This window comes from Eulemur rufifrons, chromosome 7 (genome assembly GCF_041146395.1).
Source record: "Eulemur rufifrons isolate Redbay chromosome 7, OSU_ERuf_1, whole genome shotgun sequence".
NCBI classification, from domain to species: Eukaryota; Metazoa; Chordata; class Mammalia; order Primates; family Lemuridae; genus Eulemur; species Eulemur rufifrons.
Genome location: NC_090989.1, coordinates 32,803,672 through 32,947,850, shown reverse-complemented (window position 1 = coordinate 32,947,850; position 144,179 = coordinate 32,803,672).

Sequence of the window (144,179 nt, the reverse complement as noted above, 5' to 3'; positions counted from 1 at the left end):
AAAATAATTCATGCCTTTGTTCTCTACAATTTCTAAAATAATCATGTTTAAATTTTATAATCAGAAAATATGTAAAATATATGGTAATGAAAATTGGGCTCTCATAATACTATATTAAATTTGGGGTCTACAATGGTATTGATCTATTTGATTCATTTAATAAATTAAACAGAACTACAGAGTTCAAATAATAATGAACAGGCAAGCCACTATCTGTTTGCATAATCATTATACACTCATGCTAATTAAGTATATCAGCCAATTTATGTTAAGTTGTCTTTGTAAAATAATTTGCTAAGGACTTTCAAAATCATAGTGCTAAATAGCTTATTATTACTTGATCTGTACTGCTTAATAAAGAAATATGCAGAGAGGAAAATAGCAGATGAATTGCTTAGTTCTTTACAACTTCACGTGAGTAGTAAAATTCCATGTTTGATGTAATTTATATGTAAATGATCTTTGGGTTTTAGGTGACCACAGCTCAATATTGTTTAGTTATACTTAAAAATACAATACCAACTTACACCACACCAATAACTATGATGTATCTTAGTCATGATTAGTAATGTTTTCATTATATGCTAAGCTAGCCAGAAAACCTTTTGCAATTTGCTTTCAATTCAATTAGGAGGAAACACATTCAAAATATTTCAGGGGAAAAATGACATAACCAAAATAGAGAACATCCACAGGAAGAAAGGAAAATAATGGATAAACCAGATTTTATTACAAGAGGAACAGTTGAGGATTAGGAGATGTTTAACCTAGAAATAACAAGACACAAGACAAAGAAAAATAGCTGTAGTCAAATATATGATGAAATGCCAAATGTAAGAGAGTTTGCTCAGTATTTTCTTGAAATTAGAAATTACAAGAATATAGTTTTTGCTTAAGAGATCTATTGTACAATATGGTGACTATAGTTAATCCCAATGTACTATGTTATTGAAAATTCCTAAGAAAGTAGATTTTAAGAATTCTAACCAAAAAAAGTGTGTGAGATAATGCATATGTTAAGTAGCTTGATTTAGCCATTCTTTCTACAGTGTATACGTATTTCAAAACATCATGTACAAATTAAATATGTGCAATTTTTATATGTCAACAAAAAATAAGCTCAATAAGACCAAAAAAAAAAAAAAAAAAAAAAGAATGCAGATATTAGATCTGCAGTGTTAACATCTGTAGTGAACCCTGAGTTATGGATTTTCAAAAGATCATCAATGTTCATAATCATGTTTTAGGGTGTGAAGTCGTATCAGCTATTATATCAGTTCTCACAGAACCACGATAACAGAAAGAATTAAGAGGAAGTATGATCAAGACCTACACAGTCAAAGCCAGAATAAACTCAAAAGAAATTTATAAAATCACTAAACAGCAAAGTCTTAGAATTGAGCTAGGTAGATTCAGGCATCACTATATCCAAGTGATTAAATGATATTTTCAGAAACCTTCTTTTTTGGTCCATTTGTCACCTCTCTCTTTTTTTCCCATCTCTCACAGTGGGTCTTTCATCAACTGTGTTATTTTTTTTTTAATTTCTCTATACTCGTTTCAATAGAGATTGTACTAGTTTGCAGTCCCCCTGAGAGTTTGTAAGTATCCCTTTCTCTCTGCATCCACACCAGCATCTGTTGTTTTGGGACTTTTTGATAAAAGCCATTCTCACTGGAGTTAGGAGATATCTCATTGTGGTTTTGATCTGCATTTCCCTGATGATTCGAGATGTTGAGCATTTTCATATGTTTATTGGCCATTAGTCCGTCTTCTTTTGTAAAACTTCTGTCCACGTCTTTTAACCATTTTTTCATGGGGTTGTTTTTTCTTACTGATTTGCTTGTGTTCTTTGTAGATTCTGGATATTAGCCTTTTATTGTATGTGTAGCTTGTGAATATTTTCTCCCATTCTGTAGGTTGTCTATTTGCTCTGTTGATTATTCTTTGCTGTGCAGAAGTTTCTTAATTTAATCAAGTCCCATTTATGTAGTTTTGTTGTTGCTGTAATTGCCTTTAGGTTCTTAGGCATAAATTCTTTGCCTTGCCAGAAGTCTAGAAGAATTTTTCCTACATTTTCTTCTAGAATATTCATGGTTTCATGCCTTATATTTAAGTCTTCTATTCATCTTGAATTAATTTTTGCAAGTGGTGAGAGATATGGATCCTGTTTCATTCTTCTGAATGTGGCTATCCAATATTCCCAGAATGATTTATTGAAAAGGGCTTCTTTTCCCCAGTATGTTGTTGTCTGTTTTGTTGAAGATCAGTCGTTGTAGGTAGATGGTTTTATATCTGGGTTCTCTGATCTGTTCCATTGGTCTATGTCTCCATTTTTGTACTAATACTATACTGTTTTGTTGACTATAGCATTGAAGTATAGTTTGAAGTCTGATAATATGATGCCTCCAGCTTTGTTCTTTTTGCTTAGGATTGTTTTGTCTATTCAGGCTCTTTTTTTGGTTCCAAACAAAGTATATAATTATTTTTTCTAGATCTGTGAAATATGACATTGGTATTTTGAGGGGGATTGTGTTGAATATGTAAATTGCTTTGGGCAGTATGGACATTTTAATAATGTTGATTCTACCTATCCATGAGCATGGTATGGTCTTCCATTTGTGTCTTTTGTTATTTCTTTCCGAAGTGTTTCATAGTTCCTCTTTTGGAGGATTTTTAACCTCCTTGGTTAAGTATATTCCTAAGTATTTATTTTTTTTCTAGCTATTGGAATTGATATTGAGTCTTTGATTTGACTCTCAGCTTGAGTCTTATTGGTGTATAGGTATGCTACTGATTTGTGTACATTGATTTTTTAAGCTGAGACTTTGCTGAATTTATTGATCCATTCCAGGACTCTCTTGGTGGAGTATTTGCTATTTTCTAGATATACAATCATATCATCATCAAAAAGCAATAGCTTGACCCCCTTTCCCAATTTGGATACATTTTATTTCTTTCTCTTGTCTGTTTTCTCTGGCTAGGAGTTCTAATACTATGTTGAATAGAAGTGGTGACAGAGGGCACCCTTGTTTTATTCTAGTTCTTAGTGGGAATACTTTCAACTATTCCCATTCAGTATGATGTTGGCTGTGAGTTTGCTAATTGTCAGGGAAATTCAAATTAAAACCACAATGAAATATCACATTACTCCTTTCCGAATGGCTATTACTAACAAGTCAATATCAATAGATGCTGGTGTGGATGCAGAGAGAAAGGGTTGTTTATATGCTGTTGGCGGAACTGCAAATTAGTATAACTTTATTGAAACCAATATGGAGATTTATCAAAGAACTAAAAGTAGACCTACCATTCAATCCAGTAATTCCACTACTGGCTATCTATCCAAAGGAATGAAGTCATGCTACCAAAAAGACACCTGCACTTGACTGTTTATTGCAGTACAATTCACAATTGCAAAGATGTGGAATCAATCCAAGCATCCATCAATTCATGAGTGGATTAATAAAATGTGGCATATATATGTCAGGGGTTACTACTTAGCCATAAAAACAAATGAATTAATGTATTTTGCAGCAATTTGAATGCAACTGGAGGCCATTAGCATAAGTGAAGTATCTCAAGAATTGAAAAACAAACACCCCATATATTATGTAATAATTTGGAACCAACTGATGGTCACACATGGGCACAGAGAGAAGTGAAAATCATTGGAAATCACAAAGCAGGAAAGGGGGAGGCAGGAAAGAGTAAACACAGACCTAACAGGTACAATGAACATTATTCTGTGATAGCCCTAACTTAAGCATTATAACAGCTATCCATGTAACAAAAATATTTGTATCCCCTTAGTATTTTGAAATAATAAAAACTTAAAAAATAATATAATTGAAACCTGAACTATTAACCCAACATGAAAAAACTTTATGTACTATTTGCTTTGTGGAGTTTTTAATGCATAGTCTGTCAATATATTCAGCTAGTGGTCAGAAAGAAAATCAAATCAATATTGAGTTATTTGCTCATTAAAAATTCATTTTTTGAACACCAGCTACATGTCAGGCATGTTTCAGGAATAGACAAATAAAGCATTATTCCTAATGGCAGAATTCAGTCATAAGAAAAATAAATAGCCAATTAGGTAATTAGAATATATTATGTGTGTTTATATATATGTGCACTTATTCATATAGAATGCGTTAATAAGTCCTTGAGGAAGCCCAGCAAAGGCATCTGTCAATAATGATGTGAGTATTGGGGGGATTTCTCCAAATAGCTTTATCAGATGTGTAAGAGTTAGACTGGTGGACAAATGTAGGAAGGGTACCCCACATAATGGAAATAACATGTATCAAAGTGTGAAAGTTATGAAAAATGCTTGAGGATTTGGCAAGATGGCTGAAGCAATGTGGCAATGGTATGGATCTGTACATGCATGGGAAGGTAGGAGATAACGATGCTTGTGAATTTTTTTTGCTTGCCTACTTTACAGATTTTTAAATCCTTGTATAACTTTAAAAACAGTTTTAGTCTATATTTTACTAATATTTTATGTTTAACATACTTTTTATATTATAATTTATGTTTATTCAAGCTCTGCCCAATAAAGATTTGGGAAGTATATAAACATTTTTTTTGCCTTTTGGTGAATAATTAGCATTTTTATTACCAGAAACACCCTGAGAACAGAATGCCAGGACATGCTTTTTCTTTGTTTTTCTTTACATTTCAACATTACTTGTTTTTCTTTCTCAACCTAACCCCTAGTAAACCCATATTTCCTGTTTGAAACTTGCCTTAACTAGGTGTAAATAAAAATAATCCAGTTGATGAAATCTAAGGTTTCATCTGTTTTATATTTTTAGTGATGAAATTTCTTGATTTAAATCTCATTTTATCAACCAGGGTCCAGTAAGGAAGCCTGAACTACCCCAGTTATTTTAACAAAGAAAATTTAATAAATGAATTGGATAAACAGCTATTGGTAGAGTGGAAATGCAAAAATAGAAACTGTATATAACAATTATTAAATAGACTTATTTAATAATTCTATTATACAATTATTTTTAAAATAACACAGAGGTATTAACAGAAAGTAGCCACTATTGTGATCACTTGTAGATCAACTGAAATAGGTTAGAATGATCAGTGCTAGAAATATGGAAGTACAATTCTATGTAGCTGCTGCTCAGACTTGCAACAAAACCAGCTTGGCGTAGTATCTCTGAAGCTGTATCATGAGGCTGGTTCTAGGAGTTTGGACAGCAAATGGAAACCTGAAGCCAACTGCTGTTAGTGGAACCAACTGCTGTTACCAGAGTGGTGGTCCTTTGCTGAGGTGATGCTAACAGCATGGGAAATAAAACATGGAGAAACAAGTCCCTTCTTCCTCCACTAGCTGTCTAGTTGCCTTTAGTTTCTCATATTTGCAAAACCTAAATAAGAACCCCCTGGCGAAGGAGAAATGTGCATTTGCAAAGTTTCAACTGTAGTATCACAAAGTAGAGTATAGAAGTGTAGTTTTGAAACTGAGAAGCACCTTGATAACCAGGTCACTCTCTAACGGGTTGAATATCTCACAGTTTGCAAGCGAAAGAGAAATTTCAGTCAATATAGGAGAGGACTTTTTGAAGCCTATCATATATAAGATAAACTACAGGTGACATTAGATCCTCTACTAATAGTGTATTATTGTAGACTCTCCTGTACCTATGTATGTGTATCTTCTTACTCATTTTTTATAGTAGCATTCTAAACAGAGCTAGCTTATGGTAGTAGAAAAAAAATCCTGAACTACAAGGTCAAGCCTTGCCTTTCTCATTGTGAGCTATACAATAAGGGCACATATCTCAACTATTTCAAACCCATTTTCTTCCTCTATTATCCTAAGAGTTTAGATTATATTCATTCATTTATTTACTGTTAAACTAAATGTGGCCTGAGGCTGCCTCTATATTTGAGTCTTTAATGAACTACAACCTAACTTAGTAGGTTAAGTAACTGAAAGCGTATTTTTTAATACACATCTGAGGCTCTGCCAGTCACAGTAGACAAGCTTCATTAATCACAGGCAGCCAACTGAGCAGATCATGTTAAAATAACACAAATGCCCAGCTGTAACCAATCAAATATCCTCTATATCTCACTTCTATTTTCTACCCATAAATGCTGCCTGATCATTTTGTGGGCTAGAATTTGCTGAACCTGTTCTGGTTCTGACTGCTACCCAATTCATGAATCATTCTTTTTTCAGGTAAATTCTGCTAAATTTAACTTTTTAAATTAAAAAAAAATAGCAATCTAAAGATTTTCTTTTAACATTCCTTATTCAACAAACATTTGTTGTGCTCCCAATTAACATGTGTGAGGCTTTTGCCACAATGCAAGTTATATATAAAAAAAGGATGCTATCAAACTACCTTCAAGGGGCTTAGAGGATAGAGAAGATAAAAATTTCAAGTACCCAAAGTTCTACTGGAAAGACTTCTCCAACATATTAAATTTATACCATAAATGATAAAAAGAAAAAAAAATCTAACTCAAGTCTATACTTGCATAAAGCCCATAAGTCAATTTTATAATCATTAGTTAAATATATGACTTAGCATCATTCTACTAGAGATACATACAGACATTGCAAATGTACAGTTAATATACTTTTAACACATCACTCTTATTTTTCACAGAAAAATGCTGTACCAGAGCAATACAAATTACTGTGATATTGTGTAAAACAAAATAAATTGAATGCATAACAAAATTATAGCACCTTAATGTAGCTTCACATGTTCTATTACTTATCAAATTTTGTAAGTTATGCATAATTTAAACTACATAAATGTATTTAACCAGAGATAGAATAACCAAATATTAATTCTTGTGAATAACCAATGATCTAGAATTTTAGTAAAAATAATAGATCCCTCAGAATCAGGTTTTATTAACACTTATCTCTGTATACATGCGGTAATAAATGAATATCCTTTTCCATTTCCCCCTTGTTTTTGTAGTGATGGGACTTTTACAGCTCTGACACATGACAATAGTGTTTGAAATTATTTTGTACATTTTTCCATTTTCTTTAGTTTTGATCACATGACTTGCTTTGGTCAACAGAATGATGAGCAGCTATATCCTGCCCATCTTGATCAGATTATAAAGATGTTGTGAATTTTCAACAGTGCTCTTGCTCCTATACACTCAATCAACAGAAGGACATGATTCAGCCTGGGCTGAGAAAAAGGAGACCTAAGCCTTACCTATGGCTTGCAGCAGAGCTACAGTAATACACCTGGACCTGCAGCTGCTGACAGGTAATGGAAGTGAGAGACTAAACATACAAATGGACAAAAGCCAGACCATATAAAAATATAGAATTCTGACCCACTGGCTGTAGCAATCAGCACAGGAAGCCAAACCACAACCCAAACAGCCAGGCCTTGATCAATCACTGATGTCTTCCAAAATTTTGCCCCTGTTTCCAACTTGGGACCAACCAGAGGAAGCCAGATGTGACCCTAACTGATCACATAGGATGCTCTACTTCTAGTTTCCTGCCTACAACTTCCCTATGCCAACAGCCTCCAATCAGCCTCCAAAAGCTTTCCCTTTTTTTCTTTTTTTACATTATAAAGCTGCTTCACTCCTCTGTGAATCTCTGTAAATGCAAATGATAGTGGTTCTGACTCTCTTGCTATCTAGCAAGGTTTGAATAAATAACTTTTGCTTGTTCTCATTAGTGTGGTCTTTGTTTATTTCCACAGAAGTTGAATTTAGAGATTGCTCTTTTTTAACATATATTAGGGGATGCTGACTATCACAGTAATAGCTGACTACAAAGGATATTACCTAAAGAGAAGCAGAGAACATTTGTCCATAAGGATTTGAGGTAATTTTATTGGCCACAAAGTATTCATAAATCAAGTAATGTCATATTCTGTGTCTAATTCAAGAAAAATATATTTTTAAAAAGAATTTATAAGACAAAATACTACTACATCAGTAGTATGTAGTAGTAGTACTATATCAGTAGTATGCTAAACTTTTCCCAGTGTCAGAATCCCTTCTTTCCATCTAACCATGAAGCCAAGAACAGAATTTCTTTGTGCTATTCTTTGTTTTTATGTTTGTTTTTGCTTTTTCCACCTGACAATACCAATGATAAACAGCATTATTTAGAAACTTCTTAGACATGCAAATTTTCAGCCCTACCTTGGACTTACTACTGAATCAGAAACTCCAGTGTGGGGTTCAGCAACTTATTTTTTAACAAGATCACCTGGTGATTAGAAAACAGGCTAAAGTTTGAGGATAAAGTTTGAGAACTACTGAATTATGTACACTATCACCTAAAGACCATTGTGCCTTAAAGTAGTAATTACTTTTTCAGACGAATGCTGCTGGTTTCTATGAGAAAGAGAAGGGAATAACAGCATATTCTATTGTCCAGGAGCTCTCTGATCTCCCAAATCCTACCCATACATTTCTAATTAAAAACACTTTCTCTCAGTGCTTTTCAAGTGGAGCACTATTGATATTTGAAGTGTAGCATTTCTATGTTGTATGTGACTTCCTCTTGCAATGTAGTGGTATTAGAATGATTGACTTCAGTTTGCTAAATACCAGTAGCACTTTCCAGTCATTGTGCCATCCAGAAAGCTCCCCCAGATATTTTTGGACTCTGCCTTCAAAGTCATCTTCAACACTTTCATAAGTACTGTAAAAGCAGTGTTTGAACTGGGACATAGGTCTTCTCCTGCCCTCAGACTGAAACTTATACCATCAGATCTCCTGGTTCTCAAAATTTAAGTCTTACTCTGGAATTAACCATTGGCTCTCCTAGGTCTAAAACACCATTACCAATTTCATCATCTCAACATTTCTGTTTGGATTTCATGCACAATGATGAAATGGCCATTTCCATTCTTTACAAATTGGAATCAACCATTTTCCAACACAAACTTTCCACTTCACTCTGGTCTCCTGTTATTTGAACTTTTATAAAATTATTGTATGTGCCATGTAATATACAACTTTCTTTTGTATAGTAACATTAGGGTACATACTTCAATAAGGTTTTCTATTTTACATAAATTTTAATAGGAAATAGATTTCCTATTTTAAATAAATTTTTATCTATACAGCCACTATTCTGGTCAGGATATCCAAAGCAGAGAGCTACTTGGAGAATTATTATCATAGTTAAGTAATATTTAATGGAAGATACAAATGAGAGGTCTTGACAAACTTGGTTGTGAGAGAGAAGAGCAAGAAAATAATAAAAGATGAATCCAAATTTTGAGTGACTCCAAGGATGATAGTGCCCTTTTTAGGGTTCTCCAGAGAAACAGAGCCAATAAGAGACCATATATATATACATGGTATCATATATAAAGGGCTTTATTATAAGAAATTGGCTTCCATGATTATGAAGGCTGAGAAGTCCAAAGTTCTGCAGTTTGCAAGCTGGAGACCCAGTAGAGCCAATGGTGTAGTTCCAGTCTGAGTCTGAATGCCTGAGAACCAGGAAGGCCGGTGGTATAAGTTCCAATCTGAGGGCAGGAGAAGTCTGAAATTCTGGCTCATACAGTAAAGCAGATGAAATTCCTTTTTACTCTATAAAAGTTTTCACTGCATTAGGGATAGCAATATACTTTACTCAGTCTACTGATTTAAATATTAATCTCACACAGAAACATCCTCATAGACACACCAGGAATAATATTCGATCAAATATCTGGACACTTCAGGGCACACTCAAATACATATGTAAAATTAACGAGCACAGAACCATTAACTGAAAAAGTGAATTTAGGAGAAATTGCATCACCCTGCCCCTCCCCAATAAATAGCCAAAATGTTGACCAGAAAATCCATGTGCAATTCTATCGTGGACAGTAGGAAAGAAATGTAGCATTGTGCCCAGGTATTAAAAATGATGAAATGGACTATAGATGAGAAGCATGGTTGTGGGTGGCCAAGAGAGTTAAGAAAAACAGAAGAGGAAAAGTAGAAGGGTGATAAAAGAAACTATCACAGAATATAAAAACAAAGAGGAGAGCGATTCAATAAAAAACCACGATAGAGTAGATCCTCATTTATGCATTCCGTATCTGCAAATTCACATGCTCTCTAAAATTTATTTGTATCCCCCAAATCAGTACTCATGACACTTTCATGGACATGTGGAAGCAGTAAAAAATTTGAGTTGCCCAATGTACATATTCACAGCTTAGGCTGAACAAGGTGACACTCTGCCTTATTGTTTCAGTTCTTATACTGTAAACAAGTGTCCTTATTGTGGCCTATTTAGTGACATGTTTTAAATATGTTTGTGCTTTTCTTTGTGATTTCGCTGTTTAAAATGGCCCTCAAGCCTAGTGCTTAAGGTCTGTTTAGTTGTTCTAAGCACAGAACAGTTGTGACGTATCTTATGGACAAAATATATATCTTAGGTAAGCTTCTGTCAGGCATAAGTAGTAGTGCTGCTGGCCCTGAGTTCGGTGCTAATGAATCAACAGTGTATATTAGATAAGGTGTCCTTAAAGAGAAACACATGAAACCAGGTTATATATTGAGGGGTTGATGAAAATATTGTGACCAGAGGTTTGCAGGAATCTAACCCTGCATTTCCCTTACAAGCACTGGTTCAGTATTTATTAACTTGGTGTTTGGAGCACCTTTATAGAACATAACTACCATAAATAAGGAGAATCAACTATATTTGATATATTGGTCAACACAGAAATTTAATAGTTCTAAAGAGGGAAAGACTGGAATGACAGATTGTTTTAAGTAGATAACCATTCAAATTATATTTTGCACTAGGATAAAATTGGTTCATTGATGAGGTCTTTTAAATATTAATATAAAAAAGATCTTATGAAAATCTCTCAAATATGTTTTAAGATAAAGTCATTGAGAATATATTCGAACATGCCTATTTACCTCAAATTTAAATTTTGCCCTATTCATTGGTCCCAATCCTATTACAGTTGCTTACTTACTAGCTATTGCTAGTGATAGAATCCTTGTCCCAATTTCTGTTTCTATAACCTCTCTGTGCTTTTTTTTCTAGGAAAGAAAGATGATGCTAATGAGAATCCAGAATACTCAAAAGTACTAACTTTAGTTTTAAATATTGCTTTTCAGCCGGTTAGGTTTAAAGAATATCATATAAAATATATTCATTCAAATTTTAGTCAATAATCCTTTATTGGGTTTCTGCTAGGTACCCAGAAACTTCTTTCGCCAAGACTAAACCAAGGTTTGTGGAGCCCTTTTTGATTAAATAAATTAATAAATAAATACTTAATAAAAAAATAGTAGGTACAAGGTCTTGGAAGAGCCTGCTGTATGGCAGGGACTTTGAAGCTTAAGCTTCATTAGGTTCATTAGGTTCTTATAAAGTCCTCCTGTGCCTTTAGTAAGATCAGTAATAGTGATCATAAGGTCATACATAAATTTTGGGATTAATGGTGTTAAGCACAGAGAGGCGTTAAGCTATAATGAAAGAAGACTAGTATATTAGGTCCCTAGAGCTACTCTAATAAATTACCACAAACTGAGTGGCTTAAAATAACAGAAATTTATTTTCTCATGGTTTAGGAAGCCAGAAGTCTGCAATTCAGGTGTAGGCAGCGAGAGTTCCATCTGGAGGCTCTGAGGAAGACTCTGTTCCAGCCCTCACTTCTGGCCACTGATGATTGCCTGCAATCCTCAGCATTCCCTGGTTTGCAGAAGTATCACTATAATGTCTGCCTCCGTTGCCACATCTGCCTCCGTGGTCCCCCTCTTTGTGCATATCTCTATGTGTCTTCTCCTCTTCTGACAAGAACAGCCATCATAGGATTTGAGATCCACAATAATCAAGTATGACCTCATATTAACTCATTGCATCTGCAAAGATACTATTTCCAAATATGGTCACATTCTGAGGTTCTATAAAGACCTGAATTTGGTGGGGGAAACTAGTCAACTTACTATATCTAGTCACTAATGGATATCTGGTAGAGCAGGAAGGAATAACACCCTTGACCTGGAGCAAGGCCAAAATGTGAGGATTAAGGATACACTATATAAGCAATGATAATGATTCCATGCTAAGGCACCTGATATAATTGAGAGCCCCTTTGTTGTCTCCTCTGTGGGAGTAGAATTGATTATAGGAATTGGAGCTCAAGTACATATAGCTTCCCATATTATATTATATCATATCATATTATATCAGGTAATATCATATCATATACCATATCAAAAATAGAATACAAACCTTTTAAAATTCCATAAGTAAGTTAGATAATACTTTGAAACTTAAGATGAAAGAAATCATATACACTGATACTGAAACAGTTTAAGGAGAACATAGGAATTTTGACACATACTTTTAGGGAATTTCAGAAGACTGGGGATAAAAGATGCTGCAGTATGGAGTCCTATTAAATATGTGGCATAGTTTGAATTTGTTTGGATCTAAATGTTCCAGAACTCTTAGTATAATCTTTGAAAAAGTATATTTCCATGGAAAATAGAAAATTATTATTTTTCTATCATTTTCTTGGATATTCAGAAATATTTAGCTACACTTATCCTCTGCTCTCAGAAATCACACACAAAAATAAATTGTGAAGTTACTTCAAATTTAAAATTTGGGTGAATTCAATCTAACATGTAATACATATATTTTTCACAGAGCGTGAGTACCAAAAAGAACTAGGCAAGGCTACTTATTGACTATCCTGTGGAACAAAATGATAGAGTTAGTAAAAGCACAGCCAACTTCAGTCAGCTTGAGTGTATATGTGTTCGTGTGTGTGTGTGTGTGTGTGTGTGTATAACCTTTTAACTTTTTAATATCTTTATGGCCACACACATTTCTTGGAATTGTTTTGAGAACAGTAATATCTGCATTACTTAGACATGTTAGTTAAAATAAATGTCTTTAATTGGCTTTAGTTGTGACTTTATTTTAAAATGTTCTGAGAGCTGTTACAATGGAATCAGAGCAAGAATTTTGTAGGACATTTTGGTGTAAACAAATATAAAATTTTCTTCAGTGGATAATGCAACTGCATGCTGTATTTCCTTTTGTCTTTTCTGTTATTTTTCTCTTGCTCCTGTTGTGGCAAACAGTTTTCATGGCCAACCCCTGGAGTGGGCTACTTAAACTATTGATATGTGTTAACTGGTTTTATTGAGTAATAATGTTATTCCATTAACATGTCTCAGCATGGAAAAACTGGCAGTTCAGGACAAATGCTTCTGTTTGTAAATTATAACGATACATATCTTATAGGCTAAAGCCTGAAAACGAATGCTACTTTTTATTCCATATCAACGACATTCTCCTATCTTCATCAAAGAATTTTGCCATCGTTTTCCCTCACAGCAATTCAAAATCTCTGGTATTTATAAATCAAAGAGGTAAAAATGCCAGTGAAATGTATATCCTAAGTATTTGCATAATGTTTGAGCCCAAGTGTTTTTATAGAAAGTTGTTGGTTTGCTAATATCTAGGTAGATGTAGATATTAAAAAGACAATTTGAGAGTCAACTTCTAAAGGCATAACTCATTTTTTACAGCAAATATAAGACAACGCTACTGTATAGTTTTCTCCCTGCTAAACTTTAAATTAAATAAGGCTTGCTTTAAGGCAGCGATCCCCAATCTTTTTGTCACCAGGGACCGGTTTCGTAGAAGACAATTTTTCCACATAAGTTGCAGAGGGTATGGTTTCGGGATGATTCAAGCACATTACATTCATTGTGCACTTTATTTCTATTATTATTACATTGCCACTTGCTGCTCACTGACAGGGTTTGATATGAGTCTGTAAGCAATTGATTTATTATGATCTCTATGCAGTCAAAACTCTCTGCTAATGATAATCTGTATTTGCAGCTGCTGCCCAGCATTAGCATCACTGCCTCAGCTCCACCTCAGATTATTAGGCATCAGATTCTCATAAGGAGCACGCAACCTAGATCCCTTATATGTGCAGTTTACAGTAGGGTTCCCACTCCTATGAGAATCTAATGCCTCTGCTAATCTGACAGGGGGCAGAGTTTAGGTGGTGATGCGAGTGATGGGTAGTGATTGCAAATACAGATGAAGCTTTACTTGTTTGCCAGATGCTCACCTCCTGCTGTGTAGCCTGGTTCCTAACAGGCCACAGACTGGTACTGGTCCACAGCCTGGGAGTTGGGGACTGCAGCTTTAAGGGAGGCCTACTTTTACTGCGGTAACCCTGAGTGATTCTACTTCTGTGGAGTAAAACAAATGCTTCCTAGTTTCAAATTTTGTTTAGATTCTGGTTGGAATTTAAAAAGTGAAAGCCTAGATAACAATAGGTAAAAGATTCCTGACTATTCAGATGAAAACATACACATGCACACACACACACACACAGACATATACACATGTTATGGAAGCAAGTTTAAGTAGCATTTCTAATATTTTTTAAAAGAGTATTTTAACTAAGAAATTTGCAGTGGGGCACGGTGGCTCACGCCTGTAATCCTAGCACTCTGGGAGGCCGAGGTGGGAGGATCACTCGAGGTCAGGAGTTCAAGACCGGCTAGAGTGAGACCTTGTCTCTACTAAAAAAATATGTTGAGTCTAAGAATACTGAGTTATAGAAATGTCCCCTGTATTTCTGGAGACAAGATTTGATTTCAGAAGTCAAATAAGGCTTTGCCTTAAAGAAAAAATAAATGTGTTAGTTCAAAAGCTGCCTCGTCTCAGGAGGGCGTCTCGCTGGTCAGTAGAAGCTGCACTTCAAAGAGACAGCTATAAACTGGGCCTTTGGTTCTCACCTGTTTTGAAAGACAAGGCAGAACCAAAGGTTGCCAGAGTTGACAGGCAAGGACCCCCAGAAATGAGAGCTGATGTTATAGATATGTTAATGCCCAAGCCGGGCCCAGATGGAACCATGCAGTTAAAGTAATCGACACAAAGCACAGCCCATGTTGACTTCTGGGATCATCTCTGTCTCCAAGAACACAATTACCGGAGCCAAAATGTCTCTATTTATTGCTAAAGTAATAGCCTTATCATAAAACTTAGAAGTTTGCCCCAAGAAGATTTTATAACTCATTGTTCCCCTAGTTAGAGTTAGTTAAAGGATCTGTAGTAGCCTTTTAGGAGACTTTGACCCTACAGCAAACTGCCTGTTAGTATGAAAATCCCGTTGCCCTTGGCAACCGGAGCCTATATCTACCCTATATAATACCTGTGTGGAGTTTCAGTCGGGAATATATTTTATGCGGGTAAAAATATATCCATCCGGATACCCTCCTTTATCTATTTTCATAAACCTTTACTTTATAAACTATATCTTTGGCTCTGTGTATTATTATTGCCATTATTTTATTTTTTATTTCTATTTCCTACTATGTTTTTTCATCCTTTGCTATGACCCCTGCCTGAGAGACCTGATTGGAAGAAAAAATCTCTTTGCAGGGAGCGTAGCTAACTCCCTGCAAACTGGCGTAGTCAACTTAGAGATCTGATCAGAACAAAGAGAAAAAAGAAACCTCTTTGTGGGGAGCAAAAATAGAAAGAAATTAGCCAGACAACTAAAAATATATAGGAAAAATTAGCCAGGCATGGTGGCACATGCCTGTAGTCCCAGCTACTTGGGAGGCTGAGGCAGAAGGATTGCTTGAGCCCAGGAGTTTGAGGTTGCTGTGAGCTAGGCTGATGCCACAGCACTCTAGCCTAGGCAACAGAGCAAGACTCTGTCTTCAAAAAAAAAAAGAAAAAGAAAAAAGAAATTTAAACAGGGGGCTGGGAATGGTGGCTCATGCTCGTAATCCTAGCACTTTTGGAGGCCGAGGCGGAAGGTTCACTTGACTGCAGGCATTCAAGGCCAGCCTGAGCAACATAGCAAGACCCCATCTCTATAAAAAATAGAAATATTAGCCAAGTGTGGTGGTGTGCATTTGTAGTTGGGAGGCTGAGGCAGGAGAATTGTTTGAACCCCGGAGTTTGAGGTTGCTGTGAGCTATGATTACAGTACTGCTCTTATCATACCCAGGCAATAGAGCCAGATCCTATTTCCAAAACATAAAATAAAATAAAATAAAAGTTTTCAAAGGAAATCCCAACAAACTTTAGATTAATTTGAGATTTGAGAGCTATAGAAAATTAGAAAAGAATTGTAACGTCTGGCAGCTATAAGGTGTATTGTACTTCCTGTGTATTTTCCCAAAAACTATTTGCCTGATGTGGTTACCAGGTTGATGGGCTATATGCAGATAGACTGGACACCCTACTATAAGAGAATGTAAAATATTTTGGGGAGTCCTTGTTCTATTCTAATCAATTCCTAGGCATAATAAATATGTAGCCTAATATGGAAGTTATGACTTAATGGAGAAAATAAGAAAAAATATGATATTTTGACTAATAATTCTCAGGGAAGTAGAAGAGGTGAGAATGCTCATATAGTTCCCTCAAATTCATAAAAGCCTTCAAATGTGGTTTGATATTAGCTTCAATCTGTCATACATTTAATTGTATTTGGGGGAGGAGTTAGAAAAATATGTGGCAAAATAAATGCCTACAGCCTACTTTAACTTTTAATCATGACTTGTCTTATACCCTCCCACCCCATGTTATTCTGGAAGTCTGAAAAAAATGTACTTTCAATTTATGGGAGGTGCCAATTCTTAGAAGACAGAGGAGAATCTGCAGACTATGTATGTGATAGGAAAATTCAGAAAGGTAATACAGCAGGTAGAAGTCTCTTCTCACAAAAAATGAACATGGGACATATGAAAAAACAGCCTTTTATGTTTCATAAATATAAGCAAAGTCATTAATCTGCCTAGGAGAGTTTAAGAAAGGATGAAGCTAAAAATGTGTTGTATGTTGAGAAAAAGTCTATCAAGTTACTGAACATGGATTTTTTTAGGTCAAAATATGAAAAACAATGGAGAGATAGTCTACTACTTTAGAAAAATTGTGTATACTAAGAAATGACAGAGAGATTAAGACAACATAGTCAAATATTTTATTATGTCATCTTGTCATTTAGGGTAATGTTCAGATGTAAAGAGTAAGCCCCAAAGTTAAGGGGCAATGTAAGTCCATCATTAGTGGTTTCTAGCCATTTTAAATAATTTCAACTCTTCAAGATCAAATTTAATATAACTTAAGAATATTGAAACTGCTAATAAAATTAAAGCGGTAAACTATTGATTAATTATAAGATTCAGAAAGTTAAAAGGTCAAAATGATATTTTATTCATTTGCTTTGCTTTAAACTAACTATCTTTTTATAAATGAGAGAACTCAGGTATTGGAATATTAGGTCTATGGACATAGACTAACCTGCTGGGCAAGTACAAACCATAACTAGAATCCACATCTCCTGATAGTCAGCTCACTGTAAATCACATCATAAATCCCATAAAATAAAACAAATGACCATCCTTGTCCAAGGTCTGCCTTCCAAATTGACCTGCTTTACAATAAGAAACTATAGATTTAGCATCCATGATACCTCACACCTGTACTAGATGCTTTATATACATTAGAACTAAGTCTCATGAAATCTCTCAAATGTACATATTATTAACTTTATTTTATAAGAGAGGAAAATGAGGCTCATAGAGATAAAATTACTAGCTTAGTGTCACATAGTCAATAAGAGTGGGATTTTTTTCTTGGATAAAAATGCTCTTCGTTCATACTTCATAATATTATGCCATCACTACTTCATTTGAGAAATATAATTCCTCTGTCAACATGTTAACCAGAAATGCATGTGTAAATTTACCTATCAGCATGTTTTCTTTTTAAGGTACATGATAGATTAATGATTTTTAAACTTTGTGCATATGAGTCTCTTGGGGATCTTATTGAAAAATTCAGATTCTAACTCAGGTGAGGCGTGAGATTCTGCAATTTTAACACACTCCTAAGTGATGCTGCTGCTGTTCGCCTATAAACCATGCTTTAAGTAGCTAGCTATTATCAGTGCTACAACATTTACTGTGGCCTGCGGACCTATAGAAGTTTGAAAACTAGTGCTCTTCTGCAATGAGATAAGGAACTTGTGCAAGAATATATACATCAAAACCTGTCTTCCTTTGTGGAGAAAGTTAAGAAAAGAATGACAGGTGAACCAAATACTGTGCTTAGTGATATGGTAGATTTACATTCTGACACAAGCTTCTTATATAAAACATAGAATGGGTAAGAACTAATTCACTGACAAGCTACATGCAGAAGTACATATGCTGGGGACTGAGAGTGGATGGGAATTTTGAATGTGGAAGAGGAAGAGTAAAATAAATTTTGCTGAAAAATTATTATCTGTGGAAGTAGAAACAGCTCTGCAGTGCAGAGCCCACTAAGGCATGAAGACTGGTTACCTGGAGAGAGGACCATCAAAGGTAGGGAAAAAAGAGTTTGGTTGGACATCAGCCAGACTTTTCCTATTTAATATATTTACTTTAAGCATGGACGAGTATTCTTACCACACTACCCTAGCAATGCTGCTTTTAGAACCTGGAAAGTAAGAGTGTCTGCAATTCTCTAGTCTGACTACACATTAGAATCAATCTTGAGACCTTTAAGAATCATCTCTGTGGAGGCTTCGATTCAATGGGTTTGCATTCAATTGCTTCATCACTAGACATTTTTAAGCTCCTCAGGGATCTTAATATGTAGCCAAGGTAAAAAAAAATTACATTATAAATAATAAGGCTTCTGAAGGTTAACTTGTGAACCTATGCATTATTTGTAACATGTTTCTGAGGAAATAATATTATCATGCTGTGTTTGGTTTCATCAAATTTCTACAGAATTCAGAAAAACTAAACTAATGGCACGGAAAGAGGTAGACTAGAAAGGAGTAATTTCTAGGATACAACATGAACCCAGTGGTTACTAGTTAGGGCAAACTAGCCTTATTTACTGTTTTGGTAGTTATTTCATATAAGATAAATAAAATATACATCATAATAATACTGCTTTCTCTTTCTCTTAGCTCTTGATAAAAACAATTTCATGTATATTATTATATGTGATATTCACCCCAGTTCTAAATATAAGGCAAATAATACATTATTAATCTTGCTAAGACTGAATTCCTGAGATTATAAAGACTTACCTGCATTTACTCAGATATGTCTACTGACATTACATTAAATCTACAAATCTTGGTGGCAGAAAAGCACTGATAAAGTCTTCCATTACAACTTTTTAGACAGGATGAAAAGATATGGGCTAGAATATAAAGCAAATAGGTGGATTTGTAGGTTATTAAATATGTTTGTATTGAAAGTATGTTGATAGATGTCGACCTTGATGGAATTCTGTACTGAGGAGATTAGAATCTGTTCTGGTTCTACATTTTTAAATATTTTCATATCAATGAATGTGATAAGGTATAGAAGTTATGATTATCAAATACACAAAGCTGAGATTGACAACTAGAATTTTACATACCAGAATCCATAGTTTAAAATTCTGACAGACTGGAATAAGAGATCAAATACAGCAAGATAAAATTTTACATGTAGATAAAATTCTTCTTAAGTTCAAAAATGCGAGGTGTATTTAAAAAGGACATGTCAACTGTCTTCAAGTATTTGAAGTGTTTTTGTATTGAAGAGAATTGTGACACAGTTTGCATAGATCTCCATGACAGAAATAGGTACTGAACAAAAAATCAAGGCAGTTTGTTGCAAAAACATGAGAGGACTTTCTCTGACAGTACAGGAACTAACATTTTCAGAAGCTTCATCCATATAGGTGCTTGGTGCTCTGCCACATGATTCTGCCTAATCTTTATAGTACTGTTAGATGGAAGGTACAGTAAATTCATTTGTAGTGAAGAAACAGATTATGGGAGTTAGGCTTTTGTAAAATGTCACATATGGAACGCAAGGTATACTTAAGATTGGAACTCAACTCTCCCTGCCTCCATTTTGTAAGAAATAGTTATGAAAACAATAAGTTATTAATCATGAGAATTATTCATACAAAGAGAGGGAATCATTTGTGAGGAATGTTTCAGAGAAAAGTCCCATAAATGGACAACGTAAATGGATTAATTTTAATCGTCCAAATTTTCTTCTAATTGTTGGATTTTCAGATCTAACTACCTTTTCTTCTAGGAGATACCTGCTTTCCAATCACATAATTGTCATGGGAATTACAAGTTAGTATAACGTGACCTGTACTCTAGCCAGTTAGCATGTCCTAACCTCACCCAAGGCATAGTTAGTTGGTTGAACAAAGAATGTGTGCGCTTAGACTAGGCAATGAATTTTTTCCTTGAAGATTCTAAACTTGGATCTAGAGCATGTTATTGTTCTTATAGGTGATTCAAACTACAAAATCTAAAGCTCAGGACCTGGTAAAAAGCCATGTTTTCTTTTTAGATAAGAAATCTTGTATAGAGCTAGAGACACAGAGAGAATCAGATGATAAAGAGAAAGAATAAAACAAGTTTTGCTGAAAGATGCATTACCTGTGGAAGTAGAAAAAAGCCCTGCAGTGCAAATTCTCCTAAGAGAGTCCTACTGGCATACAAAAACCAGATTCTGTATTTGTGAGGCTGAGCTACATTCTGGTCATTGGTTTATAACAAACACCCCTTAGCCTTTAGATTTAGCTAGTTTGAATCAAGTTTCTCATCATTACAACTCAAAATCGCCAGAGTCACTTTATGCCAAAAAGTCTAACAAATAAACCTAAACATTTGGACCCTCGTAATATGCTGAAATAAAAAAAAAAAAAAAAAAAAGGAAAAAAGAAAATTCATCCCCACAGGAGTAAAATCAACCTTCAGCCTTGCTAACAAACTTTCTCTGGCCAGTTCATCAAACCAGTAGGTCATACTGAGGAAAAAGATAAAAGACTTTCATAATCCTTTGTACACAGTGAGTACTCAATAGATAATTATTTATTTTATACTCAGTAAACAGTCTTCTGCTAATAAAAAAAGCTTAATATACAGAAATGTGATATAACATATTTAAGAATTAAGTCTTTGTGTGTGAGTTACAATTTTGATGTAAATTATGTCAACCTAAATAACAAACAAAGAGAGGCTCTCTAAAAGAAATGATGTTTATTTGGGAATTGAGCATTGCAATGAGAATACCTATGCCATCCTAAGCTCTATGCAATTCAGGGAGGTAAAGGAAGACAAAAGTTTTTGAACGAAAAAATGAAGAGGATTACATAATTGTTTTGAAATAATTATCATTGGCTACAAAGGTCAATACAAGGATGATACCAGTTCAAGGTTCATCAGGCAGTTGCTGGGCAGATTTTCTTGTAGAAATATTTTTTCTATCTGGTTGCTACGGCTTTTAGAAAATGTTGTGGATTTTGCAGTCTTTTGTATGAGTTTTTGCTATCAGGCTTAAAAGCATGTGAACTCTCTCTTCGTGACATTCTCCAGCTTAATTTGTCAGGGTTTTTTTAAAAACACTAGTGACTTAATTTTTATTTTGACAACTTTCACAATTATAATTTAGTTCTTTCAAGAAAGTTGTTACTTTATAATGTAAGGTTTGATATTTGTTCCACACCAAATTTTTTATGTAAAAATAAGTTTTGTGTTCACATTAGTATTTCATTTTCTCAATAAAGTTGCCTGGTAGTAATAATGGCATAGGGATATGAGAAACCCAAGATAACAATATGGTGTATATGACTTGACTCTGTGTGTGTGTGTGTGTGTGTGTGTGTGAAATCAGAATGCTAATTTTAGTTCCCTGTACTACTCTATAAAATTAATTTTTCTATTAAAGATATAATTGCAACTGAAAGCGTTTTTAATTAGAATATTTCAGGCTATATATCCAACATTCTACACTGGGGCCTCAACATTAACCCTGCAGTTAATGTATTTAATTAGTTGTTTTATATAAAGCTTATTAAAAATTTAAGCTTTTAATGTAGTCTGTGCTCCATTTTACTCTCAGTTTCTCATACCATATTCAGAATGGTGAATTAAATGATGATAAAATAGTTTTCATTGTGTCTATAACCATTAATGTTTCAGCTATGGTTTCTAAATAGAGCGATGTATCAGAGTGGTCAGTTATTTGGTAAGAAGGCACTCTGATGGGTTCTATTCAATAATCTTCTTATAATCATCACTTTATACTATATTTCTAGACTGACATTTGGAATATGTATACTATGCCAAAAAATTTACACTTTCCTACCACCTTTTTTTCTGAAAACAAATGTTATCTTATCAGTTTGGCAATTGATGTTTTGCATACTGGTAAAAATGAGTTTTAAATGGATATTATATTATATCAGGAAACAATGAAAGATAATATATTATTGTAATTCTTTTTAAAAATCACATTTTTCTGAATAGAAAGAAAATTTGGAGAAATTAATCTTGTGATTGTTTTTCTCATACCTGAAAATGTAAATGAGATTACTTCCTCCAAGACAAAGATTAAAATTTACCTTTATTATTCCTTGCTTTTGGTAAAGTTACTGTGCAACATCTAGTATTTTGGGAAAATGAACAAAATGATGATCATAGATGTCTTAAATATAAGTCTAAATATAAAATGTGTATATACATATATAAATAAAATTATAAATAAAATATTTTATATTTTAAAAGGTTTTTTGAAAATATACCTTTAATAAATGATCAGCCACGATTATCTTTTTTTTTTTTTGCAGACACACACACACACACACAAGTGAAAAAATATGTATATACATATATAAATAAAATTATAAATAAAATATTTTCTATTTTAAAAGGTTTTTTGAAAATATTCCTTTAATAAATGATCAGCCACGATTATCTGTTTTTTGATAATGGCACTAATTTTTTTCGTTGGTTATACTCCTTTCTAGTGTTTGCATTTCTGCTGTCATTCAGGACATGAGGATGAGAGTTGACATGTTAGTAACCATAACACATTCTAAAGTAATCTGACTTTTTCTTTTTAGAATAAGACTCTCAAGTAAAGTGATACTTAAATTTAAGGAACTTAAAAATGAGCACTTTTTCTTATAAAATGTATTTGAGACAGTTATTGAAAACCATTTTGATGTCTCTATTTTTGGTGGTCTGATTGCATTTAAATTTTGCTACAATTCTGACTATCCCGTGACTTTGAATATAATCTTTTTACATCTCTATTTGTATCTATTTATCTTTCTATGCTTAAGTAAGCATGGATTTCTTTCTATGACTTATGAACAATTATTAATTGATAAAAAAATTGAAAAGTGTATTTCAAACTGAAAACAGCTAATTTAGTGGTATTTTAATTGTGGGTTACATATTTTTTTGATATTTTAACAATGCATGTAATTGTGTGTGAATGATTTTGTAATCATACATTCGTTTTATTGGTTAAAAATTATTATGAATTTCCAGAAATCTCTATGAAAATTTCTGGTAGTATGGAAAACGTAAGAACAAATTGTAGCATGGAGAATATTTCTGTGATATCTCTTTACATAGTAAACATTGAAGAATATTTCATTTTTAATTATAATAATATTAACTATACATTTTAAAATCTCAAGATGGAGAAAATGTATATTATAACAAAGGGAACATAGACACACAAATCTCTACATATGTTAATTTCTATATCTGAGGCTGTATTGTATTGGATACAAACCAGAGTTCTAGGATCTCTGAGTTTTTCAATAGCCCATCCATACTAATGTTTGAAACCTGAAAAAAAAAAAAATGTATGGTTTGTGATATTGAAATATTTATTGTGTTAATGCTTCAGCTGTAAATCATTCAATATTTGTAATATATATTATGCATATATTATGTTTTATATATCTATATAGTATATTTTATATCTCTATATATTATGAATTTGAATTATATGTAAAATTATACCAAATATTGGATATACATTATATATAAGTTATCTACATTTTTACATAGAGAAATAAAATAAACAATATGTCTAATAATATGCACATCATATCTATAAACTGTGTGCTATGGCTAACTTTAAGCATTTTATACGATATGGGAGGAGTTACCTAAAATATATCTAAACATAGTTTATGCAATTATAGTTAAGAAGCAATCCAATAAACATTTATTAAGGCTTTGCTGTGTATATTAAAGAAGGCCATCCTCTGTGATAGAACAGCTAAGACTTGTAATATATTGTCATCAGCCTCAAAGAAACTTGAGATATAATTGGACAGAACTATGAAAGAATATTTAAATAATAATATATTCTGTACCAAAACTCTTTTTCCATATTTCTTTTATCTCTCTTTCATTTCTCTCTTATAACACAGGACAAAACTGTCCTTTTGAAATAATTCAATATAAAATACTAGGCTTAAAATTGGTCTCAATTAACTTCCATATTAATTTATAAATTCAACATGGTCCCATCAGTAATATTAGAGAGAATATCTGTCTTATTTTGTTTTCTAGTTTTTAATATTTTTGTTTTTTCACTGTATTTCAGCTAGAAATGTTAATTCTGGATTTGATATGAACAAATAAAGACTAGTCAGGAGGACTTGGAAAGAGAATAATGAGTAGAAACTATCTAGAAAGGAAATCAGGAAAACAATCCCAATTATAATAACAAAGATATATATAATACTTAGGAATAAATTTAACTAAGAAGGTGAAAAAAACTATACATTGAAACTATAAAACAATGATGGAAAAAATTTAAGAAAACACAAATAAAAGGAAAGATTTCCCATGCTCATGGATTGGAAGAATTATTGTTGTTAAAATGTCCATACCACTCAAGCAATCTACAGATTCATTGCAATCCTTATTAAAATTCCTAGCTTCTTTCACAGAAATAGAAAAAAAATCTTAAAATATTTACAGAACCATCCCACATTATCTAGTCTATCACCTAGTTTTATACATATATAGCTTATATATGTATATAAAATCACAGAGAGACTCCAAATAACCAAAGCAATCTTGAGCAAGAATATGGTTGGAGAAATCACATTTCCTGATTTCAAATTATATTGCAAGGCTATTCAAAACACATAGCTATCAAAACAGTATGGCACTGGCATAAAAATAGACACATAGAACAATGCAACAGAATAGAAAGTCCAGAAATAAACTATGCCTAATCAATCAAACAACGAATTTTGACAAGGGCACTAAAAATAGACAATGGAGAAAGGATAGTTTCTTCAATAAATGGTGCTGGGAAAACTGGATATCCATGTGCAAAAGAATGAAATTATACCCTTATATCATATGCAAAAAATCAACTCAAAATGTATTATAGACTTAAATATAAGACTTAAAACCCTAAAACTCTGAGATGAAAATATAGGGAAAAAACTCGTTGACGCTGGTCTTGGTAATGGTTTTTTGAATATGACCCTAACCACACAGTCAAAAAAAGCAAAAATAAACAAGTGAGACTACATTAAACTGAAAAACTTCTGCACAGCAAAGGAAGCAATCAATAAAACAAAAGGGCAGCCTATAGCTTGGGAGAAAATATTTGCAAACCTCTGGTAAAGGTTTAATATTAAAACTGTATAAGGGATTCATATACTCAATAGAAGGAAAAACCAAATAACCAGATCAAAAAATGGGCAAAGGACCTGAATAGACATTGCCCTACAGAAAGAATACAAATGGCCAACAGGTATATGAAAAAATTCTCAGCATCACTAATAATCAGAGAAATGCAAATTAAAAGAACGAGACATCATCTCATGCCTGTGAGTATGGCCAATATAAAAAAAAAGTTATCAAGTGTTGGTGAGGATGTGGAGATAAAGGGAACCCTAGTATACTGCTGTTGGGAATGTAAATTAGTACAGCCACTATGAAAAACAGTATGGAAGCTCCTCAAAAAGTTAAAAATAGAACTACCATATGAGCCAGCAATCTCACTTCTGGGTATATATTCAAAGGCTTTGAAATCAGTATGTAAAGGAGATATCTGCAGTCCCATGTGCAGTGGTGCATATTCCCAGTAACAAATATATGGAAACAACATAAGTGTCTGGTGACAGATGAATGGATAAAGAAATAATGGAATATTATTTATTCTTAAAAAAGAAGAAAGTCCTGCCATTTGAGACTACATGCCTGAAATTAGAGAACATCATGCTAAGTGATATAAGCCAGACAGAGGAAGAAAAATATCACATAATTTCATTTGTACCTAGAATCTAAAAATGTCAAATTTGTGGAAGTAGAAAGCAGAATGGTAGTTAATAGGAGCTGAAATAGGAAAGGGGAGATGTTGGCCAAAGTGTACAATGTTTTAGTTATGTAGGATAAATAAACTCTAGAGATCTAATGAATTATTAATATATAGTGACTATAGTTAATAATATTGTACTGTATACTTGAAATTTGGTAAAAGAGTAGATCTTAAATGTTCTCACCACATACAAAAAAGCAAATGTGTGAGGAGATAAATATGCTAGTTAGCTTGACTTTAGTAATAATTTCACATTTTATATATATATATATATATATATATCTCATGGTGTATGCCTTAAATGTACACATATTTTTGTAAAAGACAAAAGGGTAGAAATTAATATCATAAAGGAAAATCAACTAAAGATAATATAATGGCCAAACATAAATTTGCAAAAACTGAGTAGTAATCAGGAAAAAAACAATCCATTTGGTCTGTAAGTTATCAGGACACTTTCTAAATAAAGAAAAAAACTGTAGAAAATAAACCAACAGACATGCAAAAATGGGAGAATTTCTTTATAATATTGAAATAGAATGTCTTTTCTGGTGACATTAATATTATGAAGATGTATATTAAAATACTGATCATCATGACTTTGTAAAAGTAAAAAACTTCTACATGTTACTTGACACAATACACAAATTCAAAAGAACAAATATAAAACTTGAAATAAAAAGATGTTTGTATCTCATATTTTGTTAAGGGGATAACATCTCTATTATATGAAGAGTTTCTAGAAATCAATAAGAAAAGGATTAAAATCTTTATTAAAAAATGAGCAGAGCATATGGAGAATTCACCACCACAAAATAAATATAGCTTGTTTTTAAACATATGAAGAGATGCTCAATCTGATTCCTAATAAGAGAAAATTACATTTAAAGTTACATTTAAAATTACATCAAGCTACTCCCCTCCTATACACACAATGTATTGTCCCAAAGCTCATAGTGAGATTATACAATACATTGATGAGGCTCTGAGGAAAAAGGTATTTTTATGTATTTCTATTTGCATATTAAATTTCTATACTCTCTATGTAGAAAAATCTGACAATATCTATCAAAATTATAAATGTGTATAACTGTTAACCTGCATGTTTACTTGTATTTGTTCTCCTGGGAAATGACTTAGGTAGAAGATTTCCATTGAAGCAACCTTTAAATATTAAATGATATCTAATATGCTAATGTCTATCAGAAGAAGCTGGTTAAATAAATTCTGGATAATCATAAAGCAGAAATTATGTACCTATATAATATATAATGTACCTGTATAATATATAATATATAATAAATATATATAATTATATAATATATAATGTATTAATATATAAGAATTAGGAATGTACATATTATATATGTACACTGCATCCTATTAAATAAAGAAAGCAAGGTACACAAGCATGTGAGAGTATAAAACTTCCTATGTCATGAGGGGGGTTAGATTATGTAGCCTTTGTAACTTGTATAAATATAGAGAAAATCAAGAAATAAAGACAGAAAAATAATTCTGATCTTTGTTTACATGCAGGTGGATGTGGATATTAGCTGGAGGTGGAAATGGAGACAGATTTTTCACTATGTATAATGATAATTTTATATAAATATAGGTAATATGTAATATGTATATATACATGTGTTATATGTGCATAGATACATGATAAACCTATATACAGCCCATAAATACCCACATATATGATGTTTAAATACATAATCCCCTGAAAATTAAGACTGGAAGATTTGCCAGCATGCTATGAAAATGAGTCATTTAATCTTTGTAGGATTCTCTGTCAAAGTAGTTTAAAATTTACTTTTGTTGTCTCCATTTTCCTAATCTGAATCCATTGTTTTGATAGTGGGTTTGATAATGAAAAGATGTATATATATGGCAGCATATTATGGATTCATTTCAGGGATACTAGAGAAAAATCCATCTACACAATAACATAGATTGGGACATCTATATTTGCTTATTCTAAGTAGCCCCAGATTTTTCCCAATGTTCAGTGTGTTTTTCACAGTTCATCAGCCATTAAGGAACATATTTGCACTGGGCTTTTAAAGCTTGCTGAAACGTGGGCACAGAGTCTTTGATAAGAATTTATTTCTGCAATAAACTATAATCCTTTCCAATCCTAAGGAAGCAGTTCTATTTTTGTTTCAAAAAGAAAATTATATATATTCATTACATGTGAAATTTGTGAAAGATGCCCCAAATAATGGTGTTCTTTAATGTAGCCATAATGATGCATTTGACACAGAGGATAGTAATGCCAAGTTCTTGTAGAAATGTCCCTTGAGCAATATATAATACTTGATAGCATGCTCAACACATTATATAATTTTTTCTTTTATTATATATTTTGTATAAAGAAAATTTTCTATTATAGTAGGTGCTCTTCAGTGATTTCTATCATAACAATAATACCTCCTATAATGGACTATTTTATAATCCACAAAACAATTTCATTCACATTATCTCATTTGTTCCTTGCAGAGGTTAATAGCATTTTAAAAAAGGAAAAACAAAGTTAAAGAATGTGGTTTTTCCAAAGCAAAATATCTAATAAACATAGATGTAGCAACTTGAACTTAGATTTTCTGACATGTTGTTCTGTATCTTCTTTATTATATTTTCTTAAGTCTTCAAAAAAATGACATGATCCAAAACATTCTAAATCTCTCACTAAGGTACTGGATCTCTTACTAGGGTACCATATACCTTGAATTTCAACCACTGATGTTATTGTGTAAGGCCATCTTTGAAACTTATTTTATTTGAGAATGACAGCATTATTATTTTTTATTATTATTATTGTTTGTGAAAGAAACTCCATTCCTATTCTACAATTGCCTGTGAATTTAAGTGCCTTAGAACAATTTCAAGGTTCCTGAATGTAAACCATCACGAAGTAGGTTGCTAAAATTGTATATCTCTTAGGAACTCTGTATACCTTTCTTATTGTCCACTTTAATTATAGTCAAGCAAATAATGACAAGGAAATGATTCTCACAGAGCAGAGCCCGAGCTGGCCTCGGGGCAGAAGGTTTATGTTATGCCTGTATAGCTGTATTGTCTAAAAGCTATGCACTAGTAATTTTTGTGTATATCTTTTAAAGGGGAATTTTTATTACAGACATACTATTCCGTATACACTACTGTATATTCAATATTCCTGGGGACAAAGGACTTGTCTGTTAGCTTCAAACCAATGTACTATGAGATGCTATCTACCATCCTGATGGAGATGTATACACAGGGAGCAAACATCTTGGAATTTGAGCTGGTTTTGTAACTGGGTGAATTTTGGGCCCTCTTCGGGGAAGATTGAATCTTTTAATATATTGAAATTAGTATACCCCTTGACACCATTGTTGCCAAAGTCATGGACTATGAAAGGGTTAAAAATACTTACATAGAAACAGAAACTTACATTATTGGGTTATGAAAGTGTCCTCAAACACACACACACACACACACACACACACACTCTTTCTGGGCTGGCTTATAAAAAGTTACAGCAATATGACCATGTTCTGATCAAAAGATTTAAGAAAATATTGATAGAAACTTTCAGAAAATCATTTTCTACCCTCCTTCACTTCTCCTATATCCTGCTGTAATTTGAATATGACAAGCGGGACACTAGAAGCCTTCCTGGATCATGTAGGTTCAAATATAAGCTAGGCACTTAAGATGGCAAGACAGAGAGAAGAACTAGACGTCTCTGATAACAGAGTTACCATCACAGACCAGCTACCTCTGGACATACTTATCTTGCTTATGCCACTGCTATTTCTAGTCACTGGTATTGGCACTGGAACATAATAGCCAGCTGATGCAAGAAAGATTGGTTTAGTTTGTTAGCTCATTAGCCACTGACTCACTAGAATGCCGTATTTTCCTTGCTGCTTTCTGATTTCCTGAGCTCAGGAAAAAATGTATCAGTAGCAAAGAAAAGTTAAATTTAAGAGAGTCAGTGACTTGAGGGAGGAAGAGCAGGAGGCTCTTATAGAAATAAGTGGATAGGTAATATTTTAAGCTCATGAATCCCCTGGGTTTGTGAGTCAGCTTCACCTATTATTATTTGTATGATACTAGCTGAGATATTTATCCTCTCTGTGCCTCAGTGTCTCCATCTGTAATTTTGGTATAATAATCATGGTTGCCGTGAAGAACAAGCAAGATAATATTTGCAAATTACTGATAATAGTTGCTGGCATATAATAAATATTCAACAAATATTGATGCTATCATTACTAATAGTTAACATAAAAAACCAAAAGAGAACTTGAATTAAAAATAATAAGAATGCTCAAAGAGATGTAAAAAAAAGGAAAAAAAATTCTTTCTGGAACTGTAAAGGAAAATACTTGTCATAGAGGACAGAATTAGGGTTTGAGATAAGCAAATGAAAGATATTTCTTACAGAAGAGAACATGTGAATATAAACAAATAAATACAATTATATATGGATGCCAGAGCTTCCAAGTGCAAATAATAAAAGTTACAGTTGGAGGAAAAGAAGCATACAAGACAGCAAAATGGGTTTGCTGATATGACAAATGGATAAATAATAATGACCACTTCATGGGATGTTGTAAGATTTAAGTAAAATAATACATATAAAGTGCTCATTATATTACTTAGCAATTAATAATTTCTAAATAAATAAACATTATTATTTTTTTATTAGGTAGAGAAAGATTTTTGTCTTAAAATTACTAAGTGTTTCCAAATTCACAGCCATATTAATAAGGGGAAAAAACACTGATATTAATATTCTTTGGTTAAATACTAAATTCATATCAAAATAGGCAAAATTTTAAGAGCTTCTAAAATAGGAAAAATGTTACTGTTATGGCTATGTAGCATTTTTAGCCCCAGTATATATTTTCTATTCTTTCTGTGGAAATTCAAATGAAAGAAAACTATCCAAGAGTAGAATATGGAAATGTTCAAAAGAAAGAAAAGTGAAACAAAATTTTTCTTATCTGATATCAACATTTCTTATAATGTTACTGATAAAAATGTGCATTTTTACATTGAAATTATTAAAAGATCAATTAAACTTACTAAACTGTACAGTTTTAGACTGAAATATTTATGTAAAATCAATATATGACAAAGTCGGTTTTTCAAATTTGGGGAAAATTATGGTGAGTTTAGTAATTATTTTAATCATAATTTGCCATTCATTTGAAAGTAAAAAAAATGGGAGAGGGAGATCCTTATAGACACACTGGATATTTATGTTTTAAAAATAAAACAACAAACATCTGAAAATTATTTTAAAATCAACATTTACATTCTGAAAGAATATCTTTTTAGATAAGCAAGAGTCATGAGCCAAAGTCATGAGTGAAGAATATTTGGTACATAAAAATTTTTAAAAATTACATAAAATTTCACTATAAGCAAGGTCTAAAAGAAAAATAGACTGAGAAATTATTTACAACAAATGTACTAGAGATTATTATTCTTAACTAATAACTACTCCAAATGAAACTGGCAAATATCCCTTTCATAAGAGATTGAATATTTTTCTTTGGGGAAATGCTTGCCTTAAGAGATAGATTACAAAATGTCATCATCCGGTGAAAGAGCCTGGTACCTGTCCCATCACTCCAAGACAAGGCCTGTCCATCTATACTTCCCACACTATTCACAGCTTCAAATAGCTTATTAGTACCTCACTACTAAATAAAGAATCATGGTCAAGTCAACAGACGTTTCAATAAAATCTTTCTACATAAAAGACAGATAACAAAACAAATAATCTGAGGAAATTCAAGATCAGTGGAGAATCTTAACACAAACCTAGTCAATGTCTGCAAAATATAAGAGAAGATATTACATATGAAAAAATGCTGTAAAACAGGAACTTTGTAAAAAGAAAGTACAAAAGTTTGGAAATTAAAAAAAAAACAATTAAAAACATCTTTAAAAGGGCTAGAAGATAAACACTGAGAAAAATAATATAGAACTAAAATATAAACAAATAAAAAACAAGAGAAAAAAATAGATATTCATCTAGTAAATCAAATATCCAATTAATAGGAGCTTCTGAAAAAGCCACAGAGGAATGCTGTTAGAAGATTATCAAAGAAAAATATGTATTAACCCTCCCAATTTTCCATGGGTAATACATTCAAAGACCCCCAGTGGATGAGTAGTACCAAACCCAATTGCTGTCAATAAGAATACGCTTCTGTTCATGTCTTCCACTCACAAATTTGTTATCTTTTCAAGCATAACTAAGTACTTATCATGCACTGTGGCCGTAACTTTTGCAGTTTGAGGTGTCACAACAAAACTAGTATGAATTTCTTTTTTCTTCTTCACAGTTTCATGAATAGAACATTCATTCTTACTGCATATCTTAGCAACCTCAGCATAGGAATTGTCTTTTCTTACTAAGTCAAGAACTTACACCTTTTCATTTAAGGAAAGCACTTTAAGGCTTCTCTTTGGCACATGTGAATTTCCAGCATCATTACTCTTGTGCTTTGGGGCATTATTAAGTAAAATAAGGATTACTTGACCACAAGTACCCAGATAATGCAACAGTTGATCTGATAACTGAGACAGCTACTAAGGGACTAATGGCATGGTAGTTATACAGTGTGGATACGCTGGACAAAGGGATGATTCATGTCCTAGATGGGCAATTTAAAACTTATGAATTATTTCTGAAATTTTACATTTAATATTTTCAGACTGTGGTTGACTACAGGTAACGGAAATCATGGAAAGCAAAACTGAGGATAAGGGGGGACTACTGAAGAAATAAATTTATTAAAATTGAAAACCATGAGTTTCCAGATTGCAAGGCCAACTTAGTGCCTAAATCAATGAATTAAAACAAATAAAACAAATACAAATATCTACACCAAAGTCTATGTTTGTAATATTTCAAACACCAGGAGTTTGAAAGAAGATCTTAAAAGAGAAAGGGGGAGAAAGAGACAGAGAGAAGAGAGAATATTTCCAACATAAATATTATCATCAGTTAATTTTTGATCATTTGTGATGCAAATTTATAGTTATGCAAAGTCTCAAAAATTTTGTTTGTTGGATTGTCTGTTATTTCAACATTGTCCCTTTAACTTTCACACTCTCCTATTCATCTAAAAGATGAAATTGTGTACCAGATTTCCCAGACTCTCTTGCCAGAAGAAATCTGAGTAAGTTGCTGCCATTGTGAGGCTATTATACGACTTTTGGAAAGAGAGTGATGGGCAGATGCAAGGACAGAGAACACGAAGTTCTCAGTGGATTCTGTGCTAACTGCTCCAAATGACCCATTTTGGTCCTGCAGGCAACAAATGCCTGCACCTCAGATCCCCTGAAAGCCATAAACTGTTTTTATTTTTAACTTTGCTCCTTTGTGTTTGAAAATCTAAGTTGCTTTCAGGATTCCTGATGGTACCCTATGTAATACACTTCCCATGCACATGTTCATAAGAAGTTTAAATGAAGAAAGGAGGAAGGGAAAAAGGAAAGAAGGGAAGAAAAAAATTAAGGCAGTTTTAAATTCCAAAGGTAGGGGGGTTGCTCAATAAAAGAAATGCAATGATAAAATTTTTTGTGAATAATATGGTACGGTCATATGAATATTATTTTAACCTAAAATTACATGTGTGCACATGTATATGTATGTTTGCATATAAGGGAAGGCAAGGAAATGTAAGTTAGATTATTTCTCATCTTCCAACATAGGAAGACAATAAATATTGCTCAAGATTGAAAATTTAAATAAATAGTAGTAAAAACATTTTTAATATGGAGATATTTGAAGAAATATCTAAAATAGTCATTCTGGAGTCTTCTTTCTCATTTCCCATCACCTAATCATCATTAACATAATATTTTATTAATTATTTGAAGCTTTTTTTGTCCTTTTTTTTTTTTTTGGCACAGAGGACCCTCTCTTGAATGAAATGTTCCTGAGAGCAGAAAAGTTATTTGTTTTATTTCGCCATATATCATACACATGCACCAAGAATAGTACCCGGCACTATATAAATACTTAGTAAATAAATGAATACCTGAAAAGTTAAAAGTGGTTGCTTATGGGGAATGTGCACTTTTGGGCAGAACACTGCTCCTTTCCATTACAAATCAAATAGTATAATTGGTATTTTAAATTATATGCATGTGTTTGTGATAAAATTATAAATACATTTTGAAAAATTTCAGTGCACCTCTGGGAGTTCTGGTTAAGTGAAAAAAATGAGTTACCAGGTAGTGTGTAATTTATGTTAAAATAAACATGTAAACCTCAAAATTTCTACATGTGTACATAAAGGACATAGGAAAGGTGTGGCAGAGTGCACACTCGGCAGTTACTATTGGTCACTCCCGAGAGATGGAACTGGACTGGAGTAAAAATAAAATAATAATTGTTTCATTTCTTTCTTTCTTTCTTTCTTTCTTTTTTTTTTTTTTTTTGAGAGATAGGGTCTCATTCTGTCACTCAATCTGGAGTGCAATGGTGAAACCATAGGTCACTGCAGCCTCAAACTCCTGAGCTCAAACAATCTTTCCACCTCAGCCTCCCAAGCGCTCACCACTGTGCCCCACATTAATTTTTTCTTTATGCGTGTTTGTACTGCTTAATTTATTGCAAAATTCATGAGTTATTCTTTTAATCATATAAATGCAATATTCAATTATGTTTTGAAAAATATTTTCATTTACAGTCCCTGGAATAATGACATAACTTTTGTTATTTCATGTCTTTCATCTTCAATTCATTCCAGACTTCTCCCTGATATGAGAATTAAGTGGAGCTTGTGGTCAAATGATCAGCAAAGTAGCAGTGTTTCTAATGCCCTTTTTATTGGAGAGTGATAAGTTCTGAATTAGGATAATGTCTAGGTGTACATATTTGGGAAGGGAGTTGGTGGTGACAGCGGTGGGAAGCAGACGTGAATTATTCAATATAATTAAATTAACCTATTTAATGCAGCTACTTGGTTGATTTCAAGCAATGATTGTATACATTTCAAAATAACCACAACAAAATGCAGAAGTTTTCTTTTTTCCACACCTGCAACGCTTCATGCAGACAGAAACAAAGACGACAGAACCCAGTGTCTTGTCTATGTATGTTGAAAAATATCCCGTGATGTACTTCACAGCCACATAGATCAGCCTGTAAGATTTTGGAGTGTTCTAAATGTTACACAAAAATAGGAAATGTTAGTTGTTCTGATAAGGTTTAATCAAGTTATTTCCTTGAAGGTGTGTTTTTTTATTATTAAGAATGAGCATATTGACACAGGTGTGATAGGAACATGGAGCAGTGTTTCTGTTTGTGCTGGCAGCGCGTTATGTTCACATCATGTTTTCAAATTTCATTTACAGATAAGGGCTGTGAGTAATTGTAACATGAATTGGTAATCTACTGCTGATATACGAAAATAGAGAGACTTAAATTAAAAACATCATTCAACTGAAATTTTAGATGGTAGGGTGGAGGGCTGAGTTTCTAAATGCTCAAAGAATATCCATTCGAAAACAAATTTGCACTCGAGTTATTGTGTGGAATTTTATCTTTAGTAAATGTCAAGTATTTTTACTAGTAATTGATTAACATTTCATTGTAGATAATATTTTTAAGATTTTTACACAAAAATCTTCATTATCCTTTAAGAAATATGGCTTACATACTAATTTATATTATGCTTTAGTGTACTATATTTTAAGTAACATTTGGCTAAAAAAGACAGTTGCAATATTTTGGTTTTCTTCTTGATCACATAGTATCAGTGAAAAAATCATGAACAATGTAATTGAATGTAAATTTTTAATTAATGTAAAGGAGTTTTAAAATATTAACATTAATCCAGGTGCAGTGGCACAAGCCTGTAGTGGCAGCTACTCAGGAGGCCAAGGCTAAAGGATTGCTTGAGTTCAGCAGTTTGAATCCAGCTGGGGCAGTGCAGGAAAATCCATCTCAAGAAAATTAAGGCTGGGCACAGTGGCTCACGCCTGTAATCCTAGCACTCTGGGAGGCCGAGGCAGGTGGATCGCTCGAGGTCAGGAGTTCAAGACCAGCCTGAGCAAGAGTGAGACCCCATCTCTACTAATAATAGAAAGAAAATTAGCTGGATAACTAAAAATATATAGAAAAATTAGCCGGGCATGGTGGCGCATGCCTGTAGTCCCAGCTACTCGTGAGGCTGAGGCAGTAGGATCTCTTAAGCCCAGGAATTTTAGGTTGCTGTGAGCTAGGCTGATGCCATGGTACTCTAGCCTGGGCAACAGAGCAAGACTGTCAAAAAAAAAAAAAAAAAAAACTGAAAAAGAAGAAAAAAGAAAATTAAGTGAAAGATTTTTAAGAAAAATTCTGTAACTACAGGTTATTTAGTTCAGTGATTCCCATAACTTTGTACATTTTAGAAAATTCCCAGCCTCACTCTAGTCTACATAATCTGATTCTCTGAAATTGGACCAGGAAACGTAATTTTTTTTCTTTTATAGATTTCGGATGAATCTTTCTTTTTTCACAGTTTGGATGGAGTCCAGCTCTTCTCATGTATAGATGAAGATTTGAAAACCTAGAGAGTTAAGATACATGTTCAACAGGACATCAGAGCCCTGTTTGATAATTTGCTATGTTGCATAGCACCTTGGTCATTGTGTTTTCCTGTGGCAAAAAGTACTCACAGATTTTGAGGGAGTATGATTTGAAAACAATAAAAATTAGCATATATATATATATATATATAACAGAATGTGGGCTTGGAGAGATGGCCCAATTTATCTATTTTAGGATCAATGGGAATCTCTTAACCTTAATATAAAGGAAGTCCTCAAAGCATCTTAACTCTTCCTTTACCTAATGAATTGTCAATATTACCTTGCCATAAAAGGCAGATAAAAAGTACATTTTAATCTTTCTAAATTTCTTTAGAATTTTTATTTACTATTTCAGGCAGCTTCTAATAATCTCACTGACTTTCTTCCCAATTCCTTGTTGCTCAGTGTGGTTTCTACTGAGAGAGAGTTTAAAAACAGATAACATGGAAGCCGAATATTCTCTAAATATTACCATCTACAGTGGTAAAATTACATGATAATTTTATTATAAATCACTTAACCAACAGCGATACATAGATATGTGAAATTGTGTCAGAAAATGTACAAAATAATCATAGACCAAACAAGGAAAATTCACTTAGCTTGATTGGCAATAAGATGTGATCTTGAGCAATTTGTTTAACCTGTATTTCTCCATTTTCTCATATGTAAAATGAAATTATGGTAAAACATAACTCATAGAATTCTGCGAAGAGTGATACACATGGAACTGCAGTGCTCAGATCTCCATTAAAACTGGCTATAAGGAACTGCAGAACTGATCAATGTTCCCAGCTGTCACCTCTGAATCCCTCATTGCGTTTGCACTGGAGCTAGGCTTCTGCCAGAATGCTTACTGCCAATGACTGACCCTCGTGGAGGTTCTAGTGCCTTGCCATTTCTGCAGTACTTTGGGCTCCACTCATTGACAACTTTGGCTCATGGACTCCTTATGGACCTTGCTGAATCTTTCTTTGAACCGTGCTAAGATCTACCACTCTTCCTGCCCAACCATCCTTCCTTTCCCTTTTTCTTTCACAAATGTCATACAGGCTTTGGGGTCTGAAGTCTCTCCTTGCATACTCCTGCTTCTTCACCTTTATCCTACACAGACATTTTAGGCATTTCCCTAATGTCTTCTACATCTTAACCGATCTTGGTGTCTGCTGTTTTGGAAGACCCTAAATAAGACAAGAGAATAAATAATTTAATATCAGTAAATATATTTAGAATATTGTCTGCACATAGTAAACACTGTATAAATGTTTCTTATAAAAACAAGTAAAGGTTTTGAATAATATCATGAAAAAATGATATTGGATATAAATATACACAAGAGATGAACTCAACAGAAATAAAAACTTTTTTTTGAACATGACAAAAATGCCATTACTGGCCTTTTTACTACCAGTATTATTTCAGCAATTGAGTTTCCAAGTTCTTGACTTTAAGAGGAAGTGGTAAATTTATTTTCCCTTACAAGTAATTATATCATGGCTACTTTAATTTCCTATAAAACCCTTCACCTAGTGTTGAGAAAAACAACGTGTAGAGCAAATGCAACATTAAAACCTCATAGCTTCCCAGTACTGTATTTAGAGTCTTTGGTTTATTTAACTTGGTAGAGCATTAATTGAGAATTTAGCAGCAAGTACTTAATTCATTTTAGGCACTGTGCTGTGGTGTGCAACAATCAATACGACAAAAGATAATGGGGTTTGAAGAATTTTTTTTTCATTTTGGGTAGGTGAAAGGAAGGAGAGAGGCACAGAGCTAAACAGGTCTAGAGCAGAATAAGTAATAATAAATACAAATTAAAACAAACAACTGGTCATAGCCATAGTAACTCAACATGGTTTATTAGAGAACATCTGTCCTTAAAGTTTTATTTAAAAAATCATATAAATAATATTCTCAAAATGATTTTCAATAATTTACATAATTCTTATTAATTTATCAAAACATTCTACAAATTCTATAAAACATTTATATTTATTGAATTTTCTTATGTGAAACTTGCATATGAAAGGAAAACAGTTCCTCTGTGATTCATTTCACAATTTTTCCTATTGTTCATTTAGAATTTGATCAAAATCAATTAGTGAGCGAATAGCAAGACATTTAATTCTCTGGGCAAATTAAAGTGGGAAAATTGGATTTGAATCCTAGGCCTACCATTTATTAATAAGCTCTGATTCCATGAATTTTCCAAGCCTGGGCTTCTCATTATTAAATGATAATATATATTAAGTGTTAATAGTTATAGATTTTAAAATATTACCAAGAAATGTTAGCAATATTAGCTTTCCTGCTATATGCATTACGTTCTACTCATTTTCCACTCCTCTATGCTACCTATTATAAAATTGGTGGTTAATCCGCCTAAAGCTGATTCCAACCTAAATCATACTTGGCTTAGAGTAATTAATCTTGTGTTGGTTTTTAGGCTCATTACTCAAACTGATGAGGCCTTCAGCAAAGTGAAAAACAGGAAATTGTGCTGAATAGTAAGAAATGAAGAATTTGGATCGATTTCTTGTTTCACAGGTCTTTACAGTCTCTCTTGTGCTTAATACTTTCCTTATTGCTCTGAAGCCTTACATGCCTGTGAGTAGCAGGGAACCCAATCATGTCATCTGGAGGTGACTCTAGCTGCAGTCTCCTGCTGCTATTTAGCATCCCTGGTGAGCCATGGAGAGTGAGAGCTTGAGGAAGCAAATAAAAATAGTTTGTTTCTACTAGATATGTCCACACTGAGCCACTTCAGTCTTCTGGAGTGGAGCAAAATCTGATCTTCTGAGCTTCTTCTTCTGGAGCTCTTCTGATCTTCTGGAAGGAGCAAAAACATATAGAAAATTAAGCTGAAGAAAAAAGAAAAACAATTACAGTCTGTTCCATGGAGAGTAGATATATGCAAACCCACCCTCCAAGGGGAAGGGAGCTGAAAGGCTGAAGAAAGAGGATGACACTCCAGTTTCTCGAAAGAAAATATTTAATAGGGACTTAAGAACAGAGGCCATATCTCAGGGAGCTGTGAAAAGGTGAACCCACCCTGCAGAAAATATCCTTTATATAGCAAGGTTTTAGGGTAAAATATGTGCAGCAGTTTACATCTCAGACTTTCTTGCTGAAATTTGTGACTACAGGGGAGGTTAGATAAGCATCTTGATGAAGGGTTATTTATGCTACAGAAATTGTTTTAGGACCTTGCTGCAGAACACCTTGGTATGTAGGAGACAAACAACTGGTCATGATGGCAGTTTTGTTTCAAGATAGCATCACTCTTGTCACACAACAGGCTGTTTTTTTACACAGGCATAACTCATTTTATTGTAATTTGCTTTCTCGCACTTTGCAGTTATAGAATTTTTTACAACTGAAGGTTTGTAGCCATCCTGTGTAGAGCAAGTCTATTGGTGCCTGCATGTGCTCACATCTTGTCTGTCTCATTTTGATAATTCTTGCAATATTTCAATCTTTCTTATTATATATTATTATATCTGTTATGGCAATCTGCGATAATAATCTCTGTCGTTACTATTGCAATTGTTTTAGGGTGCTGTGAAATCTGCGATAAGTAATCTCTGTTGTTACTATTGTAATTGTTTGGGGGTGCTGTGAACTACACCCACATAAGACTCCAGATTTAATTGATAAATGCTGTGTGTGTTCAGATTGCTACACTAACTGGACATTCCTTGCTCTCTCTCATTTTCCTCAGGCATCCCTATTCGGTGAGATACAACAATATTGCAATTAGATCAATTATAACCCTGCAATAGCCTCTAAATGTTGAAGTGAAAGGAAGAGTACCACACCTCTTATTTTAAATCAAAAGCTAGAAATGAGTAAGGTTAGCGAGGAAGGCATGTCGAAAGCTGAGATAAGCCAGAAGCTAGGCCTCTTGCACCAAAAAGTTAACCAAGTTGTAAATGCAAGTGAAAAGTTTTGAAAGAAATTAAAAGTGCTACTCCAGTGAGCACAGATGATAAGAAAGTGCAAGAGTCTTATTGCTGATATGGAGAAAATTTTAGTGCTCTGGATAGAAGATCAAATCCTTTGGCTAAAGGTCCCTTAAGGCATAGCATAATTCAGAGCAAGGCCCTGACTCTATTCAGTTCTATGAAGGTTGAGAGAGGTGAAGAAGCTGCAGAAGAAGAGGTGGAATCTATCAGAGGTTGATTCTTGAGGTTTAAGGAAAGAAGTGATATCCGATAGCATTAAAGTGCAAGCCGAAGCAACAAGTGCTGATACAGAAGCTGGTACAAGTTACTCAGAAGATCTAGCTGAGATAATTGATGATGGTGGCTATGCTAAACAACAGATTTTCACTGTAGACAAAACAGTCTCATGTTGGAAGAAAAATGCCATCTAACACTTTCATAGCTAAAGAAGAGAAGTCTATGCCTGGCTTCAAAGGATAGTCTAATTGATTGTCTTTTTAGGGGCTAAGGCATCTGATAACTTTAAATTGAAGCCAATGATTATTTACCATTCCAAAAGTCTTAGGGCCCTTAAAGAATTGTGCTAAATCTACACTGCCTATGCTCTATCAATGGAACAAGAAAGCCTGGATGACAGCACACTGTTTACTGTATGGTTTACTGAATGTGTTAAACCCATTGTTGAGACCTACTGATCAGAAATAAATATTCCTTTCAAAATATTACTGCTCATTGACAATGCACCTGGTCATCCAAGATCTATGATAGAAATGTACAAGAAGATTAACGTTTCCATGCCTGCTAACACAACATCCATTCTGCATCCCATAGATCAAGGAGTAATTTTGATTTTCAATTCTTATTATTTAAGAAATACATTTTGTTAGGCTACTGCTACCATGGACAGTAATTCCTCTGATGGATCTGGGAAAAGTAAATTGAAAACCTGGAAAGAATTCGCCATTATAGATGCTACTAAGAGCATTTGTAATTTATGAGAGGAGGTCAAAATATCAACCCTAATAGGAGTTTGAAAGAAGTTGATTCCAATCCTCCTGAATGACTTTGAGGGGTTCAAGCCTTCAATGGAGGAAGTAGAGTCTGAAGATGTGACAGAATTGCTGCAATCTCATGATAAAATGGATGAGGAGGTGCTTCATATGGATGAGGAAAGAGTGTGGTTTCTTGAGATAGAATCTACTCCTGGTGAAGATGCTGTATGCTACTAAGATATTGAGTTGTTTGATACCTAATTTTATTGCAGCAAAAAATATTATTAAACTAATCTTGGACACCTTCCCATGATTTCATATGTTCTAACAAAGACTGCTTAATTTCTGTATCCCCAACACACTAAGAATCATTCTATCAGTTTGTAATCTTTCTTTTAATCATTAATGACTATTTCCTTCTTGTTGTCAAATGGTACATTCACATAAGAACTTGTAAACAAATATTCATAGATTTATTTGCTATAACCAAATACTAGAAAACCCCATGAGTCCATGAATAGATGAATGGATAAGAAAATTCTTATATACACATACAATGAAATACTACTTAATAAAAATAACAAACTATTGATTTATTAAACAACATGGTTAAACTTCAAAATAATGATGGTAAGTGTAAAAGTCACATAGGCTAATTATGGTGGCTCAGGCTTGTAATCCTAGCACTTTGGGAAGCTGAGGTGAGAAGATCACTTGAGGCCAGGAGTTTGAGACCACCCTGGGCAACATAGTGAGACCTTGTCTCTAAAAAAAATAAAAAAATTAGTTGAGCATGGTGGCACACACCTATAGTCCCAGCTAAATGAGTCTGAGGCAGGAGGATCACTTGAGTCCAGGAGTTTGAGGTTGCAGTGAGCTATGATGATGTCACTGCACTTTAGCCCAGGAAATAGAGTGAGAACTTGTCTCAAACAACAAAAAAAGTACATATACTATGATTCCATTTATATAGAATTATACAAATAAAAACCAATCTATAGTTACAGAAGTAGGTCAGTTATTACCTGAGGGTGGTATAGAGAGGGTGAGGTTGGTTACAAGGGAGTACAAAGAAACTTTTTAGGTTGATTGCAATGTTCATTTTCTTGATTGTAGTGAGAGTTTCATGGGTGGATACATGTGTCTAAACACATGTACCTTTTAAATGTGTGCAGTTTATTTTATACTATTTATACATCAATAAAACTGTAAGGTCTAATGCAGAATTTATGTTCTATCCCATGTTATACTTCTATTTGTTTCAATATAATGTTTTAAATTACATAGTAAAATTATTTAACTCATTCTACAACCAAATGTATGCATTGCATTTAAATAAAGATAATTGTATTTTCTTTTTGCCTATGTTTTTATTATAAACATGATTCATGTTCAATGAAGCAATTATTCAATCACACAAATATTAATAAAGAACAAATGTCTTATGTTGTATTCCCTTCCCATACCCATTGCTCTCAAGTAAACACTTTTTAGAATTTGTTTTTAATAATTAGCATGGATTATCTTCATTACTTTTAATATATTATTATATATTCCACATTACAGATTACTCTATAATAATTACATATTGTATCATATTATATATTATATGCAATTATAGTTATATAACAATATAATTACATAATATTATACTCTCTAATTTTATATTTATTTTTCTTAAACCTTACTTACTGTATCCCCACAGTGTATGTTGAGAATTTTCCTTACTGTGTCAGTTAACTTTGGCTGCATATCAGATCACCCCAATGGCTGGCTCCTGTGTCAGCGATCAGTTGGCATATCCACGGGAGCAGAAGGGTGGATAGGAAAGTGGGATGGATGGTGGGTGGGGAGATGCTGCCTATGCCCAGGTGTCCTTACTCTCCCCTTGGGCATTTGGCTGGTAGCTTTGGGCCAGGGCAACAGTGGTGATTAGGCTGTGGGGTTGCCAGTACATCAGGCAAGGCTGGGATTACTCCCTTTATCAGTGGTTTAGAACAGCAGGAAAGCAAGATCCAATGAGCATGGCCTTTTCAAGTCTTACCTTGTGAGGAATTTGCTATTTTTCCATAGGTCAAATGGCAAAGGTCAAAGGCCAGAAGCCCAGAGTCAGTGTGGAGGATACTACACAAGACTGTGGATGCAGATAGATGGGAACAAATCACCGCCATAACTACACAAATCTGTTTCTCTCTACCTTACGACTCCAATTATTTACATCTAAAGCTGACTTAGGGACACTTTGGCTTTCATTGGACAATATTAAGTGCACACTCATTAAGAAAACAGTGAACTAGAGAATTTGAGTAATTTATTTAATTAATAATGCCACTGGTGTACCTAATAAAGAAAGTCTATTGCTTTTCAAACAGCATTCGAAGGTTGAGAGCCATCTTCTCTCTGTCGAGGTAAAAGCATTTTGGGATTATGCCTTTCAGAATTTCTTATGTTACCAAAGGTTGAAAAATAAATTATTTACATAATTCACCACAAATAAAATCTGATCATAGCAGGAATGCTCCATAACCAACCTTGATATGTATTTCAGTGGTACTATTTTTAACTTTTCTTAAGATTATGTGAGCAGTCATAGGACATATAAAGGTTTTGGATTTGCACCATCATAATTTAATAGAAGTGTATCTGTTTATGTATAATCACAGCACCCAGAATACATAATGAAAGCTTACTTTGGGAAGTAATGATTATAGTTTAAAATAACTTTTCTTATTCTGGTTGATTTATTTAATTAGCGATAACTAAGTTGTCGTGGTACCTTGTATAATCTTTAAAAGTGTATCTTAGAAGTAGTTAATATTTCTGTTTTCCTCAGAAAAAATATGGCTTTTGCCAAATTCTACTATACCTTATAGAAACAATGTTATGGGTATTACTATATTTCATTAAATAGGCTATCTTCTTTTGGTAAATTTTATTAAAATATAATGTTTTCAGGAAAAAAAAGAAAACAAATCCTAAGTATTGAGCTTGGTGAATTTTCACACAGTGAAACCCAAATACCTAATCAGCACCAACACCAAAAAGTAGAATGTTACCAGCCCCTTGAAGTCTCCTCAACCTTCTTCTAGTCAGTATCTCTCAAGAGGAAACACCTTCTTGACTTCTACCATAATCAATTAATAAAATAGTAAAATATTAAATTTGATGTAATTCAGGAGAGATTTGGGGAGATATTTTTAATATAAAACAATTAAGTTATGAATAACCTGACAAAAAAAGAATGTGAATAAAAAGCTAACATAAAAGGCAAATTGAACTTGAAAAGGAGAAAAACCACATATTTCTATTTATTCTCACTGGGAAGAATATGATGTCAAATGACCAAATTGCTTTTGCAAAAGTGGTCCATAGGTTAGGTGATAATAAGTGCAGTTTCATTTCTACAATGCCACTTATTTCCTTGGGGTAGTGAAAAACAAGGACAATTTTTAGCAAAACTAATAATGCTTAAGGAACAAATCCTTCCTATTCAAGCTGTTAGGGGATGCAGATGGCATGGCGCCGATAAACACAGTTTTAACCTTGCATTTTTCAAGGTTTTATAAGCTATTATACTCATCTATGCTTTGGGAGAGTTCATTCTCTGGGAGCATAATAGCAAAGATTTGCCTCCCTCATATTCTGGTCCATCTAATAGAGAAATTAGAACCACCATTAGTCTGGAAAGAGCTTTGCTGAGTGAGTCATTTAATGTCTAAAAGCTGATAAAGCCTTTTGCCCAGATGGATGATGGGTATACATGTTGGCTAGCTTTCTAAAGTATGATTGATTAATCTGAAACATTTACTGGGTGTTTTTCTTTTTATTTTAAAGGCATGGATGAGTGTCTGATCTTGGTGATTTGGGCCACATATGGGGAATGGGCAGGCACAGGCCGTGTTTCTCTGTGATGCTGGTTCAGCATCTAACCATATTGAAGCAGCACTGGGTCCCTTCCCTCAAACTACCTTTAATTAGTTTAAAATATTTTAGCTAAATAGATTGAGTGAGTTTAACTCATAATACTGAGATATTTCTCTTTGACATTGCTCCTGCTGCTAAGAGACAATTTAGACAGCAGTTCTTCAATTGGGACTGTTCATCTGCCTTTAATCTGAATAAGATATTCTAACACTGGAAGTCCTAGGGAACGGACTTTCGATGGGGATGGGGGTGCAAACTCACACAAAGGCATGTGTCACCCGACCTGTCCATACTGAAGTTACAGTTTTATAGTCTGGAAACTTGAGACTGGCTGCTGCCTTATTCCTTTTACACTCAGCATTTACCTGCTCACCCCTGAATTCCCTATATTAATGCTCTTTTATTATTTTGTATTTTTGTGCCTCTTCCACTAGATTATAATTTTCCTTGACAGCGGAGGCTTATTTTCAGGATTGCTGGGATGTAAAAGAAAGCATGTGTAAGATAAGGTATAGTAGGTGTTAACATTATTTTCTCCATTGTATTAAATTTACAAAATGTAAGTATTTATTGATCACCCTCTGGATCAAAAAAGTCCTTTTGCTTTTTCTTTTCTGACTTCTAATATTTGGTGTCTAGAATTTTTCCTGTGATTCATTGAGTCAGAGAGAGCCGTAGGCAAAATTATCATACTTACAGCACCAACATTTTATGTGTAAAGCCTTGATCTAGATGGTGTGAATTTGGACACATTTTCTCTGATAACCTTGTTCTCCAAAAAAATATTTTCGTTTGATTTCCCAGCCATGGACATATAATTAACAATTTCTCATATACCCCATAACATTATGAGAAGCCTTATAGGAGGGTGTTTAAAAGTAAATGATCTGAAGATGGACTGCCTATATTTGCACCCCAGTACTAATTGGGTTTACTCCTTGAACAGTAATATCCGTATCCACAAACAAATATTATGAAGACTATTATTACATGATGGGCATATAATGAAAATTAAATGAATGAACATATATATTTTGTTTAGAATTATGCTTGACATATAAGTAACCCTAGAAAGATATATTTGATGAATTCTTCCTAATGTAATATAGTGTTTCAAGATTGTATTAATCTATTTATTTCTGACCTGGGACTGGGTCTGAACTTTTCATATTCTCTCACTCATTAAATATACTGATCCTACTCTCTGCTAGGCAAAAATTAACATTTTCTCCACTCCAAAAAAAATAACATCGATGTCCACATGTCATGAGTCATTCTAAAAAATAAATAAGTAAATATATAAAAAGTAAAAAAATAACATCAGTGAATACAGACATGTTTAAAAGGCTTTTTGAGAATAAATCTATTTATGAGAATTCACACAAAAAGATATGTCAATGTATTAATAAAATTGACTTTAAGTCATATGAGCATTTTAATAATACTCAAATGTCACATGTGTAACAATTCACACGTAAGACCTTGAACAAAATATTTGGATGTAGCCTCTCCTTGGCACAGTCTTAAATTCCCGTATCCTTTAGATGTTTCTCTTAGACTCAATAACTGATTTAGAAGTCCTGAATAAAATCATGAATATTTATCACAAGTTTGAAAACTAGTCTTTACATCGAATACTACAGGAAGGCTTACTTGATTGCCATTCATGATTTCCTTGCAGACCACTGACTTCTCCAGCCAAAAAGAAGGAAAAAAAAAAGCAAGCCCAGAAGGAGGGGATCTGTCAATAAAGAGTTGGCAAACAAGTTGCACACATTACCACTCTTTCTCCTTGGAATTTGACAGTCACAAAATTGCATTTTATTGCTACAGAATCTGGGAAATGCAGTTGTCATCTGAGTAACTACATCCCAGGCTTAAGTTCTGGTGAGATAATGAACAGAAACTACTATTTTTTTTAAAAAAAGAAAGGAATAAAGAAAAAAGAGGAAGATAGGTAGTTAGAGATACTAAGTAACATTTCTCCAACACAAATGTCTAGATTTACTTGTATTGAGATTAAAACATATATTTGCTATGAAGATTTAAAATATATTCTGTTCTGGGTGCTACGTATGTGAGGACTCCTTTACTAGGAAGCTTCACATGCCTTTAGGGAAAGCCATCTTAGTGCTCCTTCACTTGTCAAGGTTTGGACCCAGGTTTATATCCCTTTTTGACTTCTCTGAAACTACAGGCATGCCACTTAATCGTGGTACACTTCATTCTCCACTTTCACAGGGAGAAGGGGCTGGATCAGATTATTGCTGTAGCACATTTTAAGTTTAAAGTTATGTGATTCTAAGCTTTGTCTCTTTGTAAATATACAGTTGAAGATAGTATGATACTAATTTAAAATTCAGTTAAAGCTTTGGGTATTTCCAGATATCCAGTTATTTATTGACACATATTACAGATAAACATAACTATTTTATTTTTGCTATTTTATCTGGTGAAAACAAATGTCACAGTTATATGTGAGAGCCTTTATTCATATCAACTATATTTTGATACTGTTCTATTGGTAATTTCATTGAAAATGGAGATCAAACTGTTAGCTCTAAGAAAGAAAAAATGTATTCTTTCAAGGTAGCATGATAATTTTTATTACTATTTCATGCTTTATTTTTGGCTTCATAGTCTGTAAGAAATCATATATATGGATACTTCAAACATTATTTTTTAGTTTTCTGTTTGTTTATATTTCTTTTGTTTTTCTGCTGGGTTAGTCCTATACTGATGTATAATATATTTCTGTTCAGAGAGTTGTAATATATTTATGAATTATGGCATATGTTTTATTAATAGTTTTCAATGCATTTTAATTTCAGATAGAATTTAACATATAAGCAATCACCATGAGTAGGTCTACCTACCTATAAATATATAGATATATGTCTCATTATATTTTAAAATAAAGTATAAAGTTACATTAATTTTCACTAAAATATTTATTAAAAAAAACCTCCAGGAATATTTGCCATTTTAACAGAAATATAACTTATAATTCTGGGTTGCTTTAGTATCTTTGTGGGATGTGTTGAATTTTCATAAATATATGGTTTATGAGTATTAAGAAAATATGTTTCATTTTTCAAAAGCACCTTGAGTATGTGCTGTAAATTTTTTTTATGTGAGGCATCAAATCATAAAATTTTAGTTATCATCTAATCATAATATTCATCTTAGAGAAAATGAATAGTCAATGGTCAATTTAACATAGCTTAACGTCTGATCTCTCATAAGAATATTATGGCATACTTCTAATTCTTTCTAAATCTAATATTTATTTTTAAAAATTTATTTACTAATAGATCTAGAGGACATGGCTTTATTTTAGAAAAATCTCATGACTGAAAGAATATCATGAATTAAATGAATATTGCATGTGTATTGTTTTTCCTTTCTGCCATCTACCTTTAGCACACAAAATCATTAAAACTTCATTTACATTTCCCAATTCAAATGCAAATTGTATGCTGGACATATGGTATGATAGCAAATTTGGCAGTCAGTACAAAGATGAAGTGTTATGGATTTCAACTTAAATGCCTGGAATTTATGAGGAAGGTCAAATTATATTTTATAGGATTTCTTAAGACAAGTGAATAGTTTTGAAGTTCTGATTAGGAAAATCTAATCAGAGATGCTTCCAGAGAAGGAAAAAAAAAAGTTTACATAAATATCTTCTTTTTCTTTCCTCTTCATAAATTGGAAACTATTTCTTTATATGTAAAATGTAAATTTTTATTGCCATTCTTGATTTTAAAACCACTTTTAGCAAGCTAAAGGAGATTTTATAAACTTTTGTTAAGAAAAGCTATTTCCTATATCAGCAAATTGAAGGGTGGTAGAAATTTATAGCTATTTCGAATAAATTAGCCTTATAGTAAATAATGACTGAATATACTCTCTTACATATTAAATAATGTTGTGATTCTTTTAAGCTGGAGAATTAGTGAAACAGAGTCAGACTGAGTATTTACTAAATAATCTTATATAATTTTTTCCATTTTATATAAGATATTAATCATCACCCTTTAAACTATTTTAAAACTGTCTAAACATTTAACATGATCCTATGAAATATAATTTAAAATTTTAAAGTTATTTGAATATTTAATTGATTTCAACGCTTATTAGTTTAAAATAGCAACTGTAGTATTAAGAGGTAGGCAGTTTTAAAGACACACTTTCTCAGGATCTAGAACAAGAGAACTTTTTGTGTCATCTAATCCCTATGGGCCATATCTTTCCATGGTCTGTGATGATATAAAGATCTGAGACAATTGTGTATTTGGAAAAATCTATTCTTATTTATTTTCAGTCCAAATGAATGAGCTGATTAAGCAAGATTTCATACACTTTCAACTTTTTAGACAGTTTAGAAGTGAGTACACAGGTGATTTACATCTGTATCTTACAAAAGAAATTTTTTGTAATTGGGCCCCCAAACTTTACGTTTTTCCTAGCACATTGCTGCCTACCTCATTCCTTACAATTCTTTTACTGAAGTGCCACTCATTATGGGTTGAATTGTTTCATTCCAAAATTCCTATGTTTAAGTTCTAACCCCCAGTAAGCCATAATGTGGACTTACTTGGAAGTAGATGCAGATGCAATTGGTTAGAATGAGGTCACTAGGGTGGGCCCTATTCAATGTGACCGATGTCCTCATAAAAGGAGAAAACAGGACACAGAGACAGACAGGTAGGGAGGTAAGGTGATATAAAGAGGAGGAGATGGCCATCTATACACCAAGGAAAGAGGCCTGGAAAAGAACCTTCCCTTACTACCCTCAAAACAAACCAACCCTGGTGACACCTTGATCTTGTACTTCTAGCATCCAGAACTATGAGACAATAAATCTCTATTTTTAAGCCAACCAATCTGTGGTACTTTATTATAGCAGCCCTTGAAAACTAATATAACACCTATATTTCTGTAACCTTCAGATCAAGCAAGGTCAATTAACTATTTAAAATATTTCTACCATTGCTTATATTTATTTTTCTCAGTGGAACCTAATCAGCATCAACTCTATCCTTTATTTCTCCCTACTATGTGACTCCATTTGGTTTTTTCTCCATCACTCTTAAGAATAATTTCTTTTTTTTATTTATAATTATTATGGATACATAACAGCTGTATATATCTTTATAGGGTACATGTGATGTTTTGATAATTACAATGTTAATTAATCAAATCAGTGTAATTGGGTAGCCATCATCTCAGGCATTAATTATTTCCTTGTGATAGGAACATTCCAATTGTGCTCTTTTAACTATCTTAAAATGTACCCTAACTTATTGTAGATTATAGTCACTTTGCTTTGCTATCAAATATTATTCATTCTATCTAATTATCTAACTATATTTTTGCACCCATTAACTATCCTCATTTTATGCCCCCCTACCACCCTTCCCAGCCTCTGGTAGCCATCATTCTACTCTCTGTCTCTATGAGATCAATTATTTTAATAATAATTTATTTTACTATTTTTTTTATTTCAGAATACTACAGAGGTACAAACACTTTGGTTATATATATTGCCTTTGCACCACTGGAGTCAGAGTTACAAGCGTGCCCATCTCCCAGACAGTGCTCACCGTACCCCTTAGGTGTGAATTTACACATCTCCCCCCACCTATCTGACAACTGATGGATGTTACTGCCATATGTGCACCCAGTGTTGATTAATTAGTACCAATTTGATGGTGAGTACATATGGTGCTTGTTTTTCCATTCCTGTGATACTTCACTTAGAAGAATGGGGTCTAGCTCTATCCAGGATAATACAAGAGGTAGTTCACCATTTTTTATGTCTGAGTAGTACTCCATGGCATACATATACCACATTTTATTAATCCACTCATGTACTATTGGGCACTTGGGTTGTTTCCACATGTTTGCAATTGTGAATTGTGCTCCTAAAAACATTTGATTGTAGATGTCCTTTTTATAGAATGTCTTTTTTTCCTTTGGGTAAATACACAGTAGTGGAATTGCTAGATCAAATGGTAGTTCTGCTTTTAGTTCTTTGAGTTATTGCCATATTACTTTCCATAGAGGTTGTACTAGTTTGCAGTCCCACCAGCAGTGTATGAGTGTCCCTGTCTCTCCACATCCATGCCAACATTTGTTGTTTTGGGACTTTTTTTTTTTTATTTCATCTTATTGTTATGGGGGATACAGAATTGCAGGTTACATACGTTGCCCATGTACCACCTTTCCCCCCAAGTGAGAGCTCCAGGTGTGTCTGTTCCCCAGATAGTGCGCGTTGTACCCATCATGTGTTTTGGGACTTTTTGATAAAAGCCATTCTCACTAGAGGTAAGTAATATCTCACTGTGGCTTTGATTTGCATTCCCATAATGATTAGAGATGTTGAGCAACTTTTCGTATGTTTATTGGCCATTAGTCTATTTTCATTTGAAATGTTTCTGTTCATATCCATTGCCCACTTTTTAATGGGGTTGTTTGATTTTTTTCTTGTTATATTATTTTCCTGAGTTCTATATAGATTCTAGTTAGCAGCCCTTTATCAGATATGTAGCATCCAAATATTTTCTCCCACTCTGTAGGTTGTCTATTTGCTCTAAGGACAGTCTCCTTGGCTATGCAGAAGCCTTTCATATTGATCAGGTCCCATTTATTATGTTTTAATATTTAGTTCCCACATATGAGTGAGAATATGCAAAATTTTTCCTTCTGTGCTTGGCTTATTTCACTTAACATAATGTTCTCCAGTTCCACCCATGTTGTAAATGACAGGATTTTGTCCTTTCTTGTGGCAATATAATATTCCATTGTGTATATGTACTACAATTTCTTTATCCATTCATCCATTGATGGACACTTAGGTTGATTCCAAATCTTGGCTATTGTGAATAGTACTACAATAAGTGTGGGAGTGCAGATACCTTTTTGATACTGAATTCCCTCCTTTGGATATATACCCAGCAGTTCTATTTTTAGTTTTTTGAGGAACCTCCATACTGTTCTCCATAGTAGTTGCAGTAATTTACATTTCCACCAAAAGTGTATGAGCATTCCTCTTTCTTCACATCCTCACCAGCAATTGTTATGTCTGTCTTTCTGATCAAAGCCATTTTAACTGTTGTGAGATGATATCTCATTATAGTTTTGATTTGCATTTCCCTTATGATTAATGACGTTGAGCATTTTTTTCCTATACCTGTTGGCCATGTGTACATCTTGTTTTGAGAAATATCCATTCAGATCTTTTTTCCATTTAAAATTAGATTATTTGATTTTTTTTATTGAGTTGTTGGAGCACCTTCTATATTCTAGTTATTAATCCCTTCTCAGACGAGTAGTTTGTGAATATCTTCTCTCATTTTGTGGGTTGTCTCTTCACTTTGTTGATTGATTCCTTTGCTGTACAGAAGCTTTTTAACTTGATGTGATCTCATTTTTCCAGTTTTGCTTTGGTTGCTTGGCCTTTGCTTGTATTACTCAAGAAATCATTGTCCAGACCAATGTCTTAATTATTTTCTTTCTTACTATTGAGTTTCTTGATTTCCTGATATATTTTAGATATTAGCCCTTTAGCAGTTATATGGTTTGCAAATATTTTCTCCCAATATGTAGGTTCTCCTTTTATTCTTTTGATTGTTTCCTTAGCTGTCCAAAAGCTTTTTAGTCTGATGTAATCCCCTTTGTCTATTTTCTGCTTCCATTGCCAAGTCACTTTTATTAGAGAGAGGTCAAACAAAGAGCTTGTATCAAGTAAGTTTCTATAAAATTCCTGTGTAATTTCTTTGCCTCAGTATCATAGGAAAGCCCTGGTGAGTATACATTACACATAAGAGATAATCATTCCAAGGAAATTGGAATATTTATATGCCTAATCCCATCAACCTTTGGAAAGGGAGGCGCTGATGGATGAAATTTTCAGACACTATCGCTCTCCTTACATCCACATAAAGAGAGCTTTTGCAACCTGAGGACAATGTTCTGACAAGGAGTTGCAGGAAGTGACATCACATTGAAAGTTGCCTATATTAAAAAGGTAAAGAAAATCTATTGCATTTGGTGTAAAAACTGACAGAAATGACTTTTTTCTTCAATTTATTTGTGTTCAAATTTCTTTTAATAATTTTTAGTCTATGTAGTACATTAGTCTATGTAGAGTTCATGTATTTAATACGTTTTTTGGATTGGTCATTCTTTTGTATGTGACAATTTTTGATGGATTTAAAATGATATAAAAATCTTCTTATCTATTTCTTGATAGAATATATATAAAATTGATTTTTATATACTTACCTTTTCTTTATCACATTTCAGAAATTCAGTTATTAATTATTAATTAATACCTATGTATTATTTGGACTCATTGATAACTTATATGCTTCATAGAATAAAGTTATGAGAGGAAAAAAATTCAAGGTAACTGTAATAGGCAATTATCATGCTACATTGCTATGATTTTATAAATATCTCCTTGCTTTCTTCCTCTATTTGATCATTATTTTATATTTTTTCCTAGGTAGTCAGAGGATTTATACACAGCCCCATCTGCTCTTGACACTTAGAGATCTATCATTCATTTCATGCTTCAGACGTTCTGTGCCCCACCTCATAGTCAGCACTAAAATCTAGCTCTCCGAGGGTGTAGTATATCTAAGATAATAACTTATAAGGATTCATAGATTACTCTTTTATAAATTTCCTGTAAAGTCATTATCATAATTTTAGGAAATTATTCAAATGATGGAAATTTCTGTTTCTGTGTAGGATATGGAGGGTGAAATTTGGTTGAAAGTCTTACTGTATCTCCTTAATCATCAGTTGTTGTTCCTTTGCTCACAGCAAGGTAAGATTAAAACTTGTAGATCCTTGTCTAACAACTTGTATGTTATATCAAATAAAACATTTTTCTGACAGAAATTTGGCATAGAGGTTGCTACCAGTCAACTTCTACAGTATTTGGGAGTTTTGAACATTTTTCATGGATGGCAAGATTTTAGAAGAATATGGAAAAATATGAAACCTAATGAACTTAACACATATAGAATTTGAAAAATAACTCTTTTCAGTTAGTACCTATGATTGAGCATTATGTGATACATAGCCATATGAGCATCCATTAGATCCTCAGAATGTAGACAAAAATGCAAAAAAAAAAAAATGTTGGTGAGGTCTAAGTCTATGTCATTACAAATTATCTGATTTCTTCACTGATCTTTAGACTTTATCACTCTATCTTTAATATCTTAACTCTAATTTGACATCTCCTGATAAGAAAACTTATAAGATGTAAATGGTTTACTAAGTTTCATTGCTCCTTTGACAGGCTTTTACAGTAAAATGAAAGATTGATTTTTTAAATAAATTATTTGAATCATTGCCAGTTGCAGGTAACATCTTTATATATTCAAAAGGAAATTGGCTACAGTTTTATAAGTTTAATTTTAAGAAGACAAGAATAAAAATTTAAAATAAATAGCGCATTTAGTATGCAATTATGTTTATTATTAACACTCAACACAAAGAGTAAACTGAATATTTTAAAGTAGTGTGCTATTTCATTATGTGCAACTGGAGCTGCAGATTAGTTTTTATAACTGTTTTTAAAGTGCAATAATGTAAATTAATTTCTTTTGGCATGAAAAATAAATTTTTCTACATGAAAAAATGCCTTGTTTAGGAAGATAATTTATAATAATACTCCAAGAGTATATAAAAAAGCCAGTGTCTGGTAAAAGAGAGCATAACAAAGAAAGTCTAAATCTTTTTGGAATAAATAGGAGAATAGGGAGAATGGGAAGAATAAAAGAAGACTTAAAAGACAAAGAGAGGATGAAGCTATTTTTAGCATGATAAGAACAAGGTAGTAAAACATTCACAGTGGCAGAAAGGCTAAATTAGCTTTAATAGATAGTTAGACATATTATTCAATGATTTGATTCACTAGTTTTTCTGTGATGTCATTATTTTGCTAAACCTTCATTGAAGTCTTCTATACAGAGAGGCCTTGTGTGGGATTGTGTATATATGTATGTTGGTATGTATAAGAGGCTCCATTTATCATTATTTTAATAGAAATAATGACCTCAGTTGGCATATAAGTGTTTGACTAACCCCTTCACCAATTTACTTGATTTGTTATGTTTTTATATTTATTATTTATTGACATTGGGTCTCTTAAAACTATCAAAGCAAATTTAGAAATGCAAGTAAATGAGAAAACTTTTCATATATCAAAATGAATTTGTCTATTAAAGGCAACTTTATCTGAATATTCTTTAAAGTCGTACTCTAGACCCTTATAGATGTGATAAGCCTAAATTTCATTATTATGTTAATTAAGGTATTTCTAGAGGCTATCTGAAACCAACCTCAAGATCTCAGTCATTTATGCAATTGAAATTGACTTCATGTTTGCACCAATTACTGAATGTGTGGTGGTTGTGGTGAGGGGGGTTCTGGAAGTGAATTATTTCAAACAATCGTGATGGATGATCTACCATCCTCAACATTTAACTGAAAACTTGATGTCCATTCAGTAGAATTAAGAAGAACAAAATCATTAGTGAAAGTCTGTTATAGGCTAATCCTGAAAGAGTCATACATTACACTACTCATTTTTTTTTGGCCACTGGTTTATGCTTTGATTTATTTTTTTAATTTTCTTTCTTTCTTTTTCTTTTTCATTTTCTTTTCTTTTCTTTTTTTCTTTTTTTTTTTTTTTTTAAAGACAAGGTCTCACTCTGTCATCCAGGCTGAGTGCAGTGGCACCATCATAACTCACTGCAACCTCTAACTTTTGGCTTTAAGTGAGGCTTCCTCCTTGGCCTCCCAAAGTCCTGGGATTACAGGTGTGAACTATTGTGCCTGGCCTTCATCTATTCATCTTTTATTGATTAAAACTCAGTCACAGGCTACACTTACCTGTGAGGAGGCTATAAAAGTCTAGTTAGTGTTCAGGAGAAAGAGAAAATAAGTATAGTACAAATATAGCCTTTGTCAGCTATGGTCTTTCTTGTGGTCTCCAAATAACTGCTTCATTTCCTTTCAAATGCAAAAAGACACCCTTTCCCTAAACAGACTGTCCAGTGTTCCAAAAGCTCAGTGCTATTTGTGGTAGGCAGAGAGCTAGGCTAATTTTATTTAATATTCACATTATTAAGCCTTTTAGAAAATATGTAACCAAGACAATTCACCTAAGAAGATATACATATGGCACATAAGCATATGAAAAGATGCTCAACTTCATATGTCATTAGGGATTTTCAAATTAAAACAACACCTACATGTGTATGAGAATGGCTAAAATGCAAAACATTGACAGCATCAGATCCTGGTGAGAATGTGGAGCAACAGAAACTCTCATTCATTCCTGGTTGAAAAGCAAAATGGTTCAACCACGTTGGTAGTTTCTTATCAAAGCTAAACAGAGGCTTACCATATGATCCAGTAATGGTACTTCTAGGTATTTACCTAAAAGAGTTGAAAGCTTTTGCCCACATAAAAACTTGAATGTGAATATTTATACCAGCTTGCATCATAATTGCTAAAATTAGAAGCATAGAAGTTGTCCTTCAATATGTGAATGCATAAACAAACTGTGATGCATTCATGTGATGGAATATTAGTCTATGATTTAAAAAATGAGCTATCAAGCCATGAAAAGACATGAGGGAAACTTACATGCATATTGCTAAGTGAAAGAGGCCAACCTGAATGATTTCAACAATATAATATTCTGGAAAAGACAAAAGAATAGAGACAATAAAAAGATCAGTGGTTTCTAGCAGTTCAGAGGTTGTGGGGTGGGATAAATAAGTGGAGCATAGGTCATATTTAGGGTGAGAAAAATTGGCAGATGCACATGATATTATGCAATTTGTCAAAATCCACAGAACTATACAACAAAGCAGGAACCCTAATGTAAACTACAGATGTTAATTAAAATAAATGTATCAATATTGAATTCATCAACAGTAACAAATATATCATATTAATGCAGGATGTTTAATAGAGGAAACGGTGTGGTGAGAGACAGGAGATATATGGAAACTCTCTGTAGTATTAATATATATGCAATTTGTCTATAAAACCGTAACTGTTCTAAAAATAATAAAAAATGTTGTGTGAAAATTTTAAAAACTCAAGGCCAACAGACTTCCTGACAATGTACTCACAGACATTTCAAAACCTTCTTGAGAAGGAAGAGGGAATAACTAACGTAGAATATGGGAGACACACTACAGAGAATTCCTAGTGGAGTTTGAAGCAAGAAGAATTTCAGTTATGCCAGATGGAAAAAAGTTTCTGGGAAATAAATAAAAACATAAAAAGCCCATTCTCAAGGGCTTTGACAGAAACTCCCTCATTCTTTCATAAATCATCTACTGTCCTAAGCAGCCACTGCAAAAATCTGTGGTGTTGAGGAATACTCAACAAAGTCCACACTTTAAATAAAACTTCCACCCTCAATCTCAAACTTTGCCTTCTCTCAACTCTCTCTCATCTTTGACAAGAAAAAAAAATACAGAAAATACATACAATGAAAATACATTTAGGAAAAACCAAACCACCACCAAGAAAAATAAGCATCCTTTGTATTTCCAAGTCAGGATTATTTCTATGGGAGTGAGAATTACGCGCTAGGAAATCAGCCTGGTATAAACAAGTGTCATTCCTTATAGTCTTAGAAATTACTAGGACATAGGGCTATGAATTAAACAAATTCAGACCTTAACCCTCAATTATTTTCAGTGAAGCTTATAACCTAAAAATCTAGCTCTATTTGGAGCAATTTGTATTAAAGCAATAGATAATTAATATACCAAACAAATATATAGTACACTACATAGTACATGAATGGAATTATGTGTTTATGAAGGAAATGTCACAGTGGTTTAGATAAAAAATCAGAGTGCATTTTATTCTACACAGGTAACTGTAATACATCTGAAGAACAGAAACGCTGATGAATTTTTCCTGTCACTTCTGTTCAGTTCTATATACCCATTACTCGGTAAGTAAATGCTGAGGAAGCTCCAAGACCAGTGAAAACATAAGACATGTAACACTAACAATACAAAATGCTCATCCATTCACATTTTTTCATCTAATCTTCATTTTGTCTTGAATAATCTGAAAGATGTGCCTTTTATATAGATGTATACTAAGAAGATTCATTTATACCATGAATAAATCATAAAGGTAGAAGAAATAAAGTATAAAAATATAATTGAAATGAGAGTTGGGATAGCATTAATAAAATGGTGCTATATGGAAATGAGAGTATAGGATGAACTCACTCTTATTTTATTATGTCCTTATATTGTATAATTAAATTGAATATATTAAACTTAAGCCATAAAATGGAATTAGATGATAATTTCTAAAAGGTGAGATAAGTACAAAAATTTGGAGAAAAGTTTTACTATTTCATCTGTTTTTATTTCATATATTACATCAAATAAATGAAAATTTGAGCTTTTCTTGTTCACCAAAAGCTGAGTAGTTAAAATGGATCTAAGAAATTGAGAAACTATAACTCAAGATGAAATAATATTATCAATGGAAAAATTTCAGTTCACACATTTCCCCCAAATCTTGTTAAGTTTTATGCTTCTAAAGTAAGCCCTGATTTATTTGCAGGTCAGAGTTTGTTATATATTTGTCTGACACGTTCATTCTTAAAATATATATAATTCATTGATTTATGATGAATGAGATAAATATTAACTATAGAGCATGTAGTTGAAAGAAAAGTCAAGATATTTAAGATTGCAGAAACCAGTATTTTTAAAATATTAGCAGTAGAGAAGAGATAGGAAAAGAGGAAACTATGGTTACATATACAAAATTTAGATGTAAAGAAAGAATGAAGACAAATTCATCTTTTAAGTTTGTTATTGTTGATATTATTGAGAACATTTTTAAAAAGTCTTATATCTGGAGGTCAGTGGAGGATTCAGAGTATATCTATACTGATGTTACTTATCTTTTAACAAACATGCCAAAATTCAAATATTCAAATGACTGTTCCTTCTAAAAATGCATTCAAATGATGTTGCTATTTCCAGAGATGTATATTTTGAATTGCCTTCCAAATCTCTTAGTCATTCTTTTGAACATCCTAAATGGTGGCAAATAATTATATCTTAAGGGTAGATTTTAAATTAGGTAAAAACCAGATGCTGTTTTGAACACAGAGAATAAGATGGTTATCAAATTGGATAGTACAATTCATGGTCAAAAAATAAAATCTGAGTACATAGTTATGAAACTGTTTTTCTTCGTTTGCTTTATAAATTGATTGCAAAAGCAGATATTAAGAAAAAGAATTTCCAAATATGGAAGCATAACTAGAATAGAACCCTTAGTCTCTCAAGGCAATCATTTCAAAGGATGTCTCATTTGTTGTGTAAGTTCTGCTTTTGAATTAAAATATTCTCTTTTAGTGCTAAAATAAATATCTTACACATGTGAGAACATAAATTTCATTTTTCTTTAAGTGATGAACAAGTTCATTGTACATTTTCCAAAGGATGAGTTAGGTTTATCAAATTAAAAAAGTAAAGAAATAAAAGAATAAGACATAACTATATAATGCTTTAAGTTAATCATCCATGAATTCAATAAATAAACAATTACTAAGTGCCTAATTACTAGGCAATAGCTTATGTGAATGGTATACATTTAAAAAGAAAAATGTGCTGCCAATATTTGTGGTCTTAGTGGTGCTTACATTCCAGCAGAGAAAGGCAAAAAAATGCAGATTCTGTAAAAAAGAATAGAACAGAACAGGGTAAGAAAAATTAAGATGGGGATGACAAGAGGCAGGTAAATCAGGTAAAATTTTTAAAGCAAGTAGACAGCTTAGTCCTCATTGACAAGAAGACATGTGAGCAAAGGCTTGGAGGAAGTGAGAGTCCATGGAGATATCTTTCGGAAGCACATTCAAGACAGAAACAGCCAATCTCAAATTGGCTCGTCTCACTTGCTCCTAGAGCCAGAGCATGTCTTTTATGTTAAGGAGCATAGCAAGAAGGCTGTTAGGGCTCAAGATGAGTGCATGATTGGGGGAATAATACAACATGAAGATAGTTGTCTTCTATCTTATTCAAAGGAGGAGTCAAAGTAAAGGGTTGATGGGACCTTTTAATTTCTTTTTTAAAAGGATTGCTTTGAATGCTGGTTTGAACATAGACCACAGGAGAATAAGATTAGAATCATTGAGATCAGTTATCCTAGTAGAAGACAATTGCTCAGATAAAGGTGGATAGCAGTGGAAGGAGTGAGAAGTATTTATACAAACACAAATTTAGAAAATTTTGACATATAGGTGTAGTTGAAATCCATGATACTGGGTAAGATCAACAAAGGTAGGAGTGAGAAGTATTTATACAAACACAAATTTAGAAAATTTTGACATATAGGTGTAGTTGAAATCCATGATACTGGGTAAGATCAACAAAGGTAGGAGTGCAGATAAAAAAGAGGGCATGGGACTTACCCCTGAGGCATCAAAGACCCAGGCCTGGGGTAAGAAAGAAGAGATGGAATCAACACTGTAAGCTGAGACATAATCATGAGTCAAATAGGAGCTTATCCTGATAAGAGAATGTGCTGTCCTGGAAACCAAACAGAAAAAGTGCATCTAGTAGGAAAGAATAATTAACTCTGTCAAGGGCTAATGATGATTAATCCAGTTTTTCTAAGGCAGTCTTGGAGTATCGTCATGCCTTTGTATAAGTCATAATAGTGAATTATGCACTACTTTTTACTCTCAAAAAACTTCATTTGTATGATAAATTATAAAATAGCTTTTTGATAGATAAAGTAAGTGAGAATAAGAACTGACCAGTGGATTTAGCAATTTGAAAGCTATCTGTGACATTGACAAAAACAATTTAGTAGAATATTGGGGTAAACACCTGACTGGAATGGTTTTAAGAGAAATTCTACATAGAGAAATTGGAAACAACAGGTATAGATTATTTTTTGACAATAAAAGAAGTAATAATATGCCTATTATTTCATGGAGAATGAATAATTGATAGTGTAGGAGAGAAAAGGATAAATTCATGGAGAGATGTCATTCAGATGTCCCATCTGAATTTGGGGATTAACTCAACAACGTAAAGTGAAACCACTTGTGTGGTTTCTTTCAGCCATATTCATCTGCATAGGTACAGGAGTAGGTCGAGAGTTGGATTAAAGTTGGGTGTGGTTTTACCAGCTAAGAAAAGCCAATGATATAGGGACAAGAGTCTAGAGTATATGCAAGTGAATCATTACTATGACTGACTATAAAAATCAAAATTCAGGCTGGTGAAGGAGAGAAGAGAGAATTCAAAGGGAAGCGGGACATTGCCAAATTAACTAGAGATCTCAGTAGAATGTAAAGATTGTTGGAAACAGATACAAAAGAATTGGCTTGAAAGATGGAAAGTAGTGGTCATTGAGATTCATGAAATTAGGATTTTGAAGGAGCAGCAGTTATTGGTAATGAGAAGTTCCAGGGTGTGAACTTGGGGAGGAATAGCTGAAGCAGGGTGCAGGGTAAGAAAAATGAAGGAATGGAGAAGTTAAGGTATGGAAAGGGTCATGTCTGGTTTATATTAATCACCATGAAATAAGATAGTGTCAGGAGCTTAAGTAATTGAGAAATCGGAGTAGGTTCACAGATGTTAGCAACTATGTGGGAAAGCTGATGACATAAGATGTGGAGCTGAGGGTCTTAAGAGAGAAATAAAGGAAACTGTCTGAATAAAAAGTAAGCATGACAGTCTTAGACTGAGGGAGGAAAAAAATGCCAATACTGATGAGGAAAGCAGAGAAAGCAGTTTTCTTAGGAAAAATAAGACTTTATTTAAGCAGGAGGTGAAGGGAAGAGTGGAATTGAATTAGACAAAATGCACTGGCTCCACATACACAATCAAAAGAAAATAATTTTTAAAAGTATTTAGATAATCAGGAATTTCTTCCCTATGCCTTATAAGAAGAATTTAAAAATCAGTGTATGATTCTTGAACAATTATCATACATACCGGCTTGAAGTCAATTTTGCAATTAAATACTATTGTAAAGCAACATAAAAATCTTAATTGTTAATTTATTTACTTGTGCCCTATCATGAATATTGAATTTTTCAGGCAATTTGTAAAATATTGATTCATTTTTTTAAAGTAGTAGGCTACACATTTATTCAATTTTAGATAGAATTTTAAGATAAAATTTTAAGATAACATTTTAAGATAAAATTTCACAAACGAGAGTGCTTCAGAGCCAGAGAGACTAATTTGGTTAGTTGTCTATACACCATATATGAATGGTTGAAGAAACCTAGTTTATTTAGAGGGTAAAGAAAAGATAAAGGCATCATAGTTGCCTAAAAATATTTAAAGAATAACTACATATAATTGGACCTAACTTATTCTAATTTTTCAGGGAGACAATGATAGGATCAATAATTGGGCATTAGAAGGATAGCAGAATTATCTCATTATATTAGAAAAGAATTTATAACAATTACAGCTGTTCAGCAAAGGTAGAGGCTGTTTCAGAAGACTAAAATGAAATCTTTATTATTTGAACATTTTATTCGAAGTTTATCTGTAAGGGGTGTAAGAAAAGAATTTCTGCATTTTGCAAGTGTTTGAATAAATGATTACTATGATGGTTTTGAAATATTCAGATATTAGTGTCATTAGTCCAATACACCTATACATTTATGTTTCCCTAGCCTCTTATGAATATTTATTACTGAGAATATAGGTTTATAGATTATTCTTGAAGTAGTCCAACATTTTTATATTTGTTGCCGTCATTCAAAGGCATTTATTTGGGCAAATATATTTAAATCCAGCATTATTTTCTCTAGGGAGTTTTGTCTTTGATAGTTATCTTGATAACTTTAGTTTCTTTATTTTTGCAAATCAACTTTCTATGACAGAAAAAAAGCAAATTTAAAAGTTATTGTTAAAATTTGTGTATAGGGCTACAGTTTGACTTTCTATCTGCTTTCATTTGTTGAACTTGCTATAGATATTAACTTCTGCACTGATAGTAGGTTAGTTTAGGAACTTTATTCTGTGTCAAATCAGAGAACCAAATCTAATCTCAGATAGATAAATCTCAGATAAATCATTATAGTGTACCATAGAGTTCAAAGCAAAAATGGAAATAACAATGAAAAAATACACTGTAAAAGACATTTTGAATTTTGCTACAAAACACAGACTTAAAATTCTTCTGTGACTTAAATTTTGTTAAAACAAACAAACAAAGATATTAAGGTCATGCCATAATGGAAGCTCTGAGAGATAACCAGTCTTTGCAGGGCACCAGAAATGCTGAAGCAGCAAAGGAGGGGCGCTCTGTGAAGAGACAAGACACGTGTATCAAGAGAAACATAGACCAATGGAACAGAACAGAGAACCGAGAAGTAAAACCATCTACCTACAACCAACAAATCTTTGACAAAGCAGACAGCAACATACACTGGAGAAAGGAAGCCTTATTCAGTAAATGGTGCCAGGAAGATTGGATAGCCACATGCAGAAGAATGAAACAGGACCCATATCTGATGCCATATATGAAAATTAATTCAAGATGGATTAAAGAATTAAATATAAGGCATGTAACCATAAAAGTTCTAGGAGAAAACATATGAAAAACTTTTTTAGAAATCGGCCCCGGCAAAGAATTTATGACTGACACTCCAAAGGCAAATAAATAAATAAGTAAATAGGGCTTAATTAAATTAAAAATCTTCTTTACAGCAAAGGAAATAATCAACAGAGTGAATAGACTACCTACAGAATGGGAGAAAACATTCACAAGCTACACATCCAAAAAAGGACTAATTTCCAGAATCTATAAATAACTCAAACAAAACAACAAGAAAAAAAACAAACAACCCCATCAAAAAGTGGGAAAAATACATAACAGATTTTTTTCAAAAGAAGATAGACAAATGGCCAAGAAACATGAAAAAATGTTCGATATCACTAATAATCAGGGAAATGCAAACTAAAACTACAATGAGATACCATCTTACTCCTATCACAATGGTCACTAATAAAAAGTCAAAAAAATAGATGCTGGCACGGATACAGACAGAAAGGAACACTTATATGCTGTTGGTGGGATTGTAAGTTAGTACAACCTCTATGGAAAACAGTATGGACATTGCGCAAATAAATAAATGTAGACCTACCATTCAATCCAGTAATCCCACTGCTGGGCACCTACCCAAAGTCATTTTATCAAAAAGACACCTGCACTGGCATGCTTGTTGCAGCACAATTCACAATTGCAAAGATGTGTGACCAACCCAAGTGCCCATCAATTCATGAGTGGATAAAGAAAATGTGTGTATATGTATATGTATCACGGAGTACCACTCAGTTATAAAAAGGAATGAAATAATGTTTGCTGCAACTTGGTTGGAACTGGAAACCATTATCCTAAGTGAAGTATCTCAGGAATGGAAAATCAAACACTGTATGTTCTCCCTAATAAGTTGGAATTAATAGATGCCGAAACACAGTCATAAAACAATATGAAGGACATGAGAAACCAAGAAGGGGAAAGGAGAGGAGGAGGTGTGTGTGATAAAAACTTACCTATTGGGTACAATGAACACTATTCTGATGACAGGAACACCAAATGCCCTAAGTTAAGCATTATACAAGATATTCATGTAACAAAAACACTTGTGTCCCTTTAATTAATATTTTAAAATAAAAAGAAAGTTAAAAAAAAGACTTGTGGATCAGGTAGACGATGAAATTAAGCTTCAGGCTGGAAAGGAAAGTAGCAGGCAATATACTCCCAAATTGAAAGGTTTTTTAAAGTACAGGTTTTAGAAATATAGAAACGTAGGAATAAATGTAATGTTTTAGTTAATTCAGAAATTTTCATATCCTAGAGAACTTTAGTCCCGCAAATTAGTGTGATGTTATTCAAGAGAAAACTTCAAACTTTAAGGGAAGTACTCAGGTTTGTGTATTTTGTGATACTGCTTAATAGTTTGTTTTATGTCAAAACCTTAATGTAATCTCATTAGCATACCCAGAGACAAAACTGAAAATTTTTCCTCTTTACAACATTAATATTTTCAAATAATTAATGCATAACTTTTGTAGCCAAAGAGAAAAAATATACCAGTTGTCATACTCATAAGAACGATGTATCACAAGAATGGAAAAACAAGCACCACATGTACTCACCATCAAATTGGTATTAACTGATCAACACTTAAGTGCACATATAGTAGTAACATTCATCGGGTGTCAGACAGATGGGAGTGAGGAGAAAGGGATGGGTATATACACACCTAAAGGGTGCAGTGCACACCATCTGGGGGATGTACACGTTTACCCATTTTATATTTATACAGAAACAAATTCCATGAATAAAATCATATTAATATAAAAAGTACATATTTGAAACAGCCATTGAATTCAGGCCTTTGGGTCATAAACCTATTTTATTTCCACCACATTTCATTACCTCCTTGAGAAAATTATTCATTATATTCTTTAACTTTAGTTAATGCTAATATATTACACACTATTACAGTGCTTAAAAATGTAATATTATAATTAATTAAAGATAATTTTTAAGATACACAAATACACAAATGCAGTCACACACAGCTCACACATTATATACAAACACAATCATTCAATATTTTTCAATGTAAAATATAATTTACTATTTGATATATCATTGTTTTGGATTTTATAATTTCCTCAATGATCTGATTATAACCAATTATTGCTAATTTCATTGATCTATTTAGTGAATTTTAATAATTTCAATATTTCCAAAAAGACAGGTACATGACTAACTGATTGTTGAAAATCTCCACAATGATATTTTTCTTTAGTTATACCACTGGATTCTGAAAAAGTTGGACTATTTTCTAAAGACATTAAAGTGAATCTGGTATGGGTTTAGAAATAGAGTACTCAAGTTTGATTAAATAACAATGCTACTCAGATAACTAGCGGATTTTTTTTTTTTTTTTTTTGCAGATTCAGCCTTCTTATGAAAGAAAACTGATTTTCATAAATTTTCACTTCTGATTAGAGCCTACTAGAAATCCCTGAGGACTTCCATCTGAAGTGTGCACACAAATTCCAAGAAAGCCCTATGCTTACAATACTCTCAATGTAATTATACTTCTTGTATGTGACCTACTTTTTCACTGAGAGTGACGACATCATTTTGTCTGAGTATGTGGTAAAAAGCAGATCTTAGGTCAAGGAGTCTTTACTGGTTTATAGCTCACATAAGATTTCACTACTGGGCCTTCAATATGGAGTTTCTGGTATTAAAATTAAAGCATTCTTACCCCAAATAAATGCCATTGAATATATTTTGTTGCATTCTAATTATATGATTCCATGGTTTGCAAATAAACAGGTTTTATTTTGCATACTAATTCAGGTTTCAAGATTAATTAAACTTTGTGAAAGAAAGAACTGCTTTCTTAAACTGTAGACATGGAAGAACTGATTAGGTATGTGCAGACTGCAATTTGTTCTAATGGTTTATCTTTGTTTCTAACGATTTTTGCTTGTGTATATTTCCACCTGTTAAATTACTCTATAATTTACTGTTTCCTGCTATTTGACAAGAAAACATTACAATCACAATAAAAAGTAATTTAAGGCTATTACCAATCAATGAAATATGTCCCAGTCTAAAATGAGATTGAAGTAATTTATAGGGATTTTACAGTCAAATTAGAACAGAGATTATTCCACAGGGGGGAATCAACTTCTGCAAAACTGCAAGTATCATATATTTCCTAATAACTTCTCACAGCTGAAACAATGTCATTATTGGAAGACAGCACAGGAAATTCAGTGCAATCAGGAGAATCTTACAAATAAATGCTAGCAAAAACAGGATATTTGTGGACTCATAACTCAGTAATGGATTTGAAGTTAATGCAAAATGAAGTTAATGCAACATTAAACCTAGGAGGCATATCAGGTTTAATACTGCTGAATGACTCACCACAAGTATTGTTTGTTGACTGACTTTTATACCCTTAACCTTAGGAAAACTTTTTTAATAGCAGTTATCAATTTAGCAGTGGTATATCATCTTTCCCCACTGCCCACCTGTACACAAAACTGAAATGTCCTAGAAAAGAAGCATTTTATTTCACTGTTGAAAAGCAATTATATTCAGTTTCTCTTTTCCTGGCAAATGAAACCTATGAATTTGAAGGCTTTATGAGCAATGACATGATTTCAATGTATTTGTTCACTATTTTATGTTGAGAGTTCATGCAATGAATTTTACTTATTTATAAATCAACTCATATTCATCAAAAAAGTGACATTTGGAAAAGATAAAAATTTAAAGGAAAAAATACATAGGAAATATTGAGCTCAATACACAGGATTGGAAACAGAACAAATCTAATAGAACACTTTGGTTTCCCTAATAAACAAACATAAAATACTTTTGTATTCTCTACTTACCCCCTTTTTTCCCCTTTTCCATTGTTCTCGCCTTCCAACTTTAACAGTCTGAATTTTATCAATCACTGTTTTTAGAAAAAAGTGTTGAATTCTCCAAATACAGACAAATGGAAAATAAAGTGTAGTGGGTGTGAGAATAAAGATGTTAACTAATCTTTCCTTTGATGTGATTTTACCAAATTCACTAATTTATTCAACTTAAAACCAGACTCTTCATACTTTTTATGAAGTCTGTTCAAAAACTAAAAAAATGAACATGACAATAGTTAAAATAAAGTGAAGTACAGTAATTAAATAATGACAAAATGAGTTATAGGGCTTCTTATTACTTTAGGAGTTGTATAAAGTATGAAATTATTTAGGCAGTTATTTTTAAACTAATTTAATTTCTTGGAGGAAATATTGTGATTTGATTATTTCTATTTAAGCTTTAAAGAAATATAACTATTTTTGCCAAGAAATTAGAATTAGAATTAGAATTAAACCCCAATGTATATGAAGCATGTTGCTTTACATTTCTCCAAGTTATCCAGGACGCTTATCTTATTTAAGATTTAAAAATTTTCCAATAATTCCCTGGGAAAAGTAAACATTAATTTTGTATTTAATTTGTTCTGTAAGTCAGAAAACATTTATTATGCAGCTAAACTATAGCAGACAAAGACAAACTGTAGTGCAAGAACAAAATGAAATGACAAATGAAGATGCAACAATGCAACAAGCATAAGAAGGTACAGAGATCTGTTATATGTTTTCTTATCATTAGGACTCTCATTTGCTTGACTTTTTAAAATTGTTTTTAATTATTAGGGGCACATAATAGTTGTGTATATTTATAGGATGCATGTGATGTTTTGATGTAGGCATACAATATGTAATAATCAAATCAGGGTAACTGGGGCATCACCTCAAGCATCTATCATTTCTTTGTGGTAACAGCATTCCAATTCCACCCTTTTAGTTATTTTAAAGTATACCATAACTTATTGTTGACTAGAGTGAACAAATCCAAATATTGCAGTTTATACCTTTATATCTCCTAATCTGTACATTAGCAGCTAGGCTGTTGAGTGATGCCTTTAAATAATCACATGGTCTCAGATGGTTAGAAAAGATTAGAGTTGTCATCAGTTTTTGTGTTTTTTTCTCAGTTCAGCCAAATTATTTGTGCAACGATTGGAAGATGAACATTGCCTGAATGAATGTAGTTTGAAGCCATTTTCATTTTGCCACAAATATGACAGAACCCTACCTGAATGACTCCCAAGTCCTCCCTAACACATTGGTTGTGAAGAAAAGCAATGAATCTCTTAAGTTCAGAACTGTTAAGGAAGATAAAATTTACTACAAACTCTGTGACCATAATCAAGGGCTGGCTGCCATCTTCCTGCCTTACAATATAGTGGAGGCACTTTGTGGAGGCAGAGTAAACATCTCAGTCTCATGAGTGACAATTTTCATTGCCTATAAAGACTATTTTAATGTCTACATTTGGTATTTAATATGGGCCTATAGTACTTATAAAATAACTATTAATTATAGCACTAGTAGATACTGTTTACTTATTCTTTATTGCCAAAAAATTAAATCTATTTTTTCACTAATTCTCAGAAGAACACATATTAATATTATCCCAACTTACACATAAGAAAAATGAGATAGAAAATAAAAATTATTGATGATCATATAGTCAATAGATGAACTAGGGTTTGGCTAAAGATCTGAGCTCTAAAATCAATATTGTATGCTACCTCATATTAAGCTTTATTATCTCACATGGAAATATAATATCATTTATGTAGAATAAAATACAACTCATGTTACATTGATTAAGAAATTTATATTTTCAAGCTCCTTGGAAACTTGTTTTCTTTATATATTATACTTTTGAATACTTTCTCAAGAATGTATTATTATACCTATGTAGGAAAGTGGGAATGGTGTTCTAAATATCCTATAGGCTTCATACAAAAGTCCCTCTGTTCAATACTTTGATTAGGTTTTATCGCCCTTCTGATACAGAAAATAGAAGAGTAACACAAGATCAATCAAAACATTGACCAGATCAAATTGCACATTTCCCTGAATAGAAAAGGCATTTAATAAATTCTTTTATGAGGAAATGTATGTTTTATACTTTTTCATGGAATCATGGAGAGAAAGTTTATTAATGTGAGTCCTTGTTTTAAAGAAGGTAAAAGTATAATACATGCAAAGTAAAAGAATTTGTGACTTGAGGAAAACCTAAATCTTCTCTTCCTAATCTACTATGGTTCTTAGCTTGGGTCTAGCTGTAATCTGGCATTTACTGTTACCTTGGGCAAATTAACCTTTACCTGATTTAATTTTCTGATCTGTAGAATGGCAAAACTGATATCATCTATCTCATTAATGATGTTATAGTAATTAAATGAACTAATATATTTAAATTATTTAGAAGAGTATCACATAATAAGCACTCAATAAATATTCATTGCTACAATTTACACATCTATTACTATTAGTGCTACTTGCTATATACAATCCAAATCTCTATTGATTAATCTTGTTTACTCTTTTTTCACAATAGCCATATAAAGTGGAAACTAATTATTGGGATATTTTAGATATTTACATGACATTAAGGAGTGCTAGTTGCATTAATGTTTCATTGAATTGAATGTATAAGTACATACTTCCAAAATTTTGAGATGTTTAGTTTTTCTTCATATATATTGTGACTTATTCAAAAGGTGATTTGAGAAGAAATTAGATTAAAGAAAGGAATTAACATATGATGGTACTATTGCTTTTACATGTCTTTAAACTAATATGGCTTCATTTCCACCATTTTTTCATTTTTTTAATGCACAAATGGCCATCTTAATTATGTCTTGCCACACAAAATTTTTCCCTTAAGGGAAACAGTTATACTCACTTACACCTTTTGACATTTCATAATTATTCTAAATTATAGTATTTAATCATTGGTTCTTAATACAGTTATTTCCCATTATAAAGTTTTAGCAGCAACAGTATTAAGTTTAGTATAATATAATACCTTGATGGGTATATTATCATTTCTTCTACATTTATTGGTGAAAATATAAAAGAGTCTTATATCTGAAATAGTTCTAACTACCTGCATTTTTTGCTCAATGAAAAGTTCTTGTAGATTAAATAATATTTAAAACTAAGATCATGTATTACCAGTTTGTTATTAATTATGTATTTTAAACCAAATACACTTTCACATAATCAAAATAATTGCATCTTTTTTTTTTTTCTTTATCTGTGTGGCTTGTGGCATTGTCAGGGGAAAAAATGAATTGCAATGCCATTAATTGATTTTTCACAATACTAAGTTAATTGTTATATATAATCCTAAACTGTTTGGTTATTGAGTATTTAATTAATATTTCTAAGAGTATTCAAAATATATATCTTAAATTAAAACCTGTAATTGCCATATTATTCTCTCCTTACTGTTTTGAAAACACCAGCACAATTATCCTTTTCCAATATTCTCAAATTTCTCTTGTACTAAAGTTCTCAAAACTGATAAAATTTTGTGACTTTACACTTAATGATATTTTTTCTCTTTCCTAACCTCCAGTAGCACCTGAAATATTGTGAAATACATATATATTTCATAATATCGTATGATATGAAATAAAGAAAATAATGTGGATTTGCCTTTAATTATATAATTATGTTGGTAGATTTAAATTCTAAAGGTGCTATTTAACCTCCAAATGAAGTATTACTTGTTGTGACATCTTTGTAATGATCATTTATATTTGCTGTTTAGGGATTTGTTTTTAAATTAACTTTAATACAGTTATAATGGAATATAATGTTTAAAAATTACATTATTAGAACTTCGAATTGCTGCATATATTACCGCCATATATATGATCACAATTTCAAGTCGCACGAAACTTTCTATTTTTCAATTTGTTTTTGTTTGTTTGATTGTTTGTTTGTTTGCTTTTAGTAAAACAATTTGTACCTGCCTTTAAGAATAAAGGAAAAGAAAAAAAATAGTCTTTTACATTTACAGAAAATAGCCCTTTATAAGTGAGCAGAGAGACGTAGCAGCTTCTACATTTTTGTGGAGGTGCTTAGTCTGGGTATGGTTACAAAGTAGCAGACTTGTCATAAAAAGAGAGACTTTGTCAGGATGAGGAGAAATCAGCTAAATCATTAATTTATTTCCTTCTCCTCCAACTCAGATAGAAGAAATGGATAACTTCCTAGAAACCATAATCAATAGAAAATAGTTAATAAAAGTATATTTACAGGTAATTGGATAACAGAATTAACAATTAACAAACAAAGACATTAAATAAGAGAACAAAATGGAATTTACATTAGCAAAAATATAATATTTATAATATTAAGAATTCATAGGGATAATACCTATAGGGATACTATACCTAATACCTATGGGGATAATACCTATAATATCAAGTGTTTAATCAATACAAAATTGGAATTCTAAAAGAATGGGTCATAATATATAGCATATATGAATAAATATACCACAATATTTTAAATTTGAAGGAAATTAACTCACAGATATCCAGAAAGCTCAGTGAAGCCTAACTGAGAGAAATTTCTAAAAAAATATAAAGAAGCTTGTCATCATGAAAATTCTAGGAGGAAAAAGTGATGAAAAACACATTTTAACAGAAGAAAGAATAAAAATGTCAAATATATACAAGAAAAAGGAGTCACATGTCATCTTTTCAGAAATATTGCTTACTAAAGACAGTGGAATGACATCTTTAAAGTGCTAAGATGCAAAATGACCAACATAGATTTCAGTTTTGCTCAAGAATATTTTTTATAAATACAGATAAAATAAAGACAGTTTTATTTGAGTTGAGATAATGTGTACTAGCATGTTCATATTCCAATAAATGCAAAAGAAAATTCTTCACACTGAAGGAAAATGATACTAGTTTAAAAGTCAATTGTGTAAGAAACAATGAAGAGTTTCAGAAATGGTAAAATATAAAAAATATGACTTTTTCTCTATTTTTCTTAAATAATAGACTATTTGATACTTAAATTATAACATGTAATTTGTGATTTAAAATATATGTAAAAGTAAAATATGTGATACTAATACTTAACCAAGTAAGTGAAAGATCTTTACAAATAGAACTATGAAACACTGAGGAAAGAAATCACATATGATACAAACAAATGGAAAAACATACCATGCTCATGGATTGGTAGGATCAACATTGTTAAAATGTCCATACTACCGAAAGTGATTTACAAATTCAATGCAGTCCCCATCAAAATGCTATTGGCATATTTCACAGATCTAGAAAAAATAATTCTGTGCTTCTTCTGGAACCAAAAAAGAGCCTGAACGGCCAAAGCAATCTTAAGCAAAAAGAACAAATCTGGAGACATCACATTACCAGACTTCAAACTATACTACAAAGCAATAGTAACAAAAACAGTATGGTATTGTCACAAAAATAGAGACATAGACCAATAGAACAGAATAGAGAACCCAGATATAAAACTATACACATACAGCCAACTGATATTTAACAAAGACAACATGAGTGGGCAGGATCTTGTCTGATCTTGGAAACTAAGTAGGGTCAGGTCTGATTAGTACTTGGATGGGAGAATGGCGTGGAATACCAGGTGCTGTAGGCTTTAGTAAAAAAAAAAAAATGAAAAAAAAAAAAGTGACAAAGCAGACAATATACACTAGGGAAAAGAAGTCCTATTTAATAAATGGTGCTGGGAAAAATTGGATAACTACATGCAGAAGAATGAAACAGGATTCTCATGTCTCAAAACTCACAAAAATTAACCCAAGATGGATAAAAGACTTAAATATAAGACATGAAACCATAACAATTCTGTAATAGAAGAAAAGGTAGAAAAAACTCTTCTAGATATCAGCCTACGTGAAGAATTTATGACTAAGACCTCAATGCAATCACAGCAATAACAAAAATAAATAAATGTGACTTGATTAAATTAAAGAGCTTCTACACAGCTAAGGAAATAATCAACGAAGGAAACAGACAACCTACTGAATGGGAGAAAATATTCTCAGGCTATACATCTGATAAAAGGCTAAAGATCAGAATCTACAAAGAACTCAAGCAAATTAGCAAGATTAAAACAAACAACCCTATTAAAAAGTGAGCACACAAGTAGACCTGCCATTTGACCCAGCAATCCCATTACTGGGCATATACCCAAAGGAAAAAAGGTCATTCTGTAACAAAGACACATGTACCTGAATGTTTATAGCAGCACAATTCACAATAGCAAAGATGTGGAAACAACCCAAATGCCCATCAATACATGAGTGGATTAGTAAGCTGTGGTATATGTATACCATGGAATATTACTCAGCTATAAGAAATAATGAAGATACGACATCTCTATGGTTCTCCTGGAGTGAGTTGGAACCCATTATATTAAGTGAAGTATCCCAAGAATGGAAAAACAAGCATCACATGTACTCACCAGAAAATTGATTTCCCTGAACATCACCTAAATACACATCTGGGAACGACACCAATCGGATATCAGACTGAGGTGGGGGATGGGGGAGGGGATGGGGGTATGCCTACACAATGAGTGCATTGCGCACCGTTTGGGGAATGGTAATGCTTGAAGGTGCTGACTTGGGAAGGGGGGGTGAGGAGGGGAGGGATATATACCTACATGATGGGTGCAATGCGCACTACCTGGGGAACAGACACGCCTGGAGCTCTGACTTGGGGGGAAAGGCGGTACATGGGCAACGTATGTAACCTGCAATTCTGTATCCCCCATAACAATAAGATGAAATAAAAAAAAAAAAGTGAGCACAAGACATGAACAGAAGCTTTTCAAAAGAAGATAGACAAATGGCCAATAAACATATGAAAAAATGCTTAATTTCTTTAATCATCAGGAAAATGCAAATTAAAATCACAGTGAGATATCACCTTACCCCAGTTAGAATGGCTTTTATTAAAAAGTCCAAAAATAATAGATTCTGGCATGGATGCAGAGAGAAAGCAATGCTTAAATATTGTTGGTAGAACTGCAAATTAGTACAATATGAAAAACAATATGGAGATTCCTCAATGAACTAAAAATAGGCCTGCCATTTGATCCAGCAATGCCACCACTGGGTATTTACTAAAAGGAAAAAAAAAATGTTTTATCAAAAAGACAACTGTACTCAAATGTTTATTGGAGCACAATTCACAATTGCAAAGTTGTGGAATCATTTCATGAGTGGATTAACAAAACGTGGTATATGTACTACTCAGCCATAAGAAAAGATGTATTAATGCCTTTTGCAACAATTTGGATGGAATTGGAAACCATTCTCCTAAGTAAAATATCTATAGAATGGAAAAAAACAACACTACATGTACTTGTTATTAAATTGGAACTAACTGATGAGCACATATATGTACAGAGGGAAGTAAAACTCAGTGGAAATCAAGCAGCGGGAAGGGGATGAGAGAAACCTACCTAAACAGTTACAATGAACACTATCTAGGTGATGGGCATACTTAATATTCCTGAGTCAAGCATCACAAAAGCGATCCTTGTAACCAAAAATATTTGAACTCCCGTAATATTTTGAAATTAAAAAAAGAATTAGCTCTAAGTAGTAGAAGGATTTAGATAGGCATATACTTCTGTAGGTTTCTTTAATCCTGAGGTTTCATAATGTTATTTCAGAATACACTGAGTAATTTAAAAATATATGCTATAATCCCTAGAGCAAGCATTAAATATATAAAGCCTTGATTTATAGCACAAATACGATAGGATTTATAGCACAAATATAAAAGAAAACATTAAAAATGCTTGATTAATCCAGAATAATGCATGAAGGATGGAATAACTGCACAAAATAGAATAACAGATACACAAGATGGTTGACTTCAATCTATCTTAATAATAACACAAAATGCAAATTGATTAAGCATTTCAAATAAAAGCACAGACTGTGTAGTTGGATAAAAACCAAGGTCAATCTATGTACTTAGTACAAGAGAAAGACTGTAAATATAAAGGTACAGGTAGGATAAAATGAAAAGGATAAAAAATATCCCATGCAAACATTATTTAGAGGAATGCATTTATTTAAATATCAGATAAAGTAGACTACAAGACAAGGAATATTATCAGAGAAATAGAAAAACAATGATAGGGTCAATTCATCAACAAACATAAAAATCCTTAATATTTATATCCATTTTATAACATAGCTTCAAAGTCCATTAAAGAAATTGACAAAACTAGGAACAGAAATACCTCACAAGGCCAACTTAAGATTTAAACACTTCTCTTATGAATTAAAATAAGAAGATTAAATTTAATAAGAATGCAGAAATTCTGACATTACTCACCAACTTGACTTAATTGACACATGATACCTAACCAATGCAGAATATTCTTTTTATTTCTAATACACATAGAAAATAAATAAGTTGATAATATGGGAAATAAATTGGAATATATTTCAAAGGATTTAAATTATACGGAATATATTCTTTGACCATAACTGAATTAAATTAGAAGTCAGTGCAAAAAGATACCAAAATATATATCCCAATTATGTGAGAATAAAGCTAAACAATTCTCAATAAGCTATAGAGCAAATAAAACACAAAGCACATTATGCAATAATTAAAATCAAATAATAATGAAACACCATAGCAAAATTCGTGTGGATATACACACACACGGTGTTTACAAAAATGTATATTTTAAATTTAAATCTTATAAATTAAAATGCTCATACTAGAAACAAAGATCTGAGATTCTACCTTAAGATGCTAGAAAAGGAAGAGGAAATTAAACCCAAAATAATTACAGGAGAGGAAATAATAAAATATGAATGGAAATCAATAAATTGTGCAAATAATACACAAATATCCTAAAGCTAAAATTCTGTCCTTTGGAAGATGTATAAAATTGATAAATATATAACCAAGGCTAATTAAAAAGAGAGAAAGTTCCAGAGCTCATTTATCAGCAATTAGAAGCAGCTCACCATAACCGCTTTTCCTAGGGCAGGTCTCCTAGTTACTGCAGACCCCAGATCAATGAGGGGAGAAGATGTCACCTTAAATTCATGATTTAATTAATTTCTTAGACTTTTTAACTAGTAAGACTGTGTTCAGATTTCAGTTGACACTAGAGCTTTGAATTATCCCCAAATTACTAAAGAAATTATGGCATTTTCCCAACTGCTCATCAAGAGTAAAGGATAAATACTGTATGAGCAGGTTAATGAAATATTGAGGAAGACAATAAGTCGATTTTATAAAATGTATGGTGTCCTGCAAATACCAGCCTTATGACATAGTTTCAAGTTATAGAATTTTTTAGAATGAATGTCATGTACAACAAGAATATTTACTTTTCTATACAGAGAATTTTTTGATGTAAAACAGAGCTCTAGTACAATATAGTTAAATTTGGAGCTGCCAACAAAAGGTTTGTGAATAGTTGAAAAGAATTTAGTATTTTATTTTTGACTAATCATTAATTATTTTCAATATTATCTTAAATAAAGTTTAATTTTAATCCAAAACTGGATTCTTTTTTTTTATAATTTTCTTTTTTCTCTTAGGATAAGAACAATTTGTATAGAATTCTTATAGCTTCCTTAGTTTCAAAGGCTATTGAGGTAAAATTCCTTATCTGAAAATAGCTTTCTTCACTTAGCAGTTTTTTCTTTCCAAACTACTTCCAATCACTAAAAGTTGATATTACTTTTGTTCTTATTAAGTAGTGCTCTTAGCTTTTCTATTTCTTAGAGCTGCGATTCTTGCTTAAATCTAAGATTTCTCATGCATTGAGACATTTCTAGATAAAGAAATGCAGAACTTCTTAGGGAAATATTATTCTTATTTAAAAAAAAAATGAGAAAATTTGGTTTAAGAGCAGCAAAAGAAAGGAGGAATGATTCTGACTTGGAATTAAGTAAGAGCTTCCTTTCCCTGATACCCTGTAGGTTTTTGTTTGAGTCTTGAGGCCTGTAATTAACAAGTGAGTGAAAGCCCAGCCTTTTCCATGGGACATTGAGAGCACAAAGCAGCCATGGTATTAAGTGTCAGCAGCCTCTGCAGCAATAGAGGGCATTGCCAGCTGCTTTGGCAGCAAGTTGAAACAATGCCTCAAGGCAGAGATCTGCACCCTCCACATTAAGCATTGTCAATCTCAGAGTTTGGCAGGTGCCTCAAAAAGCCCCAAAGAAGGGATTGATTAATGGAATATATGAGGAGGAGGTGGAGCTGGTTAGTATGCCACCTGTATTTCCAGTAGGAGTCCTCCATGGAGCACAGGTAAAATGTGTCCTGAAAAACCTCAGAATTCTATTGGGAGGCATTTAAGACCAGGCTAAGGTTAAAACTTAGCAGAAGCTCTTGAGCCAAAGGAACATTTCTTATTAATATTATTGGAACCTTGGTTTTTGTTTTTTTTTTGCTTTTAATAAACTTTAATGAGGGGAGGGTATGGAGTAGGGGAGGATGTGAAGGAAGGTTGGGGGAGGGTATGGAGCAGGGGAGGGCATGGAAAAAAGAAAACAAGTGAAAAAAAACTTTAACAGATTTTTTTTGTTTTTACTCTCTTGCTGTTTGTGACTTGGAAACTATGAAGCATTCCGGCCCTCTAGCCAATGGTTACAGCCACAGAATCTTTTATTTTCTGGTCACAAGGACATAACTGACCATTTCTCTTCAAATAACTGTCCTTTTCCTTTTCTAGCTGCTTACTAACTCATGGCTTAAGGTTAATGGAAAGACTTTTCTAAGAAATGAGTGTTTCCCTTAAAGTTTTATTTTTTTTTAATAGCACTCCATGCACTCTTATTAGAGGTCTAATATTGTTAATAAACAATTATAACAACTTATGTTATTTAAGTTTTCTTAACCAAAAATAAAAACATTTTAGAAAAAGAAAACCCAAAATATTTTAATAGAAAACATCTTAGGAATTTTTTCAATAGTTTTATGTTAGCTAGAAAATTCATCCATATCAAATTAGAATCTGAGTGACCTTACATTTATGACTCATATATAATACATCAGGAAAACCAGGGTATGGATGTAGGGTTAGGGCAATCTAATACAGACCCTAGTCTAGTGAATCATACTTACTCTTATGTCACTATGTTATTATGAGCTCTATTTTCTATTTAGCTCATTGTACACATGTTGGATATGTTTGCTAAATAGTTGGAGCACAACACATTGAACACATATTTTAAGAAGTTTAAAGATTTTCTATATTAAACTTATCAGATTGGCCATTTAATTAAGGAAACAGTGCATGCAAATATACTTGAAATGTTTTCACCAAACCGTGGATTATCCAACTATTGTGTGACATATGCATCTGAAAAACAATTTTAGTGTCTGCCCCTCTTTCAGATTTAAGAACAAGGTAATAGAATGGTCTAGAATTTTTAAAGTTGTTTCTGGTACTTAAAGTCACCTAATATGCAGAAATTAAGCAGCGCATATATTTCAAATATTAGGCCCATTTAAAAATACAGGAGTGAGGTACCAGGCTAACATATTTCCCAAGGAAATATATGAACAATTCCTCAGCAGTTAGGGGAAAAAAGATGATATAATCACATAAAGTCCAAAGATCCTTATTTTTGGACTTTGTATTATCTTTCAATCACACCAAAATTTTTTGAAATAAGTGCCTCTTTTAAATTGAAAATGAAGAGAGACAAATGTATGGGATTCATATGGTTGTAAGAGAAGCTTTTCGGTGTGTAAGTTCTGAATAGTTTTCAACATACTTTTTTTTTCTCTTTTTCCCCTTGTTTCGGTCTTACACAAAATGGGTGTTTGGAGTATTCCTTTAATTTTATCTGACAATTCTATGGCATTTCCAAAGCAAATGGTTCTGCTTTTTCCATTGTCCTCAGAAGTATTTCTGTCCTTAGTAATTGAAGCTTACTTGATTTCTGAGATTTGTTATCTCCCTTCATGATTGCTAGGTTGATCTATCATAGCCCAGGTATATCTGTTTCCCCTTAGGACACCTCCACTATAAAGGTCTGGCTTCTTTGTAGTCCTCTGATCATTGCACTGATTCCTGAACAAAAACCTTTATTAATATTTATGTCTTATCCAGACAAACACCTTTTTTTAGAGGATAGAGTGTTGTAGTGAATAATCATTATCCATTTGGGCAATAATTCATATTCACCACCTCTGAAGTTTGAGCAAAGACTTGAAGTTTGCCTAGCAGATGCAATGTTAGCCTGGAGGAAGATATTGACTTTAGACATTTTGTCAGCTTCTATATAAAACTGAGGTGATCTCTCTCAAGTAAATGCTATTTAAATGCTGAAATGTAATTACATATGATTTATTAATTTGGATTTGAGGTTAATATTAAGATGATCAGTTTTGTTCATAGTTCAAAAACTTACAAGTATGTTTCATATTTTTCCTAATAGTAAATTGTAGCTGTTTTCATATATTAATTATTCCTATATATTTTACAGTTTTTTATCAGAAACAAAGCATTGTTTTGCTAGTCTTTGAACATCCTAATCAATTAGTATCTATTGGTATTGCAGATAAAAGATGCTAATTGAATGTCAATTGACCTGGGTTCTAGTCCCTGCTCTCCCAGTAATTAGCCATCTATCCTTGGATAGATCATTTCATCTCCCTGGGCTTTGTTTTTCTCAACTGTTAATTGAACGTTAAGTTTGGATTTTCTATTGTTTTTTTTTCCTAATCTAAAAGTCCTTTTTTTAAAAAAAATCAGTGACAAATAGGTTACCAGAGCAACTGATTCACTAATAAGAAGTTAAGTCTTTTCCCTCAGTGCTATACGCAATCCTACACATATATCTTCTGTGTTTGTTTGAATGGTATCAGCATCAATCTAACATACCACCTAATTATAAATACGTATATAAACCAATTCAAACTAATAAAGGGAAAAATAGGTTAAATGACTCAAAAAATACTATTTGGATATCTGGAGAGAATACATACAGAATTGAGGACTGGCCTTCTCTTCTGTGTTGTAACCACACAGCCATTGTGTCAATAAAGCATATTATATTTTGGTGGAAGGAGCATTTATGTGAAACTTCAATATCATGATGAGTTAAACTCTATGAATCCATTACTTTTTAATTTCTCCATCTGCTACACCATAAAAGGATAGAAAATATGTGTGGCAGCTGCAGAGGAGGACTAGCATAAAACACAAGGAAGAGTTTGGGATGGCAGGAGTCTCTAGAGGTGAGGGATTTGTAGCTCTTCAGAGAAAAAGCAAGATCCAGGGTGCTAAGAGTTCACTAAGAGCACCCTAAGGTAAATGGAAGTTAGTTTCCCTAGTGTCTGGGCTCTTAAGGAAAGCATTTCAAGTTTCAATTTAAAATACTAATAGAAAGCCAGTGCAAAGGGCTGTAAATGTTAACATCAAAGAAAAAAAATATTGTTGAGGGAAGAAAGTTTATCTTTTCAACAAATGCATTTTTCAGTAAGCTTTATTGTAAAAGTTGAAGACAATGTGTCTATGTGGAAATGAATCACATCTCAACTGTGATTCATGATGTGGCATCTCACACATCATGATGATGTATTCAGGTTGCAGGTTTTCTGAAAGTGCATCAGTGGAAATCATGACATAAAAGCAATCTCTACCAAAGTCACAGTGAGATTACCTCTATCTCTAAAACAGTAACTTGTAAGGCTTAAACTTTCTCATCCTTTCCCATAATTTCTTGTGAAGTAATATGGAAAGACGGCCAAGATAAAGAAAAAAAAAATCAGTGAAAATACATAAGCATTAAATACCGACAAAAAACATACATTCTTAATTTAAAGCTGTGAGTGAGATTTTAAGAAATCTCTGAGATGTGAAAAAAATCCAAGTCATAAATCATACCCAAATATTTATAATTAAAAGATGAAGGAAAATGAATTATGAGTCTAATCAAGAAATACGTATTTTTAACATATTCCTATGTTTATGCACACTGTTTATGTATATGTGTACTTACTCCGAGTTAAGGGGTTACTAGTTAAATACACAAAGAAACAAAGCATATTTCTCTGATTAATGTCTTTGACACAAGCAAGAAATTTGAGTTAAAAGAGACTTTTAATCCTATCCTTCCTAATTTCCCTTCTAATTTAATCAACCCCTTTACAAATGTGTACATGAGTGAGTGTGTGTGTGTGTGTGTGTGTGTGTGTCCAAATGTATATCCAAAATTCCACTGCTTCTCTTCACCATCTTTCCCTGTACTAACATGGTCTAAGTCATGATCATCTGTCTCTGAGACTATTAAAGCAGCTTTCTACATGAGTTATTAATATTATTCCAAGGAGGAAATGCTCCTCCCGGAGAGATCCTTTTAAATTTTCATTTAGGTCACATGATTCCTCTTCTCAAATGCCCCAATAACTTCCCATTTCACTTGTAATACTACCCATGAGCCTAGGACAATCATCCCCCCCACTATGTTTTTGGATCTCATATGGTAATGCTTTCCTCCTCATTCAGATACCCCAGCCACACTGGCCTCCTGGCTACTATTGCATCACAGTGAGCCTGCTTCTGCCCCAGGAAATATGAACTTGAATTTCCAACTTCCTGAAATATTTTTCCCCAGATAATCCATATTCTTAGTTCCTTTTTTTCTTTTAGGTTTCTGCTCCTATCTCCTCTTATCTGAAAAGCCATCCTTATTCATCTTATATAAAACAACAACCACCTCTTTATTCTCATACTGTCTTATTTTAGTTTGTAACACTTGTCCCCACCTACCATATTATTATGTATTTTGCATTTATTTATTTAAAATCAAGGGCAAGTTCCATATCAATTGATCTTTTGCTGATGACAGATTGAACATTCAACAGCATCAATAAAGAGATTAGCTTTGGTTAGGAGGAGCCCAAGCTGTTGAACCAATTCATAGACTTTATCCGTTCTACAATTTATACTCTTTTAAAGGAATCGTCACACAAAAAATGGAAAGAATGAGAAGTAATAAACATTTCTTTAAAGTGAAGACCTAGTGGTCTACCTAGCTAGTTGTTAAGTGCTTCCTTTTCAGTGAATGATCTTTGGTAGGCATTAGCAGGAAACACAAAAATACACATCTTTTGCTCATTTCTATAGAGCAATTCCTATTCTTCTTCTCTAATCTCATTTTATCAGATCTTCTAAGGAGCCCGAGCAAACATTAAGTCATTTGTCACTGAGAAGGCATCTATGTGTATTTTTAGCTCAGGCTAACTCTCCCTCTGTAAAACAAAACAACAAAGTATAGCAGTCATAATTCAGAATATCCCTGAGCTGGGTCATGGCACAAGAGCAATCCGTTTTCAGGCCCATCAGTGAGGTGGTATGCCGCGGCCCTTGTGTATGACCCAAGATCATTGAGAAATGGATCTTTTTAAACACTGGCATACAGAATCTCTGGCTTTTGTATCATTTTCGGAGTTGACACCAGATTGAACTGAACTTGTTATTTTTATAACTCCTAGTAAGACATTAGCAAAGCAGTGATAATTAAAAAGTAATTAACAAAGTTATCAAAACATTTAACAAAATCAGGCAAATACAAAATTGTTCAATTGTGTAATTCCAGGATATCCTTCTACCTGTACTTTATCCCAACCCACTGTAGATGAGGGTCTTAATGATCGTGACAGGAGTTATCAGAACCTTACTCTTCACAAGTAGGGGAGTCTTTCTTACTGTGTAATCAGTGAGTGAAACAGTTCCAGAATCATCAGGGTCGGCTTTCTAGGATTACTCCTATTTATAATAATATCTTGGCTTGTGTTCCCCTGAATGCACAGTTTGAAATAAAGTCTTGTGCGAAAATAGTTTATTAGATTATCCCAGAGACTAAGAGTAGGAGAGCAGAGAGAGTGAGATGGGGAAGAAGAAAAAGCCAACACAAACAATAGTTATTGAAAGCATCACTATGAGAGGCTTGTTTCAGCAGAGCTCTTCTGAGAAGCACACATAATGCCTCCAAAAGCTATTTCCTTTTCAAACAGCACTTATTTTCCATTAGTGATGATGACTTTTGACTGTTAACTTTCCTATATTTCTGGGACACTACCGAGGCTCCAAGGGGCCACCGCATAGGAGGAGCCCCAGGAATGGAAATGAAGTGACTGTGTGCTCATGAAGCAAGGCCGTGTCAGGCTGAAGTGAGTTGGGTCCCAGGAAGTCTGCATGGTACCATCTATCCAAGGCTTGAATGGGATCAGAAATAAGGCCAAGTGGATGTGACCTAGGCAACCAATATTTCTGTTGTCCTGGGGCTCACAAATCAACTATTTAAATATTTGGTCAAAAATTTTGTCTGATATTAAAATCAGACATATAGATGTAGTTTTCAGAATTACTTCTACATCTTTAAAAAAATATCTGGAGAGCACAGCATGTCTCTAAATGTTTTACAACTCAGTCATTCTCATGATCAAAATAATATTTTAATAAATGTTGTAGAAAACACAAGCCACAATCTTCAAATTAAAGAATAAAAAAGCTTTCAGGTGTTCGCTGGGTCATGCATGAGTAACAATTTTCAAATCCTTGATTTCATAGATAGACAGTATGATTTGAATATGTGCCCCAAAAAGCAAATGTTGGAAACAATCCCCAGTGCAACAGTGTTGGGTGGTGGGGCCTGATGGGAGGTATTTAGGTCATGAGGGCTCCACCCTCATGAATGAATTAATGCTGATACTAAGAGTGCTTGAGGCTCCAAGTTCAATCTCTCGTTCTCTCCTGTTCTCTCTTGTCCTTCTGCCATGGATGACAAAGCAAGAAGATCTCACCAGGTGCTGAACTTTTTCAGTCTTGGACTTGCCAGCCTTCAGAACAATGAGCCAATAAATTATGCTTTTAAAATTACTCAGTCTCAGGTATTCTGTTATAGCTGCACAAAATGGACTAAGACAGTAGACTTTTCTGAAATTGATAGAACTGGGTATTGATATACATAGTATCCATATACTGGCCCTTTATTTCTACCTTTCCTTTCATAGTTGTTTTTCTCCCATTTTCAGAGGAAAAACGTGGTGTGATGTGTTGTTCCACATATGAGCCTCTCCAGAGTACCAAACAAAGACAAAAATGCATTGCCCCTAAAGCTAACGCCCACAGAAGTAAAACACGAGCAATTTAGTAAGAAATTCTGGGGGCTGGCATTCTTTTTATTTATTTGTTTATATTTTAACATTAGGATTTAGAAGTGAGAACATTTTCTCAGGGATACTTCTTAGCCAATTTACTTGAATTATAAAATAAAGTTAGTTTGTTCTTAGAGAAATTACTTCTGATTTGCTTGATTGTTTTGACGACATGTGAATGAATCTTGTCAACACAGCTATTTGTCAAATACTTTCCAGAAATGAAATGAGCCAAATCCCCAACTTCAAGGTTTAATGAATGTATATTTAATGAAATGTGTATCTCATAAAATACATTGGGATATAAGCTTGAACGTATTCAAAATTATATTAAAATTCTATATTTCAATGTTTAACTATATGAGAGATAGACAATTTTAAAAAGGGGATAAGAGAATTAATTTTTTGAATTTATAACTAAAATTAGAAGAGGATAATTGATTGTTATGTTTGCTTGTATTAGAATATTAACAGTATTCACCTCCAAAATTCTTAAGCATCAGCTAAAATGAAACGTGTTCAAGTATCAAAGACTTAATAGGGAGTGAATTGAAGTTGAAGGCCTTCTTGATTTTTACAATAACTCAGGAAAAATGGCCATGGATCAAAGCAAACAACTTATTGATTGATAATGTTTCCCTTTCTCCATGAGGGACTAGATGGCTGAGGCCGAACATGTATCCTCATCTGTAGGTTTGTTGATACTTTTTTATACCATTGTGCACAATTTTTTTTTTATTTCAGCTCATTATGGGGGTACAAAAGTTCAGGTTATATATATTGCCATGTACCGCCCATCCCCTGGAGTCAGAGCTTCAAGCGTGTCCATTCCCCAGACAGTGCGCATTGCACTCATCATGTAGTTATACCCCCATCCTCTCCCCCCACCCCATTCCCCCGAGTCAGCACATTCAAGCGTGATCATTCCCCAGATGGTGCGCAACGCACTCATCATGTAGGTATACACACATCCCCTCCCCCTACCCCCCACCTCAGTCTGATATCCAATTGGTATCATTCCCAAATGTGCATTTAGGTGATGATCAGGGAAACCAACTTGCTGGTGAGTACATGTGATGCTTGTTTTTCCATTCTTGGGATACTTCACTTAATAGAATGGGTTCCATCTCTCTCCAGGAGAACCAAAGAGATGTCATATCACCGTTATTTCTTATAGCTGAGTAATACTCCATGGTATACATATACCACAATTTACTAATCCATTCATGAATTGATGGGCAGTTGGGTTGTTTCCACATCTTTGCAATTGTGAATTATGCTGCTATAAACATTTGGGTACAGGTGTCTTTGTCATAGAATGACTTTTGTTCCTTTGGGTAGATGCCCAATAATGGGATTGCTGGATCGAATGGTAGGTCTACTTGAATCTGTTTAAGGCATCTCCATAATGGTTTCCGTAGGGGTTACACTAGTTTGCAGTCCCACCAGTAGTGTATGAGTGTTCCTGTCTCTCCGCATCCACCGTGCTCAATTTTAACTGAATGCTTAAAGTGGCAGTTAGAGTCTGGCTTGAATTTCTTTGTTTCATAGTATCTTGTTCATGGGAAACAATAACAGCAACAACTCATGTCTTTTAACTTTGTTTTCTTCTTATATCATCTTTCAAGGTTGCGGAACTTTATAGTTTTCTGGGTGATTTTATATTCAAGTGTTTGCAAATAAAGTTGCTGAATCAGTATGATCTATATGGCCATTTTAAGTTCATTAAGATTTGCTATACAGATCTCTCCCTCTCTCTTGCTAAGATATAAAAAATATAAAAGGAGCATTAAAATTATTGATCAAGGTTTTGGGTAAAACAAAAGTAATTTGTTATTTTGGTGAGGTTGTGTAAAAATCATGCCAAATAGCAATCTAAAGGCAATTATTGAAGCTAGACACAGGCCTTAAAACAAAATAAAACAAATAAATAAACAAAAGAATACTGAGACTATCAAGAAAATAACTTTTAACAGATGCTTCTGATTATTTTCATCATTCTCCTATAAGTATTTGATTTTTGTAAACTAATGTGTGTTTATGGCATCTCTGAGTACCCACTTAAAGTAAATAAGAATTATGATTCTATTAAAATATGATTTATTGGTATATACGTATAGGTAAGTGAATATGTATTTTTTTTCTGAAAACATAATATAAAGTCCTTTGTAACTCTAAAATTTTAAAAGATAGGTAGATGTTTAGTGGAATATCAATCAATAATATTAAGAATGACTTCCCTTTTTATAACTCTTAGCATGTGCTAAGCTCTGTGATAAGCACTCTGCACACATTATTATATTTATCCTACAATGACCTAATGAGGCAAGCTGTGTTTCAAATACTTTATACAGGTAGAGACTGAGGATATTAAATTAAATCATATCTCCATATTTTATAAGAAATGAGGGAAGCAAGGTTTGAATGCTGCCCTATTTGACTCCAAAGCCCTGTTCTTACTCACTGTTTTACGGCATTTGTTCCACTAGCTTTCACCTTCCACTTGTGGTTCATTCATAAAAATAGCCTCTAATATTATATGCCTTGTTCTTGGGAATGGTTCTCATTCATTAAAACTTTGGCCTGAGAAAGGACAAAAGTCATCTAGTTTTGTTCTTCTAAGCACTGTTGAGTCAGGCTGGAGTATTCTTAATGAAGTTTTTAAAGTAGAAAATAAGAGGAGGATAAAAATCATGCTAAAATACAAGAAGTATAAATCCACCTCTTTATAACACATATATTGAGGTGTCTGGACTGACTCAAAACCTTTCACTGATTCCATAACCTACGAGTAGATCACTATACTTTAGCTTGAAAGAGGTGATATGTTTTATAAGCTAAATGAGTCATCTCCCTTTCTTCCCAGCTATGCTTTGGATATCTATTCACTTCTTGCCACCTGGAAACAATATTATGAAGCTTCTCACCAAATCCTGCAGCTACATTGAAGAGTCCAGAGTTCTAAGCCCTCTCCTTGACATTTCTGTTAGTTCTCCTTCTGACTGAACAACACTGAGGAGTCTACTGTCCATGATTGGCCTGACACGATCAATAGGTATCTACTTAAGGGAGACCTCATCCAATTTCATAGGTAAAATGGGAAGGTAGCAAAGATGCCACAAGTTCCTTCACAAGATTAAATATATGTGCATCTTAACAATAAAAAACAAAAATAAATAATTTCCACAAAGCAGTTATTTGCATGTGAAACAATGCTAAAGAAAATTAAGTATAACTGAGTAGCATTTCAGTTATGCACAGAGTAGGAGAAGAAGGCTGGAAACTGATGCCATATCCTAATCCTGCATTCTCTCAATATTGACAACCAAAGGTAAACTTACTATGAAACCAGTTAGGCTGAAATTGTGGAAATTACCCATTTATTCATTTTGCTACCATTTTCTAAAGTTTTCTGGATGGACTTTTTATATTTTCAGGTTTGATTCAGGTTGTTTTCCCATTTACTCAGTCTCATTACATATATTTAATTTGCTGTGTGTGTGTGCGTGCGCATGTGTGTGAGAGACATGCACAGGTGCTTTGGAGATACAGTGATTATTGTATTGATCCTCAGAACTCTATTGGACAGTGATGCTGTAAACAAAAAGCAACATTAAATCATCCATCAATTCACCATCAGTACTATCATGTGCCAGTGAAAGGAGCCTCGCCTCATTCTTTATGAAGCCTTTTATAGTAAGGGAGCTAACATAAGTATCAACAGTGTAAAAAAGAATAGACAAAGAAAAAAATAGAAATATTTCATCAACAAGCATTTCATTGAGTACCTCTTGTGAACTAGATATTATTCAGGTTACTAGGTATATTCCAGTGATGAAGAGTGACAAAACCATGTGTTCCTGGGATTGTATATTTTCCTGGGATATATATTCAACAAAACAACAAAAGACAAAGCAACAAAATGCAATAATAAGAGGAAAGATAATAAATCAGTATAAAGGGATGCATTATAACTTAAATTGATGGTGAATAGTTTAGTCAGGGCTGACATGATGGTTAAATTTATCTGTCAACTTGACTGGTCATAAGGTGCCCAGATATTTGGTTAAACGTTATTTCTGGGTCTGATTGTGATGTGTCCCTGGATAAGATTAGCATTTGAATTGGTAGATTGAGTAAATCAGGCTGCTCTCACCAATGTGGGTCATTCCAATCCACTGACAGCCTGAACAGAACTGAAAGGCTGAGGAATGGTGAATTTGCACTTTCTGTCTAACTGCTTGAGCTAAACCATCTGTCTTTTCCGATCCTTGGACTGGTACTTATACCACAGTATTTCCTAGTCCTCAGGCCTGTAGACTCAGACTGGAAATATATTACCAGCATTCCTAGTTGTCTAGTTTGCAGACAGCAGATCATAATATTTCTAAGCCTTCATAAATGTGTGAACTAATTCTTTATAATACCTCTCTCTCTCTCTCCCCGCCAACACTCCTCCCCGCCAGTGGCTCTGCTTCTCTGGAGAACCCTGACTAATACAGGTGCTCTGGGGAAGTCTCTTTATTAAGATTGAGAAACAGTAAGACCAGTGTGGCTGAAATACGTTAAGTAGGTTAAGGGGAGAGTGTAGGGGTAGAAAGTAGGAGAAGATGAGATCAGAGAAGTGGGCATGGCTTAGCTCGTGTAGGTGTTAAATTATTAGAATTTTATTCTAAATGTGTTGAAAGGCCAATAAATTGTATTCAACATTGCGGCAGTAGGCTCCTGATTATCTTTTAAAAATATTGCTGTGGTGGTTGTGCGGAGAATAAACTCTTGAGAAGAAAAAATGGAAGGTTGTGATTAATGGCCCAAGAATTATGATGATGGCTCAGACTAGTGAGAGTTTGAAAAGGAGGAAGAATTGGGTTGTGAATTTGAAGGTAGAATTGATAGGTGCAAGTGGGGGGTTTTATAAGGTGTATGAGGAAAAAAGAAATTAGAGCAACTTGCAAAATTATTTTAGTAAACCATCAAAGCATGAGCCCCAGCCCCAAATTTCGTCTGGATGTCTAGACCGATGATGCCAGACACACTAAGAGGTTAAAAAAATTCCCTTGTTTACCTAAATGGAAATCTCTGAAGAAAGAAGGGTAGTCCTCACAAGTAAGCCTAAAATAACTTGAGAAAGCAGGAAAGGAACCAGGTGTAGGGCTTTATTGTAGTGACATGTGGGACTGGGGTGAAAGTTACAATTCATCGTATGAATGAATCTCCCACTTGTGTCAAAGGAGGAGTACCAAGGGTTTATTAGCTTGACCAGAGTTGGGATACAAAGGGAAAATGGGGGAGTGTTTTTAAAACTCTCATCAATTAAACATCAGAAGTGGAGTCAGACTCTCTATTACAAAGTTCTAGATCTACACAACTGAGTGAAAAGTAATGCCATTTCTGGAGGAAGCAAATTAGAGGGAACTGCAGTATTGGCCAGGACTATGAAGTTAAGTGTTTCGCTATGTGCTTATTGTATCTGAAATGTCTATTAGCTTTATTACCTACACCTTCTTATCTGTCTGCTCTCATTCCTTCCCACATCTCCCTTCAATTTGTTATAATTAAAGGCATTACTGGCTATAAATTAAATGTGTTCTGTAGAAATATGGTATGTGCTTAATGATCTCATGGTCAAATGTTGTAGAAACACAAGTGATCCAACAATGGAAACGTGTGCAAAATGCTATAGAAGCAACATTTATAGGATTGCAAGGGATCCCAGACAATGCTACTCAGAGAAATACAAAGAAAAAATTTGTGGCAAAAGTAATAGTTAGCTGAATCCTGAAGGAATAAGACATGTGGAGATGGTGGAAGTGGGGTTAAACGTTTACAGACAGAACAATCAGCATCTGCAAAGATGTGGAAGTATTTAGGAATTGTTAAGTATGAGGCTTAGATTTTACAAATGATAATCAATAATGCTCCAGTTATGGTACATATAGTTTGTGTCCTGTTGGGGAGTACAATTTGGTCCCTATTCAATTGTCTGTAATAAATCTTTTTAATGTTTGCCCAATGTTAATTTGGAGAATCATGGGTGACAGTACACCAAGTCTTTTAAAAATATTATATCTAGGACAAGGGGGGACATCTAGCATGCATTATACATAAAAGTAGAAATAATTGCACCTCTGTTATTTAAACTCCAGGATATCTGTGCATACGTGTGCAATCATTTTTTCCAAATGCAATGCTTAGAATTAAAAAAAAAATCTTTTATTATTTTGATAGCTCTGTGCTATTCAGTCCTACTTCTGGTTTGATAATCCTTGATAATACCGTACTATTGATTTAAGTTAGTTTTTTTGTTTGTTTGTTTCTTATCTGGGGAATCTTTAGACAATCAAATTGGTTTCAATTCATTTTGAACTACATTGATCAAAAGTGGCTCAAGAATTCTGAGCTGAGAAGCATCTTGGTTTGATCTGAAAGAAGACTTTAATCAACTAGAGGTGCCTTCCATAGAGGAGGGTTGGGGTTGCAGTGTTATCCGTGTCCCATATTTAGCATTAAATATTTAGGTAAAAGTCATCATTTCACTTTTTTTCTCCTATTTCAATGTCTCTAGCCCCTTATCTTCATGCCAGATGCCTATTCTACATCTAATGCTCCCTCTCTCTGTGCCAGTTATCTATTCTGTAGCAAATATTGTCGTGGGCTGACTGGAAAATAATTGCAAAGATCTCAAGATTTAAAAACTCTAGGGTACCACCACCCAGAGAATGTTTGCCTTGTATTAACAATAAAGTTTTATAATTTTAGAAGTAACTTTATATGTTGTCTGAATAAAAAGATTTAAAAATATCTACAATGGTGTCTGGCATAGTGACTCCTTCATAATTCTCTTCAATCATCTGGTAATGACCATCAGTTTCCTCATAAGCCTCTCTATTTCTCCTTGGACTTATTTTAGAATTCAAAGTTGTCTGATTTCTGGCTTGGTTACTTGCAAATCCCCAAATTCTATTTTACTGACACAGATTCTAGCTTCTATGTCTTTCTACCTTTTATAACTCTATTGACAATTATATCTGTTAATGTTATATTGTAATTAGTTCAGTCTTTGGACTAATATGGATGACTATTCAATATTTGTTATTAAACCAGTGACAGTTAATACTTTGAGGAATGTAGGAGAGTTCACATTACTATGCAAATCTGACTGCCCAAACAGGATTGCTCCATTTGAAATCTGTTGCTAAATAGTTGGTATAATTAGTGTTCATTGCAAAACATCAAATACATTCCTCAGCAATCACTAATAGAAATGGCTCTAATCCATAGTACAATCTGTTTCTATAGTTACTATGGAAGTAAATTCCTTTGGCATCAAAGCAAATGTCAAAAGCACAATCTTAGATAATGAGTGCATGGTGCCATTATGTTAGCTTTTATCCTTCATGTGGCCTTCATTTCATTTTGAAGTAAAACTTCAAACTAAGTGCATTGACTGAAAAAAGGGTACTTATTGTAAAGAGAATTGGTTAATCTAAAATCTCTTTTTAAATATCAGCTTTTGTTAATAAAAGTTACAGAAATATCCTAGCTAAATACAAGACCACCACGTTGTTGATCGAATGAAAGAAAAGAGGCAATGAAGCAGAACTGATCGAATGAAGACTTGAAAGAGGTCACTCTAAATGAAAGAAGACTCTATATGGAGATGAGATGAAAATCACAGACAGCCTCAGAAGCTAACTTACTTTAAATTTATTCTGATATTTATTTTTGTTACTTTTGGATTAAATCCGCTGTCTCCTAAAAGCAGATTAAAAAGAATTAAAAAGTTCCCTTCTATATACTGACATTACTATAAACTAAAACTTTGGTGGATTATTATTAAATATTGTGGATATTCAGAATAATGATTATTGCCTAGCTTCATGCTAAATTAAGAATTTTATTTCTATTGAGTAATGTTATTTGAAGGAACAGAACAACTTTTTATTTTAACTTAAACATGTTTTCTTTGAGCATATTTTTTGTATTAACTCCTGATTGGCCCCTCAGAACCTTTCCCAAGATTATATTCTTAAAATTGAAAATTTGTGAAAATCTCGTTTCAAGAAACAACCGAGGATATATTGGTTTTATGATCTAGTAATAGAATGTCTAGTTTTACATGCTCAATTTTAATGAAAATGTGGTGAATATATAAAGCCTTTCAAACTGTCACCATGTATGTCAAACACATGCAGTCACTGTTTGTATATTAAAATCCCTTCTAGCCTGACAGCATGCCTACACATTTTGTTTTTTAATTAGAGTATCCACATCTCTCACTCTTTCTCTTTCTATAGCAGGAAGGGAAAACTCTCTTAGTTACCATTAGCTCTAACAGGTTGAGGATATTACTAGTACGTTTGAATTATCCAATTATCAGAAAGATGTTTTCATAGATATTTTCTTTGCTCTCTTTCCAACTCAGTTGCATATCCCATAAAGAAGTAATAGGAAGGGCATTATCATCTATGTCCAGTATAATTCTGAAACAGGGAGGCAATAGATAGAAGCAGCTGCTGCTTCCCTAATTATTACAAAAACAGAGAAAATAAAGAGAAGAGTAGTGAGGGAGAGCTTTTAAGGGTCCCATTTCCCACGTCAGGCATAGAACATCTGGGCTGAGATTACTTTGCAAGCGATTTGTGATTTCTAACAGCAACATTAAGGACCAAAATAAAATAAAATAAGATCTATATAATAACCTTAGGAAGAAATTGATGTGTAAATTTTGCTTTTTTAAGGTTTCAAACACAATGAGGATCATTCAATGGGTTCTGGGAAGATGTTAAATTGGCCATTATCTAAAGACAATTGCATGTTTCTCAATATCAAATTCATATTAGGTGGTAGCTCCTTTAAATCTCAAGAGTAAGAAAATGATTGAAATTTTAAAAATAACCATATTGGTGTGTTGAGAAAATTAGATCTATTACAGGAAAATGAGTGGGTATCTTTTGGTTGCAAAGCACAGAAATAAATTCAACTAGCTTATGTACTAAGGAGAATTTTTTTAAGCTAGTAATTTGATGATTTAAGCAACAAAAATATGACAAGAACATGGACACAGAAAGATTGGATTCATGCCCTTTTCCTCTGGAATATTATTAATAAACTTCTTGGAAGCTAGATTAGCATTTTATAAATGGAAATTTTAAAATTAAAGGAAATAAATACAGACTTGATAGAGCATGGGAAGTTGTTGCAGTATACCAGGGAAAATTAGATGAATCAAAGTCCAAACATTATATCTAAGTTAGTTGGTCAAAGAAAAAAGTTATCTGGAAACAGACACCCAACATGTTCTTCAGAAGAACAAGAATGGAGGATGGGAGAGAAGGTGAGCATAAGTACCACATGAATTTAAAATGAAACAGAAGACACAGAATATGTTGAGTGTGGGATGGAATGGGTTGAGACTGGGGTTTAATCCTGAAAGCATCTCTTCAGCCAGAGTTCATAAGCCTCTAAACCATTTAGAGTAAACTATAAAATGGGAACTAAACTGCAACCAGGTGATTTTCGAAAAAGGACTGGGGCTATTTTATCAGAACCTTTCTGAAGATACAGAATCATACCATAGTTTAGTTTTGTCATAAAATATAGTTAATGGGAAAGAAAATATGCAATGCTGGAGAAGAAAGGAAGTCAGAAATGCTAGCACACACACAGTCATGGCTTGGTCAGGGAGAGTATTCTTTTTGCTCTACTGATAAGAGCGAAGCATAACAAGCTCCTAAAATCCAGGAAGGAGCACTAAGGGAGGAATGAGTCACCTATGTATTTGCAAAATGTTTCAAAGGGGATTGTGATTAATACAGCCAATCTGGGTCTTCAAGACTGTCACCAGAAAAAAGAATTCTATCCCTTGATATCAATGCTTGAGAAAGGATCTCAGCTGAATAGCTCATCTGATACATAAAATATTTTTTATGTTTATTTTTATATATGTAGGAAGTGCCTTTGTTTATTTTTGGTGCCTATATATATTTATTAATTTTTCCAAAGAAAACAGTAAGTCCAAGTAAACAAACAAAACCTTACAATGTTATTCTGAATTGTATGTACTATATTACATAACCAAGGGTAAAGCATTTTCTAGAGGAGTGTAACTATATCAAGTCGCTCAATAGTCATTAAAAAACTCAGTAAAGACAAAAAGCCAATATTAGTTTTAAAATATATGATAGTTTGTAATAAACACTTTCCTTGTATTTTTTTATTTCAACATATGATAAGAATTTCAGTTAATATTTTTGAGTAAATGCCATGCAGCATGTACTATATTAAACACTAAATTCAATCATCTTAGTCCTCACAACTCCGTGAGGTCAAGATATTGACATGCAGTTATAATCCATTGTAAAGAAGAGAAAACTGAAGATTAGAGGGGTAAATCACTTGCCCAGGAGCAAGGAGAGAATTGTGCTGGTCTCAAGTTGCCTATGGGTTGCTCAAGCAGGTTTGATGTCCTTCTGTCTCCGGGTGCACCCCACTCTGATGGAGCAGCCCATCAGGGAGCAATGGGGAGGATTGGTGTGCAGGGAGCTGACACTCTGTACACCGCTTAGTCCGCTGGAGGTCTTTAAGTAAAAAAGGTTGAGCCCCACTCTCTGTGGAATCCCCAGCATTGTGATTGCACCAACAGATGGAAGAGCAGTTTCTTGGCTCAATTGTTTCTTTTGGAAGCCACAGGTAAGGGACAGGAAGGTGAGTAGAAGAGTCTGAATGGAAGAAAGCTAGCACTCTGGTCATCTCTGTTCTGCTATCCTGAAGGCAGCCTGCCCAAAATGTCCAGGCTCTGGGTTCATGCAGATCCCACCAGCCCCCTTTGGCTCCCACAGTTTGGGCGAGAGTTGGGAAATATTTGTGCAGGAATAACAGAGACAAAAACTGAGGGCCTGAAGCCCCCTGGGCAGGACAAAGGTGCATGGTGGGTGGAGAAGCAATATGGCACCTGCTTGGGGCTGCGGTGATGGTAAGCAGCCCTGAGGGTACTGGCAGGCTGGTGCTTTGTCCTCAAGAAGCTCCCAGTTCAATGGCAGCAGCAGCTCTTGGGCTCATGAGGGTACAAGGGCTCTCCAGTAGCTCGGGAGCCCACTGACTGCCGGAGATGTGGGGGAGAGAGAAACAAATCCCTCTACCTACCCTTCTCGCTGGATTCCAAGCTTCTTGGAGTTTGATCTCTGCCGATATCTTGCTTCTTGTTCTGCTCCGCAACTACTTCCTCTGGCATCTTTGGTAGGTTATAGTACATTTCCCTTGGAATTACACCCAATCTATGTTTGTTCATTTGTTGTTTTTCATCTAAAACTTTACCTTTTTATCCTGAGATGATCTGGCAGCTGGTATTTCTGGTCTGCTATCTTGGCTCTATCTGATTCTTATATTTGAATATAAAACAATAACCTTGTGATGTAAATAAATATTTTCTCAATTTTAAATATCTCTAGTAAGTATTAAAATTTCCTCATTGTCTCAGAAAATAATTCTGAATGGGGTGGCAAATTCACTAGGAGTTGATCTTTATTGAAGGAGTTGTTATACTACTTACAGTATTTTTTCTGTAATGAATAGTTTTAAAATGTGTTAAATATGACTTTTAGAGTAATTATTTCACCAAATCAGCTATGGGCCTCTGATAAGAAAGGGAAAGATGGAGAAATTTTTTTTTTTTTGGTATGATTCATAGAGATTAAACTATATTTTGAGGTGTTTTATAAATAGTTATACCTAAAGCTTTAGGAGTAAAATGTTTTATATTTAATTACACTATTTTTAAGTGTACTGAAAATTAATAGACCAAATATCATTATACAAAATTTAGAAATGTAATGTTTTAAGGCCACTGCCTTAAAACATGTACGTATTCTGTGTAGAATATTTGGTATTCTCTTAGATTATTGAGTTTTCACAGGATAGGCCTGTACACATATACAGTTGATTTAAATCAGATATGAAGAGTATAGCCATTTTTATTTATCTACAGCTCCATTCATTGTATGTCGTTAATAAATTTTATAATTTCAGGTGTTGTCCATCATACATTCATTCATTCAGTAAATGAAATGTTTGTTTGCCAGATTTCGTGTTTGGTAAGGCAGATAATAGTGGCCATTTTTTTTCCTTACCACCTAATATTTAACTAGTTTCATGTGTAGAAATCTTTTCTCCCCAAATAATTATAATCTCCATGAAGGAAACATATGTATATATACATTTTTATACTAATATTCTTTAGTGTCTTGTCAATTTTGCAGAATGTATTTATTGAACTATAGTAAATGAGATTTTGTGCTCCAAGTGAATGTATCAGATATTTTGTTAAAGAGAGTTGGCTGTGCTCTCATGGAACTGTGATTAGAATTTAGGGTAGATTTGTATGCTTTACAGAGTATGTGGATAATGTCCACATTAGAAATAAATATAGCCTATGACTTAAAATTTCAACCAGGCCAATTCTTAATGGATTGGTAGTCTTGAAATCTTTGTTAAATTCTAATAATATTTCACAAATGTTCATACACTTAAAATAATCTACCCAAGTAGATTTTAAATTCCCAAAGTGCTAGAATAAAGGCTCAGAACTCTATTGTTTTTCCATAACCTTTACCTCTTTGTTTTGCATTCAGTTGGTATTCAGAAAATTTTGAGTATGAATGGATTTTCAACAATTTAAGATGATCTGGTGTTTTAGGCGTGAGATTTCCCATTCCTGTATAGACGGTAGACTAATCAAATCTTTCTTTCTGTTCTACTTTGCTATTTTTCTACAAGAAATCCACAGTTGGCTTTGTTTATTCTGCTAAAAATTTTATATCCACAAATAAGCATGCAATGTACTATATTTCAAAGAATTACATCCATTTATGAATCCCATTGCAGGAATAATATGAATGTTGACTGTCAACTTAAGCCTAACCCAGACAACCATATCTCCCCTCAGGAAGGAAAAAAATAAAATCTGGGGAGTTCACCTAAGGAGTACAGGAAAGGAATCAATCTATTAAACCAAAAAATAACATCCAATTTTTTTTTTATGGTCTACTTGTCAAAGAACATTAGAAAACACAGGAGAGAATGTATCTGAAAATTTCCAAAACTATTCTGGTGGAACAGAAGGTGATCTTGTTGTAATGCCATAAGTCAATTCCTGTTACAAAATTTGAACACTTTGAACAAATATGAAAGAAATAATTCAGCAAACATGATTTAAGGAAAGCTTGATAATGAATTTTTAAACATTTTCTCTTAGGTAAGAAAACCGTATATAATTATATCATCTATAATCCTTGTAATACAGGAATAAAAATGGGAGTTCAAAATAAAAGAGTGTTTGGCAACATTGACAATTATCTTCCTAATGTTTCTGGTTTTAATAGTAACCAAGAAAAGCAGAGAAAAAGCACTGCACAAAGAAAAGGATATTCATCATTACAGGAAAAGTCAACTAAGTTTTGATTTCTTTCATTTCCTTTACTTAAGAAGAAGCATTACCTTCATTGATTCCTCTCTGATCATAAATAATATTGGGTGCCATAATTTCCATTATTATTTACTTATTCTTAGGATTTTTTAACTATATATGAACAATCTAGATATGCTATGATTAGGCAAACTTGTTTAAATATGTCATTTATTAAGAATTAGAGAGAATCTGGCCATCATTTCATGGACAGAAAAGTCAGAAGGCTATCAAATACCCTGGAAAAGATAAAACTTTATCCTACCTCTTTTTTAATATTTCTCCACTCAAGGGCCACCATGTGAAGTACAAAGTTACAGTGTAGATTGCAATCAATTGTTCTGAGAAGTGTGTCCACACTGACAACTTCCACTTGACCTGCTATATCTAACTTCTACTGAAGCTAATAGACAAATTTCATTAAAAATATTTGAAAAAGTGGTTATCTACCAAGCTGAAGGTCCAGAGGGGTCAGACTTAAATACTATCATCATCTTAAAGACAAAATGAATATTTACCTTTATATTTGACTAACAAGCACTCGTCAAGAGGTTATGATATTAGAAGCATTTGGATTAACTCAAGGAGTGTAATCTAAGATGATTAAAATTTGGTTCTTGATCTCAATCAGCAAAACAGAAATAATCAGGTATGTCCATTGAGCACAATTTATTTACATAACACTTTAGGGCAAAATATAGGTATCAAAAATATGAATGGTATTGGATTACTGAAAATGATCAGAAGAGGTTACTCTGGTGGATTGTGAAGACATCATACAACACATGGGATCCAAGAAAATGGATGAGGATTATTGCAATAAAAAGTAAGAAATAGGAAATCATTATAGGTAACACAAGTACATCAGCAAAATAAAGGAAGTTTAAGAACAGTGGATAGATTGTCTTGACCTAATAAGCCTCTGCTCCTTTATAGCATACAACAAGGCTAGCCATGTAATGTCAGGACAGATCTTCAAGGCAGGCTAAATAGACTTCCTTGAATTGGTGCCCTACACATAACGGGTACTCAGAAAATGCTATGTTATTTAATTATAATTATCAATAAAGCCCCTGTATGTAGAAATAAGAATTTTTATTGGAATTTTCAATTTCAGTATTTTTGAACAAAAAAGAGAAGTTTACTTAAGATAGTAACTATATTTTGCTAAAGCAGTTTCAATTGTTTTTAAATACGTTGTATTGCACCCTGTTAACATACTTTTTTTAAAACAAGTAGGGAAGCTGTGCCTGTAATTCAAAGTAAAACATTTTTCAGGCTTGTTAAATCTCATTTACTTCATTTAAGATCCTTTAGGGCATATCCAAGTAGGCTTTGTTTAAACTTAATTAGAAAAATTGACACCTAATGTTGATAATTTTAGTATGTTGATCTTGATGTTTCAATGAAATGTTCAGGTCCTTGAATTAAGCCTTTCATTAAATTATGAACCTCTTTTAGACTCACTTTGCTCAAAGACGTTTGTTAAATATTCCTTTTTTAAAAGTGGATAAAAAAATAAGAGCCTAAAGGAAAAAGAATTAGGCAACTCTATTGGAAGTGCAAAGTTTTGGAAGGATAAAAGCTTATATCAGATTACTTTCTGAGAGAAGACAAGGGGGAATGGGTGTGAGAGTCACCTGGAAGATAAATAGATGACTATGATTTGATGACAGTTTCAATATAGAGGGATTAAAGAGCCATAAGTCAAGATGCCTCAGAACTGTGAAGTTGAGATGACTGAAAACAAAGAAATGATCCCTACAAATGGCAATGTCAAAGTAGAGATCCACTTTGGCCAGGCAAGTCAGCATAACTACCAAATGCTTTTTAATTCTCTGGCTCCTAGGGCTACTTTACTTGATTAGGAGCACTGGTCTTGATTTTAGATTTACAGTTAAAACTAATAAGACATGGCAGTTTTCATACAGCACCAAATTTGTGTACCTTTTGGAAACAGATGCAGAATAGAATACTACAAAGCATTCTCATCTAAAGCATAATGAATGTCTTAACAACTCTCAGGCTCATTTTTGTATCAATCTTTGGCACCTCAGACATTCATAGTCACACAAGGAGTACTTAGTATATGTACGGAGAAGCTGCAGCTTAGGACTCCTGAATCTAACATATCTTCAAATTTTTATAAAAGTTAAATATTTTATATATATTTAATGGTATGGAAAAATGTAATATTAAATGTAACTCTAGTACATAAAACTGTCCACACAGTAAAATCCCAAATGTACTTAAACATTAAGAAATAGAATATCATGGCTGATTATGTCTAGTGACTGAATGAAAAGGTGATTTTAATTATTTATTCTTTATGTTTTTATTTCCAATTTTAAATGGCTATATACTAACTTTAAAACCAAAAAAAATTAAGACATAGTAAACACATTAAAAATTCCTTTTTTCTGTTTTTATTTTTAATTTTTTTTTTAATTTCAGCATATTACAGGAGTATAAATGTTTAGGTTGTGTATATTGCCTTTGCCCCACCGGAATCAGAGCTTCAAGACATCTGCACTAGAATGTTTATAGCAGCACAATTGAAAAAATGTGGAAACAATCCAAGTGCCCATCAATACATGAGGGGAATTAATAAAATATGTATATGTATACCATGAAGTTCTACTCAGCCACAAAAAACAATGGTGATCTAGCACCTGTTGTATTATCCTGGATAGAGCTGGAGCCCATTCTACTAAGTGAAGTATCACAAGAATGGAAAAACAAGCACCACATGTACTCACCACCAAATTGCTATTAACTGATCAACATTTAAGTGCACATATAGCAATAACATTCATTGGGTGTCGGGCAGATGGGAGCGGGGGAGGTGGGGATGGGTATATACACACCTAATGTGTGTGGTGAGTACCGTCTGGGGGAGGGACACATTAAAAAGCACTAAAGTGAATCTCTTCTGATTTTTATTTTTATTTTACTTTTAATTATTATGGGTACATAATAGTTGTATATATTTCTAGAATACATGTGATGCTTTGACACAGGCATGCAATGTGAGTTATTTAAATCAGGATTAATTGGGTATCCATCACCTTAAGCATTTATTGTTTTGTGTTAGGAACATTTCAATTCCACACTTTTAGTTATGTTAAACTATACCCTGACTTATTGTTGACTATAATCACTTTGTTATGCAATTAATACTGTTCATTATGTCTAAGTATCTAACTATATTTTTTGCACCTATTAATGATCCGTGCTTTATCCTCCCACCCCACTACCCTTCTCAGCCTCTGGTAACCATCATTCTACTCTCTGACTCCATGAGATCAATTGTTTTAATATTAGCTCCTACATATGAGTGAGAACATGAGAGATTTGGCTTATTTCTCTAAATATAATGTTCTCCAGTTCTATCCACGTTGGTGCAAAAGACAGGATTTTATTTTTAATGACTATATAATATTCCATTATGTATATGTACCACATTCATCCACTGATCAACACTTCAATTGATTCCACATCTTGGCTATAGTGCTTGTGAATAGTGCTGCAATAAACATGGAAGCACAGATATCTTTTCAATATACTGAATTCTTTTCTTTGGATATATACCCAGCAGTGGGATTGCTGGATTCTATGGTAGTTCTATTTTTAATTTTAGTTTTTTGAGGAAGCTCCATATTGTTCCGCATAGTGGTGGTACTAATTTATATTCTGAAAGACAGAGATACATGCCAACATTTATTATTGCCTTTTTTATAAAAGCCCTTTTAACAGGGGTGAGATAACAGCACGTTGTAGTTTTGATTTGCATTTCTGTGATGACTAATGATGCTGAGCATTTTTTTAACATACCTGTTGGCCATTTATATGTCCTTTTTTGAGAAATGTCTATTCAGACCTTTTTCCCAATTTGTATTGGATTATTTGATGTTTTCCTATTGAGTTGTTAGAGGTCCTTATATTATATATTCTAGTTATTAATCCCTTCTCATATGGATACTATGCAAATATTTTTTCCCACACTGTGGTTGTCTCTTTGTTGATTGTTTTCTTTGCTGTGAAGAAGTTTTTAGGTTGATATGATTCTATTTGTCCAATTTTGCTTTGGTCACCTGTGCTTTGGGGGAATGATTCAAGAAATCATTGCCCAGACCAATGTCCTGAAGTGTTTCTTCAATGTTTTATTTTAGTAGTTTCATAGTTTCTGGTCTTAGATTTAAGACTTTAATCTATTTTGATTTTATTTTTGTATATGACAAGAGATAAAGATCTAGTTTCATTCTTCTGCATATAGATATTCAGTTTTCTTAGCATCATTTATTAAAGAGACTGTCCTTTCTCCAGTGTATGTTCTTGGAAGCTTTGTTGAAGATAAATATACTATAGATATATGGATTTATTTCTGGGTTCTCTATTGTGTTCCTTTGGTGTGTGTATCTCTTTTCATGACAGTACCATGGCATTTCTCTTTACTACAGCTCTGTAATATAATTGTAAATGAGGTAATGTGGTTTTTCTAGTTTTGTTCTTTTTGCTTAGGATGTCTTTAGCTATTCTGGGTCTTTTGTGTTGCCTTATAAATTTTACGATATTTTTTTCTATTTCTACAAAGAAAGTCATTAGTATTTTGATGAGGATTATATTAAATCTACAGATTGCTTTGGTTAGTATGGATAGTTTAACAATATTGATTCTTCTAACCCATGAGCAAGGAATATCTTTCTCTTTTTTTTTTTTTTTTTTTTGTATCCTCTTCAATTACTTTCATCAGTGTTTTATAGTTTTCATTGTAGAGATCTTTCATTTTTTGGTTAAGTTTATTCCTAGGTATAAATTTGATTTATTTGATTTTATTTGTAGACATTGTAACTGAGACTAAATTCTTGGTTTCTTTTACAGATTGCTTACTGTTGACATATAGAAATGCTACTGAGTATTGTATGGTTATGTTGAAATTTTGCCCAGTCCATTTGTCAGTTAAAAGTATTTTGTGGAGTCTTTGGTTTGCTCTAGATATTATAAGATCATATCATCTGCAAACAAGGATGATATTACTTCTTCCTTTCCAATTTGGATGTCTGCTATTTCTTTCTCTAGACTGATTGCTCTACCCAGGACATAAAGTACTTCTTGAAAAACAGTGGTGAGAGTGGGCATCTATTTTTTTTTTATTCCAGATCTTAGAGGAAATGTTTTCAATTTTTCACCATTAAATATTATACTACCTGTGGGTCTGTCAGAAATGGCTTTCATCATGTTGAGGTATGTTCCTTCTATGCCCAGTTTTATGGAGTTTTATCATGAAGAGATGTTAAATATTGTATGCTTTTTTAGGATCAGTTGAAGTGATCATATGGCTTTTGTCCTTCACTATTGATATGATGTATCATATTGATTGATTTGCCTATGTGTAGCCATCCTTGCATCTGTGGGATGAGCCTCGCTTGATTATGATTAATAATCTTTTTAATGTGCTGTTGGATTCAGTTTTCTAGCATTTTGTTGAGGATGTTTGCATCTATGTTCCTCAGAGATATTGGCCTACAGTTTTATTTTTTTTTCTAATGGATTTTTAATTTTTTTTAAATTTCAGCATATTATGGGGATACAAATGTTCTACTCAGTCACCAAAAACAATGGTGATCTGGCCAGGCACGGTGGCTCATGCCTGTAATCCTAGCACTCTGGGAGGCCAAGGTGGGTGGATCGTTTGAGCTCAGGAGTTCAAGACCAGCCTGAGCAAGAGCGAGACCCTGTCTCTACTAAAAATAGAAAGAACTTATATGGACAGCTAAAAATATCTAGAAAAAATTAGCCGGGCATGGTGGCGCATGCCTGTAGTCCCAGCTACTCGGGAGGTTGAGACAGGAGGATTGCTAGAGCCCAGGAATTTGAGGTTGCTGTGAGCTAGGTTGATGCCATGGCACTCTAGCTCAGGCAACAGAGTGAGACTCTGTCTCAAAAAAAAAAAAAAAAGAAAAACACAATGGTGATCTAGCACCTCTTGTATTATCCTGTATAGAGGGGAACTCATTCTACTAAGTGCAATATCACAAGAATGGAAAAACAAGCACCACATGTACTCACCATCAACTTGGTTTTAACTCATAGTAATAACATTCATCCGGTGTTGGCCAGATGGTAGGGGGGAGGTGGGCATGGGTATATACACACCCAATGAGTGCAGTAAGCACCTTCTGGGGGATGGACATGCTTGAAGCTCTGGCTTGGGTGGGGCAAGGGCAATATACAGTTTTCTTTTTTTGATTGTTACTGTGTCTTTGTCTGATTTTGGTATCAGGGTGATATAGCCTTCATAGAATAAGTTTAGGAATATTCCTTCTCCTCAATTTTTTGAAATAATTTAAGTAGTATTGGTAATAGATCTTTTTTGATTGTTTGGTAGAATTTAGCAGTGAATCCATCAGGTCCTGGGCTTTTCTTTGATGGGAGACTTTTTATTACTCCTTTTGTCTCATTACTTGTTATTGGTTTATTCAAGTTTTAGATTTCTTCCTGGTTCAATCTTGGTACATTGTGTGTATCTAGGAATTTTTCCATTTCTTTTAGGTTATACAATTAATTGGCATATAATTGCTCATAATATTCTCTACTGATCCTTTGAATTTCTACAGTGTCAATTGTAATGTTTCCTTTTTCATCTCTGATTTTATTTATTTGAGTCTTCTCTCTTGTTTCCTTATTTAATCTGGGTAAAGGTTTTTTAATTTTGTTTAACTTTTCATTGAAGCAATTTTTCATTTTATTTATCTTTTATATTTTTTATTTTAATTTCATTTATTTCTGCTCTGATTTTTATTTTTTTTTTAGTCTCCTAAGTTAGGGTTGATTTTCTCTTGTTTTTTTTTTTTCTAGTTTTTTGAAATGCATTGTTAAATTGTTTATTTGAAACTTTTCTACTTTTTTGTGTAGGCACTTATTGCTGTATACTTTCCTCTTATTACTGCTTTTATTGCATCACATAGGTTTTTATATGTTGTGGGGTTTTTTTTTTCCATTTCTTTGAGAAATTTTTTAATTTCCTTCTTAATCTATCAGTTGACCCTCTGGTTATTCAGAAGCATATTGCTTAATTTCCATGGGTTTGTATAGTTTCCAATGTTCCTTTTGTTATTGATTTCTAGTTTTATTCCATTGTGGTCAGAGAAAATGCTTGATATGATTTCAATTTTTTGAATTTTCTAAGACATTTCTGTGGCCTAACATACAGTCTATCCTGGAGAATCCTGTTATTTCTGCCTGCTTCAGTGGCTCTTTTCTTGACATAGTATTAAAATGAGGTTCTGTGATTGCTCACTGATGTTTTGTATGTCTGAAGGTGCTTTCTGGCATGGATAGATGTTTAATTTGGTGTTCATATGGAGGGATTGACAGTGGAGGTTTCTATTTGACCATCTTGCTCTGCCCTCTTCTCTTTATCTGTAGTTAACTATGTAGCCTCTCAAGCTATAAATGAGAGTGTGCATTCTCTTATGTTTCTGCAGCTCATCAATATTCATCACTTATTTTTCTATAAACAATTTCAACAATAGATGCAGGAATTTAATCTTGTACATAGTGCTCAGTTGGATCCTCATGATTTTGGGGACTAAGCAATAATTTCCTTAAAATGCCTTGAGTTAAAGTTATAAGGGATATTTATTTTTATTTTTATTTTTTTATTTCATAATATTATGGGGGTACAAACATTTTGACTACATATAATGCCTTATCCTTACTAGAAGAAAATGTTGGGAAAACTCTTATAGGCATTAGCCTAGGCAAAGAATTTATGACGAAGGCAGCCAAAGCAATCACAGCAACAACAACAATAAATAAATGGAACTGGATCAAATTAAAAAGCTTCTGCACAGTCAAGGAAACTATCATTAGAGTGAATAGACAACCTACAGAATGGGAGAAAATATTTTCATGCTACACATTTGATAAAGAGCTGATAACAAGAATCTATGTAGAACTTAAGAAAATTAAAAAAGAAAAAATCAAATAACCACATCAAAAATAAGCAAAGGATATAAAGGATATTTAATCAAGGATTAAGTTCTCAGGCCTCTCTAAGGTTGAAGAAAAGGCCATATAACAAGTCATTTACTTCTTTCCTCTACTAGTTCACTTTCCATTCTTCAGGAGATGGCCAAACTTTTCTTGGATTTTCTAGGTCTTTTACTTAAGAACATTAGTTAATGAACTCCTGAAGCTTATATGTGGACCATATAATACTTTTTGTAACTCCTTTTACGTAATATGTTAGCTAATTTTACAACTTAATACATTTTTGTGTTAAAACAAATTTGAATATAATGGTTATTGTTATTTTGGATATTCTAGATTTCATTGCATACTCTTAATATGTAAAATTCATTTATTCTTTCTAAGGGAGTATGAGTGTATTGGGATGGGGGGGAGAGAGGGAGTCTATTGAGATATTACTTCTATGAAGACCTTTCTATGAAATCAAGTCAAAGGAACCTTCTCAATTACTTCTGATATTTTAAAGAGTATGGGTCAGATATATTGTAAACTTTCCCTTAATTTAGATTTGTCTGGTGTTGTCTCATAACTGCTTTTTCAAAATAGTTTTATTTATCCCATACATAATTCCACTGGCTTAACACGTTTTCATAAGAAGGTTGATACTGGTTTCAAAAATTGGTTATGCTTAAGGGAACAAGAGGTTGTACTTGAACCTCACTTTGAATATAGGACCTGATTCTCCTATAGTAGAGAGATGAGTTCATACTAGTGTAGGCAGGAACTAAGAGAATCTGTCAACATTTGAACTTCTCTATTTTCTCCCTTTTCATTCTGTCTCTGGAGGTGACCAGTAGGGACCTGAAGAGTTGAGAATATTTTTCCCTCCCTCCTTGCAGCATATATAACTAGTATTTACTGACCTACTTACAGCAAACTCACTATAAATAAAAGAATGATTCTCCTCAAAGAAGAGAAATAACTTGGCCGAAGTTACATATCTAGTGTCAGAGTTCAGAGTCAAGCTAATATCTAGATTTTTAAGACCTTCAATATCTCTCTGGAGTTTGAACCCAGAAGAATCAAAAAAAGTCAACAGTATTTGTGGAAGAATAGAAGGAAATTATGAGTAAAGGCTAGCAATGGGAACTGCCAAGAAAAAAAGCAAATCTTAATGAATATATCCCAATTGCTAAGAATAGTTGATTTTTTTTTTCACCAAAAGAAAAAATGTTTTGGTAGACTCATGATATTTTTAAACAGCTTTCTTTTTTTTTTTTTTTTTTCTTTTTTTTGGGGGGAGCAATAGGAGGAGATAGGATAAAGGAAAAAGAAAAAAAAGAAAAAGAAAAAGAAAAGAGAAAATTTCAGTGTGTGGAAACAGCCAGAATGGTTGCCAGAGAAGCATCTTCTACAAAAGAACAGATGTTGGCAACTTGGGGACCAGGACATGGACAGCCAAGGGGGCCCTGACCAAGAGGAAGGAGAGAAAAATGTCTGAGGCCTTGAATAAAGGAGGAAAGTAAATACCTAAGCCCAATAAACCTGTGTGGATAGGAGAGTATGACTTGATAGCAATTTCTACTTCAAAAGACCAAAAACTATAAAGACATTTCCACCAGTAGCATCAGGCAACCTAGAGATCAATACAGGCATTTTCTGGGCATATTAGTGTAGTGACCAGTCCCTGAATGCTTTGTACCACGCTTTGCTTCACATCCAGCTGAAGATGGTACAGGAATAACTGCTATTTAGCTGGTATGTTATGGTATCACTGTAAGTTTTTTAAATGTTGGAAAATCAATATGCTGAATGGTAAATAATGTTTCCCTGAGCCCAGTGAGCACCCACTACCACTCTTGCCCTTTCCCTGAGGACTCTGCTTTGGCACTGTACACTGTGCCCATTCTGATAGTTTGCCCCCCTCGTATTTTGAGTACCACTCCTGGCAGACCATCAAAAAAGGGTCTGCTTTGTAAGATATTGTTCCTACAAGACAGATACCTTATTCCTTTTCAAAGTCTGCTGCTTAATTTAATTCACTATACTTCTTTATTAACTTCTCCTTGGTGCTAAGTGCCAATGTCTCTCAGACTCTGGTACTCCTTTGCCTATATTTAGTTTCATTAACCTTGTCCCTGAGCTTTACTTATCCAAAGATCTGATTTTTCTGTATCTGCTTCTAGAAAATTGTGCAGGTAGTCTAACCTTAAATTTGTGAAAATGTCAGACGTAAAAGCAATTTCAAATTTTAGAAAGAGCTATACATGTATGAACTATTAGTGTGTCATTTCAAACGTATTGAAAACCTACACAATTGATCTGATTATATTTCAAAAAAGTAATGAGCTAATCTACACATGAATAATTTTTTGAAATATCTTGTTATGTATGTAAATTGGATTTGAGGCAGGGGTAGAGGGCATGAAATGTTTTCCTGCAGTATACCTTTATGAACCTCAAGGTTTCTAAACTGCTGTTAGTTAATACACCTTGATCTAGTCTCTAGATAAGACAAAGTCAATTTTGTGGGTTCTCTGTAAATAGGAGCATTTACTGCAGCATCTTGAGTATTTCTTGTCATCAACTGGGACCTCAGACTCCCTATAATTTGGACTGCTTCTGGAATGTTTCCATTTTAATGATTTTTTTTTCTTACACTGAGGTAGATCTCTGTTTGTAAACTGAGCAGGGAAAAATTCCTAGGCATTGTTTCTTTAAACACAGTTCTTACAGCTTCTCAGTTGTGTCTACTTTGCGTGTTTTAATCTGTGTTCATCCCTGTCATAGTGAAAGCTTTCATTGGTGGTTGTAATAATGGTCTCTATCTTCTGTCTTAGGGGAAAGTCAAAGACACAAAATTAAATAGATGGAAAGACTATAGGTGGATACTTATTTCAGCCAAATGGGACTCTCTTCTACTTGTTTTATTAAAAGGTAAACACTCCCTGAGGCATCTTCTTTCATCTATTAGGGATCAACTATAGAAATCAGATGATTGTATAAACACTTTGTTGAAAAAAACTAAAGAGCTAAGGATAATCTGGCCCTCTCTGTTTATTATATTGTCACAATGTCTCATTAGCTCTGGGACAGCTGTTTTTAAAAGACCAGTGGCAAATCTTCCAGAGAGATTAAAGCCTTCATTTGCTGAATGACAGAATTCACTGGCAATGAAGAGTGTAACTCTGTTAAACCATCTTGCTAAATACCAAATAAAATTCCAGAGACCGAGGTTTGTTGAGAAAAACACTCCTCCCTCACTTCATCTCCTTGTAGCTCAATAAAACAGCCAAAGACCCAGTAGGCCTAATTTTTAAAATATTGTGTTTTTTCCTGGACAAACCATCTGGCTTCTGACTTAATCAAGTCAGACACTTTGAATACAGATTGAATCCCAGCTTTGCTTAATACTGGTGACTTCTTCCAGTGTTTGCTTTGAACCATGCAGGAAAATGCCTGTTTATTCTCAGTATTGAAAATTATTTCCATGCTTTTTCTGCTTAGCTCCAACTATCATAATTGTCTATTTATTCATTAAATAATCAATAATGAAAATTTTATTAATCAAACTTTCTATATTTGTGTGTTTTATTCTAATTTAAAAAGTAAAATTTATATGCATCTTTTTCTTTCAAGCAACCTGTAATGATAACCCTAGAAAAAACTTTTGAAGTTAACTCATTGATTTCTGTGATTTTGGAGGAGAATTATGTTTTCTATACAAACTGTAAATGAGGCCTTTCGATTTATTTTCTCTAAGAGCTCTGCTGACTTCAATGCTAGTGTTTATATTCAAAGATAATGATCGTCTGCTTTTTTAGCTTCTAACAAAATTACAAGAGAAATTGTCAGGAGTACAGTTGTACCCACTAAGTCGTAAGTAGCATGATTTTTTTTTCTTTCAGCTACAAAACTTGATTTAGTGAGTATTTTAGTCTAACGTCTATACAAAATGGAAAACCCTAGAAGAAAGATGATTACTTTTCCTGGTTACACTCTTCACCTTTTCTAGAATTTTGTTTTTCATCTTATACACACTTGTAAATAATTAACTAAAGTAAACCTACTAATTGACTGTGTCATATATAATCTCCAGCTCTAAATTCTCCTTGTGTAATTACCATAGAAAGCCACTATATCCATGAGCCAAGAGAACATCTTTCTAGAGAAAGTCTTCACATTTCATTCTTTCCTTTTAATGTTTTAGGTTTTGACTTCTATTATTTTATTAATTGTCACTCAATTTTTTAAATTTCTAAAATGTCCCCACTCTGGCCACCTTCTCCTTAAGCATATCAGACTCAATCATATTAAAACTTGTCCATTTTTAATACTTTTGTTTTGTAATGACAACCCACAACAGATGATCAACATTAAATTAGGTGACTCGATATCAAGGGATTATGAAAGAAATTTCTGTGGGAGTATCTTCAACACTGGATCACCTCGATCTTTCCTTTTGTTTGATGTTTTAAGCTTGAGATTTCAAGCTCAAGTGCAATTTGTGGTTCCTCACCTGTAAACTGGCAGCCATGTTATCTCACAGTGACAACATCTCATTTCATTATTTGCCTTTTCAATAAGATGATAGTTTCTGTAAAAATTTCTATAAATGAGGATCAAGTGGAATTACAGATACTTTTATATTCTTCATGATTGGCTTCTTCTTTACATACAGTGCTATGCCCAGTGAGGTATAGAATAAAAATACAGTAATGAGTATTTTATTGAGAATATGCTTCTTGTCCAACATAGTGTCAAGGATTTTAAAGAGATGAGAAGGAAGAAAGAAAGAGATAAACAAGCAAATGTGTGTGTGCGTGTATGTGTGTGAGAGAGAGAGAGGTATTATTTACCCAGGAATAAAATAGATAATAATGGAATAAAATATTACTTGATTTGTAATAGGAAAACCTCTAGCCTAGTGGTCAAAAACCTGACTTGCCTAGCCAAAATGGAAAGTCACTGGTCTTTTACCCAATTTTCAGACCTAAGATGGTTTAAATGCTCATTAATGGGAGCCTGAGCCTCTATGAAATGGATATGGAGAGAGAGTGATACCAAATATATATGGGGAAGAGGTTTATGAGTGGATATTTTAGAAGAGGCTGAAATGTGCAGATGTGTGTGTTCCACATGACTGCTTACCAAAGGATATAAACTCAAGGGGAGGCTCTACATAATCAAGTAGACAAGATGACCTATTTTGTGGATGCTAACTAGCCTCATTTTCCACTTATCTACTACATACTGTTTTTATGCACCTGGGCCTCAAAGAAACCATTTCTGAAATCATTAATGAAAGAGCAATAGAAGAATCTGGCCTTCACATACAGTCTAATCTTTGTGGACTCACAAATCATGCCATCCTCTTTATTCTCATCTTCTTTCCTCCTGACCATGCAGTCAACTGGTTTCTTTATTCCTTTCTATTTCTTTAATTATAAGTAAAAATGCACATATGAATATCAGTGGCAGTGAATCCATGTGGAGATTAGGGCAGAGGGCCACACACAGTTCGAAAAGCCTAAATGTTTGACTGTAATAAGATTGAGTCCTTCTCACCATCTCTAGAAATCGAACAATGCTGTGTGATTTAGAACAGTCTTTCATCATTTCTCACCAATATTATGGCACAGCTACAAAATTGGCCTCAATGCCTGTTCTAAGTCTTCTACAGTGCTTCCAGAGAGATCTTTTTTGAGGCAATTAATATCATGAATAATTCTTTTTTACAAATTTGAAATCTTTCCTAATTTGCTTGAAGAGCATTGTCCAATTTAGCTTGGCAAAAAAAAAAAAAATTCTTATCTGTGTTTATCCTTCTTGCTTATCTTTTACCATCCCACCACCTACATTTCTTTCTTTCTTTCTTTCTTTTTTTTTTTTTTTGTAGTTAATATTTATGCTGAGGCATTTTGTTTGGTAGAAGCTCCATTGTGATGTTTAATGTTATTTTGTTTACAAGTCTCTGATTTCCCAGTTTTGTTCCATCTGTCAAAAGTAATTTGGATGCTTTGGATAAAAATTTTACAAACAAGTTTGGTCATCGCTTTACTGTTTCCAGCTCTTCTATTTATACAAAAATATGTATAATCTTGACTCTCCCTTGCAGACTCTCCCCTTAATGCCAAATCACATGTTAAGAGCTGCTCTTATATAGATGTCTGTAACTGAATATCTGTAGAAGTCTCTCTTCATACTTATTATATTCATCACTTCTCCACTTAATCATTGTGTGGTCATAGCCTGAATTTTAATTTTTTTAAATTTCATGCTCTATGTCTATTCCTCCAGCTTAAGGTTTATCTTGCACTTTATTTTCCACTTATGCCACATTGTTTCTGCCTTTACATATGCTGTTCCCCTGCCTCCTAGGTTTTCTTTCCTTCACATTCCATGTAGTTAACAATGGTTCACCCTTCAGCACCTCTCTTCTTCCTGACTGCATGTGATTCAGTCAGGTGACTTTTTATATTTTGTCGGGTTATCTTATGAAGTCCTCCATCATAGCAATATCATATTGTTTTCTAATATTTGCTTTTTTTCTGGCTCTCATTAGAACATAGGATCTTAGAGGACAAGACTCTAAATGTTTGTTTTTGGATAAATAAATACTTTTATTAATTTACTTACCAATCAGCTAATCCATATTTAGGCCACTTTTGCTTGTTCCTGAAGCCTCAGGGAAGTTTTCAGGATCTTCCCTGACAAGGCAAAGCCCATATCTCTAGATTTGGTTCATGACCTTAGCTTAAGGTCTAAAAAAAGCTGTAGGTGCTATTCTAAACTTAAGGCATACTTTTCAAAAATCATGTTGTAAGAGACACAAACATAGTCTCTACTGCAAGTTCAACAGACAGAAAAATAAGAAAATACATAAAATTACATGTGGTCTTACCTCACATATCAATACCCAAAGACAAAGCTGATATACAGTTGCAGCCTCATATAAAATTATAATTTAGTTGTTTTTTTGTCAGTTATTCTTTATATTTTTCTTTTTAGAATCTCTTAACTCCCATGAAATAACAAAGAATTAGTTCATAATATGAACCTGGCTGTGTCCTAAGCATTTAAAATATTAATGTAATATTTTACTTACCTCTCATAATGATTCTATGAGGTATGTCCTACGATTTTGTGTTACAAAAAGAAAATTGGGAAGCTCTTTAAAGTACCCTAGTAGCAAGTGGTAGAGCCAGGATTTTGAGCCTTTCAGTTGTCTACAGAGTAATTTGATGAATTATTAATTACATGTCCTTCTGCCTTACTATTTGCAAACCAATAGCTTCATACTGGACCTTTTGGCTCACAAATATTATCAGGAGAACTATAACATAATTATTTGTCAATTAAAATAATTGAAAAATGCTTTTAAAAAGTTAAAATCATAAAGAGTTTTATCAGAGCAGAGAGAATAGAGAAGAAATGATGTTTAAGGGCAAACTGCTGTCTCAATGTCCAACCCATAGGCAAACGCCAGTTCCACCTAGATGTGCACTCTTCCTTCCAGGCTGAATTGGGCAAGCCCATATCTCTAGATTGGGTTCATGAATAAATCAACTTCTGGGGCAGGGAAGTTTACCTTGGCGTTTACTACAAAATCCATTTACAAACTAGATCAACAGACTATTTTCAGGATACAGGAGTGAATGGATGAATGAGCAGCATTTTTATTTCTGGTATATTTCATAGTTTCTGTTAACATATATGACTTCACCTGCTACAACTTTTCCTGCTGTTCTCTAAAAACAAAATGTCACATTGCCTGTAAGACCATTACTCAATAAACATAGTGAAGTTAAAAGGAAAAAAGTGATTGCACAGTTTTAGGTAGTATTTAGTTTAAATGACTTTGCTGGGGCATGTTCTGAAAGAACACATCCCTTTTCAACTGTTTATTAGTGAATATTCCATTTTATTATTTTATGAAAAAAGAGTAATAAACAATAAAGAATTTGTCACACAACTTATGGTATCATTTGACAAGCTTCAAATTGTTTGATTTTAATAGTTTTGAAATGTGAGAGTTTCATAGCAGGAGTAAAATAATTGCTTTTAGAATTTATTACACCTATGTATTGTAACTGGAAAAGAGACTGCTTACCTAATACACTGGGCTATTACAAACTCACCTGCAACTGAACACAGGAGCCCAGTCTCAGGGTCTGGATTGTCTGATTTACTTTTAGTATTTGCAATCTTTTCTTTGTACTATGATGAAAAGTGAAAGACTGTAGAAGACAACGGTTGTGAATAATTACAATGCATTAAATACCAAGCATTTAACTTCTAAGTACTGAGATACTCTCTTCTGAGATTAAAAAATTAACCAAGTTAAGCACTTCATTTGTAAATGGCACTTGCCTAAACTCTCTTGGTATCATTCAACTGATGACAATATATAAAGATGAATTATCAGACTTATTAAGTAGTTAATTTTAGTCTGAAGTGTATTTTTTATGTTTTTTTCCAAAATATGTTGCTTTGAAAAATTCTAAATGTACAGAAAATAAAAAGGAATCAATAAGTGAATGTACTATAAAACTACCACTTCTTCTATACAATATATTGCACATATAAGCAATTTATAGTTTCTTCTAACAATATTTAATATTCACCAAGAGTTTGTTTTACTCTGATCTTGGAATACATTTTTTTTGGATGAATCTCATATTTATTATGCTAAATGAAAGAAGCCAGACTCAAATGTTACATATGTGTGATGCCATTTACATGACATTCTAAATAAGACAAAATTATAAGGACAGAAAACAGATCACTGGTTGACAGAGAGTGCAGGTTGGGGGAGAGGCTGACTACAACTGACTGCAAATGGGCAGCTGGGGGGAGTTATTTGGAACGATGAAAGTGTTTTGTATCTTGATTGTGGTGATGGTTTTTCTTTTTTTCTTTTTTTTAATTTCAGAATATTATGAGGATACAAATATTTTGGTTACATATAATGCCTTTGCCTTGCCCAAGCCAGGGCTACCAGCGTGCCCTTCCCCCATACAGTGTGCTCTGCATCTATTAGTTGTGAATTTACCCACCCTCCCTGCCCCCTCCCACCTGACCCACACCCAGTGAATATTACTTCCACGTGAGCACCTTAGTGTTGATAGGTTAGTACCAATTTGATGGCCAGTACATGTGGTGCTTGTTTTTCCATTCTTGGAATACATTTTTAAACACAGTGTGATAGAAATGTTTTTCATATGTATTATGAGCTCCTTTAGAAACAATTAACCTATTGACAGAATTTGAAATGAGGTGATTTGGCCCTTAAAATATCTTAAAATTGTCTGAATATAAGACTTTCTAGAAACTTAAAGAGTCCTCATATTTTATAGACACTAAAATTTTATGCAATATATTTAAGTCATTTTTTAACTTTATGAATGATGCCCTTTGGTGAAGACTTAACACTACAATGACAAAATTCTTCTGAGGTAGATGAAAACATTGTGGTACTATGTAGCCCTTAGCTTAAATTATTTATAAAGCCAATAAGAATTTATTTAGAGCAGAGGTAATTGATTTTATAGGGTGGCCTGTTTAAAATCAAATGTTATCATTTGTAAACCTCAGGCAACGTTTCACATTAGTAACGTGCCATGCCTTTGGGCTAACAACATTGCCTTTAATAACACATAATCATACAACCGAGGTACATGTAGCCTACCTTTTGTCAGGAAAATAGATCCTGTATATGAGGTCCTGATTATTAATTTTAATAATGTCACTTTTGTATACCCTAATTATAAATGACCTTTCATTTAGGAATTAATTATCTTATGCTTTGGCATTTTTGTGTTTGTTTCTGTTTGCCTCTGCTACTATTAAATGTTGATGGCTGCCTGCTTTGGTTCAATATCTTTGTTAGGAGAACAGCCTAGTACAAAGCTAAATGACATATTAATATCCTGATGAGAATAAGCAGCATATTGGCCAAGGGCTGGGGAAAAACAGGATTCTTTGTGATTTCTGCCATTTAGAATATATGAACTATAGTGAAACAGGGACATCTGGTGTAGGATAAGGATGCAAAACTTAGAGCAGAAACAAGAAAGACTAAGGTACCTTAAAATTATATTTAGATTCATTTAAGTTTTGTGAATATCACTGCATGTAAATTTTACTGCCCCCAAAACATGAAACTCAAACTAATGTATGTATTCTGAAGTATTCAGGAATAAATTATGTGAAACATATTGAAAATAAGATGATCAAAGGATGAATAGAAAAATATACGATAAAAGAAACATTTCAAAATTAACAATTGTAGAAGTGGTAGTTTTATAGTGTGTTCACTGATTGGCTTTTTTTTCTTTTCTGTATGTTTAGAAGTTTTCATAGTAAAATATTTTGGGAAACAAATAAAACTTAAAAAATACAATTAACACTAAAATTAATTGCACGTGGGAATACAAATAGTCAGGAATGCTAATACTAAATTTAACTTATATACAGTAAAAGTGCTTTTAAAAAATAAAAAGGTTGCTTATTAATTTGCCTGTTCATTGTGTATATAATGTTTCTGTCTTAGCTGTTGCTGTATCTTCTGACGTCATTTAGTAAACTAAGTTCACACAATTAATTATATACTTTTATGCCATCAATAGCCCTTATATTTTTCTTCAGCAGGAACTAGATTGAATACAAAACATAGATAGAAAAGTTGTCTGTTTTTTGTCTCTAAGTGGAAGATATACTTAAATTTGAGAATATTTTGAGACTTTAGAATTTTCAGTAATATTTTACAATTGTGTAAGTTATCCTATATCATGTCTATGGAAGTTCCTGAAATTATAAATATCTGGAACATCAAAGAATAGTTTAATAATGATTTTGTAGAAATATGCTGCATGTGAAAAATCTTTACTTCAAAGCATATCTATGCTGAAAAAGGCCTAACACTTTATTAAAATATAATGTAATCCCTAATGCTATTATTTTTCCCCAAATTTTCATGCTTCAGGATAGAGATGAGCAAAAGACTCTGGGCTTTGAACAATTTTCTTTGAATGATTAAGAAAGTCCACTTTGTGCTTAGCACACTTAAAAATAATTTTATAATTTATAATCTTCTAGCATCATTAAAATTTAGACCGTATCTAGGAATTATAATACTTAATTACTAAATTTAGTGCCCTCTTTACTACTGTACTCTTTTGTGACTCTATAATCTTTGTGAGAGTAAATGCAAATTAATGAAGGTTGCTAATAAAAGGTTTAAATTTTCATCTGTTTTCTTTGTTAAGTGACATTCTGTTTAAGATCATCTATATTGTTCCATATGGAGAAGTCTTTAAAAATATCACCTATGAGTCTCATTTTCAAACACAAAAATGCATGTATCAGTGTGAACAATGATGGCACATTGTATTTTGAAAATATGTAAAAAGTAATGAAATCATTGTGGTTTTATGACCATTAATGAGACCACTTTCTATAAGATATAATATATTATATAATACAGAGCTCATTTCATTTATTTAATAGCTGTTAAGCTAATGGGATATAAATTTAGACAACTCTAAGGACCTGTTTCAGAATTTTATATATATGTGCTCATTGACAGCAATTGAACTTTTTTAATTCTCAGAGTCCTCATTTAGATAATGAATTCATTATAATTATTTACTGTGACAAGTTATCGTGAAGATTAAACATGGAACTTATAAACAAAGACATGATTGCATAGTGTTTAAGAACATCATCTCTGAACCAGATTTCTGGGTTTAAATATTAGGTCCAGTCCTTTATAGCTGTGTGATCTGGAGGATTTACTTAAACTCTTTTTCCCACAGTTTCTATAAAATTAATATTATAATAATAGCACCTACCTCACAGAATTGTGGTAAGTATTAAATTACTTAGTAGATCTGAACTTTTCAGATCAGTGCCTGAGAAGTGAGCTACTATACATAACACATTTATATATTATACAGATATAAAATATATATGTATATACTATGGCCTAAATGGCAGTGTCTCCCCCAAATTCATATGTTGAAACCTAATAGCCAATGTAATAGTATTAAAATGTGGAGTCTTCTGAGAGGAAATTTAAGTCACTGCCCTCAGGAATGGAATTTGTACCCTATAAAAAAGTTTATAGGAGCTGCTTTGCCCTTCTAGCATGTGAGAATGCAGAAGGCACCATCTGTGAGTAACAGGCCCTCACCACACATTGTATCTGCTGGGGCCTTGATCTCGGGCTTCTCATTCTCCAGAACTGTGAGTGATAAATTCATGTTTTTTATAAATCACCCAGTCAAAGGTATTTTGTTATAGAAGCCAGAATGGACTAAGATAATACATAAATTATATTTTAATGTCTGACACATTATAAGCAGTCAATATATGTTCTTATGATTATATTTTATAAACTGGAATATCTACCTCTTCACAGCAATAATTTTTGAGAGAGAATTTGGAGGTCTAATAGACATGAAGTCAGATTCATTGTTGGAAATATACAATATTTCTATACTAGTTTGTCAAGAATCATGACCCTTAGGGTACTAAGAAGGCTTGACAGCAATAATGAATCCCTGTGTACCATTGTTGTTTATTTGAATTACCTGTTTAGCAAGGCGGAGTTTTAATTTTCTCCCCTTATTCTCTGTGCCTTTCCAAATTAGCATGCTTTTAAACAGGTTCTCTTTTCTAATAGAAGGTGATTATTCCTCTGGCTGCGGGGAGTTAGCTACACTTCCCGCAAAGAGGTTTTTTCTCTTTCTTCCGATCAGGTCTCTAAGTTGACTACGCCAGTTTGCAGGGAGTTAGCTACACTCCCTGCAAAGAGGTTTTTTTCTTCCGATCAGGTCGCTCAGGCAGGGGTCATCACAAAGGATGAAAAAACAGTAGGAAACAGAAATAAAAAATAAAATAATGATAATAATACACAGAGCCAAAGATATAGTTTATAAAGTAAAGGTTTATGAAAATAGATAAAAGGAGGGTATCCGGATGGGTATATTTCTTCCCGCATAAAATATATCCAAGACTGAAACTCCACACAGGTATTTTATAGGGTAGATACAGGCTCCCATTGCCAAGGACAATGGGATTTACATACTAACAGGCAGTTTGCTTTAGGGTCAAAGTCTCCTAAAAGGCCACTACAGATCCTTTAACTCCAACTAGGGGAACAATGAGTTATAAAATCTTCTTGGGGCAAACTTCTAAGTTTTATGATAAGGCTATTACTTTACCAAAAAACAGAGACATCTTGGCTCCAGTGATTGTGTTCTTAGAGACAGAGATGATCTCAGAAGTCAACATGAGCTGTGCTTTGTGTTAATTACTTTAACCACATGGTTCCGTCTGGGCTCGACTTGGGCATCAGCATATCTATCTGATCAGCTCTCATCTCCGGGGGTCTTCGCGTCAGCCCCGGCAACGTTTTGGTTCTAAAAGAGGCCTGCCTTGTCTTTCAAAACAGGTGAGAACCATAGGCCCAGTTTACAGCTCTCTTTCAAGTGCAGCTATTACTGACCAATGAGATGCCTTCCTGATACGAGGCAGCTTTTGAACTAACATATTTATTTTTTCTTTAAGGCAAAGCCTTATTTGACTTCTGAAATCAAATCTTGTCTCCAGAAATACAGGGGTCATTTCTATAATTCAGTATTTTTAGGCTCAACACTCTGGCAAGAAAATATGACTGACTTTGCTTCTGTGCTAAACCTTCCTGTTTGCCACTAGAAAGTAAGACACCCATATAAAGACTTCATTGTGAAGGTTTGAAAGTGGATTTAGTCAGTTCAGGTAGCAGTCTTCCCAAGTTTAGGTGCATAAAACTCAATGCTAAATGCATCTCATCTTTATAGTTATGTGTATTTTTAAAAGTTGTAGTGAATATAGCAATTTGTTTTTTATTTTTATCTTATTGAAGGAGACTTTATCCTGACTAATCTGCAACATTATGCTAAGTTTTATAAGAATGTGCTGGATGAGTTCCTAAGGGAGAAAAGAGAATGGAATTAAAATTGAATATAAAATAAATTCATATTAAAAATACATGAGCATTTAAAAATACTAAATTGTGTAAATATGATCTGTTTTACCCCCATTGATACATCTTTTTATGTTCAAATAAGTTTTCTTTTAGCCTGCCATAACACTATGCTCAACTGTACCAAAATACATCAGTGGGGCAACTTTAAGACTCTTACAGACTAACTGTAAAGTATTTAGTGAACACAGTAGCTTGAGATATATATTTGATATTCACTATCCAATGTTCATGAGAATGAATGAGATCATACAGCAACTATATATGGAAAGAGAGCCACAGATACACCATGATTTTTGAAGGAAAACTAGTGAAGCTGTGAAATCAGTCACCAATAAAAATTTATAAAAGAGAGAGAGAGAGACGCACACACACACACACACATACACACATATACAAACACAAACAGAAGAATAAAATTGTTTTCTGGCTACTGCCAGGTAGAGAAGCTGAAGTATCAGAATTTGAGAAACCTTATGTGACCATGCAAGCCAAAAGCTGATTAAATGACCAAAAGTTAAAAACTAAGCAGAACACTATGCTTTTGACCAGAAGGTTATTGAGATCCTGCTGAACTGGCATGGTTTAGTGTGGTGAACAAGCAATCAGGAGAGGCTCTACTTCTGCCTACAGCAAAAATTGCCCATGCTACCTTGACTGGGTCATGTACCTTTATGGATCTCAGTTATCTTATTCATAAAATGGGGGTAAGATGATCCAACTATTTACCATGCTCCATTCAATTCCCCAAATCTATAATTGTACGTCTGTGCAATATTTTATAGTACAGGGAGACAGTCATATCTTGAAATATTTAAAGGAATTAAAGGCAAAGAAAGGAAAGCAGTAAAAGCAGATGACATATTAAAGAAGTTTTGGGGAACATTGAAGAGACAAAGGGATATTTAGTTGTAGGTATACATTTTTTTGTTGTATGTATGTAATTGTTAGGAACAGGTGCAGGTTGGCAGCGTTAACCACAGGGAAAGAGGAGGGGGCAAAAATGAGGAGGCCAATGAGCATTTAAAGCCCAAAACGCAATGGCAGGAACTTGTGGTTAGGGACTTTTCCCCACCAGGAGCATGTGCAGAGACTAGGAGCTCATGTCCAAAAGTGATCTTTTTCCCATTAACATACATTAACATAGTAAAAAATCACACCCCTTCAGTGCCATGACAGTTTACAATTGTCATGGCAACCCCTGGCAGTTACCCTATAAGGATAAAATTCGGGAGTGCCCTTAGTTCTAAGAACTCTCCACCCTTTTCCCAGGAAAATAATGACTATTCTACCCACCATTTAACATATAATAAAGTATAGACTTAAAAGTAGAAATGAGCTAAGACCCCAGTATCTTCTCCAGTCACAGAGACAGACCAGTTTCCCCTCAGGAAACGTCCTTTCGCTATCTATTTCTGTGCTACAAAGCCTGCAACCAAAGCTGCTTGTGTGGAAATGCTATGTGTGTGTCATCACTCTATCACATTCTTCCAAGCTGGGAGCCAAAGAACCAGGGCAACACCCCTCAAAAAAAAAAAATCAACCCTGACATAATCATTATAACTATAAGCATATAGACACACTATGTATTATAGGAGAATTTCCAAACTAAACTTATTTATTTATTCAACATGGTCAAATAAATCCATGAATCTAATGGGCAAGCATTAATCAAATAATTGTATATAGTTTATAAAAGTAATATGGTAAGTCTAGAAACCAAGGGATATGAATATGTGTATTAATATAAGTAGAGACATTTTATATTGTCAATTTGATAAAGAAAGGTATCCCTGAGGAAATCAGGCTCAAAATGAAGACTCCATAAAGAGTAGAAATTTACTGGGTTATAGTATGCTGGGGTCTCTTTTTAGTGGTGAGAACATGTACAGCTAATGCAAAGGCCCTTGCCTGGTGTAGAGAGTCTATAGGGGCTTGGCTGGCATTTCAAAACTCCATTAAATATTGTTTTTGAAAGATTTAAATGCACTGAAAACATTATTATATTTGTCTTGAGACTGATATTATAGACATATAAACTTCCCCCAAATTATTATAAAACTAATGCAATTGAATAGATGAGCAGAATTTTAAAAGGATCCTGGAAAACTGATTCTAAAATTAGTATGTAATAACAAAAGTTAATGAATTGCTGAAATTATTTTGTGAAAGATATTCCATGGGGTGGGGGTGGAGGAAGGAAGCTTGTTTACCTGATATGTGAAAATTGTTATAAAGATGTAATAATTAAACTGTGCAGTGCTGATTCAGAGACAGTAAGCCTGCTGGGACATAAGGTATTGGAAAGCACTGCAATGTCACATGCACCGCTGGCTTGAGTATATTAATCTATTGCAGGGAGGAGTTAGGAGCTGTGTACAATAATTCAACATTTCACGTTGATGGTATTCATACCCTACCACCATCAATCCAACATAAATTCACTGGGGAAACATATGTAGGAAGGAATATCTGTCACAACATTGTGTGATCATTTGATTTCTCTCAAAGCCTATGACAAGGACTTGAGTGAAGCTGATTTACTTGAGAAATGATCCAAGAAATCTGGTGAAAATCAGTGAGAAAAGTATAGCAGAGAGGAAGAACAAAGAAGTAAAGTATGTTTCATGGAGCTGGTCAACTCTCTGAACAACTACAAATGAATTCTATTAGTGTACAACTGAGGAAACAGGGAGACTGTACTTCAGAATTGCTCCCTGTAGACTAGACTTGGGTCATTTATTCAGTTCTTCACTAGTTGAGGGTAATTCCTCAGTGTTAACTTCCCACATTTTCTCACTAAGCAAGTTCCCTGAAGCAGAAAACAAAAACAAATTGATTTCTTTCTAGAAGTGGGATGCTTTCTATATACATGAGAGCAGGTGGCCTTATGGATATATCATGCAAAACAAAACATTTCTGGCCATGCATTGCTTATTATAGTAATATACCTGTTATTTTCCATCCATATTAGAATGTAAAAGCAAAATATGTTATGCATGTTATATAAATACAATCAAGTTTTAGCAATTCTAAAAAAGAACAGACACTATATTTAGGAAACTTGGACTAAAAAATATTGAATCAGAAATGACAAAAACCATTGATTTTTTTTTTTTTTTCAGACAGGGTCTCACTCTATTATCCAGTACAGTGGCTTCATCACAGCTCACAGCAACCTCAAACTCCTGGGTTCAAGCAATTTTCCTGACTCAGCTTCCTGAATAGCTGGGACTATAAGCATGTGCCACCATACCCAACTAATTTTTCTATTTGCCATTAAGATTTTTGAATAACTTATATAGTTTGCCTCCAAATAAGACCATATATATTAATGTATACATATATCACTTAGACATGAATTCAATAAATCTATGAGACTGTCAATGTCAGGAAGAGGAATAAAATCAGAGCAAGAAATTAAAAGGGGAGCATTAGAACAGCAGCAATTAACAAGATGTTGATAATAATGTCCGATGAATGTAGTATGAGTAACAATTCTATGAAATCGTCTTGAAGCTTCATGAAACCTGGTCAGTCGGTTACAGTGGATGTCTACTGCAACCAGTTGGATGAAATGATGTGAATGCTTGAGATTACACAGCTGAGATTGGTCAATAGAGACAGGTCAATCCTCTTGTAAGACAAAGCTGGACCACATGTCGCTCAAACAACACTGCTCAAAATACAGAGGCTGGACTTGGAAGCTCTCTGTCATCCACTGTATTCACCAGACCTTGTATCAACTGACTACCACTTATTCCAGGCTTTGGACCATTTCTTCCAAGAAAAATATTCAATTCTCAACAAGCTGTGGAAAACACCTTTCATGATTTCAACCCCACTCTCTCCCTAGACTGCTTCGCTGCTGGCATAAAGAAGCTACTGTTAAGATGGCAAACCCATGCCAATAGTTAAGGTACATATATTGATTAATGTCATGGCTTCTTGTTTGAGATGTAATAAACAAAACTTTTGATTCAAAATTGTACATTTCATATTTAAGGACTTATAACCATAATTTACTTTAGAAATCATCCAGTGAGTATGATTTGTGAATACTAATTTACTTGTTTTTCAGAGACCCAGGAACTCAGAAATGCCCATGACACTATCTTTATCATAAAATTTACTGCTGTTGTTTCAGCTACTATGAAAGTCTCATAAGGATTTTGCCATACCTGCAAATATTTAAATTTGTTTTCTGATGATTCCATCTTTTGTAGGCAATTGTATATAATATTAAATGCTTAATGATTTTATCTAATATAATGATATATGAAGAATACATTTGAGGAAGAGTTTTATCAGAGAGAAAATTATTGCTCTTACAAAATTTTACAGAAGCAACACACACACACACAAATGCTTTGAACTATATATATTTAGTGAATGTACAAACTCAAAATATATTTAACTCTCTGTGAATCCATTTTTTGGTTTCACATTTCAGAATGTGAGGAGTCAAAAGGTAGAGTCAAAAGGAGAACAATTACACTGGCGAAATCTCTGAGAAGCTGAAGGCTGTGAAAGAAAAACCAAGGTGATCGAATAATTCCCACCATATCCAGCAGGCTGTACTTCACAACACATCAATTTTATACTCTTCTATTAAGACCTACAGTAAGTGTTTGCTCATGAGAAAGTTTTAGAGAAAAGACTCAATTAGCTAATATCAATTATTAAATATTTAAGAATTATTTATAAATCAAAACACAATTTTTTAAAAGTAATAGTTTCATACTAAAGTGAGAAACATAGATTACAATCATATGGAAGCGGGATCCAATAATTACCGTTTGAATAGTTTGAAGCATACCATGTTTTTAAATAATGGGAGACAATGAATATGAAAATTAACACAGGTTAAGTTTCCTCACCTCAAGTTAAAGAAAAAAAAGCCTATAAGGAAATGTATATTGAGAATAACATTAATGATTCATTTCACATAATAATGTAAATTAAAATACAAGTGAACTTGGTAGAGTACAGCAATGATTCTCAAAATGTGTTGTTCAGACCATTGGTACCAGCAGCACCAATGCACAATGTGCACTATTCAGGTGATGGGTACAATAAAGCCCAGACCTCACTGCTATACAGTATATCCACATAACAAAACTGCCTTTATACCCCCTAAATATATTGAAATTTAAAAAATGGTTAAAAAAGAAATGCTAATTATCAAGGCGCATCATATATTTACTGCATCTGAAACTCTGTGTTTGGGGTAATTTGGTTTTGACCAGGTGGTCAAATGATAATTCTGATGAAACTAGTGTTCGAAAACAAACCATTGAAGTAGAGGAGAGCAATAGAATTTGAACAAACAGGGTAGTCTTGTGATAAGTCTAATATTCTTGGGAAATAAGAAAGATGAGGTGGTATTTTAATGACTTTATTTATCTATCTTCATTTGCTTATTCAAGGGAGGTCTATGTGCTTTAGCACAATTTAAAATGTATTCTTTGCTCCTGGTATTTTAGGAGAGGTACAATGAGAAATACAAACATTATTTCACCAACCCAATGATTCAAACTTTTCCTGTTTTTTGCAAAGAATTTTCAGGTAGATTCAAGGTGCCATATTTATTCTAAATATCAGGCATATAATTATAACTCATTTTAAATCATATTTTATCAATTGAATATTTTTCATGTTTCTTCATGAAATACGAGAGTAATATTTCTTTTGGTACTTTTGTAAAAGGAAATAATTAATAGCTTGAGATGAAATCACTAGTATTTTCTTCGGTCTACCAAAGAAAACATGTTTTAAAGGGTTTAGCAATTTGTAAATAAACATTCTTTAGATACCATGTCTTTAAAAAAATGAGAAAGGACAAATGAAAAAAGAACATTGGATTAGGGATTGGAAGTCTTAAGGTACAATTTGGACTCTGTGTTAATTATGAAGTGATTTTAAATAATTTGCCTGATCTCCTGAGTTTTTCTTGGGTCATTCATAAAATTGTTGTGGATTACTAGGTCCTTTCTATGATTTGAATTGTAGAGGATTGGAATACAGGACTTCCATTAATATAGAATTCAGTATGACATTAGTTAGAGATTGTCTTTATCAAGCTGGTTTGACTTCCAGTATTTCTGCACTTTTCTGTACTTGGTTCTATAACATTACCTCATATGTTTTCAGAACCCTATGTTCCTTGCCAGGCAGCTCATATAGTTGTTGCCTGATTTAAAACAGCTATCTTAATTCACTTTTCTCAGACTTCATGAAAACTTTGTTCAAAATGTAGATTTGAAGAAAATAAATCAAACATGTCCATTTAATATCATTCTGAAAGTAAATCCTAAGATTCCTCTGAGGAATTTGCAAATGCTGCCTTTTACACATCAATTAAAATTACAAGCAAGTTTTATTGCTTACAACAGCTTCATTTAATTTTTACATCTATATTTGGTTTCTGAATTAATTATATGGATAGTATTATATTTTAAACCCATTACATTTTAATATGTAAATTACAATTCTGAGCCTTATTTGGCATCTCTTTATTTTTAACTTCCCATCATATATGAACAAGAATTTGAGATACTTTAAATACTTTCGCTATGAATGTCAGTGTTAACTGAGATATTCTTGGCAGCTCCATTTTCTTTCCAGCATAGCTACTGTCAATCTTTTCTTTTGTCTGAGATTCTTTTCTAATATTATGCCTCACTTGAATTAGCAGAATTTCTTCTTACCTAGTTTTTATTATGACATTTTTAGTTGTACCAAAAATCATGGAGACACATCTAGATATTTTTAAAACTTTCTATATTTGTGACACCAACAGCAATGAGTTTTAATCACCTAATATATTTAACATAATTAGCATGGAAAGTTTTCTCATACTTAATAAAATCAAAGCTGACATTTTTTTCAATAATATTTGTTTGATGAATGAGGGAATTAGATATCTGAGGGTTCAACACTATGCCTTTTATTAAGTATGTATCAAGCTCTAAGCCACAACCAATAGAAATATGCAAGATACCGCTTTAGTTTTTAAAAAATCAATAATTAATTAATTTGTTTTTATTGATACATAATAGCTGTACATATTTTTGTGGTACATTTGATAATTTGATACATTAATATAATCATATCAGGATAACTAGAATATCTATAACCTTAAGTATTTATCTTTTCTTTAAGTTAAGAATGTCTGAATTATTCTCTTCTAGCTATTTTGAAATATTTAATCAATTAACGTTAACTATAGTCACCCTACTAATCTACCAAACACCTGGTCTTATTGCTTTTTTCCAAGTATATATTTGTACCCATTAATCAACCTCTCTTCATCCCTCCCACCTTCCTACTCTTCCAGGCCTCAGGGACCACCAATCTACTCTCTATCTTTGAGAGATGCACTTTTTAGCTCCCACATATGAGTGAGAACAAGCAATGTTTGTCGTTCTGTGTTTGGTTTATTTCACTCAACATAATGACGCTCAGTCTCAGATATGTTGCTGCAAATGACAGAAATTTTTTTTTTATAATGACTGAATAATATTCCATTGTGCATATACACCACAGTTTTTAAGCCATTCATTCATTTATGGACACTCAGGTTGGTCCCATATTTTGGCTGTTGTGAATAGTGCTATAATAAACATGGAAGTGCAGATACCTTTTCAATATATTGATTTCCTTTCTTTTGAACATAAACCCACTAATGGAATCGCTAGGTCATATGCTAGTTCTACTTTTGGTTTTTTGAGAAACCTCTGTACTGTTTTCCATAGTGGTTGCACTAATTTACAATAGTACCTAAGAGTTCCCTTTTGTCCTCGTCTCCATCAGCATCTCTTATTCCTGGTCTTTTTGATAAAAACCTTTCTAACTGGAGTGAGACGATCTCTCGTTTTGGTTTTGACTTGCATTTCTCCGATAATTAGTGATGCTGAGGATTTTTTCATACAATTGGTCATTTATATGTCTTCTGTTAGGAAGTCTCTATTTAGATATTTTGCTCATTTTTAGTCAAATCATTTATTTTTCTTGCTATTGAGTTGTTTCAGCTCCTTATAGATTCTGGTTATTAATCCCTTATGAGATTCATAGTTTGCCAATATTTTCTCCCAGTCTGTGAGTTGCCTCTTCACTTTGTTGATTGTTTCTTTTACTGTGTAGGAGCTTTTTAGCTTGATGTAATTCCATTTCTCTATTTTTGCTTTTGTTTACTGTGTTTTTGAAGTCTTACACATGCGAAAACATCTTTGCCCAGACAAACGTCTTCGTGCATTTTCCCAACACTTTGTTCTTGTAGTTTCAGAGTTTCAGGTCTCAGATTTAAGTCTTTAATTCATTTTGATTTGATTTTTGCATATGGCAAGAGACAGAAGTCTAATTTCATTTTTCTGCATTTGGTTGTCGAATTTTCCCAGCACCAGTTAAAGAAGAAACTGTTCTTTCTTCATTGTATGTTCTTGGCAACTTTGTTGAAAATCATTTGGCTGTGAATGCATGGAGTTATATGTGGGTACTCTATTCTGGTCCATTGGTCTATGTTTCTGTTTTTATGCCAGTTCCATGCTGATTTGGATTCTATAGCTTTGTATATTTTGAAATCAGATATTTTGATGCCTCCAGCTTTGTTGTGTTTTCTCAGAATTACTTGACTATTTAGTCTTTTGTGGTTTCATAAAAATTGTAGGAATTTTTTTTTCTATTTCTGGGGAGAATGTCATTGATATTTTGATAAAGATTGCATTGAATCGATAAATAGATTTGAGTAATACTGTCATTTTAACAATATTAATTCTTCCAATTTATAAGCATGGACTATCTATCCATTTTCCTGTGTCCTCTTCAATTTATTTCATCAGTGTTTTATAGTTTTGTTTGCATAGATCTTTCACATATTTGGTTAAATTTATTCCTAGTTATTTTATATTCAAACCTGGCATTTTAAAAAATATACTTGAGGTAGGCTCATATTTGAATATTCAATTCTACTAACTACTAAATTATTGAATTAAGACTGTTGCCATCATTAGTGGTCAATTAATCATACGATTTTTGATTATTTAAAAGCTGTATAGATCAATATACTCAATTAAATTAATCACACATTGAAAATAAGATTATGCTTGTAAAAAATCTCTGAATTTTCAGAAGTCATAAAATGGTACAATGGAAGAACCCTCTTTGAATTGCCTCTATGAGTTACTTCTCTATTTACATGAGGAACTGCACCATTGAATGGTTAAGTAATTCACCCAGGGTCGTAGATTCTATAAGTGGCAGAAATAATGAATCTAGGTCTTTGATACTCATCTGGAAGTTTCTCCCAAAAATGTGGTAATGGTAATATCTTCTGTGTTAAGTTGCTCTTGCTCCTGTAACACTGTTCTAATGTGTTTTTTCTGTATTTTGCCCATTGAGTAGGTATTTGGTCTGTAAGGCTCAGTACTGGGTATTGAGGATAGGTACCATTTGATAAAATAGTGTGCCTGAAATTTACAAGGTGTCTTTAAGTGTAGCACTTATTGTTGCAACAAGACATCAATTGTCATTTGTGTGAAACATTTGAGTTATTACAGAAATGTGATTTTGGTCTCCTGTGACATAATTTTTAATAATTCAAACTTTAACAATTGTTGGGGAGTTTAGGGATTGATTTAGGTCACACTGAGTAAGTAGGATGAAAGTAAAATTAAGAATTATATAAAAAGTAACCTGATATTAGATATCACATTAACTATGAGTCATGTATGAAATATCTGTCTTAATGTAAAAGCTTAGAGTGTGCTCAAGAACACAATTATAATAAAGCAATTCATTCTTTCTTTCCCAATAAATGTTCTAATTTTTTTATCTTGCATAGGATGTTATTGATTTTTATTAAATAATATATTAAATATGAAATGCAAGTGAGGCAAGGTAAACTGGTGTTTTAATTGTAGTGACTTGTACAATGAGAAGTAGATTTGTACTATCCATGAAGATTTACATTAATATCTATTAGTAATGGAATTTAATTTTAATCATTGTAGTTATACTTTTTGTGAAATATCTGACACAGAACTCTAACTAATGAGAAGTCCATCCAAAGGTAAAATCTCTCATATTGCAAATTGGCTACTTAAAATCTTTACAAGATTTGGGGTTTAAAACAAGTAAATCTGCAATAAAACATTACTTAGTTGCCAATTTTTTCTCAGTGTAGATAACTTGGGATGAATTAATTACAATTTATTTGATGGAGTGCTCTATTAGTGAGGTTTATTATCTTTTCATAAATGCCTCATTTTAATAACTATTTTAAAACCTTTGTTTAACTTGAGTCAGACATAAATACATTCCAGGCAGGTCATCCTATAAAGAGGCAGAAGACAAGCTCTTTTTCAATTATCTTTTGAGTATTAAAGTATTATATATATGTAATCTTAGTATGTATGGGGCATTACAGAATAAAATATAATTGGCCTTATGAATAGTTGAAATTTCAGTGTCCCCTGAAATGAAATTATTACAGAAAGGATAAAAGAGGACAGATACTTAAATACTTTCCAAATGTAAATAAAGTATATGATATACAAATATTTTTCCTTATAATTCCATTTGAACAGTAAGAATTTATACTGTGTTCAAAAGTGACCTAAACATTTCAGAGGCAGTCTTTGAAGTATTTAAGCAAACATACATTACTTCCAGTGCCAGAATGAGAAAATGTATTAAATTTGTTATTTAAGTAAATGTTTTTTAACAAGTAAGATGATTCTTGGCTGAAAGATATAGAAACTGAGATTACAGGTACATTCACAGTATTGTGAAAACTAAGTTTGTTCATTAATTAAATATGGAAAGGACATCATAAACCTGTAGAACAATGAAATGGGTCTAAGGAATTCTAATTTCCATTAATTTAAAAGAGTTTGATATTATATATTTTACTTATAAAATATTTACTCTCTCTAGAATTTGAAAAATTAAATATTACTTATAAAAATCTGAATCTGCTTACTAAAATACATATTACACATTAGAGCAGTAATATAAAAATCTTCTTAAAATATTTCTGTACCAGCAATGCAAAATTATAATGTCAGAACTTTTATTTTCCGTTGTTTAAATTTATAAAGGAAGAATGCAAACATTCTGAACTCAGTTTTGGCATAAAGCAATTTCTTTAAAAGATTAGGTAACAGAGAAATAATTCCCTAAAGTATTTTCAATACTCTATATTGAAAGTTAAATGAAAATTCTTTGAATTACCATAAAAATTTTATTATTTACCAAAATATAATTATATTTTTGTCTCCTCTCCCTCTCTCCTTCCTTCCCTTTCTCCTTGTAGTTCTTCCAAGTGGTCAAACATAATGTGCTATTGAGTGTTTGGCCTGGCCTGTAGTGGAAATATCCATATTAAGTAATTAAAACTTTCAAAAATCCTTTAAAAGTGAACTTTGACAGCTCCATCTTTATGGGGTTTTTTTCATTACAAATAAAAAATACACAAAAATAGATAAGTACATTTTAACTTATAAAGTATAATCTTATAATCTACTTGGTTTGCCATTTACTAAACTAGATTACAATGAAAGAAATCAAGTTAAAAATTATGAGTGTAATGAAAGAGCTGCCTTTGCTTCACAACCTCAAACCAACTAAGGTTTGGAACTAAAATAAATTATTTTTGTTTTGCACTAAATAATCAACTTTGCAAACATACGTTTGCTGTATGAAGTTTCACGTGGCAAATTATATTATTGCAAGTTATTGTTATAAAATAGAACAAAATCATTCTAAAACCTTGATGTGTTTAAATGAATACATTTGAAACCTGAGATCAAGTATAAATGTGTTAAAGGCAATGATATGTTCATTTGTCTTTTATAGCTGTCAAATTTTTAACAGAATTAAGACTCATTAGTTGACAAAGATTTTAATTTCATTTTGTACATTAACAAAATCTTTCTGTGAGAAAATTTATTTAAAATGTAACTGTTTTGATAGGGTTGTTTGATTTTTTCTTGCTGATTTTCCTGAGTTCTAAATAGATTCTTGTTATCAGTCCTTTATCTGATGTGTAGTATGCGAAAATGTTTTCACATTTTGTAGGTGGTCTGTTTATTCTCATGACTGTTTCTTTGGCTGAAGCTTTTTAATTTAATCAGGTCCCATTCATTTATTTTTGTTGTTACTGTGATTGCCTTAGGGTTCTTCTTCATAAATTCTTTGCCTAGGCCAATGTCTGTAAGAGTCTTTCCTACATTTTCTTCTAGAATTCTAATCATTTCACACCTAAGGTTTAAGTCTGTTATCCACCGTGATTTGATTTTTGTGAGAGGTGAAAGCTGTGGGTCCTGTTTCAGTCTTCTACATGTGGCTATCCAATTTTCCCAGCACCATTTATTGAATAGGGATTCTTGTCCCCAGAGTATGTATTTGTCTGCTTTGTGAAAGATTAGATGTCTATATAAGGATGGTTTTATATTTGGATTTTCTGTTGTGTTCCACTGGTCTGTGTTCCTGCACTTGTGCCAATACTAGGCAGTTTTAAGAACCACAGCCTTGTAGTATAGTTCGAAGTCTGGCAAATTAATACCTCCCATTTTGTTTTTATTGCTTAAAATTGCTTTTGCTATATGGGGTCTTCTCTGATTCCATACAAAGTGTATAATTATTTTTTCTATATCTGTGAAAAATGATGTTGGTAATTTAATAGGGATTGCATTGAATCTGTAAATCACTTTGGGTAGCATAGACATTTTAACAATGTTGATTCTTCCGATCCATGAGCATGGTATGGTTTTCCACCTATTTACAAGTTTTGCTATTTCCTTCCTCAGTGTTTCATGGTTTTCCCTATAGAGGTCCTTTACCTCTTTAGTTAGATATATTCCTATATTCCAATTTTATTTTCTTTGTTGCTATTTTGAAGGGTATTGAGTCTTTAATTTGATTCTCCGATTGACTGTTATTAGCATATATGAATGCCTCTGATTTGTGTGTATTAATTTTGTAACCTGAGACTTTACTGTATTTGTTAATCAATTCCCGGAATCTCTTTGTTGAATCCTTGGGGTTTTCCTGATATAACATCATATCATCTGCAAAGAGTGAGAGTTTGATCTCTTCTTTCCCTATTTGCACTCCTTTGATTCTGCTCTCTTGCCTGATAGCTCTCGCAAGGACTTCCAATACTATGTTGAAAAGTAATAGGGACAGTGGGCAGCCTTGTCTGGTTCCAGTTCTAAGTGGGAATGCTTTCGATTTTTCCCCATTCAGTATGATGTTGGCTGTGGGTTTGTCATATATGGCTTGTATCATTTTTAGGTAGGTTCCATCTATGCCTATTTTGTTAAGCGTTCTTATCATAAAAGGGTGTTGAATTTTGTCAAATGCTTTTTCTGCATCTATTGAGAGGATCATATGGTTTTTATTTTTGCTTCTATTTATGTGGTGAATAGAAATCTTTCAAAAGAAGATAGAAGAATGGCTAACAAACATATGAAAAAATGCTCAACATCCCTAATCATCAGAGAAATGCAAATCAAAACCACAATGAGATATCACTTAATCCCAGTCAGAATGGCCTTTATCAAAAAGTCCCCAAACAATACATGTTGGCGTGGATGCGAAGAGACAGGAACACTCATACACTGCTGGAGGGACTGCAAACTAGTGCAATCCCTGTGGAAAGCATTATGGAGATAGATACCTTTTTATACTTTATATTAAGAAAATATTAATTCTTACCTCATAAGGTAGATAATTTTCACCTTGGCTTCAAATTTAAAAGCCTGTATTTCATTCATAACAGTGTAAACACTCAATAAATATTGACCAACTTATTGGCTGTAACAAATTTTACATTCAAGTATGAGCAACGTAACTTTCTTAAGGACAAAACTAGTACCCATTAGTTCACATTGATAATTGTTTCTCCATTTGGGTTTAGTCTGACTTAGCCATGGTTTATTAAGACACATAAAAATGAAAGGATGAGTTATTATGAACTCAAAAAATTTTGTGCACAAAATGGTCTAAAGCAAATGGTACTGTTATGAAGAAATGCAAGTGGGAATTAGAAACTGGAAAGAAGTCTCAAATGTTTGCACAAATAATTGTTTTTGAGCACTGATTTGGATGCATATAGATGTGATCTCCATACATCAAGGACATGTTGCCTTCATGACCATACCATCTTCTGGGGCCTGGGTTTGCTCATACTTGAATGTAAAATTTGTTACAGTCAATAAGTTGGTCAATATTTATTGAGTGTTTACACTGTTATGAATGAAATACAGGCTTTTAAATTTGAAGCAAAGGTGAAAATTATCTACCTTATGAGGTAAGAATTAATATTTTCTTAATATAAAGTATAAAAGTTAAGAGGTTGCATCATACATATTAGATCTTATTAGTATATTCAAGTTTGAGTAGAAAAAATGTTACATGTATTGCATCTTTTAATGATAAATATGTTACCCAAAAACTTTAGAATTTTTTTCAGAAAGACACATGGGCAAAACAACCCAACTGTTAATAAGGATTTTGAAACATGAAGGAACACATATCAATGTATGTTTTGTGTATTGAATTTGCTTAAAGAAAAATACTTGCAATTTGTGAGGAAGCAGCTTTCCATTCTTTCCCGGGCCCATTAAGAAGGATAATGATCACTGGCCTGAGGTTGAAATATTATAAATTACAAATTAATAAAAAATAACTTCAGAACATCTTCAAAACAGAGAATTAGAAATAAGTATTTCTTTCAATGCTTACATACACTGATTGAATAAGCTGGGGACTTTCAATGATATCATATAATCATAAAAATTATATATTTCCTTTTGTGCAATATTCTGTGATACTTGTAGATTAGCCAGTGTAAACAACATGGTGGGTGGAGATATTCAGTTTCTAAATTGTTTTTAAAAATTAGAATTTTCTGGGACTCATGCCTCCATAATCAATTTTTGCAAGGAGTCTCAGATAAGCATATTTAAAGTTATAATTCACTTTTAATAAAATGGGAAATCTTTCATGGGGATGTGTATATTAGTATTAATTAACTGAAAAGTTATTTCCTTTTAATTGACAAAACAATAAGCTTTACTCTCAGAGGATTTGTCAAAAAATAGCTCTTATGTTATTTGGTTAAGCACTGTTTTCATAACTTTCTGTACTTTAATAGTTAGCGGAGATGTTCTTCTTTTTTTATACATATATCCTACATTTGACTAAAATCAGATCAGTAAAACTACTAATTTAAATATCAGTGTGTATAGTTGGATAAACAAGTTACATGAAAATAAAATCTATGTTAGTTTTGAGGACAATACTCCTGTTGGATTGCATCTGATGTATAGGCTTAGTAAATTAATTTTGAAATGTTGGTATTGTCATATAAAATTTGTCATAGTGGCCTTTCTGTTTTCATAAGTGGGTTTCCAGATTATTCAGATCTGAAAAATTCAGCTTCAAGCTCCTGATTTCACCTGTCCAATCTGAACAGGCTACTGAGCTCGAGAATTTTATTAATGATTTCTTAAGCCTCTGGTTTTTTTGTCCACAAAATAAATATAATAACACTATCTACAATTTTAAGTGCTATTTATCAGTCTAAATGAAGAAATGAAAATAAAGTGCTTAGTACATGATTGATGTATGACAAATACTTAGTCATTATTAAATATTATTATTATATTGTTTCTAAGCTCCCTGCATTGTATCCCTCAAAGAGCCCATCCATAACTGAGATGTCAATTAGAGACTGAATGGAACAAATACACAAAGTATGGATTGAATCAGGTAGGAATCCAAATTTTAGACCTTCAAATAATGGGATGATATTTTTCATAGCAAATAACTTTTTGAGCATTCTTTTTGTCATACTTCAATTGATATACTGAATGAGAAAATCTTTAAACTGCTCTCTAATTCTAAATTTCTAAATCTCTGATTCTTGAATATGCATTTTTGTCTGTGACCATTGATATCATTTCTTACACTGCATTTCCTAATTTTTTGAGTGCCCCCAAATTTCCTTAATCTTACCAAAAGTTTACTTTATTTGCCTCCTATGCCCAAGCTGAATTTTACTCCCAAATTCATTATTTGTGTCACTACAATTCATATTCTGCAGTTATGAGATTAGAAATATTTGCCATTTTTGTTCTCTTTCCCTTTCATGACCCATACTCAATAATAAAATTGATTCATTTTTTAAATTCTTTGATTTGACCCTTTTCCTCCATTTTTAGCTTAAGATAAATCTAGATTGTAATTACTTTGTGTTTGAATTATTGCAATTAATTATCACTTGTTCTTCTGATTCAAATTTTATACTACCTACGAAATTTACCTGGCACAGTGCTTATATTTTGTTGGTCAGATTGAGGTATAATTTACATACAGGAAAATCCACCATTTTTATGTTTTCAGTTCTATGTACTTGACAAATGTGTATAATCATGTAAACACAACTACAGCCAAAATGCAGAATATATCTATCATCTCAAAAAGCTCCTCTGAATCTCTGTGAAGTCAATTCTTGTGAACCCTCAGCTTCATCGGCAGTCGAGGCTCTGATTTTTAGCTCTTTATTCTTGCACACATCAGTAATTCATTTCTTTTTATTACTGAGTACTATTGCATTATATAAATGTAATACAATATACTTAACCAGTCATTACAGTATATACATATGTATTTTCTACAGCTTTTGAAGATTATGAATATAGCCACAATATACATTTGTGTATAGGTCTTTATGTAAACATATGTTTTTATTTCTTTTAAGTAAATAATTAGAAGTATGATTTCTAGGACATATGGTGAATTTATATTTGATACCACTTAAAAAAAGCCTGCCAAACTATTTTCTTAAGTATCTGTGCTATTTTCATTACCACAAGCAATGTATATGAGTTCCACTCATCCATATGCTTGCTAGCACTTGCTATTACTTAAATATCCTATACTTACCCATTCTGGTAAGTGTGTACTAAGTAGCTCATTGTGATTCTTATTTGCATTTCCCTGGTGACTAATATGTAGAATTTTTTATGTGCTTATTTATTATTTTTGCCACTTCTTTTTTTGTCATCTGGGAGAGAACTATATTTTTATTATTTTGGAATATTACAGGGGTACACATGTTTTGGTTACATAATTTGCTTTTGTACAGATTGAGTCAAAGTTATAAGTCTGCCATTCACTCATATAGTGTGCATTGTGCCTGTTAGCTGTGAATTTACTCATCCCCTCTTTCTCCCCCATCTGCATGATTTCTATTGAGTTTTACTTCGATATGTACACATAAGTGATGATTGATTAGTTCCAGTTTAGTATTGAGTACATGTGGTATTTATTTTTCCATTCTAGCAACACTTTACTTAGAAGAATGTTCACCAGCTCCATCCAGGTTGTTACAAAGGATAGTAGATCACCATTTTTTATGGCTGAACAGTACTCAATGATATACATCTACCACTTTTTATTAATCCACAAATGTATTGGTGGGCACTTGGGCTGATGCTACATCTTTGCAAAGGTGAATTGTGCTGCAATAAACATTCAAGTGCAAGTGCTTTTTTTATAAAATGACTTATTTTTCTTCGGGTAAATACCTAGTAGGATTGCTGGATCAAATCGTACGTCTACTTTAGTTCTTTGAGGTATCTCCATACTACTTTCCATAGAGGTTGTACTTGTTTGCAGTCCCACCAACAATGTATAAGAGTTCCTTTTTCTCCACATCCACACCAGCATTTGTTGTTTTGGCACTTTTTTATATAAGCCATTCTCACAGGAGTTAGGTGATATTTCATTGTGTTTCACTTCTTTGGTGAAGTGTCCTTTGAGATCTTTTTGTCCATTTTTATTTGTTTATTTATATCTTCTTTGCATTGAATTTTAGTATTTTCTGGATTTAAGTTCATCAGTAGATTTGTGATTTGCACATATTTAACTTCACTCTGTGTCTGTCTTTTCAAAGAATATACATTTTACCTTTTGATGAGGTCCAATTTGTTAATTTTTTGATGCTTTTTCTGCACTAATCAATATTTGCCTATCCCATAGTCACAATTTTTTTTCCACATTTTCTTTATGAATATTTATAGGTTTATGTTTTATATTTAGTTATATAATCTATCCCAAATTAATTTTTATCTGACATGAGGTAAAGATTGATTTTCATTTCTTTTGCATATAGATGACCATTTGTTCCAGCACCATTAGTGTAAAATCTTATTTCAGGAATGGAAAAGCTCTACCTTCATTCTCTTAGGGTCCAAGCTTGGTTCGACTATTAATTTGACATGACAAAGATAAACAGAAGAAAAGCATAATACAAATTTTACATGTCTCAGGAGCACTCATAAAGAAATAAACACCTGAAGAAGCTGTTAGAGTCTACTGAATAAGACAAAGATTACTTATTAATAGTTGTGAAGAAGTAACTAAATTATGTGGGAAGGCTAAAACATTAAGATTATTTAAAAAAGATCTGTATAAAATTCTTTATGTTTCTAATTCTTATCTTTGAGCATAAGGATGATGCCTTTCCTTCTATTATAGGGAGAATATCTTTAACACAGGGATTTCACACTTCGCTTTTAAGAAACAGCACAAAGTGGTTTACAGATTTAATGCAATCCTCATGAAAATACCAAAGCCATTTTTCACAGATCTAGAAAAAATAATTTTATGCTTTGTTTGTAACCAAAAAAGAGCCCGAATAGCTAAATGAACCTTAAGGAAAAGGAACAAATCAGGAAGCATCAGTTTATCAGATTTTAAGCTATACTACCAGCTATAGTAACCAAAACAGCAGGGTACTGGCAGAAAAATAAAGACATAGACCCATGGAACAGAACAGAAAAACCAGATATAAAACCATACACATACAGTCAGCTGATATTTGAAAAGTAGACAACAATATACACTGGGGGAAAGAAGCCCTATTCAATAAATGGTCCTGGGAAAATTGGATAGCTACATGCAAAAGGTTGAAAGAGGATCCATATCTCGAAGCATTCACAAAAATTAAGTCAAAATGGATAACAGACTTAAATCTAAGACATCAAAACATAAGAATTCTAGAATAAAATGTGAGAAACACTCTACTAGATATCTGCGTAGCCAAAGAATTTATGAAGAAGACCCCTAAGGCTATCCCAGCAATAACAAAAATAAATAAAATGGGCCTTGATTAAATTAAAAAGCTTCTGCACAAGTAAGAAAACAATCAACAGAGCAAATAGGTAACCTACATAATAGGAGAAAATACTTGCATGCTATACATCTAAAAAAGGGCAGATAACCAGAATCTACAAAGAACTAAAGCAAATCAGCAAGAAAACATCCTAAGTGAAGTACTAATAACTCAAGAATGGAAAACCAAATACCACCTGTTCTCATTTATAAGTAGGAGCTAAGCTATGGCCAATTATGGTCATATAAAATGTTATAATGGACATTGGAGACAAAAAGGAGGAGAGTGGGAGAGGGATGATGGATGAAAAATTGCCTATTGAGTAATGATAACACTAATTGCCAAGACCTCACTGTTATACAATATATCTGTGTGAGAGAAATCCACTTGTATCCCCTAAATCTATTAAAATGAAAAAAAAAATCAATTGATTAATGTGTGAATCTATTTCAGGACTCTTTCACTTCCATTGCTCTACATGTGTACCTTTATGCCAATGGTATACTATCTTGTCTACAGTAGTTTTAAATATGTTTTAAAATTGAGTACTGCATTTGCTCCAATAGTTTTTCTTCTTTATCAATATTGCTTTCACTATTCTAAGTTTATAAATTTTTATATAACATTTTGAATTTAATAAATTTTATAATTTTATTTAATTTTTAATAAAATTAATATATAGCAGGAGGTAAGGAAATCCCCAAAAATAAAATTGGAAATTATTAATTTGTAAATACCATTGTTAAATTTTGATTTTTATTCTCCAATATATTATGTAGATATAGACACATATATATCTTTGTCTAATGTTGATATTCTATAAAATTGTGCTCAAGAGCACTATTTCCTAAGTATCCAGCTTCCATGGCCATTTTTCCACTTTGTCTTCTCTTTCTTAACATCTATGGATATAATGTCATTACCTCCACTTAATTCAATCTCTTAAAGAATTTGCATTCAGATAAAATACAAATTTTATTTGTATTTTTCCAAATAAGATAGAATGTTCAAAAGCAATGAAAATATTTAACACAGAATTCCTTAAAAATTAGTGATACTAAAGTTTTCAGTGGCATATGGCATATTTCTCACTTTCAAACTATCATAGTCACATTAGTTGCTAAACAAATCTCCTGCATCTTTCATCATTTTTTTCAAGCCAATTTATAATATTTTTAAAGCTAAAGTATTACATATTATAATTCTTCAAAAATGATATATACTTATGGACCAAGAACATAATAGTTTTATCTGAACACTTTTGATTTATGTTATATTTTATATTGTAGTCAGGAATTTATTTCTTAGCTGACAAAAGTCTCAATTAAAACAAAGTTAATAAAAATAAAAGCTATTGCAGAGTCAGGTATCTGGAAATGGTACTGAGGTGGCTGAAAATATTGATTTTAGAGCAATAGCAGCAAGTTTTTGAAGGATTTTCAGAATTATCTGAGCAACCCCATGTCTTATTTCTGCTTAACTCTGCTTGTCTTTATTTTATTGACAGGCTTTATCCACATCTCAAGGGAGGTGGACAGAAGCCTACAACTCATGTCCTCACAGATAGAGAACCAGGAATGAGATAGGTTCCTTCTTTCAGTATCTAGATACTAGTTTTAGGGAAAAAATCTAATTATTTTTCCTTAGATCATATAATAACATTTTCCCCACTCATTCTTCCACAGCAACAGCATCTTATTATTGGCTAGACGTGTAAAATTCTAAACTCTGGATCTGCAAAGGCTTGTGTAGAATAGCTGTTAGGTAGAGAGCAAGGGGTTCTGGGTCTCCTAGGGAAGAAAGTGGGTACTGTTGCCTTGGGACAATTGCCACACCTCGGAAGAATGACAAGTGTGGACTCCAGGCCTCCATTTTGGTCCTACACCACCCTAATCTTCTCCCTAGTGACTGTCATACCTGGGTGAAGGGAGAATAGCCTATGGATCAGCCAATCATAACTGCACAAGAATGCAGAGGACTCTCTGCTCCACAGGCCAAGCTGCATATGTATCATAGAATCTGGAAATTGACCTAGACTAACCTGCATGGATAGTAAGGGAACTCCCAACCGACCAATCAAAGTGGTTCCATGGTGACAGTCTGAACCATGAGGAAGTTCCCAATCTGGACACTATAAAAGAAGAACCAGACCATAACCAAGCCCCATTTTTGAACCCTTCCTTTGGCTCTCTCTTTGCTGCAACAATGGGTCAGGTCATCTCTGGCATATGTATCCTGCTTTGTAAACCTGTATCTTGCTCTTGCCCTATAATCCTATCTTTCTCTACTCAATAAATCTCATTTTCGTGTTTGCCTTACTTTGGTGTATCTGGTCATTCTTCAGCCATAAGCACACTAAGAACCGATGTTTCAGACTAAAACCTAACATAAAAACCACACAAAATCATGTGAATGGTAAAATAGGATAGCATGCTCACCATAGGAAGAAATCATAGGTAAACTAAAAGCAATTTTTATTTCTTCTATGAACTCATTTCTATAGTTAAGCTTCTTTATAATTTAAAATAGTTTTGAACAACTTGTTAATTTTGAATTGCAGTGAGTGCAGGTGGTAGAAGAAAGTGGCTGGATAAGTCAGCAAAATTCTTTAAGAATAGCAATTGCTTTTATTTTATATAATAAAAATTCTTAAATGTTTAATGTCTTTCACAGGCTCTAACCTGTCACACTTTTCTTCACATACTCACAGGGACACACACATTATGTTTAAAAAAAAATACAGCAGACACTTGTGATACAGTTTATTATATCCCTTAGGTCCACATGATTTTATAACTATAGTGGACAATTTCATGCATGCTCCCAGTACTCAGTACATAAAGCTTCAGTTTAAGGCGTCTCCCTGCTTTACATGTTGAAGCTTTGCCAGAGAAAGAAAAGCTCCTCAGCCTACCTACAAGCACAACTTGGAAGCGTTGAGGTATTAATTTTTTTCTGGGAAAATTCTCAATAAATGTGGAATAGAATCTTTGATAAAGCCAGCCTATTAATCTCTTAGTGTTATAATCGTTAACCACTTTTTTTTAATTTTCCTCAGAGAGTTTCAAGCAAGTTTGAACCACAGTTGGCCACAATTGAAGCCAACTAATTAAATTCTTCAGCCTTCCTCTAGGCAAGGATTTCCCAAGGTCATATACTTGAAAGTACTCAAATGACTCCACCAAGCACAGTCCTGAAAGTTTTTATTGAAAGGCAAATGTTATCTTACATGAAGCAAAAGAGTGCAGAGAATTGCAGATTCGAGACACACCCGGGCACAAACACTGAATGTTCTTTGGCACATGCATGAGCTTTGCCTCCATATTGAACCAACACAATCTGTATAATGAGTCTTTTGTGTAAGCTTCCACTTCCTAGTGGAGTCTTTTTATGTCTTTCTGGTCCTGTAGTCAAGCCAGGTTGTCTAACCAATTATGTCAGCTAAAAACCATCTGTAAATAAATCAGTCCTGGGAGTAACCAGGAGATCATTATGAATTTCACTGCTCTTATCATCATCAGACAATAAGAAGACTGAAACAGGACCCACAGCTTTCACCCCTCACAAAAATCAAATCACGGTGGATAACAGACTTAAACCTTAGGCGTGATACAATCAGAATTCTAGAAGAAAATGTAGGAAAGACTCTTACAGACATTGGCCTAGGCAAAGAATTTATGAAGAAGACCCCCAAGGCAATCACAGCAGCAACAAAAATAAATGAATGGGACATGATTAAATTAAAAAGCTTCTGCACAGCCAAAGAAACAGTCAAGAGGATAAACAGACCACCTACAGAATGGGAAAAAAATTTTGCATACTACACATCAGATAAAGGACTGATAACAAGAATCTATTTAGAACTCAGGAAAATCAGCAAGAAAAAATCAAACAACCCTATCAAAAAGTGGGCAAATGACATGAATAGAAACTTCTCAAAAGAAGATATAAGAATGGCTAACAAACATATGAAAAAATGCTCAACATCCCTAATCATCAGAGAAATGCAAATCAAAACCACAATGAGATATCACTTAACCCCAGTGAGAATGGCCTTTATCAAAAAAACCCAAAACAACACATGTTGGCGTGGGTGTGGAGAGACAGGAACACTCATACACTGCTGGTGGGACTGCAAACTAGTGCAACCCCTGTGGAAAGCATTATGGAGGTATCTTAAGCAGATTCAAGTAGACCTGCCATTTGACCCAGCAA